The sequence below is a fragment of the Saccopteryx bilineata genome, chromosome 3 (assembly GCF_036850765.1).
Source record: "Saccopteryx bilineata isolate mSacBil1 chromosome 3, mSacBil1_pri_phased_curated, whole genome shotgun sequence".
Taxonomy (NCBI): domain Eukaryota; kingdom Metazoa; phylum Chordata; class Mammalia; order Chiroptera; family Emballonuridae; genus Saccopteryx; species Saccopteryx bilineata.
Window position 1 is genome coordinate 147,917,916 of NC_089492.1, and position 134,335 is coordinate 148,052,250.

Below are 134,335 nucleotides of genomic sequence, written 5' to 3' on the forward strand. Positions count from 1 at the left end.
TCTCGAGAACCTTGAAATGTGCCAAATGGATGTCGCACAGCCCTCGGCAGAGTGATGCTACCCCATAAGAATTTGTTTATGCGCACAGAGTGAAAGATGGCATGCAATGGCTGATTACTGATAACCTAAGATGCTATTATTATTGGTTAGAGGAATGTTGCTATGTCATTGTTGTATACACTCCTGGCCTGATTATAATAGAGAGGATGAGACCTGGCTTCTCAGATCAGAGATTCTGTGGACAGAAGACTGGAGTTCCAGGTGCCCAAGACAGAGCCACAGACCACAGGTATCCCTGGTGCAGGTAAGTGGTCCTTACCCAGCTCACGAGGCCAATAAGCACGATAGGGAAGCAGAGCACCATTGCTTCCCACTCTGCTGTTTTTCCACTACAAGCTTCTCTGTGGAGTCCCCGAATGTCTAAACATCAGCTCTGACACCGCCCAGCCCACCTTGTTCTGAGCCTGGCAGCAGCTGCTGTCTCCTAGGATGGCTCCGCCAACAAGCAGAGCTTTGCGCAGGGCCAGGCATACTGAGCCTATGAAAGCTTAGGAAGACGCTCGCACCCTTTCTGCAGGCTGAGTGGATTGATTTCAAAGTCTGGAAAGTATTGTTCTTTAGAAAGAGCTATTGGAACGCCATAGTTTGAGTGTTCTCAGGTGGGAGAGGTGGATCTCAAATGATCAAATGCATTGCTTCTTTAGGGAGCCCTGGGGATTCCACTTGCATTTATCTTGATATAGGCGCCCCACTTTGTAAGCAGCTCATGGGGACATCGCAAGTCTTCCCACCTGTCTATCTGTGCTCCAGTAGCACCTCCAGGCACGTACATTTCTGCCAGATACCTCTTGTACTGAGTCTTCTTTCTTGGTGTCCCTTGATTTACCCCTTAGTGAGTCTCTGTTCATCCCTTAATGTTCTATCAGGTCTCCCTGTCCAGGGCCACAGGTGCCATCCTCTCCTTTCCTCGCCATCCTGCTGCTGGCCCTGGGCCCTTTCTTATCATTTTTATTTTTTGAAAAACCATTTAGTACCCTCTGTCACACTCCTAAGTCATTGTTGGAGAATTGGTTTTCCACATACATTGCCCACCTGCAATCTTAAAAGTGGTGTGACTCTTGAGAAGTCACTCACTTTTAGGCTTTCACCTGCAGAATGGGAACAAGAACTCTTGCCCCTGCCCTCACTGTATCACTCTGAACTGACGCTGGGGACAATTCCATGTGAAGTGAGTGAGACATGACACACAGTATTGGAGGGGGGCCACGTCAGTACTGCCTAAGCACATCAGGAGTTGAGCCTCTGGGACTGTTTGGAGACTGTTTTCTATGACAAGAGACTGCTAGGAAACTGCCTTTCTTTGCAAAGATTAGATGATAGCAGGGGGGTGGCAACTTTTCCTGTAAAGGTCTGGAAAGTCAGCATTACAGTGCTGCTGGCCAGATGACCTCTTCTTCAATAGTCACCTGTGCTGTGAGCTGGAGAGCAACCATAGGCGGCACGCAAACAAGGCTGTGGCTGTGTTCCAATAAAACTTTATTTAAAGAACAAGACTGGGATGGATTTTACCTGTGGGCTATGGTTTGCCAGCCCTGGGATTAGAGCAATACAGTTTAAACCTTCCATTTAATTTTTATAAAATGTTGTCAAGATCTGTAAAAATGCCATTGTGACCCAACAGGTTGGAAAACGCTTTGGAGGGGCAAAAATAAAAATAGTGCTAGAAGGACGGGCACAGCAAACCTTTCCCGCAGAGGGAGGGTACAGCCTGCTCCACACGTCAAGGTTTCCTGGGGTCAGAAGGTGCCACAACCCGTGTTCTTCCTGTCCACTCAGGTTTTGCCCTTCATCCCAGGCTCCTGTTGGGTCATTTCATCACGCTGGAAATGTCCGTTCTGGAGGAGAGTACAGGTGTGAAGATGAACTCTGGGGACTGGGGAAGAGCTGAAGCCCAGTGCAGCTCAGAAGGTGAGGTTCAGTGAAAATGCACGTGGGGCCCATGAGTGACTCCCAAAGCAGGACCCTGTGAGGAGCTGTGCACAGTGTGCGGGGAGGCCGAGCTCTGAGAATTTCCCTGATAGATGAAGTAGATGAGAGAGGTCCTCGAGGGAAAACGAAGTGTAGTTCCAGAAGCCCAGAGATAACAGATAGTAGATAAATGGAGACTCAGATAACCAGAGACTCAGGGTTTGAAGTCCTGACTCAACAATGGGATGGTGTTGAATCTTCTAAAACTAGTTCTGTTCCCCCAGACTGCCCAGCAGAGGTGGGGCCTGCAGTGGGATCTCTGCACTCCCTGGAGGAAGCCACGTGGGCATTGACTCAAGGGAGATCGTAAAAGCAAAAATTGACCCACAGCACTGCCCAACATACAAGTGTTAAGGGGGAAGCTTGTACCATCCCCTAGGCCACATCCCCAAGTTTTTAACTCACACGTGGTTGTCATAGTTCAAAACTAAAAAGTCAGGACAATGGTCTGACAACTATGGACCCACGAACAGTAACACCAGAGAGGCTCGGAGCCAGCCCCACTCCTGGAACCGGGGCTGTGAGGTGGCTACCATGCTTGCCGGTCCCTGAGGCAGTGGGCGGTAGGCGGGCACAGGCACGCGTGCTGTGGTTTCCCAGTACTGGGGAACTTTGAATGGTGACACTAGAACCCTGTCCTGACGCTGCCTCTGCTGTTGGTGTCCTGCTGCTCCCTGGAAGCCTGGGCTGTTAAAGCTGGGGGACACCCGGGAAAACGAGGCTCCGAGTGGTGCGAGGCGGGCTCTCTGCAGGCCCAGCGGCAGCAGAGCCCGGGCTGGTAGGACCTTCATGTGGAGCACAGGTTGGGGTTTCTTCTTCTACAAAAGTTGTCTGGCTCTTGTATATGTGATCTCATTTCACACTTCTTAGACCTAACACTGTCAGGCAGGAGCCCCAGTCCTCTCACAGCGGCGGGGCGACGTGTGCTCCGCCCGGAGTCACTGATGCCCTTGTAGGGGGTTCTGCACTCAGCACTATTTCGTCTCCGTTCTCCACCATTTCCGACCAGAAAAGCTACTTTTAATGCCCTTATTGTCTTTCTTTTTAGTGTTTCTGAAAAGACACAAAAAAATAAGTGAGGTATTAATTGGTCCCCAAAGCTCCTATGTTCCTGAAAAATCCCAAATGCATACATCAACGTCACTGTCTCTGATTGCAGACCCGGCCGGAGGTGCCCTGGAGCCAGGCCTGAGCCTCACCGCCCTGAGCTCTGCACATGCAGGTATGGTCCTGGGTGGCCTGGTGAGGGTGGGGTCGGCATGTGCTGCTGGACTCACTCCGGGGACTGGGAGCACTAGAGATGGGGAACACCCAAGGGTGCTGGATGAGGCTGAGGCTTTTCCTTTGTAAAGCAAATCTAGGAAGGTCAATAAAAGATGGGCGTTGGTTTCTGCAGAGAGAGAGGTCACACATACCCGCTGAGTGGCTCAAGAGAAGAAAGGTTTTGAGCCTGGGAACCATCCAGGCTCTTCCCTGACCATTGCTGGCAACGCTGACCTCCTCACATGCCCATGAAAACCAGGAACTTGGCAGGAGGGGCAGGAGGGCTCCCACACCACTGAGAGCCATGGACGTGCTGAGCTAGAAGCCTTCTCACAGGCTGCTGCGAACCTCACAGTAACCCCAGGAGAACAGGCTAACATCACCATGTTCCAGGAGCAGAAACTGAGGGAAAAAGGGAAGCTGCCTGCTTCAGTGGCACACATAATAAGTGACAGATGCTGGAATTCAAGATGCCACAATATTTTCTGCTCAAGTAACCGTCCCCCACACAGAGCAGTCAGGAGATCTCAGCCTGAGTCCCAGCCCCACTGCAGGCCACATGTGGACACCGAACCTTGATTTCTTCCTGGGGCAAAGGGCAGGGAACCCCAAATGAGATGAGGTGCACACAGGATGGCACGGCTCCGAGTCAGCACTGGCGCACTGCCTCGGGTGGCTTGTTCAGTGTTGATCTTGTTGTGGGCGGGAGGCATCTGCTCCTGCTCTGTGTTCCCACCTGTGGACCCTCCACAGCAGCCTGTCTGTTGGGCCTATTCTGGCCTCTCGTTAGGGCTCAGCACCCTCAGATCTGGGAGCAGAGGTTCACAGGGTGTGGTGCTTGGACCAGAAGCAGCAACAGCAACTGGAAATTCATTGGGATTGAAATTCTCTGGCTCCACCATAGACTCTGTGTGAGAAGCTCTGGGTCTGAGGCTCAGGGGTCCGTGTTTGCACAGCCATTGGGGTTGTTGTGATGCACAGGACAGTGAAAACCTCTGCTCTACAGAAAAGACCACCAGCCCCGTGGAACCACTGACAGGGCTCGGAGGCCTGGAGGAGGACACCCCAAGAAAGGATTCATGGTCAGGAGTAACACAAGAGAGACATGTGGAACCCTGAGTGGGAGATGAGCGGCCCGGGTCAGGGTGTGACAGGAGGGAAACAGTAAAAGAAGAACAGGTTTAGAAAATATTTAAGGTTCGAAAGCACAATGCTAGTGCTGGAAATGTGATTTACATAGCACATCTGGGTCTTAGCCTGGACCCACTGATCAGAATCTCGGCGATGTGAGGCATGGGCATCAATGGTCTTAAAACAGTATCCACCAGGTGGTCTGATCTGCAGCTGAGAAACACGTCTCAGGCCATGCCACTCAGAAAGTAGCCCTCAGACCAGCAGTGGCACCAGCACTGGGGCTGATAGAAAAGCAAAGTTGCAGGTGTGGTTAATGTTTGAGAAGTTGGAAGGTTTAGATTAATCTGGTTTCATGGTTTGAATCAAACTGCATCAGTTCCATGAACTCAGAATGTCTGGGGTGGGCCCAGAAATGTTCCTGAGGAGAATCTAGTGTAAGCCAGGGCTGTGACCCACGGGTCTCACATGACCCCATGTCACTACAGAGTTACTGAGGATCTCACCTGGGCTACTTATCCCTGCCATAAACAGTGACTGTACATGACCCGAAGGGCAAGAGGCCAGGGCCAAGGAGGATTGTGCCAAGTCAGACAGGGACCTGCACATAGGAGCTTCCAGGCCTGTAGGACACGAGACAGAGACACCAGCATCTGTGCTGCAGGCATGTGTGCAGGACACTGTGGCAGCCCAGAAGGGAAGCCCTCCCACCCAGAGGGGCTGACGAGGGCGTCAGGGAGGAGGCCGCGGGAGAGCCAGTCTTACAGGAAGAGTCCTTCCCGTGCCCAGGGAAGGAGGAGACCAGCTTATTGCGTGGGGTGAGGGTGGGGTGGGGTGGGGGTGAGGCCTTAGATTTCATCTCCACGTTGTAATTACCCATTACAGTAATGACATGATAGTGTCACTCAGTGTGATGGTTACTGTATTATTATATTTGACATTTACAACCATCATCCATGACTGTCACTGGCCCACTTATGAGCTCCTGCCTCCATCAATCCAGTGCCTGAGCCCCCCAAAGAGGGGCGGACCGCCTGCCCATTCAGAGGTCTAGTAGAGAAGGTCCCTGTGCAGGCACCTGTGGGCAGGGCTGGCCTGAATGTTCTCATAGGAACCCTGCCCTGTGGAGGTCTTTGGTCACTGTTGTGACTGTTCTTCTATTCAGAGAGCTTCTTCCAGGGCCAGGCAAGCCCTGTCCTTTCTGGAGGACCTGCAACATAGCTGGTTTTCACAATGCTGGCCTCCCTGATGCTTTCTGCATCCATCCTCATCCCCACCCCACTGTCCCTCCATGGACCTGGCCAGTGCAAGAATTTGTTTCACTCCAAGTGTTGCTAGGAACATGGTGTCCCTGGGAGAGGGTGGAGGGAAGAGAGTTAAGAAGAATGAATAACGTGTGTGGATTGTTTTTTTTTTTCCATACTCAGACATCTGGCTAAATGTCATTCATTTGAGTAAGCATTTTAGTCTTCCCAATGCCCCTGCAAGGTAGGTGCTGTTATCATCAGGATGTCACATGAGGACATTGAGGTTTGGAGAGATTTTGTACATTCTCCTGTGTCCTACACAGTAAGTCACAGAGCTTGGAACCCCGGTACTTACACATGAGCTGAATTACTGGTCTGGAACAAGGGGAGAAGTCTTCAGTGAGCTGATGGCTGAGCCCACAGGCAGGAGGAGGGCTGGGCTGGGACCCTTCCCGTGGGCTAGGAGAGATCGAGTTTTCCATTTTCAATGTAAAGTGTTGACATCTAGTTGTATTGCTCTAGGTCCAAATGTGGTGGCCACAAAACCGGAGAAATTCAGCATTTTTGACCAGAACCACAAAGTATTGGTGCTGGACTCTGGGACTCTCCTTGCAGTTCAACATAAAAATTACATACGCCCAGGTGACTCTCTTTCTGCTGTCCCAGCAGACTGGGGAAGGCCTTCTGCTGGGGCTCAGCTCAGGCTGTGGGATACCTCCAGCTCCAGCAGGGGTGCGCTGGAGCTCTAAGAATGGAATGGCGGGTCTGCGATGATGACCACATCTGAGGGAAGCCTTTCTGCAGTGGTGGTATTCAAATAATTTAACAATCAGTTCTCTGCCCTAATGACTGTTTTAAGTGTAAAAAAATGATATGCTGAAAGGGAATTTATGGTACACAAAATTAGATTGTAATAAGAAAGAGTTTTAAAATATTAATGAAAAATATTACATAATACCTGATAAAAAACAACAACTCACTTATTTAAGATATTTCTATATTGCTTCTTTATTGGCATCCTCACTTGCAATTTTTTTCACCTATGGAGGGAATGAATATTACCATGGGCGCTTAGAATACACTGCTGCGCAGATGAACGTGAAAAAAGAATAAGGAATGTAAATTTGTGATTTCCACGTGGGGCAGCTGCCCAGGTACCCACCTTAGAGGGAACCCTGATCACAAGTACCATTTTAACAACCAGTTTGCCAAACTCAACAAAAAATTAGGTATCGATTTCTGCAGAACCAGTATGAACCAGCTGAGTCTCACCACTGCCTTTCTGGACTGTGGGGGAGGAGGAGGCTTGGACCAGGGTGAAGTAGCCTGAACCCAGGCAGACAGAAAATCTCTTTCCTGCTCTGAGGACCAACCCCTCTTTTGTGTCTGTCTCTTCCCAGAGACCTTCTTTATCTTACCCTCTCGCTTGAGCTCAGACTGTAAGCAGAAAAGTCCAATTTTCTTGGCGGTCTCTAAAGGAGAGTTCTGTCTCCACTGTGAGATGGACAAGGAAAAAAAACAGCCATCCCTCCAGCTGAAGGTGAGCATTCCCATCCCATTACCTATCCCCCAGCCATCCCATAGGGGAAGTCCAAGACCCACAATACATCTCACGGCCCACAGATTTTCACCTTGGCCAGAGCAATGGGAACGCCCTCCAGGAAGCCGGGGGTAGAAGAGCTTTTTGCCCTCCTACCTGGCTCCAACAGGCTGAGATTTGTTCCGTGTAGAGGCTGTGTGATTAACTAATCCCTTTTACCTTATAGAAGAAGAAGCTTTCCCACTTGGCCACCCAGAAGAAAAATATCGAACCCTTCATCTTCTATAGGACAGAGGTGGGCTTCCGGAACTCCTTGGAGTCAGCTGCCCACCCTGGATGGTTTATCAGCACCTGCCATCATGGTGAACCTGTTGAAATGACAAACAAGCGTGGGCAAAAGAGGTGCACTGAGTTTTCATTTGAGCCAATTGACAAAGTTGAAATGAGCCCCACGGAGATCAGCGAGTAGGAAACTTCCAGTGGATGGAAGGTGACCTAATGTCAATTGACTTCTATGCCAATCAACCCTTACATTTTCGGTGTGAATTAAATCTTTTGTTTTATGAAGTCTGTAGTCTTTGTTACTTTACACAGTTAAAGTTTCATAATTTTTAAAATCTGTATTTGAAAGAACATTTCAAAATAAGTTGCATTAAAAATCCAAAAACATTAAGCATGCAGTAAAAATCCATGGACTGATACACATTTCACACATTCACTACTAAATGCTTTCATGTGTTCAATAACTAGAAATCTGAATATGTTACAAAACAAATTTGTCCATCATATAAAAACAAACTATTTAAATATGAATTTGTTGAAAGTACAAAGACTAAAATTCCACATTAATTAATCAATTAAATTTAATTTTTAAAACTATTTTTTGAATTTATTTCACTATAATATACCTTTAGCAATCAGATTTTGGCAGCTTAATATTAAAACTTGATAATAAACACATATGAATGTGCAAACTGGGCTGCAAGGTAAAATATATTTCAAAGAGTGGATTTGGGGGGGGGAAATAGTTTTAAAAGTGCGATTGCTTGGTTATAAAAGAGGTCCTCCTTAGCTCCAGCATCTTGACCCAGGTGTGGGAACCGGAGGACACTTGCTGTTACTTGCTGTCATTCTCAACCTCTCAATGTCATGGCGCCCTCTGCTGCTCATAGTTGGCACAGCTAACAGACCGGGAGCAGTTAGTAAAGGTGATTCAGGGTCTTTGGACTCCTGGCAACTGGGCCTTCTGTGCAGCAGGATCCAAGAGAGACAGGGGCTGAGGATGGCTCTTCAAGGGATTTGTGAGAAGCCAAACATTTGTATTCGTGAACCTAAGGTGAGCGAGGAGTGAGCAAGGAGGTGAGCAAAATCAGCTCATCACCGATCTTGGGGTCTCACTACAGAGCTCACAGGGTAGAGCGTGTTAAGACTGTGAAGCGGTTTAAATTGTTGAAGGATTTCTTGGCCAGAGGAAGGTGAACATCTGGAGCAGGGCAGGCATGAATCCAGGTGATGTGTACCCCTGAGCCTCAGGTAGGATGCCCCATCTCCACCTGCTCTACACCTGTTAGACTGACCCTGTGGCAGCTTCCAAGGTTTCTTGTCCTGTCTCCTGTTTGTGCTCAAGCCATAGATGACCAGGGAAAGGGGAAGGGAATTAAAGTAGCCCCTCCCCAGCTCCAGCTCTCTCCTATAAGACACTGCCTGTCCCCTGTCCCTTCCCCTCTGGAGGAGGTGATGGACCCCAGCTTCTGGCAGCCCTGGTACAGCTCCATCTCCTGTGCTCCTGCGCGACTTGCCTACATTTTTGTGAACACTCCCTCCATTACATCCTCCCCTGTGTGCAGACTGTGAGTGTGCGTGTGTCGCTTGCCAGGACACAGCCAAAGAGCTTGAACTTTATTGGCCCAGCAATAGGAAGTCAGTGAAGGTTTTAAAGGACAGTGGCAAGAATAGATGTGTATTCTGGAAAAATCTGTCTGACTGAAGTTAGCAGGATGGCCTGACTCAGTGCAAGTTGGAGGCAAGCAAGCCATTGGCAGACAGCAGCGGGAATCCAGGTGACACACGGTGACTGCAGCCCTACAGTGCTGAGTCAGGGGTGAGGGAGGGCAGCTGAGTCATTAGATGAGCAAATCAGTTGCACATACAACTTGGTGATTAACTTTAAAAGCTGGAAATTTCATGTTTTGTTTTGAGGGGGTTGCAAAGATGAGTGTGATGAATGTGTTAATGAAACCTATAACTTTATTAACCAATGTCACCTCAATAAAGGTAATTAAAAATATGAATGTGTTAAAAATAGTGCTTTGTACTGTCTCAGCCCCTTCCTCAGAAGTGGGGTGGACAGCAGCCCCTTCAGCACTTGTTGCTCCTGGGTCTCTCTGGCACACCATTCATCTTTGCATTGGTGTCCAGTGTTAATATAATATCAGGTACACATGTGAGTCATTCAGGGAAGTTTACATTTTTAGTAGCCATAATAAGAAAAGTAAAAAGAAATGGGCGAAACTTATTGTAAAATATACAAAGACCTATTAAAACTCAATAAGATGAGAACAAATAACTCAATTAAAAATAGGCAAAAAATTTGAACAAGATACCTTACCAAAAAAGATAGGGATATGAAAAGATGCTCTTTACATCATATATCATCAGGAAAATGCAAATTAAAAAACAAGGAGATACTACTACACACCTATTGGAATGGCCAAAATCTGGAATAATGACAAAACCAAATGCTGTCGAGGATGTGAAGCAACAGAAACTCCTAACTATTTCTGGTGGAAATGCAACATGCTACAGCCACTGTGAAGACAGTCTGACAATTTATTTATTTTTAAACAAAGCTTAACATAGTCTTATCATATGATCCAGCAACGACACTATATACAAAACCTTGTATGTGAATCTTTATAGTAGCTTCACTAATTATTGCCCGAAACTAGAAGCCATCAAGCTGTCCTTCAGTAGGTGAATGACTATATTTCTCTTGGAGTAGGAACACAGATCTCCTACCCCTGCTGGAGGAAGAATATGGATGTGACAGGCAAGGGCTTAGACATTGCTGGATGTCTTCCAATAACCCTTTAAGATCCACAGGAAAGGTATAGGGTGGGGAGAGAGTATGGTTAGGGGTTTTATTCTGGTTCTCTCCCTATGGAGTCACGCCAAGATGATTGTTTCTCCTGGTGAATATCCTATCCCTTATCTAGTGGTCCTCTCCACAAAGCTTTCTTTCTGATCTGGTAACCATTTTCTCCTCCTGAGTCTTCAGGCCTACTGGTGCTAAGGGGTATATCCTATTGTCACTAGCCCTAGGGTTCTGCACTGTGTTTTGGGATATCCCTATACTTTACCCACATCTTTGTAAATAACTCTTGTATTATATTCACCTCTAACTGCCAAGTTTGAATGCTATATGTTTCTTGCTGAGCTTGATTGACACAGCATGCCTCCCACGTTGGCCCCAAAACACTTGAAAGTCTTTGATGTGGAAGAGACATTCCCTTTCTCGTAAGATGTAAATGAACGTGCAGAGCAGCTATCTTACAAACTTGAAGGAGCCTGGTCTCATATCATGAATGTCAGTTTAGAGAATTAGTGCTAATCCATGCTGACATCGTAGCGCTATCAGACCTGCAACCCTGACCCTCTACTACTTTTGTACTTCCAATTATGTGACCAAGTAAATATTTTTATTATTTTATCCACTTTGAATTGGATTTTCCCAGACTTTGATGTGGAAAGTTACTTAACTGACAGATTCTTGTAGATATAATTGATGGGTCCCTGGGTACACATATTTAGGTTTTTCATAGTTCTTGCAAAATTGTTTTCCAAAAGGCCTGGGCAGATTTACCTGCCTATCCACACCTGAGTCTCTTTTCTCACAGTATTGCTTAGTATTATTTTAACTTGTGCCTCCGGTTAGTAAGAAATTGAATCTCATTATTGCTTTGATTTGCATTTTGCTAATTACTAATACAGTTAACTATAATTACTTCTATTTACTTGATACTTATATTTTCTTCTTGGTGGAATGCTTTTTACATATATTTTTTTATTTTCCTATAAATTACCTTTTCCTTTTTTGATTACTAGAAACTACTTAACAAATCTGGCTAGTTGTTATTAGCTTGTTAGATGTATTGCAAATATTTTCTCCCAGGTACCTTATTTTTAAACTTTCTTCCATGATGTGTTTTGTCCAAAGTTCTAAAATTTTGATGATGTTTAGTTTGTCCTTTTCTCTTTCGTGGCATGTGCATTTTGAGTGATGTGGCTCACTGAGTGGAGGCTGAAACTGGTCTGTCATTTGGCTTTTTGGCCAGAAATTTTAAACTTTAGACATTAAACCTACAACCCTTTTACCATGATCTGAGCAATGAAGGCTTTAGCTGTTTGTGTGGGTTTTTTTGTTTGTTTGTTTGTTTTTGGCTGCACATAAGTATACAATTTGGTCAATGCTGTTTTAAATTTAGGGAAATATACCTTTATGTTGGTCCTGTATCTTTGAGTTCTTTTGTCTTAATATTTATTTCTGCCATTTTGGTGAGTGGTTCGCTGGTCAGTTTTATTCATTTGTCCTTTATCTTCACAGGAGGGAGAGGAGGTTAAGTAGCATGTTGGCTCACATCCTACAGTCTGGGGTTTCACGAAGAAACAGGCTTCAGGAAGATGCGATGGTGCAGCCCACAGGGAAGCAAGTCTTACACAAAAGGCTTGGGCCTGACCTGTGGTGGTGCAGTGGATAAAGCGTCGACCTGGAACACTGAGGTCACTGGTTCAAAACCCTGGCCTTACCTGGTCAAGGCACATTTGGGAGTTGATGCTTCTGTTCCTGCCCCCTGTCTCTCTCCTCTCTCAAATGAATAAATAAATATCTTTAAATAAAACAAAACAAAACAAAAAAAAACAAAGGGCTTGGGATGCCTGGGCGGGGCCAAAAGTTTGGTGCAGCTACATCATTCCCACACTGGTGAAGGCTGCACTGTACAAGCTGTCTGGGGTTTCCTTGGCTTCTCCCATATCTTCTAGAGTACAAAGGGCCCCCTGCTTTTCTCCATGGCTCGTGGTACATGTCAGCTTACTCCTTTAGTGGAACTTTGGTGAGTGGTGGTTCTTTTTCAGCAGCCATGCCCAGGCTAGACCTCCAGCCCTGCTTATAGGTCACCTTGGGTAGGATGTGAGCTATAGTGGCACCTGTCTTCTCAGAAGCCCAAGGGAGCTGGCAACCCATAATAGGGAGCCTTGGGTTGGGAGTTGGGAATTGTAGGTTCTAAGCCCAGTTCTACTATAAATTTGATTCCATGTCTTTGTCAACTGCTGGGACCACATAACCTCTCCTACTTTATTAGTTGTGACTGTGAGCTTAATGACATAAGTTATTGTAGAGATTGTGCCTTCATGAACAGACTCTGGAAATTCTAGTGGTAAGTGGTCATGCTCTCTCACTCTACCTGCTTCCCACTGATGGTCCCTCAACTCATTGTGATCATGGGCAGGTGATGTGAGTAAGCTAGCCATGCATGTTACCAAGCAGTCATAAGTGATGCTACCAAGCAAGCATAAGCAATAACATTGGAGAGCTTGAATATTAGAATCTGGACTCAGCGATCTCTCCAAAATTATTTCCATGTCTAGGATCTTTGGTTTTATAAGTACTGTACTTACCTGGATTCAATTTAAGCCACACTTACTGAAGTACATAATTTTCATTGTTTTACATGACAGTAAAACATCAATAGAAAGAATATGGCAAACTGGGTGATGTTTAGTAGAACCACATCCTCTCTTTTTTATAACCAGAATAAATATTGAAAGTTTCTCAAATACAACTAGGGTAACCTTACTACTCTAAGCCCAAAGTTCTGGTCTATTTCTTTAGTAGACAGGCTCTCTGCTCATTGATTATCTAATCTGATATTTCAGTTCTTTCCTCTTATCACCATCACCCCATTTCCTGTTATTTCTCTGGTACTTATTCACAATAATGTTTAAACTGGGGGCTTCAGAATGAATGCTGACTGCTGGGCAAGGTGAAGATTACATAGGACAAGGACTGAGGCAAAAGAGGACACATGGTCATCAAAATTCATGGGTTTCTGCAACGTTCATCTGAGCATGAAAAATTCAATCTATATCCAAAGGTTTTGAATCAACGAAAATACAGCTCTCTTGATTGTGTCCTGTGGGCCCACTGAGCATCTCCTGGGCTGGCCCATCTCCTCCACCACTGGTTCATTCATCTGCCACAGTACACTCTATTTTCAGAGGTCTATACCTCAGCTTGTCCAAGGACCCCTCCTGCGGTCAGGGCATCAGTCCTACAAGGTCCCTGCTTTGAGCTCCTAGGCTCATTTCTTCCCTCTTGCTTCTTTCCCGCAGTTGTTACTATCTGGAATTCATCTACAATACCAATTCCCTCCTCAGGCTTCTCACATATGTGCAACCAAGTCCTTGTGCTCAGTTATCCTTGTTTGTAATTTCTCGTGAGGGTGCTGCTCTCCAGACCGATCCTGATTGAAACAGAGATGGAAAGAATATGGGACCTTTTAGACGTTATTTTGTGGGGAGCATCCCAAGAAAGGGGATATGTTGACTGATGCATAACGGAGAGGCTTATCAACTGGGCAGGGGGTATTCAAGCGAGGGGGCACTGGCTGAGCCTCGTTTTGAACAGAATGTGTTTGGATTTATTATTATATATACTTTCCTCTAGGGGAGTAGATAAGCTGGAAGTCAAAAGTGATGAGATTGGGGACTAAACAGGAAAGGACCAGATCCCACCAAGACTATAAAGGAGGTGGGGTGGGAAGTATGAGGGGTTGTATAAGAATGCTCTTTTCAGAGCTAGGAAGAGGAGTTCGTGAAGGGGCCTATCTAGAAGCTTCTGTCTTACTCTCAGCACTTCTCTCCCCAGCTGGACAGGTGTATTATAAACTCATAGGTACCTCTAGTCTGTCTCCTGAAATTCACTTTAGTCCAGTGAATTTGTGCATCAGCAAATTTCTACACTTGACTTCAGCAGATGGTATGGTGGAAGGTAGAGCAGAGGAGATTGTAACAAACATGATACAAAAATAAACCTTTGCCATTTATTGAGAACCTACAAAGGTCCTGCATTACCAGAGCAGAGGGTGGCGGATAAGTTGGGACTGCGGCTCAGTTTTTAGAGAAACCATTACCTAGCTCTTTTAGAAAAGAGTCAATCCTTGGAGTCCACGATTTTCTGAGGGCACCAGGGACCAGGCCTCCCTCATTTGAGACTGTGAGTCTCAGTGCCTGTGGCTCCCCCAGTAGAGGAGCTGCACCTCTGAGGGGCAGCAGGATGTAGGTGGGGGCTTTCAGCCTAACCCTCATGCAGGGGTGGTCCGAGGCGGAGTGATCGGATGGTCAAGAACGCCATGTGGGTCCCGCTGAAGCACTCAGCGGGTTTTGCAGTCACAGGGCTTCCTCAGTGGCACTGCGGAGGCCAAGCTCCCCGGGCCCAGGAGATGGTCACCCTTCATCACGGGCAGGGCATTCCCAATCCTGACCCCAGGGTGACGTGGCCAGAGAATTGAGCTGGGTGGCGAGAGCCTCTCTGTCTTCCCTTTCTGAGAAACCCAGTGTCTGGCATCAACTCCATTTCCCTGTAGTGCTTGGCTTGGTGCCCACTTCTCAGAGCGCTCAGGTGAGATTTGTTCATCAGTGCCTGATGGATCTTCCCGCAGGTGGAACTGGCTTTCTACCTGTCATACGGTTGGCACACACCAAGCACGGAATCCGGAGCCTCTCTGTGCTCCTGGATGCCTGACTCAGGCTCGGTCAGAGCCTGGCACTGCTCCTGGCAGTAACTGGAGCTGTGATTCCGCACACGGACTTTCCGTAGAGGCACTGACTTCCTTGCCACTGGGTCGCTGGAAAGTCCTCTGCCTCTGCATCCTCCCCTCTCTCCTGTGCCGAGGCTCAGTGGAGGGCAGCCATGGTGGGCTGGCTCTGTGTGTCCCTGCAGGGTGGTTGCTTCTCATTGGGAAGCTGCTGGGACCCTAGCAGAGCTGCCTTGCTACGGGGCCCTCCTCTGCTCCCAGGCAAAGATGCCAGTGGGAAGGGGATGCTGTGAGGAGACATAGGCATCAGGGGGCGGGGTGGGGTGGGGTGGGGTGGTGGTGAGTAAGGTCAAAGTCATGCCTGCACTTGGGACTGCCAGGGAGGTTCTGTTACTGTCCTGCGGCTGCCTGGGCGTTTTTCTCCCAGGAGGTGGCTCAGGCTTTCTAACCACAGGCCCCTGTCAGGCCAAGATTCCCAGTTCCTGATCCAGGATAAGAACCTTAAGAACAAGTGTCCAGAGGAGGTCTTAGACATATCTCCTGAGGCTCATGTCTCTTATCACTGCCTCCTCAGGTAGTTCCACCTCCAGTTGTTTTAATCATGGTGTGAAAATCTCACACGCAAGGTCTGCTCTCTGCTTAACTCCTGTGTTTGCTCCATTTCCTAGGGCAGTGATTGGCAGGTGCTGTGGGAGAAAGAAAAAGAGAAGAAAGAAAGAAAAGAAGGAAAGAAGGAAAGAAGGAAGGAAGGAAGGAAGGAAGGAAGGAAGGAAGGAAGGGAAGGAGGGAGGGATAGAGGGAGGGAGGGAGGGAGGGAGGGAGGAAGGAGAGAGAGAGTGATGGAAAGAAAGGAAGGAAAGAAGAAAGAAAGAAGGAAGGAAGGAAGGAAGGAAGGAAGGAAAGAAAGAAAGAAAGAAAGAAAGAAAGAAAGAAAGAAAGAAAGAAAGAAAGAAAGAAAGAAAGAGAAAATATGGTAGTTGGTCACTTGGTGGGTCTAGGATAGCAAGGATTACATTCCAGTTCCACCTGACTTCTAAAGGACATTGACACCATCTTTCTTCCCATGTTTTCAGCTACTGTCACCATTTTCCCATGCAAGTATCCAGCGTCCCTTGAGTGAAGAAAAGGGACTCCCATTTAATTGGGAATCCAGAATCCAGAAATGTATCTGTCTTCTGAGGACATTGGAAAGCAGCCCACACTACAGCTCAAGGTCAGTGATTAAGAAAAATAATGTAGAAAAAAATCCATTTTTAAAATAAGAAATTTATTTGGTAGAAAATCTAATTATAGAATTAAAAGAACTATTGCCTGTTCTTAAGCACATTTATTCGCTAAGTCTTTTGAGTTATTTGCATGCAGCGAACACTGCTTTGATCAATCCTGCCCAGCACAGGTGAGGATTCTTGTCTTTCTTGAATATTGAGATATCTCAGCCATTCTTCCTTCACGTGTATTCTCGCCTTTATTCTCCCTGATTTCTTGGAATTCCTGGACAGTGGTTGGAAACTTTTTTTCTTTTTAAAAAATTTATTTAGAAATTAAATTTATGGAGTGACATTGATCAATAAGAGAACATAGGTTTCAAGTAAACATTTCTATAGCATTTTAACTTGATTGTGTTATGTGCCCACCACCCAAAGTCAGATAATTTTCTATCACTGTATACTTGTCCCTCTTTACTCTCCTCCCCATCACGTCCTTCCCTGGTAACCACTTCATTTTTATCTATGTCTATGAGTCTTAGTTTTATATCCCACCTATGTGTGAAATTATATAGTTCTTAGCTTTTTCTGATTTGCCTGTTTCACTTCGTATAATGTTCTCAGGGTCCACCAATGTTGTAAATGGCAATATGTCATAATTTCTTATGGCTGAGTAGTATTTCACTGTATATACTATGTTTCCTCCAAAATAAAACAGTGTCTTATATTAATTTTTGCTCCTAAAGATGCGCTAAGTCTTATTTTCAGGGGATGTCTTATTTTACTATGAACAAGAATTCACATTTATTTTTGAACAAAGAAATCAACATTTGCTAACATACTGTAGTAATGTCATCACAAACATCAGCATAACCAGCCAAATTCTGAATTCCATCAAGAATTTCTTGTGACTCTATTTCCATGTACAACAATCTACCTGTTTTCCCGAAAATAAGACAGTGTCTTATATTCATTTTTGCTCCTAAAGATGCACTAGGTATTATTTTCAGGAAAGGCCTTATATTGCTAAGCTTGAAAAAAATTGCACTAGGTCTTATTTTCGGGGGATGTCTTATTTTCAGGGAAACAGGGTATGTACTATGTCTTCTTTATCCAGTCCTCTATCAAGAGACAGTTTGGTTGTTTCCATGCCTTGACCACTGTGAATAATGCTGCTATAAACATGGGGATGCATGTGTCTTTACGTACCAGTGTTTTTGAGTGTTTTTGGGTAGGTATACAGTAGAGGGATTGTTGGGTCATGTGGTAATTCTATTTTTAATTTTTGAGGAATCACTGTACTTTTTTCCATAATGGCTGTACCAGTTTACCTTTCCACCAGCGGTGAATGAGGGTTCTCTTTTCTCCACAGCCTCTCCAACACTTGTTATTACCTGTCTTGTTAATAACAGTCAATCTAACAGGTGTGAGGTGGTATCTCATTGTAGTTTTGATTTGCATTTCTCTAATAGCTAGCGAAGGTGAGCATCTTTTCATATATCTATTTGTTGTTTGTATATCTTCTTGGGAGAAGTGTCTGTTCAGGTCCTCTCCCCATTTTTAATTGGATTGTTTGTTGCTGAGCTTTGTGAGTTCTTTATATATTTTGGATATTAACCCCTTATCAGAGCTATTGTTTGTAAATATCATCTATCACTTGGTTGGCTTCCTTTTCATTTTGTTGTCAGTTTCTTTTGCTGTGCAGAAGCTTTTTAGTTTAATATAGTCCCATTCATTGATTTTTATTTTTGCCTTTACTTTCCTTGCCTTTGGTCAAATTCATAAAATGTTCTTTATGGCCAAGGTCCATAAGTGTAGTATCTATGTTTTCTTTTATGTAATTTATTGCTTCAGAGCTTATATTTAGGTCTTTTATCCATTTTGAATTAATTTTTGTGCATGGGGACAAGGTGTAGTCAAGTTTTATTCTTTTGCATGTGGTTTTCCAATTTTTTCAGCACCATTTATTGAAGAGACATTTTTTTCTCCACTGTGTGTTTTTGTTTCCTTTGTTGTAGATTATTTGTCCATATACATGTGGTTTTATTTCTGGGCTCTCAGTTCTGTTCCATTGGTTTGTATGTCTGTTTTTCTGCCAATACCATACTGTTTTGATTATCGGGGCTCTATAGTATAATTTGAATGATATGGTAATTATACTAAAATTGTACTATATTATGAAGTAATTATAATATACTATGTATATAGTAATTATACTATACTATGAAGGTAGAGTGATACCTCCATTCTTTTTCCTCAGGACTGCTTTGGCTATTCGGGTTTTTTCATGGTTCCATACAAACCCGGTAATTTTTTGTTCTATTTCTTTAGAGAATGGCATTGGGATTTTGATGGGGATTGCATTAAATTTGTATATTGTTTTGGGTAATATGGCCATTTTAACTATGTTAATTGTCCAATATATTAACATGGAATGTTTTTCTATTTTATTGTGTCTTTTTCAATTTCTTTCAATAATGTTTTGTAATTTTCAGTATATAGGTTCTTCACATCTTTAGTTAAGTTTATTCCTAGGTATTTTATATGTTTTTTTGTTGAAGTTGTAAAGGGAATTGCTTTTTTAAAAATTCATTTTCAGTTGTTTCATCATTGGTGCATAGCAGGGGTCCCCAGACTTTTTACACAGGGGGCCAGTTCACTGTCCCTCAGACCGTTAGAGGGCCGGACTTTAAAAACTATGAACAAATCCCTATGCACACTGCACATATCTTATTTTAAAGTAAAAAAAACAAAACAGGAACAAATATACAATATTTAAAATAAAGAACAAGTAAATTTAAATCAACAAACTGACCAGTATTTCAATGGGAACTATGGGTTTACTTTTGGCTAATGAGAAGGTCAATGTCCGGTTCCATATTTGTCACTGCTATAGCTGTAACAAGTGATATGACGCGCTTCCAGAGCTGTGATGCCTGCGTCCTGCATCACCGGAAGTAGTACTGTACGTGAGTGACGCTGTGCTTTGTGGCGCCACCACATACAGTACTCCTCTCACTGACCACCAATGAAAGAGGTGCCCCTTCTGGAAGTGCGGCAGGGGCCGGATAAATGGCCTCAGAGGGCTGTAGTTTGGGGACCCCTGGTGTATAGGAAAGCAGTGGGCTTTTGTATATTGATTTTGTTTCCTGTGACTTTACTGTATTCGTTCACTGTTTCTAATAGATTTTGGTGGAGTATTTGGGGTTTTTTATATACAGGATTATGTCATCTGCAAAAAGTGATACCTTTACTTCTTCTTTCCTTATATGGATGCTTTCCATGTCTTTCTTTTGCCTAATTGCTCTGGCTCAGACTTCTAGTACTATGTTGAATAAGAATGGAGAGAGTGGGAAACCTTGTCTTGTTCCTGATTTTAGAGGAAAAGCCTTCAGTTTTTCACTATTTAGTATGATATTGGCTATTAGCTAATGGTTTGTCATATATGGCCTTTATTATGTTGAGGTACTTTCCTTCTAAACCCATTTTATCAAGTGTCTTAAACATAAATGGATGTTGTATATTATCAAATACCTTTTCTGCATCTGTTGATAGAATTATATGATTTTTGTCCTTTGTTTTGTTGCTGTGGTGTATTACATTGATTGATTTACATATGTTGAACCATTCTTGTGCTCTTGGAATGAATCTCACTTCATCGTAATGCATTGTTTGTTTGTTTTTTGTTTTTTGTTTTAAATAAATTTTTATTAATGGTAATGGGATGACATTAATAAATCAGGGTACATATATTCAAAGAAAACATGTCTAGGTTATTTTGTCATTAAATTATGTTGCGTACCCCTCGCCCAAAGTTAGATTGTCCTCCGCCACCCTCTATCTAGTTCTCTGTGCCCCTCCCCCTCCCCCTAACTCTCTCCCTCCCTCCCTCCCATGTCCTCCCTCCCCCCACCCCTGGTAACCACCACACTCTTGTCCATGTCTCTTAGTCTCATTTTTATGTTCCACCAATGTATGGAATCATGTAGTTCTTGTTTTTTTCTGATTTACTTATTTCACTCCTTATAATGTTATCAAGATCCCACCATTTTGCTGTAAATGATCTGATGTCATCATTTCTTATGGCTGAGTAGTATTCCATAGTGTATATGTGCCACATCTTCTTTATTCAGTCTTCTATTGAAGGGCTTTTTGGTTGTTTCCATGTCTTGGCCACTGTGAACAGTGCATGCATTGTTTTTTAATGTATTGCTGTAATCAATTTGCTAGAATTTTGTTTAAGATTTTTGCATCTGTATTTATTAGAGATATTGATCTGTAGTTTTATTTTTTTGTGTTGTCCTAGCCTCGTTTTGGTATCAGGGCTATGTTGGCCTCATAAAATGTGTTAAGGAGTATTGCTCTTTATTCTATTTTTTGGAAGTCTTTGGAAACGATACAAAATCTGCTTTGAAAGTTTGATATAATTCAGTAGTGTAGCCATCTGGTCCTGGACTTTTATTTTTGGGGAGGTTTTTGATAGTTATTTCTATTTACTCCTGCTATGGGATTATTTAGGTTTTGCATTTCTTTGTGGCTCAGTCTAGGAATATTGTATAGGTCTAAGAAGTTATCCATTTCTTCTAGATTGTTAAATTTGTAGGCATATAATTTTTAATAGTATTCTAGTAGGATCCTTTGTATATTTATAATGTCTGTGGTAATGCCTCCTCTTTCATTTCAGATTTTGTTTGTATGGGTCCTTCCTCTTTTTTCCTTAGTGAGTCTAGCCAGAGGTTTGTCAATTTTATTGCTCTTTTCAAAGAACCAACTCTGTTATATTAATTTTTTTATACTTTTATTGTTCTCTGTTTCATTTAGTTCTGATCTAATTTTTGCCATTTCTTTTCTTCTACTGACTTTGGGTTGCCTCTGTTCTTCTTTTTCTAGTTCTTTCAGATGTGATGCTAGGTTGTTTACTTGGGATTTCTCTTGTTTCTTGATATAAGTCTGTTATGATATAACTTCCGTTTTATTACTACTTTTACTGCATCCTAGAAGTTTTTTAAAAATTTTAATTTATTGTGTTAACATGGTTTCAAGTTTCCCACTCAATATAACACCCCTCACATTGTACCCCTCATGCCTGATGCAAAGTATCTTTCTATTCCCATTTTGCCTCCTTTGCCCCTTCCCTCTACCTCTATCCCCACTTCTCCTCTGGGACTTGCTGCCCTGTTTTCTATGTCTATATATTATGCATCCCAAAAGTTTTGATATGTCATTTTCATTTATCTGTATATATTTGATTTCTGCTTTTATTTCTGTTTTGACCCAGTCATTTTTTAGAAGTATGTTGTTTAATTTCCACATTTTTGTGGGTTTATTTACTTTTTTTTGCAGCTGAATTCTAATTTCAAAGCCCTATCGTCAGAGAATATGCTTGGTGTAATTTCAATCTTCTTGAATTTGTTGAGGTTAGTTTTGTGGCCTAACATATGGTCTGTCCTTGAGAATGTTCCACATAACTGGAAGAAAATGTATAATCTGATGTTCTGGGATGAAATGTTTTATAAATGTTTATTATGCCCATTTGGTCACTAGTGTGTCATTTAAGGCCAATATTTCTTTATTAATTTTCTGTTTGGATGATCTGACTAAACTGTCAGTGGTGTGTTGAGTTCTCCAACTATGATTGTGTTTTTGTCTGTTTCTATTTTTAGATCTGTTAGTAGATGTCATATATTTTGGTGCTCCCTGATTTGGTATATATATATTAAGAAGTGTTATGTCTTACTGATATAGTGTCCTATTTGTCATTATAAAATGTCCATAGTGAGTCTAGCCAGAGGTTTGCTGAGTGATGACAGGCAGCGCATGAACATGGATGTTTTGGGTTTCAATAGGGAAAAAGCAAATATTCTGATGGGACTGATTGAGTAGAGAAATACAAGCTGATGGAGCCTGAACACAGGGAGCATGGTGGAGGAGCAAGTGGCCTTGTCATCCAGTCTTTCTCAGGCAGGGGAGGTGAAGGAGGACGTGTTGGATGTTGAAAGGAGAAGTGATTCTTTAACTTATTAAACAAACAGAGTTTCCAGTGTTGAGAGATTCAGTGGTGAACACTTCTGGCAATAATTACATAATCAATGGGTAAATATGCTAAGTTCAGATACTGATCAGAGTGAATGAAGAAAGTAATTGATAATGAGATGATGATGGGTAGATGGAGGAGTTTTGAGACTGGCTTTGCTTATTATATCCAGTGAGGTTCTCCTCAAGGAGGGGCATCTGAACTGAGATCTGAGTAATGTGAAGGAGTCAGACATGGGAAGACATGGAGGAAAGCATCCAGGTGGAGTAAGAGTAAGTGCCAGGTCTTGGGGTGTGTTAGAAGGAAGAAAGAGGACAGGTGTGGTTGCAGCAGAATGAGAGGTAGGGTAACACATGAGGGTGGTGCAGACCCTGCAGACCTTGTTGCAGAGTTTGGATTTGATTATAATTGCATAATAGATGATCATGCAAAATATTTAAACCAAGAAGTAATACAATCTTAGGTTTTCATTTATTTCAGTTTAAAGTTTACTTACTGCTTTGTGGAGAATGATGGTAGAGAATGGAGCAGGTTTGGAGGGTATGGGAAGTGAGAAGTGGATCAATTCAGAAAATATTTTGGAAATGAAATTCACAGGCTTTGCTGCTAGATTGGATGGTGAAGGAATAAAAAAGAGGGGGCAGTATCAGGGATGATGCCTAGGGTTTTGCTGCCCAAGAATTGGATAAAATAATTGGAAGTCATTAACTGAGTAAAGGGATCCTGGGGGAAACCTTTCCCACTCAGGCGGGATTATGGATTGTTCCTGTGTCTCTCTGGAGATACTGCACATAATCTACTTAGAAGTACTATGTTACCTAAATATACTGTGTACACTTATACAAATATATATGTACACAAAATACACTTCTACTTACAATGTAGAAAACATTTTCTGACATTACCATGTTCTTTTGGATGCAAATCTTTTGATTTGTTAGACCTTCTTGTGTCTTTTGGTGGTACTGACCTTTCTCATATATTGGCTGTTGCTCAGAGCCCTATACCCCCAGCCTGCAGACCTTTGTTAGAGCAAGGGGTTCTTGCAGGTGGGACTGTCACTGTTAGCTTTGGTAAGGGAGTTCTTGGCTTCCTGCTACAAGTCTGCATCTCCATCTGTTTTCTAGAGAGGGATCCCTCTGCCTCTTGTGTGAGGAAAGTTTCAATTCATTGTTCAAATGTGACCTCTTGTTCATCAACCTGTTCTTGTGTCCTTCCTACGCCATCTCTGGATTTGAGTCTGGGGCTAGGAAGTGAGATTTCATGTATATTCACTGTTGTTTCTTTGAAATATGTGTTTCTAGTCTCACTGTAATAGAGGGATGGGACTTCTTGAACTTTGGAACATTTATTGGTTATGTACAAGTACCTGAACTAGTCAGAGAGCTCCTGCCCCTCATTTGGGTGTTCTCTCCTGTTTCAGGAGAAGATACTGGATCTTTACAGCCTAAGGGAGCATGAAGCCCTTCCTCTTCTACCTTGTCAACTCTTACCTGCAAGCCCCTGGCCTTCTTCCCTGGGATTCTTGCCTGCTCTGACAGGTGCCAGCCTATCTTCCTCACTTGGGACCAGGGGAAAAAGTAAAATATCGCCTTCAACTTACACATCAAGGCTTCAACTCAGCCTGGAGGTGACAGTTAGATCAGAAATCTTTGTCTTAAATTTTCTAGTTTCCAGCATGTTTACAGCTATTTTATCTCAGTGTCATTCCACAGCAGTGCTGAGAGGTGAGAAGGTCCCTGCTGTTATCTTATTTTGTGACCAAAGAAGTGACGACTTCATGGCCTCTCAGGAATAAAACAGTGGGCTCAGCAGTAGGAGTAGGGGTGATGGCAGGCTCTTCCCCATATGGAAGCCAGCTGTCCCATGAGCCATCTGGGTAAGGAGGTTGGGACTCAATAACAGTTGGGTTTTCCCCTGGAGAGGGAAGCAAAGAAGCTTCAGAGCTCGTGACTCACTCAAGATCAAGATGGTGCAACGGGCCTGTGGCTAATCCTCATTTTAGTTTGCTTTCCCATTTGCGTTCTTTCTCCATAGTCTTCAGGTTGCCCACACACCTCCAGGTGTGTAATATATCCTGTTTAAGGGTGAGAAACAAAGAAAGTTGTTAACAATTAAATTATTTTTGTCTTGACTCTAATGTGTAAACATAAAGCTAAATATAAACTTCATGTGTTTATATAGTAAAAAAGCTAAAACAGATATAAATTAAAATAGAAAGCAGAGAGACCAAGGCTAGAAGAGTAACAGTGAGGAGTTGCAGTGGGTGTGCTGGGGCATAGCTGGGGGACAAGGGCTCTGTAAGTGGTGACAGGTGCATGGGGGGTAAGCATGTAAGAGGGCACGGCTGTGTGGCCACTTAATGTGCAGGCTCATGGCCTTGCTTTCTCTCCACTGCCTCGCATCTCCATCCATACACCCCCTTTACAAACTGCAGACAAGGGGCCCTCTTTTGGAACACAGAGTCCTGCTTCCCACCAGCCATGCTTCAGATGACATTCTCTGAAAAAATTAAGTAACTGTGGGTATACTTGTAAAAAAATGTAGCTCATATCTGGTTTTGTGTATAATAGATTTTGTGTTTTCACTCTGATACTGCAAATGCAGACAATTCTGTTTGTTTAAATAAAGTCTTCAAAACAACACAGGTAACTTAAATTCTTCTTTCTACTCTGGATAATCAGACTGAACTCTCTACAAAGCACACAAGTAAGCAGTTAGTAAGCACTGATTTAATGCAATGTCCCTCCATTCTTTGAAGTTTTATTCTTCAATTAACTATAATTTTAACATTTTAGCTTTATGCCAATCAACATTAGATGGGTACTAAGCTATTTAGTTCTGGAGTATCAGAAGAATTACTACTGGATATTTACTACTATGTATATTCACTGCTAATAAGCGGTTGGGATTTATAAAACACTTGTGACACCATGAGAGTTCTGAGAGCTAATGTCTCCACCCTGCCATGGGTTGTGAGCTGATTCAATTTCCCACCTCCTTTTTCTACTGTGAAAACTTTGTTCATGCAAGCATTGTGGCACTGTGGATTGTCACTTGGCACAGATATGAGCTCAAACGAAAGCTCAAATGTGAGTCTTGGTGTCATGTGGCTCTGGGGTAAGGTGGTCATCCTGACGGTCCAAAAGAGTTTCTGATAACACATTTAGAGTGTAATCAAGGACACAGCAATCTTATAGCTTGTGGAACCAGAGAGCCAACTTCCATGGACCCTGACTGACCCAACACTCTTGAGAAATACTACAGTGTGGCATAGCATATAGATTCTTGGAAGGCCCCTGAGTGGCAACACCCTTGTTTTCAGGTGATTGCCTGGGGCACACCTAGTGTGCATACATATGTTGTGTCCAGTGTTTTGCATCTGAATTACACGAGGCTCAGGCCAACATTCACTGAAGGATTTGATTCCTTTGGATCTAAGGCAAGTAGGTGCTATAGAAGGCCTGGCACATTGGAGAATGATCTCTTGGATTCCAGGGGGGGATTAAGAACCTTGACACCTAAATCACAACTGCAGAGAAAAATGGATTGAGTGGGAGTTTTTCCAAAGAGCTACTTTGGGGCTTATCTTTTGGTGGCAGGACTTCCTGAAGCTGGGACTAAAGACACTGTTCTTTAGCTCATGAGCAGTTGGATATGGGGGCTGAAGATATTGCCCCCAGGACCCTGAAAACAGTGGTTGTAATCAATGTTTTCATATTGTCAAAGTTTATGACAGATTTGACCCTAGAAAGGAATCTGGAGGGCCTGTGGGATACTTTCTCACACCTCACGTGGTACAAACTGGAGACAGGGAGCAGGACTAGGCAGGCAGAGCCTTCAGGCCATAATGCAAGTCTGAGGAGTGGGTAGGAGGAGCCTCAGGCTGACTGCAGCTCTGACAGCTCTGAGGAAGTCTTGCTCAGACTTATGGGGAGACCCAGGCCAAGCTCACCTGCAGAGGCTCAGGGTGCCACTGCCGGTGCAGGAAGGGCCTGACTGTAGCACTGCTGTGCTCAGTCATGCCTGGGAGCAACCCAAGGCTGGAGCAGTCTTGGCAGAAGCAGGGATTGCAGTGGTGGTGGGGTGTCTGGGTGGTGGCAGCCTGAGGCTGTCTGCCCGCTCTTCTCCTGGTAGCAGGTTTTCTTCAAGGGAGATCAAACTCACTCCCGTTTTCCCCAGCTTTGCTGAGATACAGTTGGAACACACCATTATGTAAGCTTAAGCTAAACAATGTGATGATTGGATACAAAGTTAGTTAACACAGCCATCATCTCCCATAAATACTATTTGTGTGTGTATTGACATTTTTGATCTACTCTCTTAGCAACTCGTTTATAATACAGTATTGTTATCCATAGTCATCTTGCTGTGCATTACATCCTCAGAATTACTCTTGTTAAAACTGGTAATTTGTACCCTTTGACCAACATCTTCCATTTTCTCAACCCAGCTCAGGCAATCACCATTCAACTCTCTGTTTCTACGGGCTTGACACTTTTAGATCCGTACGTTTGTCTTTCTCTGTCTGACTTACTTCATTTAGCACAATGCCCCAAAGTCCATCTATGTTTACTCAAATGGCAGGATTTCCTTTTTTTAATGGTTGAATAATATTTCATTGTATTAGACCATATTTTGTTGTGAGCCAGAGCGACTCATAATTTTGAAGGTCTGGAGTAGGAATGGTGAAGGATTAGAAAATAAACACAGAGAGACCCTGCACCCCCAAAACACTTTATTTATAGTACAGAAAGCAAAGCCATTAGCAAAACAAAGAGAGCTCAGACACTAAACCACTTTTCCAGGCAAACCAATAATTCTCCCAAGTGCAGAAAACCCCCCACCATGCATAACATCTTAACTTCACAAAACAAAGGGTAAAAAGGAAACTGCCTCCAGTCTCTCTGAGGGACATGGGGGATGGGACAAGTAGAAACAATTAGCATCACAGCTGACATGGAGGTGTGGGAAAGGGTATGTAAATTGCCTTTACCAACTTAATCAAACACTCAGAGGTTGTGGGGAAGAGCTTAGCCCTTTGGTGTAAGCCTTAAACTGCAAGGACTTTTGTCAGCTTGCAGTCTCCCACAGCAGTTGTTATCCACTTCTCTCTCAATAGACACTTAGATTGTTTCTAAGTTTTTGCCATTGGGAATAATGCTGCAATAAATACAAGTGTGCAAGTATCTCTTCAAGACACTAATTTCATTCTTTTCAGGAAATACCCAGAAATAGGATTGCTGGCTCAGATAGTAGTTCTATTTTTAATTTTTTGAGGAATCTTCATACTGTTTTCCATTGTGGCTACACCAATTTACATTCCCACGGACAGTGCACAAAAGTTCCTTCCCCTCCACATCCTCTCCAGCACTTGTTATCGCATGACTTTTTTATCAGGAGTCAGTCTGGCAATGGGGAGTGCTGGGAGCCTAGATTTGAGGAGCCCGGGGTAATGAAAACTGGCTAGGTATTGGGGTGGGCCAAGAGCCTGGGGTTGGTGCAGGCCTGGTGCTGGGGTCTACAGTGAGATTGGGTGCTCATGTTACACTTTTTCCCACAGAGAGAAGGTCTCCACACGAACTGCCCTGGCTTGTGGGAGGATGAAGGGGTTTTTGTGAAACTCTTTCCTCACCTCTCCAGTACATTTTTCTTGTTCTGCACTCCACCCAGGTGTTGTAATCCTTCACCTAGAACCCTTAGCTCTTGTAAAGGTATTTTCATATGTGCCTAGTATTCAAATGAACATTCCTGGGAGGTTATAGAAATTTCTATACCTTCATCCTGCTGATGTCACTCTCTAATTCTCTCTTCTACTATGAGTTGTCTGATGCCACATGCAAATACTGGCTATTTTATTTGATTTAGTTCTAGAGGTGCTGTTTGACTCTTTTAGATCTGTTAGGTTTCATAGTTTGCTATTCTAAAAAATATTTTTATATTTGTTCATTTATTTCTGAAACATGGTTAAGACAGTTGTTTTAAGCTCTATGTGTAATCATAGCAGAATCTGAAACTTTTATATGTTTCTGCTGTCTTGCTTTATTTGCTTACTTGTTTTTGAGGAGCCACTGAGCCACTTCACCTGCAGGTGTTGTAAGGTACCAAAAACTACAGAATTAATATTAATATTTTAAAAGGCTTGGAGAACATTTTATTAATTTAGGTTAAGGCATGCAGAAAAATTGTGAGAATAATCTCTGTACTGTGTGATGGGCATAACCAGGATGGCCCTTGGCATTGTATTGTAAATGCAAAGGGGAGGAAAAACATGAATTCCCAGACATTCCACCACGCCTGTGGGGAAAAGGGTGAATGGCTAGCCAGGTACAGGGAGAAAAAAGCCAAAATAAACCTTTTCTTATAGCAATGAGCCATTTGCAGGCATTTGTCCCCACCGAAACTACCTCTCCTATGTAAATGCGTGTGGTTAACACGTGTGACTCTGAACAGAGAGATAGCAGATAAACACTAGATAATATAAGAATGCCTTTAATATGTAAAAAGACATCTTTCTACCATTGTGTTGGCTTGTAAATTTTGTTTTCTCCAAAATGATGTATGGCTTGCAAATTGAACGTGGTCCTATTGTGTTAAAGGACATATGACTATAACCAATAGTGGTAAGGGGCTCCTAATTGCAATTTTTGCTTCTGTACTTCCCACTTACAAAACTATAAAAACTAGGTAGAACAAAGGGCCAGCGCACTCTCCTGTCAGAGTTGCTGCCGGTTGGCCAAGCTAGACAATAAAGCTTTGATGTGTAAACGACGGACCTTGTTCCTGTCTTCAATGTTTCAGGTCCCTCCAAATTTGGCTTAACAGTTTTGTTTCTTGTTTTGGTTCTGTTCTTATGATCTTGTTTATTTGTATCCATAGTAATCTCCAACTGTTGTGACTTACTGTCTTTGTAAAATTGTTTGAGTGGCTATACTCGCTCCTAGAGAGGTTTCCTCTTTCCTTTTGATAGGAAGTGTTTGGCTTACGTTAAACCAAATACAATTTGAGAGTTCCTGGCTAAATGAAGTTGCAATTAGGCAAAGTAAAATTCCTTATGAGGTCCTGTGCATAGCCTTCTAGGGATGACTGCTTTTCTTGACATATTCCCTCACCCACTTTGCTCAGTGCCAAGCCAGCCTGCTTCATGTGTCCCAGGGATTGGGGAAAGGTGAGGCAGGGTCTAGATCCGGTATGCTTGCTCCCCAGCCCTCACAGATTGCTTTCTTTTTGTGCAGGTGTGGCTGGAGTACTGGCAGAGCATGTGCTAAATCATCACAGAACATATAGGGTTTTAATGTTCTTTTATTTCAGATCCTGATTCTACAAGTCTGGGGTAGAAGCTGAGATTCTGCGTTTCTGCCAAGCTGCTGGATAGTGCCAATGCTGCTGGTCCATGGACCACACTTTGAATATCAAGGATGTTCACAATAAGAATAATTCCATCTGATAATTTGCCACTATGTGAACATGGGCCAAGTGGTGAAAATTACACTATAAGAGTTGGGAAGGTGCCTGACCTGTGGTGGCGCAGTGGATAAAGCATCGACCTGGAAATGCTGAGGTTGCCGGTTCGAAACCCTGGGCTTGCCTGGTCAAGCAAGGGTTGACCAGGGAGTTGATGCTTCCTGCTCCTCCCCCTTCTCTCTCTCTCTGTCTCCTCTCTCTCTCTCCTTTCTAAAATGAATAAATAAAAATAAAATAAAAATTAATTTAAAAAAAGTTTAAAAAAAAAAAAAGAGTTGGGAAGGATTTGTAGGGTGGAGGTGACTATGTTAGACAATGACCTGCATAATGAAGAATAAATGTGAATGGATTAAGGCAGCGATTTTCAACCCTTTTCAGCTCATGGCACCTATAAACTATTACTAAAATTCTGAGGCACACCAAAAAAATCTATTTTTTGCCAATCTGACAAAAAAATAGGTATTATTTTGGTTCATTCACACTAGACAGCTAATGTTGTATTGGCTATTGTCATTCTTTTATTTGACAACCTAAGGGAAAAGGAGTCAGTACCCCTAAGTAGTCAAGTATTGCATGTTTCAAAAATTCTTGCAGCATAGCAGTTGCAAATTGCTGGGCAAAGGAATGAAATCCCAAGGAAGATCTACTTTTGGTTACCTGAAGAAAGAGGGGAGACTGTATAAACTTTATCCCTATGGAGTCCTTTCCCTGCAGAAAGAGGTTTTCTTCATCATATTTGACACAATGTCCTTTCTCAAGAGACACTGCCTCTATTCCCTTGCCTATAAAGGATGTTACCTCCATACTAGAGAGAGATAAGTATAGACCTTGACCTATTTAGTATCACCCTCATCACTTCCTTCCAACTCCATCACTCTGGATGAAGTGTCCTGGCCACATAGAGATCTGTGTATTTATAGGATGAAATGAAGAATCTGAAGGATTCACATGTAGTTGTGAGTTAGTTTGCATTAGTACCGATGTGTCCTGGATGTTTGCTTCTTTATATCCTATGGCAGGACACTGAGCCCCTCTCTTCAAGATATCCAAGTGAGTACAGTCCTGTAGGAGCTCAAGAGTGATGTCATAGGCTCTGGACTTCCTTCTTAGAGCATGGAAGTCAGCTCATGCTAACGGACACGTGAGGCAGCTCCTCTGCATAGACTCAGCTTGATTCTGAACTCTAGTTTTGACTCAGGGACACCTGCTGCATGATTACTTGTGGGTGTTTTATGAGTTTACACTCTTGAAGAGGTGGCTGTGGTGCCACAAAAGACAAGAGTATAATGGCCATTTATGTCCCACTGTGCAGCAAGGATCCTAGGGAGGTTACAGGGTGTGAGCATGAAGATGTCTTTGTGTGGCCATGTAGGCTAATGCAGTAGCACAAAGGTGAAGACAAGGGTCATCTATTGGTGGTCATAGCAAAACTGTTGGTAGAGAAAGTGTGGAGTCTGGTGACAGACATGGGGGCCTCACTAGGCCAGCTGCTTCAGGAAGCTGTCATGTAGGAGGCTCTGCCTAGTCTCCTGTAACCTGCACAGTCCTGCAAGGCACAATGCTGTCACAGAAGTCACCTGTGGATCAGAGATGTGGGAGAACTTTGCCACAGACACAAGCCTGGAAGTTGCAAAGCCTAATTATGAACACATGTCATTTGGATGTTTCTTGCTTTAGATACTAAACTAACAGCTTAGTTCAGGTTCTCCCCAAAATAGATCTGGAGAGCTCGTTTATGAGATAATCCCGAGAAAACTAACAAGGGGAATTCTAGTGAGCTGGTCAGAGCTGTGGGCAACGGGGGCTGGAAGCCCTCTGAGAAACCCCAGCCTGGTTCCACCAGAGGAGGGGGTGCTGGGACACGTACCCACCAACCCTTTCTCCCCTTGGTTCAGAAAGCCCTGGAGGTGTGAGGCTGACAGGTGCTGGGCACTGCCACAGGGGCAGTGAACGCAGGTGGGCTGATGGGATGGGACTGACAGTTTCTTCTGCAGACACCTCGTGGGCGTTTGCTAGCTCAGAGCACTGGAACGTCTTCGAGCTGGCCCCGTCACCGCTAATCCAGGGTCCCTGCAAGGAAGATGCCTGGAGCTGGCCATGCCCAGGTGAGGGGCCCTTGAGAGGAGGGGAAGCTGGCACACTGCCTCTGAGAAGCTGGAGGACTGAACCTTGCGGTGATTTTTTCTGGTGTGAGATTGGCACAGAATATGCTGTCTTGGACCAGGAGTGGCAGAAGCCACTCAGGTCTCAGGAGGCCCCTCCCTCTTCAATTTACCTTGTACCCAGAGGGCGTCCGCTCGAATGAAACATGATTGTCCTGCGTCATTGTGCAGCAGCAGAATTCCATCATTGTTCCTGGGGCAGCCCCGGAACGTTTCTTTCCTCAACTCAATGCTGATGACTAATTTCCTGGATTTGCTCATAAGGGCTTGGTGGCCCTCCTTTCTCAGCCTGCACAGACAAGTCACCCCATGCTGCAGCTGACATTTCTCACATAGAGCCTCACTGCAGCCCATGGCGCCAGGAACCAGCAAACCTCCAGCCTGTCAAGCAAGTCCCTGCTCCCAAGGGTGAAACTCCTTCTCCATGTGTGTAAAACATAATTCTTCACATAAACATTTGAATATTTGCTAGCTTCTACTATTAAAAAAAAACACAACACTTTAAGTTATAGGAGGATCACAAAACAGGCCTCTGTGTATAAAAGGAAGTCCCTGACCTTCACCCAGAGAGCATAGGTAGACACTCAATTGGATGACAAGGTATAAAACAGTGATTTTCAGGGGCAATTGTGTCTCCTGGGGATTTGTCAGGTCTGGAGCTATTTTTGGTTGTCACAACACAGAGCCAAGGCTGTGCCCCTGGCATCTCGTGGGTAGAGGCAAGGACACTGTTATACATCCCCCATGTACAGGACAGCTCCTGATGACAAAGGGTTATGTCTCCTAGTCTGAGACTGGACTGATCTTATGGGAAACAACTATGTTTTAATTAAAAATTCATGGCAGCTTTCTGTAAATATTCTTTAGATTTCTCCATTTCCAGGCAACTGGTCATAAATAAACCAGTGCTTTGTATTCTAAAAAACTTTTATGTTGACAATGTCTTCTTTCAAACCTTCACATTAAGAACCATGGAAATTATGGCTAAAGTTTCAGTCCTAATCTTAGCATATAAACATTTGGGGCTTTTTAATTGTAATCATCGTGTGAAAGAGAGTTCTCCAGGACTGCTTTAATGTGTGGGGAAGGCTACCTCAGACAGGAGCTGTCAGTGTGTAAAGAATACGGAATAATTCAGGCAGTCATGTTGTACCTTGGGGTTTCCCCCTTGTCCTTCTGGAGAGAACACATGGGTCTGACCCCCACACAGAGCCCTGCTGCCCTTTCCCTCGAACCCTGGCTGGTTCATCCTCCATCTGTTCCAAAGGAGACTATCTCCTCGGTATTACACAGAACTGCAGAAAACCCACATCATCAATTTTGGGTTGACTCTCCAGTCAGTTCTCTGTATCCATGGGTTTCACATCCGTAAATTAAACCAACTGTGGGTCAAAAATATTTTTAAAAACATCTCAGGAAGTTCAAAAACACAAAGCTTGAGTTTGCCACGTGCTGAGCTCTACACTGAGCTATGGGGATGAAGTGACGTGCAGGTACCCTATTGGTTGACTCTGTGCAAAAGTAGGTGATGTGCAAATTTACATTTACTCCAGTTTACATGAGCGCCTCAAGCATCTGTGGATTTTCATACCTGCAGGGGGAGGGGCATCCTAAAACAAATTTCCTGCAGACAGCAGGGGCAACGGCACAGGTTCAAGGTCGGTGTGGAGGGGAAGGCTGTGCTCCTGGCTGAAACTCATGCCCTGGTTTCCTCTATTCTAGCTTGGAGGGAACTTCTGAGGTGAACATTGTAATACAAACCCATTCAGCAGGGTGGCAGAGTTGCTAAAATTCCATACAGCTTTCAGAAGTGAAACCAGGTTAAACGGGGAGAGAGCAGTGAAGCCTACACCTACAATAGGAAGGCAGAATCTGTGGCCGGGCTTCCCACCCAAGGGCACCTTCCTGCTCCCAGTAAGTCCATGCGGGGATCTAAGTATTGAGTCAGGCTATGTGCCCTCTCCCAGAGGCCACAGGGCTAAAATGTGGCACCTTCAGAAAAATGATAAAGAAAACATGACTTCACGTACTTACTAAAAATGCCTCAAATGAGAAAAGAGGGTGGAGAGTCTTTCATTTCATGTCCAGGTGGTGCATTTTCAGATACGTTGCTCTGTGGAATCTAGCATGGCCCAGGGGGTCTTGAGCTATGCCGCAGGGAAGGTATAGATTCTGCTGGTTTGGATGAATTACAGTGTTGTTTAGGAAACTTTCTCCTAAAGCATCCTCATAAGATCTCATGAAGACTTAAATGGAATTCCTTGAGTGGAATTGCATGGCCATAAAATCGACTGTTGTGCATTTAAAAGGAGTTTCAGAGTTTGTGAGGCAGGTTCTAATAAAGTCTCTCATTTCTAGGAAGAAGCCAGGAGAATTGTAGGGAAGGTGGTACCTTCCTCAACTTAGGTTTCTACTGGAAGGGGAGGTACAAATAGGGCCTTGTGACTAGAAATCACACTCCATATTCAGTGCTAATGTTGGTACACAGCTCACTGAAGAGTTACCATCCCATCCCGGGGAGGGTCTCTGAGCATCTCCTGTGAGTTTTCTGTGAACTCACAAACCATAATCAGATACACCTCCCATCCTGTACAGAATCACCCATCTAACCTTGAACCCTCTATGATTGGGATTGGAGAACTTCAGTTAAAAGCCCAGAGTGAATGTCTCTTGGATGCAAACACCAAGAAGCTTGTGAGTGAGTGACCTTTGTGCAGACACAAAGGAATGCATGTGGAGGGGCTTTACAAAATTAGCCTAGAGCTTCTAGATCGCCCCTTCCTTTGGGTTTGTTAATTAGCAAAAGAAAAAGAATGTAGTGACCCAAATTAGCCCTTTCTCCATGTCAGCAAAATGGCCATTAATCATTCTTTCCTCTTATCACCTAACCTCCCTTCCTTGTAACTTTGTTACCTTTGTTCTGCTTCTGATCAGTAAAAGCTAAGGGAGAAGAAAATTCAGGTCTTCTTTGCCTCCCTTGTCAGGCCTCTCCCTCTTCCTTTTGACATCAGTTTGTGTATTGAGTAGGTTTTTTCCATGTGACACTGGTAGTTCCCAGCGGGCTAGAGTGCTACAAGTGGTGAGCCCCGACGTGATCGTGTGGAATCTGTGCGTGAAGATTAGTTTAGCAGCCGCATCTTACAGGAAATTTTGGTAAGGAACAGTCCTTACTCTCCTTGAAGGAGGGACCGACACACATAGGTCAGAGAGGGGTTTCCACATGGGTCAGGAGCTCACTGAACAGCAAACAGTGCATTTATGTTAGAAATTTACAACACTTGCCTGACAAGGCGGTGGCGCAGTTTAGAGAGCGTCGGACTGGGATGCAGAGGACCCAGGTTCTAGACCCCAAGGTTGCCAGCTTGAGCGCGGGCTCATCTGGTTAGAGCAAAAGCCCACTAGCTTGAACCCAAGGTCGCTGGCTCCAGCAAGGGGTTACTCGATTTGCTGAAGGCCCACGGTCAAGGCCCATATGAGAAAGCAATCAATGAACAACTAAGGTGTCGCAATGCACAACAAAAAACTAATGATTGATGCTTCTCATCTCTTTCCATTCCTGTCTGTCTGTTCCTGTCTATCCCTCTCTCTGACTCACTCTCTGTCTCTGTAAAAAAATAAACAAAATAAAAAAAGAAAAGAAATTTACAACGCTTGCTTCACACTGTTCAGTGTACTGTAGAGCCTATAACAGGGGTCCCCAAACTTTTTACACAGGGCGCCAGTTCACTGTCCCTCAGACCATTGGAGGGCCGGACTATAAAAACAACTATGAACAAATCCCTATGCACACTGCACATATCTTATTTTAAAGTAAAAAAACAAAACAGGAACAAATACAATATTTAAAATAAAGAACAAGTAAATTTAAATCAACAAACTGACCAGTATTTCAATGGGAACTATGGGCCTACTTTTGGCTAATGAGATGGTCAATGTCCAGTTCCATATTTGTCACTGCTAGCCGTAACAAGTGATATGACACGTGCATCCGGCGTCACCGGAAGTAGTACAGTACGTGAGCGATACTACCAGTGAAAGAGGTGCCCCTTCTGGAAGTGTGGCAGGGGCTGATAAACGGCCTCAGGGGGCTGCTTTCAGGGCCGTAGTTTGGGGACTCCTGGCCTAAAACATTATAGCAACTCTTACTTGCTGTATGAGAACATTGCCCGTGGTTCTCTGATGAGGAAATGTTAGAATCCGAATTATGGCAGCAAGTAAATAGGTAAAGTTTTGAAAAGGCGGTTTGAAAAAGGATTAAAGGTTTCTGTTCTTCTTCTCACAACATGGCAGAAAGTAAAAGAGAAATCTCAACATAGTCAACCTGAACTGCCAGTTACAGCAACAATGAAATCTGAGAAAGCCAATAAGGAGGACAAACACCTCTTCCTCCTCCCTTGCCTTCTGAGGAGCTTTCGGCACTTCCATATCCTCCTTCCACCTCTTCCCCTCAGGACCTGGGAAGAGTCATACTCCTTCCTTAATGGAAAATTGTCTCTGAGAAGGATTAATGCTAGGAGACCCAGATACTATTAAAGCGACAGCTTTCCCTGTTATTGTACAATACTGAATTTTTCTGATTTTGTTTAATGTTTTAGCTACAATCCTCTGAACTATCATTTTGTTTCTTCCCTATTCTTTGCTTTGAAATTAGTCCCAGACTAGGGGACCCTGGAGGATCTGACTACAGTACTTCCCAAGCAGCTGCTGAGTGTGTATTTACTCAGGGAGGTTCTGCTAGTTCCATCCTCCAGTGCACCTGTCACAAAACACCCTGACGGAGGCTGGGCAGGCATCTTTCTGGTCTGGTTGCAGGCTGAAATCCTGGGTTCCTCTCTAGTTTGTCTGATTCTGGTTTTTTGTTTAGTTTTTGTCTGATATTGTAACAGAATGGATAACACCCTGTTCATTCCTAAGGATAGTCCCCCCAGAGTGAATTCTGACTAAATGGTCGACCTATGCTTAAAAATCTATAAAATATTATCAACTGAAAATAGCCAAAATGTGGCTTTTGAGGCCTAAGTTAAGTTCTTGCAGGCAAAAATTGGAAATGCCAACTCTAATATTGAACTGAATAAAATAGTTTCATTCCTGCATTGTTTCTTTAAAATTGAAATATATAAGAAATGCTCATTTAAATTTAAGTAGAATAAAATTTTGGATCCTAAACTCATTTCTTTGGGTAGTACCCTGTGAGGTCTTGCCGTACTAATTGCTGTACTCTGTGTTCTTTGTCTTTAGAGTTGGAGGCCAAGTAGCAACTTTGCTATTAGGATTAATCAGAGTTATTTATGTCATGTTTGTGTCTCTGTACTGTAATTGTCTTGTTTGTGTGTAAAACTGTACTCATGTCTGTGAAACAGAGGGATAAATAATGGATGGCTGGTTTTTAATTTTGGCCTCTTTCAGTTGGAACTACTTAACTGGAAGTCTGAACAAAAAACTGGGAGTCTGAACAAGAAAACCCTTGCTGGATAAATGAGAGCCTGAACTTACTCAGCTCCAAAGATAAGGGGCACTTCCTCCCTCCAGCCCCAATCTCAGGTATTCTTGGTTGACTAAGAATCTCTGTGGAGGTGTTAAGAGGGTGCAGCGGACCAGCATGGCTAGTAATTGTCCAGGTCTTGAATGAGAATGGTGAGGAATGAAGAAATAAAGTCAGAGAATAGAAGTATGGGATTGGGAGTTCTCTGCAAGCTGATGGCAAGCCAGAGCTGAGCAAAGCCCCAAGTTTGCTTTATTATACAGTGCAGAGCCATATTCAAAACAAGGAAGTCTCTGATACAAAGTCATACATCTGAGGCATAAACAGGAATCCCCCACCATTGCCGCGGACCAGCGCAGCTCCAAATAATGGTGCGGAATTAAGGAAACACACTTTGTCAGAACAAAACCGATGGGACCGGGAGGACTCCTCAAACTGCCTGGCAGCATCTGAGTGAGTCACAGCCCCAGTTTGCTTTATTATATGGACCTATGCAAATCAAGGACCCTGATACAAAGTTGCACATCAAAGGCTAAGACAGGAACTCTCCCAAGGCAAAAACAGGATACATTAGTGAAATTTACAAACATCTGAAACAAACAGAGTCAGAGGAAGGGTATGTATATTGCTTCCTGCAACCCAAGGAAAGAAGTGGAGTGGGTGCAAACACTCAGCATCAAAGCCAAATATGGAGATGGAGGGGGGAGAACTTAGCCTTTTGCTAAGCCTTGAATCTATAATGGCTTCCTGCCATTAACGGTCCACAACACACCATGCATAACTTAAATCAGCAGTTGAACAAACAAAGGGTAAGAAGAAGGGCATGTAAATTGCATCTAGCAACTTAAGCAAGTGAGGTGGGGGGATGGGACTAGTAGAAACACTCAGCTTCATAGCCAACATGGAAGTGTGGGGAAGAGCTTAGCCTTTAGCTTAAGCCTTAAACTGTGAAGACTTTGTCATCTTGTAGTCTCCCACAAGAGGGCATTCCTCATGACATGTAGGTTGCCCCATAGGGACTTCTAAATTCAACTGTAATTTAAAAATTGGACATCTGGGGATGCACATATATATAAATACTGGTTACCTAATGTTCCAAGTCCTGACAGCTGTATTAGGCAGCTGAGGAGAGAAACTGAGACATGTAAGAGGGTTTGAGATGACTTGGGAGGTAAAATTCCTCTGGAGCTCAACCCACAGGTAGCACACTTGAACCCACTACACAATATCCTTAGACATTTGCTCAGATTCTGCAGATGTACAAAGAAAACTAAAACTAACATGGGGAATGGTACCTTTAAGGCTAACAAGTCCCAAGGACATCAGCCCCCTATTAATAATCCTGTAGGTTAACTTGAAAGTATCTATTGAGATGGAAAAATTTCATTGTAAAGTGGCCAAAAGTGAGGACCTTGTAATCCCTCCTAAGTAATTAATTTCTGTGCACTTAATTAGAGAATGCCAGCTCTAAAGTTAATATTAAATGAACATAAAGAAAACATTGATTAGAAATAGAAACTTCTGGGAGAAGCACAGAAATTCTTTGGGAAAAAAATTTTTTAGAGACTGTCTCTGAAGTAATAAAGGTCTTTGAATTTAATGCTAACGTCCCATTTCTCTTCTACAGCTTCTCCACTATTTGTTTTCTGAGCTTCTTTGTCTGGACTCTGCCTCCTCCTCTCTTCTTCCTTTCTCTTCTATCTCTGCCTCCCTTACTACCACTCACTACTGACCTAGGAAAAAATAAAACAAGAATTCAGACAAGAATTATCCAGGAATTCTAGCAGCTCCTTTTGAAGAAAAACTGGTTTCAGGTAGAGAGGAACCAGCAATTGTGTATGTTCCTTAGACTAGAAGAGAATTAACTTACATGAAAGATTTCCCTGATTTTATCTGGGACCCTGATGGGTTCACAAAGAAATTTAAAATTTAGCTGTGGGAACATTGATCCTGGCTATTCTGACCTATTCCAAATAATATGTTTACTGGTTTCTAGGAGCCAAACAACAGAATTTACTTAGCTCAAACTTTTGCAGCAATGATGACCGGGTCATCCTGTTTTAACTGTGGGAAGCTTGGACATATGGCTAAGGATTGTAAAGCACCCAAGTAGGAAGCTTTTTTTTTTTTTGTCTGTTTTTTAATTGCAAAAGCCAGGTCACCTTAAAATTATAGGGAACTGAAATGAGATTTAAAAAATATATATGAATTAAACTTGTACTTGTACCAAGGAATATGGAAGGGCATTTCCCTTTCTCCTTACTAACAGTTTAGGAGAAATTAAAATTACAAAAGGGAAATTGCTAAGGCCTTTGCAAATAATGGGGGCTACTTAATCTGTTCTTAATTCTACCCAACCAAGTTGTATACTACTTCAGAGTATAGCTTATGTACAAATAGTAGGAATATGTAATCAACCAATTATTGTTAAATAAAAACCTATCCCTTTCCAATGAGGGAATATTAAGGGGTGATATATATTTTGTTAATCAAATTTGCCCTAGTTGACCTAATGGTAAAAATTTTTTTAAACCAATGATTGCCCACATATCTTCCAGAAGGGTAAAATGTATTTAAAAGTAAACCAAATACTGCACCAATTGAGAAAATAATAATTTAAAAGAAATTCCCATGAAAAGAAAATAATTTTGGACTAAAGGTTTGTTGCAGGACATTCCAATACAACTTTGGGCTTTTCTCAGTATAGATATTGGCAAGATTTGCCAATATTCTTTAAGATCTGATGCACTAATAGCTGGAATTAAGATTATTATACTAGATTACTTAAAAAGACATTTATAAATCTATGTACAAGCCTTTGTAATTCTAGTTTTCCAGTAAAATAGATTTATACAAAATCTTAAAACTATCGTTAAAGTAGTTATTCCTAGCCATCCTGTGGTTCCAAATCCACATAATTTATTACCAGCTATTCCTGTGAATTGCCAATTGTAAAGCCTGTGGCCAAGGCCACCATCACAGCCACCTGGCCCATGCCGGTTTGCATTGGATTCGGACAGATGGTAATGAAACAACGGAGCCAAGAACTGGTGGGCCATTAGCTTTAATCCTAGCTTGCAAGTAAAAACACACACTGGGCTCCAAAACCCACTCATTCAGTGCTCACAAAGCCACTGACTTATACAAATTTCCTAGAATCAAAGTTTTCTAACCTCACCAGTCTCATTCACCTCTGTTCCCCATCTCCTCTCTGCACAAACTGGCTTCTCCTTCAACACTCTGCCATCTTGGGTGCTTCTCCTGACCTCCTCCATGTGGCCTTACTCTGATCTCCTCTCTAGTACTAATTTCAGGAACCAAGAGAGAGCAAGCTCCCGATCTGCCCCCTTTTATAGTTTAGAAATCAAAACTTTTAATCCAATATACAAACAAGGAAGTCTCTGATACAAAGTCACTTATCTGAGGCATAATGGGATTCCTCATGAGAGTGCACCACCCTACATCAAAAAAAGTGGAAAAGGCTTAGTCTTAAAACTAAGCCTTAAGGTATAACAACCCTGCCTGCTTACAGCCTGTCCCCCACACCCAATGCAAACTATAAGCGAGTAAACCTATATATAACATTTATAAACTTATTTGACCAACACTGGGCAATGGGCTTCTATGTGGGCAGCACAATCTTTAACAAAGTGAACATAATATATTTTATCTGCCCAACACCAATATTTTTCAATAATAATAAAGTCATGTAATGCCTCTTTGAGCATGTCTATAAAAGGATAGGGTTACCTCTTTGCTTTCACCTGGGAAGGTCACAAGTTTAGTTAGTAACACTCCAGAGATATATGAAGAGTCCTATCTATTGTCTTGGATACTAAAAGCTGATTTGAATAGTGCTGAATTTTCCAGAGATTTCACTCTAATCCAATTCATAGATAAGATACTTGATGCTCTAGGGCAGTGGTAGTCAACCTGGTCCCTACCGCCCACTAGTGGGCGTTCCAGCTTTCATGGTGGGCGGTAGTGGAGCAACCAAAGTATAAATAAAAAGATAGATTTAACTATAATAAGTTGTTTTATAAAGATTTATTCTGCCAAACTTAGCAAAAATCCAACATAAAGTACTCGGTAAGTAATTATTATTATATGCTTTAACTTGCTGTAACTCTGCTTTATAGATTTTATAAAGTAAAGTTACTTCCCTACTTTATAAATCACCATTACTGTGGAACCAGTGGGTGGTTAGAAAATTTTATTACTAGCAGAGATACAAAAGGGGTGGTAGGTATAAAAAGGTTGACTCCCCCTGCTCTAGGGCAAGCTCTGATTCTCTACCTTTACTGAAATACTTGGGATATCTCACATTTAAGAATTGGCTACTAATTAACCCTGAAAACTCAGAGGAATGCCATCTTTAAAAAACTAAGCGCTTAGCCTGACCAGGTGGTGGCGCAGTGGATAGAGCATCAGACTGGGATGTGGAAGGACCCAGGTTCGAGACCCCGAGGTCACCAGCTTGAGCGCGGGCTCATCTGGCTTGAGCAAAGAGCTCACCAGCTTGGACCCAAGGTCACTGGCTCCAGCAGGGGGTTACTCAGTTTGCTGAAGGCCCGCGGTCAAGGCACATGTGAGAAAGCAATCAATGAACAACTAAGAAGGCTCAACGCGCAACGAGAAACTGATGATTAATGCTTCTCATCTCTCTCCGTTCCTATCTGTCTGTCCCTGTCTATCTCTGCCTCTGTTAAAAAACAAACAAACAAAAACAACAACAAAAAAAACTAAGCACTTAAAGGATTTCTGAGTTTGATTGATATTGTCTCAATTAGGCTCCAAGTTTTTATTACTAAAATCAAGTTTACATAAAATTTTAATTCAAGAACATGGAGATCATCATAGACCTATAAAATGTTATAGTCAGCAACTAGATTTCAGTAGGAAAAAGGCTCCCTCCCTGGATAAGGGCTATCTCTACTACAGCCATGTGTTATAAACAAGCAGAAGAAATAGTTATGGACTCTTCTTTATTGTATAGATTCCCATTCAGGCATGATCCGTGCTACACACCTGCTACTGGGGAAGCAGCATGTCATGCCATTTCTCACTTCTTGGAGTCCATTTCCATTTCTGGCTGCCCTGAAGTAATTAAAACAGACAATGGCTCTTACTATATTTCTAACACATTCCAAATAGTTTTACAAAACTGTAATATTAAAAATGTTATAGGTATCTTTTATAATCCAACAGGACAGGCCTGTATTGAACGTGCTCACTGCATTAAAAACCTGTTGTAACATGTGTGGTGGATAAAAATCAGAAGGGATATCTCAGATGCACAGGAATACCCTGAGAAGCATGAGTCTTACCACAACACCTGACCCCCCCCCCCCAGTCCAGGATTCCAATGCTGAGAAGAGAAGTTCCCATAACTTTGGGCTAAAAAACCTTGTGGGCATTTAGTCTGAGGAGGACAGAGGCTAGAGTCCCAAGCAATTCTTAAAAGATCATTGCACAGACTTATTTAAACTCACTCCCCCTGAGCTCTGGCACTGGTGCAGCAGTTTGAAGGGCATCAGAAACATATGAGGAGGGATAAAATTGTCCAGTATCAAACAAAAGCTAGAGAGTGTGGGGTAGGTTTCTCTCAAACAGAAGGGCTAGCAGAGGCCATTGTTCTTTTTCTGAGCCTTCCCTGCATACAGCCGGCAGGCAGGGGCCTTATATGAGATTCCATCAACCTGGCTTACACTGTTTGCCCTGTCTTGGTGATTCCCTGAAGCTTCACCCACCTAATTTTCAGGTATACTTAAACTGTTCCCAGTGGTTTGTCTTCTAATAAAGTTATCTGAGTGTCTATCCTCTGTCGGGTTGCTTCCTGCTCCACCTACAGGACACCTTTGTCATCAGGTCACACTACCAAGCCCAGAAGATACAGCAGCTCTACCTAATACATAGAAACAAACACATAGAGGCTTACAAACTGAAGAGACAAAGAAACATGTCCCAAATGAAAGAGCAGAACAGAACTCCAGAGAAATAATTTTAAAAAATGGAGATAAGCAGTCTACTAGATGCAGAACACAAAACACAGGTTATAAGGGTGCTCAGGGAACTTAGTGAGAACTTTAACAGCATAAAAAAGGACATGAAAACCATAAAAATGAACCAGTTAGAAATGAAGCTACACTAACTGAACCAAAAAATAATTTACAGGGTATCAACAGTAGACTCAAATCAGCCATTTGGAATATTAGAAAAAAACAACAACACCCAATCAGAACAACAAACAGAAACAAAAATCCAAAAAAATTGAAAATACTGTAAGGAGGCAACTTCAAGCATACCGACATTCGAATTCAGGATGTGGCTAAAAGAGAAGAGAGAGAAAGTAATTGAAAACCTGTATGAAAAGATCATGACAGAAAACTTCCCTGACCTGGTGAAGGAAATAGACATACAAATCCAGGAAGATCACAGAGAGTTTCAAACAAGGTGAACTCAAAGAGGCCCACACGGAGACACATCATAACTAAAATGCAAAAGGTTAAAGACAAAGAGAGACTCTTAAAAGCAGCAAGAGAAGAGCAATTAGTTACCTACAAGGGAGCTCCCATAAGACTATCAGTTGATTTTTCAACATAAACTTTACAAGCCAGAAGGAATTGGCAAGAAATATTCAAAATAATGAAAAGCAAGGACCTACAACCAAGATTACTCTACCCAGCAAAGCTATCATTTAAAATTGAAGAACAGATAAAGAGCTTCCCAGAAAAGAAAAAGCTAAAGGAGTTCATTACCACCTAACTACTATTACACAGAATGTTAAGTGTCATGAAGAAGAAGAAGAAGGTGAAGGAAAAGGAGAAGGAGCAGGAGAAGGAGAAAAAGAAGGAAAAGGAGAAGGAGATGATGATGATGAAGAAGAAAAAAGGAGAGGGAGAAGAGGAGGAGGAGGAAGAGGAAGAGGAGGAGGATGGGAGAGGAATAAAAGATAAAATATTTAAATATTAAAATGACAAAAATACATATTTATCTACAATTAAATATAAAGAACAAAATAAATGAACAAGCAGAACAGAAAAATCTCACAGATCATTTTGATGGTTCTCTGGCAGAGGGGTTGGAGGGATGGGTGAAAAAAGTGAAAGGATTAAGAAGTACAAATTTGTTGTTACAGCATAGACATGGTACACAAACTATAGCATAGGGAGTACAGTGGTACCTTGAGATATGAACAGACCAACATACAAATTTTTAAGATACAAGCTGCGACTCAGTCCATATTTTTGTTCAAGATCCAAGAGAAATTCCGAGATATGAGTCGTGATTCAGGAAGCTGCCGCTAGTTGGCACATTGGCACATGGGTCCAGTATCGGCAGTTTGATAAACGAGTTGACTGACTTATGAGCTCAGTTACAGAACGAATTAAATTTGTATCTCAAGATACCACTGTATAGTCAATAATATTCTAATAAGTATGGATGGTGTCAGATGGGTGCGAAAATTATTGAGATGATCACTAAGTAAGTTATGTAATGTATAATCACTGGGGTGTATGCCTCAAACTAATGTAATAATGTACGTCAACTGTAATTGAAAAATAAAAATGATAATAATAAAATAATATTAGTTATGTAACACCCCTTAGAGAGTGATGGTGAATTGTTTCAAGCCAGATGTGGATGAGGTGTGGCTCATGCAGTCATTGAATCAAGCGTCACACCTCAGTTTCCAAGGCAGTCCAGAAGGAAGTTCTCATCTGAAAGAAAGCATCTGGCCCTGTCTGTATTTCTTCACTGTTGTTTCCTGGCACATGACTTGCTTTGGTTTCTCCAGGACCCCAGAACAACCACACCTGTATTTGATTGCCAGTCACCCATTGACACCCCTTGTGACCTCTATGCTAGACAAGCTTTCATGACAAAGAGGGCACACCCAGACCAGGAAATGACCCTCTTCCTATGCTCATTTAAAAACTCAGGAGTCCTAGACAGCCTTCTAGAACCCTTGCTTGCATGCTTGGGGAGCCTAACGCCGGCCCAAGGACTAGAAGATCTCTTTGAACAAAGGTAACTTCTGCTGCTCCACAACCATGTGGTAGGCAGCTTCTTTCACTGCTCAGTGTCTAACTTAGAGGAACCTCTGGGGCTATGGGGGCCAGGTCTCAGACACAGGACATCAGAGGAGCTGCTCCCACGAGTATAGGTGGCTGCTTACTCCCTCGAGGGATAAATGTAGGATCAGTCACCAAGGGCTGAAGCAGGGAGGGTGGTGAACTAACAGTTCTCACTATGGGGACTCTGTGGAATTCTCAGGGAAATGTTCAGCTGTCCTAAGCACAAGCCTAGAGACAGATGTCCTCTGACTGTCAAACATCTAATGGAGCCTGTGGATGTCCATGGAAGGATCCTTAGAGATGCCTGTTTGGATGGGGAATGGGGGGTGGGATAGGGGTCAGAGAGACAGGATTGCTGCCAGTTATTTAGGATGTTCAAGCTTGAAGTTGGGATAGTTGGTGACTTACCGGCTGTAGAAAGCTAGAGATGAACATACAGTCTTTCTTCCTTCCTCTAAACCCAGAAACTCATTGTCCTAGAGAAGGTGCCTTGGGGGTGTTCTGGAATCTCTAAGGCCCTCACAGCCTAGAGAGCCAGGACCATCTAGTCACAACAGAGATGGGGGTTTCCGTTTGGGTTTTCTGGCTTTGGAACATGCTTTTCCCATCCTCAGTTGGAAATGTGCATCTGGGCCAGGATCTCGGGGCAGCCTCCTCCCGGGGAAGGGAGAGCAGTGAATACCTTGTTTCCTTTCTCTTTTCTTCACAGGACCAGCTGCTGACAACCTCCTCACCACCATCTGATCTACTGCATCCTTTATACAGAAAGCCTTGACATAACATGTACACTCCACAGTGTAAGTGGAAAATTATGAACCAACTTGGTAGTCTCCTATCTGCCTCACCAAGGACAATAGAGTACAAGGGTCTCTTTCACTTGCTTAGCTATAGATATATTTGAAAAAATAGCGAGATCTTGAAAATCTCAGAGCACTTAGTTCTTCTCTTATTATGTTTATTTAGAATTATTTATGTGTTCGGATAAAGAAGGCAAAGAAAAGGACAAAACAAAACATACTGATGACCAATTTAACTGTTTTTGGTTTGTTAGTACCCAGAGACTGCCAGTCAGAAAAGGACAAGTCACTGATACCTGTTAGAAACCTACATGAATGCATGTAGATCCTTCTGAGATGCTTTGATGCACAAACCAGCCCCGGCCTTGGTTCCCTTTCCTTTCTCCTCATAGCTGTTCTTTCTCAGAACAAAAGCCAGTACGGTCACCCAGTATTCTGAGGGAGACATGTTTCAAGACCCCCAGCGATGCCTGAAACTGCAGACAGTACCAAACCCTATATGTACCTTTCCCTTAATGGAAGCACTTTACAGCTGCTCTCTGGCATATCCAGATCCCCAGCATCACTATTCTTGTGCTTTGGGGCCATTGTTAAGTAAAATAAGGGTGCTGGAACACAAGCACTGGGATAGCACAACAGTACATCTGATAACTCAGACTCTGAAGCATCTTATGGGTGGGAATGTTTACATTGTGGACATGCTGGGCAAAGGGATGAGTCACAGCCCGGGTACAATTCTCAGAACGGTGTGTGATTTAAAACACGAGTTGTTTATGTCTGCAATTTTCCATTTAATGTTTTTGGACCACACTTGACAGTAGGTAATTGAAATCACAGGAAATGAAACAGTGGATAAGGGAGTAGGGGGACCATTGTATTACAGGATACAGCCAGGGCCTGAAAGTTTATAATAACCTCATGTGTTTTGTGTTTTATTTTTTTGTTTGTCTGCTTTTTTTTGTCATCTGACAGGGCAGGGAAGTCCAGGATCCTATATTATTCGTGATACTCAACAGATGGTGTGGGTCCTGAAGGAAAACTCTTTATTTGCAGTTCCTTCTAGCGGCAATGTCCAATCTGGTGAGTGACAATTAAAGCTACTGTTGCCTCTTAAAGGTGGAAGCTAGGTAGGAGGTTGGGGGAGCTCAGGCTCAACAGTCTTCCTTAAAGCCTTGAATGTACAAGTCCTTTTTCACACAAGGCTTTGCCATTCCTTTTTCTCCCTTCCACCCCCTTCACCACCTTATCCCATTTTCTCATTTACTAGCCTCCCTTAGCTCTAAGGTCCTGGATTGACTTTACCTTTGTGGAGTGGTCTTTGTTGATTTTTTTATCTAAATTCGGTCTCTTTCCTACTGTCCCAGACTTTGGTCACTTCCCCTAAAGCAGGTATTGCAATGTATTGTGGTTCCGGCCACTCCTCTGCTTACATATTTTCATCTCCTTTTCCATGCAAGCAATGAGTAAGTCTGCCTTGTCCTAAGTGGACATTGGAGAAAGCGATGGGTGGGTGAATTCCCCACCCCCTGCCCAGAAAGTTTCTTTTTGGGGGGCTCCTAGGCCCAGTTATTTAGGATTTAAATTCAGGTGATAATGACAGAAAACCCATGTGACTGGGACTTACATGAGATAAAGTACATTTCTTTCTCATGTGAAAGAAGGCAGGCTGAGGCAAGTGTGCTGAGTCCAGGGTGCTTTATCAAGCTCAAGATCACCTCAACCCTCTCCTGAGTGTAGGAAGACACAGAGTATAAAGAAGGAGCTCTTCCCAGCTGAGGCAGCTCCCCTAAAGAACATTCTTGGAAATGTCACACAAGTCTTCTAACTTACAGCTCATGGGCTACAACTTAGGCATATGGTCCAAGTTTGCTGCAAGTGTGGTGGGGAATTTAATTTGTATTTTGGGAGAGCAATGTGCTTTGGCTATAGCTGGGTTCTAACATTAAGGCAGAAAACAGATATTCATTTCAAATTATGATGGAGGATTTCTACTGCATGGCTCTTTGGAGGAGCATGATGGGACAGACTTGGCTGGTCAATAACCCTGCTGGGAGGGGTCACTGAGTGTTAGGCAGAACTGGCCTTTCTGCTGCTTAAAGCATGATGCCTGTTTCCGTCTCCCTGTTCTAGTCACTGTTCACACAATGCCATGTACAGACACAGAATTAAATGATGGAAAAGAAGGCAATCTGATCTACATGGGAGTCAAGGGCATGGACCTCTGTCTGTCCTGTTTAAAAGTTCAGGGCCACCCAACTTTGCAGTTAAAGGTGAGTGGTTGTGCAGATAATAAGAGAAGTTCTGTGAGACAGACTTTTTATTTCATTCAATAATGTTACTGAATAAAAATAACATCTCTTCAATCCTGGATTAGTCGGTGTAAGGAACCTTACTTGGCTGATCCCCAAATCAATATATACTGCTTTTGGAATGGGTGTAACACTTATTTTAATGTCAGAGCATCCTCTGAATGCCAGAGAGGACTCCCACAGGGACAGTTCAGAAAGGTCAGGGCTGTTGGCTTCCCATTCTCCATCTTCCTCAACTGCCTCCCAGGAATCCTCTGAGACATTGGGGTAACTCCCATATAAGCACAGGCCACACATGCAGAGGAGACAAGGGAAGGCCATTAGCCTGGGTTCTGTGGATTTCATGTCTGTGGTCCCTGCACTGAAGGAGGCATTTGTAGTCCTGAAGCTCATCCTTCTGTTATGATGGACACTATAATGTATAAACCCACTAAAGACAGAATCTTGTGAGTCTGGCCTGAATCTGCTGGTGAGTCCATCACTATAACACCTAAAAACACCTACAAGACAGTTAACCCTCCTCCTCTGGTGGAATAGGCTACTGTCTCAACAAGGCAGGAACAGCTGGTGTTGTGAGGTTCCTGGGGGAGTCAAGCTGCTGGGAACCAGAGCATTCCTTATTCTCAGACCTGGCATCCTCTCATCTGCCCGTGTCCCTCCCTTTGGCAAAAGCAGTCACTACCAGGGCTGAGTTAGTTTAGCTCCTTCTCTAATAGGCCTCTTTCCTCTCCTAGGAGAAAAACATAATGGATCTGTACAAGGAGAAGACAGCGCAGAAGCCCTTTCTCTTTCTTCACTGCACAGAGGGCTCCACCTCCTCCTTCCAGTCGGTTGCCTACCCTGGCTGGTTCATAGCCACATCCTCTCATGGTAAAGAGCCCATCTTCCTCACCCAGGAGAGGGGCAAAACTTACATCACCAACTTCTATTTTGATCCTGAAGAAAAAATCTTGTCCTGGCCTTGGTGACTAATTAACTGATGCCCATCCATAGCCCACCTCATGCTCAGCACCAAAGTCACCTCCTCTAGACACGCAATGGCACACCATGTTCTCCCCTTGAACGCCATCCCTGTGTGGAACCTGGGAGCCACTTTTTATTCTTTCCTATCTTGTCCCACCATCCACTTAGCTGTTACTGCAGTTAAGTCAATATCCCAAATGCTCCTTGTACACAACCCTCTCTCTATTCCTCCTGCCAACTCATGGTCTAGATGTTGATTCCAAACATTGTTGTTATTACCCTTTTAATAAAATATATTATTTATTAACTCCATGCATGTTCATGAAAGGGTAGATTCGCATGAAATAAAAATTTAACATGTTAATAATCATGATGAATTCTTAATATCATTAGTTAGTAATTTGACACATAGTTTATACTTTGCTAAAGATTTGTTGTTTAACAAAATGAATGTAAATCAATTCATGTTCAAATAATCACTTGTATAATTTTGAATTATTTTCAAGAAACTTCTTGGAACTCATTGTACTGTTCTTGAGTTTTACTTTGTAAAGTGACTGGAAGGAGAAGAGCCAGCTATGAGATTTTCTTGTTATTGTTCATATTTTTTGGAATTTTAGTTGAACCTTCCATCAATAGTTTCTTTACTGGGATGCTTTTAAGCCCATTGTCCATTTTGAGAAGGTTACTTCAGTTGAAGCCTATAATAAAATCTACAAATTCACTTCACCAATCACAGATAAGCTGCAATTTGCTATAATATCTGGACTGAATGTGATCCTGACGGGTTCACCTGCCCCGTCTCTAACATCCTGAATCTGCTTGAAGTGTTGGGAGGCCTCTCCTTTTCTCCCTAACTGAAAGCAGTATCTTAACTCCTTTGCAATCCTCAGCATTTTACCTTCTCATGTGATGTTTCTTTTGCTAGACTTTGTGCTTTGCTCTCTTCTCCTCTACCAAATTCTAGGTACACAGAGAACAGAAGTGTTTCTTTTATGTCTATTTACTCCCTTAAGTGCCAACTATTGCCTCTTAAGTAACAGATTCTCAAATAATATGATAAGTACATTTTTTAGTTTCAACAGATCCTGACAATCTGCCCTTTAATTTGGCTTTTCCAATTTATATCCCAGTGAAATGTTTATACTTCCCTGCCCCAAACTTACTCTTAAATTAAAAACTATTGTTCACCCAATGCTCAAAGGATGCTATTGTTATTTTAATTCATACACCCTCAGTTATTAGTAATCCATTCACTACTCAGCACATTGCAGACTTGACTTCTAACTTTTACCCAGAAAACTTTCTTTTGACGATCAGCAGTGACATCTGTAATGTCAAATCCAATGGACATTCTGCCGTCCTCACCTGAATTGGCATTGGACACAGCCTGCCACTCTGTGTCCTTCTTACACTCACAGCCACAGGCTCTGTGGCTGGTCACGCCTAGTTTTACCCCAGCCCCAGTGGCTTTTCCCTCTCATTCCTCTTCTCTATTTCCTCCTCATGTGACTTCAGAGGTTGAAGTGTTTCAGAAAAGGACATCTCTGAGTCCTTTTCTCCTGTATGCTGTCTCCCTGGATGACATTAGTTGTTTTCATGAATGGAAGTGTCCAGATGCATGGTGACACTTTGATCTGCACCAAGACCCTTGTTGGAACACCAATTTTCATTGTATCAGAGCGTGCAGGTTGAGTATGTTCTAAGTTGAACCCTTGATTGTTGCCCAAGATTCCCTGTCTTACACTCAGTGACTCAAGGCAGAAAACCTAAGCTCATCTTTGAGTCCTCCTTTTCCTGAAACCCTACATCTAACCCATCAAGTCTATTTCCAAAGGTTTTACCTCAAAACACAGCTCAATTCCACAGGTCTCTCCCCAGTGTCCCTGCCACCCATACTGCATGCAGGGCAAACACCGTCGTTAAGTCAGTATCATGGCTGGTGCTTCCATCAAATTCTCCATTTATGTATCTGTTAAATCCATTCTCTGTGAGTTAGCCAAGATTATTACCACCAGTTGGAATTCAACTGTGTCATTCCAATGTTTAGACTCCTCCAATGCTTCCATTTTCACTGAGAAGGAAATGCAGATTCCCTATCTTTTCTCCAACCTCTTTTCCAGCTTACTCTTTCCCTCCATTCTGTGTTTAGTCATGCTAATCCATCAGTTTCTTAAACATTCCAAGTTCTTTATAACCCCAGGACCTTTGCATGTGTTATGCTAATGTAGATCCCTGTTACCTATATTGGTTTCTTTTTACTATTTATCTTTCTAGCTTCTTCAAATGACACCTCCCCAAGAAGCCTTCCCTAACTACTATGTCTAAAGCAAGCTACATCCTCTACTTCCTGAAATTTCTATCTCAAATTTTTATTGTTTCCTTTGCATAATTTGAAATGACTTTATTTGTCATTCTTTACTTCTATCTTTATATAATAAAGTCCCTGATTGCCAGGAAGTAGTGTTTATATATTTCACCATTATATTGCCAGTTGCTAGCAGTGTCTGTGCTTAATAAATACATCTTGAATAAATAAATTGTTCATTAATAAATTGATAAGTGAATGAATTAATGTGGATCTTACCTCCTCCCCAGGAAGTCAACCTTCCTTAGCAAGACTAGCTTTATTTGGATAAAACTTACCTTCCTGCTTCTAAGCCTCAATGTCATAGAGAAGGGAGCTCCAATGTCTGCAAAGTCCTTCAGTTTTGTGACAGCAGCTCTTGCAGCCCTCTTTAATCTTTCTTCTCTCACAGAAACCACCAAAGGGGGAGAAGAATTCTTCCCCACTCCTGCTGTGTCTTTTGTGACATATCTGGCCTTCTTCCCCACCCTCACCCATCTACCCAAGGCAGGGAAGACCACACATTCTGGTCCACACCGTCTGTCCTGGTGTAATGTTGATGCCACCTCCTTACACTCTCAAGAGTTCCACAAATTTTGTGGTCACCCTACTTATTAGAACCTGGGGTTTTGTAGACTTGCTTTGGAAGTAGACTAAATTTAAGAAAGTATCCATTCTGCTCTGCTCTTCCAAGACCTACATTCCTACAAGACTCATCCTCACATGAGAAGAATGTGGCCATCCCAAGTGACTGTCCCTGGGGGGGGGGGGGCTATAAGTCTCATGGTCTTACTCTGTGCTTCATTGATTTGCAGAATAGAATCTACATTCTCTAATATTGGCTTTATCAGGAATAAACTTATCAGTAAGCAGTAAAATTAGACTTTATCTTAATTCTTGATTGGTTCATAACTCAAATAGAAAGACGGTGACCTTTATTACTCTTTCTTTCAAACTATTAACATGGAAAACAGCCAGTTCTCACCTTACTGCCAGAATCATTGGTTTCAAAGCATGTTCCACTCCAGAGGGAACCTGCATCTGGGGCACCCTGAAATGACAACTAATGACAGCTGCACTGAAGCGCTGGTGAAGGAGGAGGCTGGAACATCAACTGGGACAGGGACAACCACATGAATGTTGGCCACTCATCTAGAATATCATGACGTGTGCTTGGATCTGCTATCAAGGTCAACTGTCAAGGACCTATGACTGAGTCTCACCTGTCCTTGCCCATTGGCCTAAACTACCATGATCACCTCCACAGGCTGACAGCCTCAGGTTGACTTATTGCTATGAGGAAGATGTCCCTCAGGAGCCGTGGGGGTCTCAACCGACGAGAAAGAGAGAGTTAGCGTCAGAATTGGGGAAGGGAGAATGTTTAGGCGCAATTTAAGTGAAGCAGTGTCTCAATGGGCTCAAGGGCGAGGGTGTGTGTGGAAAGTGACTGTGTCAGGTCAGAGTGTGAAAGGACCCAGGTAGTATTCTGGGAAGGTACAAAGCAAGGTTGATGTAGAAGGTTGTGTCTAAAACGTTCCCTGGAGCTCTGTGCTGGGGTTGGAATTGATGTTGCCCTTCAGATCCTTCAGGCTAAAATAATTCAAATACCTCATTTCTGAATGTCCACAGTTTTAACAAACAAAGCCTCTTAGAAATTATGAAAGTAGCAGTCACTCAAAGAAGAGAGATGTTATGACATTTAACAGCTGTGGACCGTCCTTGGAAGAATCCTTGTTTCCTGTTAATTTGCCGCTGGCTGGACCTGTGTCCTGTTAATCCAGCCCGGTGAAAGGCCGGGCGGGTTTCCTCCCTCACTACCCACAGGTAAGCTTAGCACACCCTCTGAGGCCCCAGGGAGAACAAGATAGGAGCAGCAGACCCACCCGCAAGCAGTCATGGCTTCTCTCTCAGCTGGTAAGACCAGAAAAGACCCTGAGGCCTTTTCAACTCACCAGCTCCTCTGAATCTCCACCACAGAGCCCGAAGCGATGATTCTGCGATGGGCCAAGAGGTGAGCATCACGAAATGTGAGTGGATCCACCTGCTTAGAATGTGCCATGTTCCAAATCTGAATCACCATGCCTGTACTGTCCCACTCAGGACAGCAAGGACAAGAAAGGAAATGGCACTATCCTTTCTCAGAGATCAATGTTTCCAGCCTGTCTGCTCCCAGAGGGTCCAAGATCATCCAAGATCAGTTCTGAGCTAAATTCCTTCAATGCCTGCCTTCTTTGTCTCCAGCCCTGCTATAAGAAGCACAGTCCCCAGCTACTCGCTGCCCAAGGAGAAGCATCTATCCCTTTGATGTCAGCTCCGGGCGAAGGTACAGTGGTGAGCTTGGGCTCAGGGCCCCAGACCCTTTTGTGGATCAGGGTCCCCTGGCTCCCATGGACATGGCCCCCTGTACTCTGACCAGCTCATGCTTTTGAGCCTTTAATCACAAAAGCACATGGAGGCTCCTCTTTGTCTGGAGAGTTGCTTCTTGGTGAGGCTTGAGTGGGGAAATGACATGCAGCACAGGTCAGACCACCTAGAGCTACTCAAGAAAGAAATCCCCAGAACAGTAAAAATAAAGATATGAAATGACAGGAACATTTTGAGGGATCGTCCTGATTCAGGTCCTGGACCCTTGCTATCTGAACATGGCAACTGCCTGGGGTTGGGGAGGGCTTCCAAAGTCTGGATGAGGGCGTTCTGCTGAAGGGCACCTCCACCTTTTGGTCTCAGCTCCCCGGAGCCCAAGACAAGCCACTGCTGTGGGCATCTTGGTCCTAAAAGGTGGACTCAGAGCCCTCAGCTCAGAATCCAGAAGAGAAAGGCATCTTCTGGGCACAAGCCTGGCATAAACAGGAGTCTGCCTCATTCTATCTCCTCCTCTCACCTAATAAAGTTTATTACACAAAAATGGACACTTTTAAAAAGCACATGTAAAGATATATTCTTAATACTTATGCTGAAATAAGAGTAAAACTAAATTGTTGCCAGCAAACTAGGGCACATTAAAAAGCCCTAGTTGGTAGGGATTAAGAGTTGGGGTGGAGGCCAGATGTGGCCATAAAAGGTGCCATATGTTGACAAAATAATTCTGTGTCTAGACTGCATGGTGATTGCACAAAGCTACAGGGTGTACACAAAGCACAAAGCAAATGTGTGTGTGTGTGTGTGTGTGTGTGTGTGTGTGTAATGAAGAGGGCAGTTCTTCAAAAGAACAGCAATCTTAAATGTGCATGCTCTTAATAATGCTTCTAATAACAGACTTCAGAATGCAGCAAAACTGATGGAATTAAAAGGAAAATGAGACTTCCAATGATGATTGGAGAATTCAATACTCCTTCCTCCATAAATACTAGAACAAGTAGACAGAAAATCACATATAAAAGACCTGAAAAACACTGTCAACCAACTAGACCTAATGGCATTTGTAGTATAGTCCACCCCAAACAGCTAAATACACTTTCTTTTTCAGTGCACACAGAATATTCTACAAGGTAAGTCATATTCTGGGCTGTGCAATTCATCTCAATAAGTTTTAAGGTATAAAGATGATACAATGTATAATCTGAGACCATCACTCAATTAACTAGAAATCAATAACATTTCACTTTTTTAGATTTTATTTATTCATTTTTATTAGAGAGAAAGAAGAGAGAGAGAGAGAGAGAGAGAGAGAGAGAACAGGGGGAGGAGCAGGAAGCATCAACTCCCATATGTGCCTTGACCGGGCAAGCCCAGGGTTTTAAACCGGCGACCTCAGCATTCCAGGTCGACGCTTTATCCACTGCGCCACCACAGGTCAGGCAAAATCAATAACATTTCAGAGCATACTACAAGGGTGCAATAATCAGAATGGTGTGATACTGTCATAAATCTAGACAGATAAGCCAATGGAATAGAACACAGAGCCCAGAAATAAACCCACACATGTGGTCAAATGAGTTTCACAAAAATGCCAATACCGATCAATGGGAAAAGGACAATCTTTTCAGAATTGCTTAAAGGAAGAGAGTCTCCAGAACCTTCCTTCCAGGGAGACATAGGGTGGTGTGAAGTCACCTTGGGAAACCCAGCTCCTCCTCTCTGCGCCATTTCAGGTCCCCTCCCTACTATGTTATTAAAGGGCCCAGGTGTCCTGTGACTGTCTTTGCAGGAGTAGGCAGACACGGTCGGCTCTGCCAGGAGGAAGGAGTGTCCTTGGGCAGCTAGCAGGACTGGTCTTCCCTCCTGAGCACACCTAGGATCCGCCGCTCTGTGCTGGAGGGTCGAGAGGCTGCTACCCAGGCCCCTGCCAGCTCAGCCTCTGTCTCCTCCTAACACCTTCAATTTCACAACAGGATGGTCCATACGCTGAAGGCCAGGATGGTTCTGAGCGGAGCCCTGTGCTTCCGGTGAGTATCCGAGTCTCGAGTTGGCACGTCCTCGGGGGGAGTGAAAGCCAGGTAGATCTGTAGTCTAGCCTTTTCCAAAGGGGAAGGATCTCGAACACCTGAACTACAGGTCTCCAGGTGGGGTGGGCAGCTGGGCAATTGGGAACAGCCACTCTGTGCCCCAAGAGAAGTTTTTCTCGCCTCTTCAGTCTGCTAGTCACCTCATGGGAGTTCCTCCATGAACAGAGGGACAGATGAGTCACTTGTGTGGAGCTGCAGGATCATGTGTTCATATTGAGAGAGGAATTCAAGAGACCAGTCTGAGCCCTGTTGCTACACCTACTACAGTGACCTGACATGACCAGCCCCTCTGTCCTACTGGCCCCTGCTTCCCTTTGGGACAAAACAACAGTAAGGAAACCGTCATTCAGTCTGTCTGTGTTCGAGCATGCGTAGACCGGGCAAATGGCCATGTCCTGGACGCCGTAGCCATGAAGGACACTCCTCCTTGCTCTCGCTGGACTCAGAGCCTAGACAGCTTTTCCCAAAGTGTGTTCTGTGGAACCTCAGTCCTATGAGCTGCTTTACACCTGGGCTCCCTGATACGTAAATGTAGAAAATATGCTTTTTATGTCTCCTTATAAGTGAAAGCAAATTAGGAACTTCGAAGTAGGTATTTGTTTGTTTTTAACCAACACTGAACCAATTTGTACACAGCGTACTGTTCCCCACATAACATCAGGGTAACCCAACGTAGGACGTGCCTTCACCTCAAGGGATGCCAAAACTGAGCTCGTAGATGAGAAATGCACTTGAAAAGTATGATGAAAACAATTTAAATTTAAAGAAATGCTTAATTTAGTAGGGTATATGTGGCTGAGCCTATGGAAAAGCCCCTAGATATCTTCAGTGATACCTGAAGACTTATATTTTAAGCTGGAAGAGACCGGGGCAACTTGTCATCGCAGCCTAGCCGTGGAGGACCGGGGGCAGAGAGGTGAGCGGAGTGTCTGCATCTGCAGTGACTGAGCAGAAGACGTGCAGAGCAGGACAAGAACCCAGGATCTGACTCTCCATTGTGAGGCATGGGAGGACTGCTTGGTGTACAAAGGCTTGAATAGGATAAAGGAAAGAATCCCAGACTCAGTGGAGGCTGTGGGCCTGTCCACTGGTCAATTGTGAACCCCGTGGGGCTGGGAGAAGGTTGTGCAATTGGTTTGGGCACAAGGGAGACAGTGCCTGGGATTGGGGGAACCTGGAGCTGGGCAAGCTGGACACCCACTCGCCCCTGACTGTTGTCCTGATGTTCCAGAATGAAGGATGCAGCACTGAAGTTACTTTATCTGCACAATAACCAGCTTCTGGCTGGTGGCATGCATGCAGGGAAGGTCATGAAAGGTGGGTGGCAAGCAGAGCCCTTCCTCCCTAGAGCCTTGTATATTCTGAGGGTGGGGCTGGAAGGTTAGGACAGTCGTGCCAGACCCAGGTCTAACAGAGTAACCAGGGCACCCTTAAACCAGGCTTTGAGGAAGAAAAAGCTACACCTTCCAGCAAAGTGAGACGTGTCCCAGTGCCACCTGGTGCATCTAGGCAAAGGTGGGAATGTTTTCCAAAATGAATGTCTTGTCCTTCCTTCACAGGTGGACATAGGTCATGCTTTGCTTTTCCTGGAAGCCAATGCTATAGAGAACTAGGCAGGCTCTCTGTGCCTTATTCCCAAGTGGGGGTGTGTTTCTGTCCCTTTACCCTGGGTGCCCTCTGCTCTAGGAGATCCTCGGCCACCCTGAGTGATGGGACCCTGGGAGTTGGTGGCACCTTCTAGTCTAATGCTTATTCATTCTGCACTGCACACCGTGAGCGACAGGCCCCCTCTCTAAAACAGCACTCACCTGTCCACAGAGACCTGCTCCCTGAAGTCCAGGATGGAGGAGGGGAGGGAAGGCAAGCAAGTCGCCTGCATCTGGCTTCCTTCATCTAGGCGAGGAGATCAGTGTTGTCCCCAATTGGTTTCTGGATGTTGTCATCCTGGGCATCCAGGGAGGGAGCCGGTGCCTGTCGTGTGGGACAAACAGGGCAGGAACCGACCCTAAAACTAGAGGTGAGTCCTGTGGGGTGACATCTGGCTTCCTGAGCAGCAGAGGCTGGGCCCTGAGGCCGGGCTCTGGAGGTCTGAGCGCCTCTCCCATCTCCCATTATTGCCGCTCTGTGTCCCATGCCCTCTGCCCAGCCCTCCTGGCCACTCACACTCACATTCTCAGCTGCCATGCTCTCTGCTTGCAGCCCGTGGGCATTATGGAGCTCTACCGCAGCCCTGAGGATTCCAGGGGCTTCACCTTCTACAGGTGAGACACAGGGCTCACCTCCAGCTTTGAGTTGGCTGCCTTCCCGGGCTGGTTCCTCTGCACTGCGCCTGAAGCGGACCAACCTCTCAGACTCACTCAGCTCCCAGAGGATGCCAATGGGGACCACCCCATCACGGACTTCTACTTCCAGCAATGTGACTAGGGCAGTGCCCCTCCAGGACCCTCTGGGCAGAGCCAGTGGGGACAGGAGAGAAGGAGGAAGCCCAGGTGACCAAACTGGATTGGTTGGGCACATAGCTGCTCTTCCTTCTCCTGGCTCCAGATTTCGGAAGATCCTTCTGAGATTTGGGACTTAGTTCAGTTTCTTTTTCTGGTGGATGGTGATACTGATGAGAAAACTTCCAAGAATGACACGAGATTAAAAGGGGCAGTGGTGGAAATCCTTCATGCTTCATGGTAATGTGCCCGGTGCCCCTGAACCCCACAGGTCAGCCCTGTCCCAAGTTGAGACTATTAGGGCCACCAGCTGCCCACATTAGTTCATCACCATCTCTGTACAGGAGACGGGGTGGGAGGGTCAAAGAGTTAGGGACCCAAGGCTCAGTCCCTTCCCCCTTCCTTTTAATTCAGCTGCCATCCTAGGCGCCTTTTCCATCCCCACCCTCACGCTGTCACCATGGGCAGGGCGGGGTAGCGATGCCCAAGGAAGTGGCTCCACCTCAGAAGACCAAGGATGGGCAGGTGTGTCACTCCTTTTGAGACCCAAGGAACAATTAAAATCCAAAATGCTGGTATTTAGTCACATGGTAAGATGCTCATGACATATTAAGTGAGAAGAGCAAGTTACAAAATGGCATATTTTGTAATTCCATTTTAATTAAAAATACTTATTAAAAATATTAAAAATGGGATGACGTCAGAGTAATGGCGGGGTAGGAAGCGATACCGATAAATCTCCCCCAAAACTCAACAAGATCTTCAACCAGAAACAGAAAAACCTATACTTGGAGCTTCCAGATGCTTCGCAATACACCCAAAGGTATGATTGAGTGAAAAATTGGCTAAATATATAACCAAACCCTGAAGGAAATAGGGAGTAAGAAATGTTCCGCCTTCCTCACTAACCTAAACAGGGCGGCTTTCTCTGGTAACTGTGAATATAGAAACTGAGGTGGGCAAAGGGGGTGAATAGATCCAGGCCGCCGCGGGACAAACGGCCGAACCAGGCTGTGGCACACAGATCCAAGTCGAGGAAAATCTGATCCTGTAGAAACCCGGGCAATACCAGCTAACACTCGCGCCAAACCCAAACAAAGAAAGACAAGCGGAGCGGCCATTTTACCCGGTCTCCTGGTCGGCGCGCAGTTGGTAGGCGCGGATTTCTTCCTAGGCCCCGAAAGTGGGTGCCCGTGTTGCCCCAGGGAGAGGCGGGGTCAGAGGCCTTTCTGTGGGCCGAGGGCAGAGTCTCTGGGCAGCCCCAGCGCCCTGGGAAAGCCATGCATGGGAGGGAGTGAGAACTAATTCCAACGGTGGAGATTTTCCGTGCTGGAGGGTGTTTCACTCAGAGGGAAGCGCGGCCGGCCTCATATCCTGGTTTGCGCACGCAGATAAGGAGTGAGCAATTCCTCCGAGTGCCTCGGCAGTGCGCGCCCGTGTTATCGCACAGAGGGGCAGAGTCAGGGGCCTTTGTGTGAGCCAAGGTGGAATCTCGAGCCGCCCCAGCGCCTTACAAAAGCCGCACACGGGGACAGAGCGAGACTCAATTCCAACGCTGCAACTTTTCCCTGCGGTTGGGGGTTTCACTCAGAGCGTGAGACTGCTGGCCGGATATCCTGGTCGCAGACAGTGAGTGAGAGTTTCCTCCAAGTGCCCCGGAAGTGGGCGCCTGCTTGTGTTACCGGACAGAGTGGCAGAGCCAGAGGTCTTTGAGTGGGCGGAAAGCCCGCCTGATTATGCTAGCAGCTCTGACTGACTGAGCCTTACCCAGAGCCCTGTGCTGAGTGGAAATAGAGTGGGGAGTTGCCAGCTCTTTGAGCCTCTTACTATCCAGGCAGAGGCAGCAGCAACCCCATAGCTGGATTATCAGGCTACTAATTGAGGAAGGAAAGACTAGGAGAAAGGCTCCAGGAACACGGACTCTCTCACTGTCAGAGCCTATAAATGCAAATGAGCTTCGACTGCCAACGAGACTAAAGCACAATACATGACATTGCCATAGAGACTTATCAACTGCAAACCTCTACCTGAGCGCGCCAAAGGGGCAGAACCCGGGGTACAGAGTCACCGACCAGGAAGAGGGAGAGAAAAGAAAAAGCAAGAAGATAACCTCTCAAAATCAAGAATAATCTGCAGACTTTATAACCTATCACATTTTATTATATTTGTTCGTTTGTTTCTCTTATCTTCATTCTTGATACTTTTTTTTCCTCCTCCAATTTGGCCGATTAACTCTCTACCGGTCTTACTCTCTCCTCTCCTTGAACTACACTACCCATAAGTGTTACATCTCCCATTATCTTTTCTCTTCTCTTCCTTTCTCTCTATGAGGGTTGCACTCCAAAACCCTTAACTCTCTCTCTCTCTCTCTCCTTTCTTTTTTCTTCTTTTTGTGGTTCCCTCTTTTTTTCTCTCTCTCTCTTTCTTTTCTCCCTCTATATTAGTTTCTTCCTTTCTCCTTTACATCTCCTCTCATTCAAACCTCAATAACAAACAAATTATCTTATCTGGGACTCAAACCTATGTTTGTGGCATTTTGGGGGGTTTTTACTTCACCTTTTTAACTCACTAGCAGTGCTCCCATCCCTGGCTCTCCATATTATCTAGTTCTTGTTCCACTAAATACAATAGTAATTTTTTAATTTGTCCCCCCATTTTTCCGTTTTCCTCTTATTCCTCTCATCATAACTCTTAGACAACCAACACCTAAAAGCAAATCATTTTATTCTTGATCCAAATTTTTTCCTTATTTGCTTTTTGTGGGTCCATACACTCTTTTTTTTTCTTTTTTCTTTTTTTTTTTCCTTTTTTTTTTTCTTTTTTTTTTTTGCCCCTTTATTACTTTTCCCCAATTCAGGCCCTCCATCACAGGCATTGTTTGTTATAACTCACAGTCCACCACAAGATTTTCTCAAGAAAGAGGGGAGAGGAGAGGAGAGGAAAAAAGGAGGAGGGGAATAATTTCCTTTTTTTTTAAATTTTTATTTTATTTTATTTTTCTTTATTTCATTATTAATTTTTTTTTAAAAAAACAACTCTTTTTGATTTTTTATTTTTTTTATTTTTTTTAACTTTTTATTCTTTACTAAATCTCATTAATACTATCAACAAAACCACCCTCAGATGCCATTAACGAAGAGAAAATCGAATATCATGGATACAAAAGAAAGAGAGGTAACACAGCTAGATGAGGAAAAATCTATGGAGAAAAAATTTAATATATTGGAAACCTTGGAGCTAAATGACAGAGAATTCAAGATAGAAATCCTAAAAATCCTCTGAGATATACAAGAAAACACAGAAAGGCAATTTAGGGAGCTCAGAAAACAACTCAATGAACACAAAGAATATATGTCCAAGGAAATTGAAACTATAAAAACAAATCAAACAGAGATGAAAAACTCAATTCACGAGCTGAAAAACGAAGTAACAAGCTTAGCTAATAGAACAGGTCAGATAGAAGAGAGGATTAGTGAAATAGAAGACAAGCAACTTGAGGCACAACAGAGAGAAGAAGAAAGAGACTCAAAAATTAAAAAAAATGAGATAGCCCTACAAGAATTATCTGACTCCATCAAAAAGAATAACATAAGAATAATAGGTATATCAGAGGGAGAAGAGAGAGAAAATGGAATGGAGAACATACTCAAACAAATAATAGATGAGAACTTCCCAAGCCTGTGGAAAGAACTAAAGCCTCAAGTTCAAGAAGCAAACAGAACTCCAAGTTTTCTTAACCCCAACAAACCTACTCCAAGGCATATCATAATGAAATTGACACAAACCAACAGCAAAGAAAAAATTCTCAAGGCAGCCAGGGAAAAGAAGAATACAACATATAAAGGAAGGCCCATTAGATTATCATCAGATTTCTCAGCAGAAACTCTACAAGCTAGAAGAGAGTGGACCCCAATATTTAAAGTCCTGAAAGAGAGGAACTTTCAGCCACGAATACTATACCCATCAAAGCTATCCTTCAAATACGAAGGAGAAATAAAAACATTCACAGATACAGAAAAGATGAGGGAATTTATCATCAGAAAACCCCCACTCCAGGAATTACTAAAGGGGGTTCTCCAATCAGATACAAAGAACAAAAAAAAAAAACAGAGCCACAAGTAAAAGCTCCAAGAAGAACACAATAAAACCAAATTTAAACTGTGACAACAACAAAAAGAAAGAGGGGGAGAAGATGGAGATTAACAGTAGCAAAGGATGATGGAGTGCAAAAGTACTCACAAAATACTTCGCTACAATGAACAGGGTAAGGACCGTTTTCATTACTCAAAGGTAACCACCATTGAAAAAACCACCACAGAAGCACATGAGATAAAAAAGATAGCAACAGAGAAAAGATGTATGGAATACAACCAAATAAAAACAAAAGATAGAAAAACGAAAGAGAAGGATCAAACAAGACACGAAACTAACAGAAAGCAAGATATAAAATGGCAATAGGGAACTCACAAGTATCAATAATTACACTAAATGTAAACGGATTAAACTCACCAATAAAAAGGCACAGAGTAGCAGAATGGATTAAAAAACAAAATCCAACTGTATGCTGCCTACAGGAAACTCATCTAAGTAACAAGGATAAAAACAAATTCAAAATGAAAGGCTGGAAAACAATACTCCAAGCAAATAACATCCAAAAAAAAGCAGGTGTAGCAATACTCATATCGGATAATGCTGACTACAAGACAGGAAAAGTACTCAGAGACAAAAATGGCCATTTCATAATGGCTAAGGGGACACTGAATCAAGAAGACATAACAATTCTTAATATATATGCACCAAACCAAGGAGCACCAAAATATATAAGACAGCTACTTATTGATCTTAAAACAAAAACTGACAAAAATACAATCATACTTGGAGACCTCAATACACCGCTGACGGCTCTAGATCGGTCATCCAAACAGAGAATCAACAAAGACATAGTGGCCTTAAACAAAACACTAGAGCACCTGGATATGATAGACATCTACAGGACATTTCATCCCAAAGTGACTGAGTATACATTTTTCTCCAGTGTACATGGATCATTCTCAAGAATTGACCATATGTTGGGCCACAAAAACAACATCAGCAAATTCAGAAAAATTGAAGTTGTACCAAGCATATTTTCTGATCATAAAGCCTTGAAACTAGAATTCAACTGCAAAAAAGAGGAAAAAAATCCCACAAAAATGTGGAAACTAAACAACATACTTTTAAAAAAGAATGGGTCAAAGAAGAAATGAGTGCAGAGATCAAAAGATATATACAGACTAATGAAAATGACAATACGACATATCAGAATCTATGGGATGCAGCAAAAGCAGTGATAAGAGAGAAGTTCATATCGCTTCAGGCATATATGAACAAACAAGAGAGAGCCCAAGTGAACCACTTAACTTCCCACCTTAAGGGACTAGAAAAAGAAGAACAAAGACAACCCAAAACCAGCCGAAGAAAGGAGATAATAAAAATCAGAGCAGAAATAAATGAATTAGAGAACAGAAAAACTATAGAAAAAATTAATAGAACAAGGAGCTGGTTCTTTGAAAAGATCAACAAAATTGACAAACCCTTGGCAAGACTTACCAAGGAAAAAAGAGAAAGAACTCATATAAACAAAATCCAAAATGAAAGAGGAGAAATCACCACGGACACCGTAGATATACAAAGAATTATTGTAGAATACTATGAAAAACTTTATGCCACTAAATTCAACAACCTAGAAGAAATGGATAAATTCCTAGAAAAATACAACCTTCCTAGACTGAGTCAAGAAGAAGCAGAAAGCCTAAACAGACCTATCAGTAGAGAAGAAATAGAAAAAACCATTAAAAACCTCCCCAAAAATAAAAGTCCAGGCCCTGACGGCTATACCAGCGAATTTTATCAAACATTCAAAGAAGACTTGGTTCCTATTCTACTGAAAGTCTTCCAAAAAATTGAAGAAGAAGCAATACTTCCAAACACATTTTATGAAGCCAACATAACCCTCATCCCAAAACCAGGCAAGGATGGCACAAAAAAAGAAAACTACAGACCAATATCTCTAATGAATACAGATGCTAAAATACTAAACAAAATACTAGCAAATCGAATACAACAACATATTAAAAAAATAATACATCATGGTCAAGTGGGATTCATCCCAGAATCTCAAGGATGGTTCAACATACATAAAACGGTTAATGTAATATACCATATCAACAAAACAAAGAACAAAAACCACATGATCTTATCAATAGACGCAGAAAAGGCTTTTGATAAAATACAACACAATTTTATGTTTAAGACTCTCAACAAAATGGGTATAGAAGGAAAATATCTCAGCATGATAAAGGCCATATATGATAAACCATCAGCTAACATCGTATTAAATGGCACTAAACTGAAGGCTTTCCCCCTTAAAACAGGAACAAGACAGGGTTGTCCACTCTCTCCACTCTTATTTAATGTGGTTCTAGAGGTTCTAGCCAGAGCAATCAGACAAGACAAAGAAATAAAAGGCATCCATATCGGAAAAGAAGAAGTAAAAGTATCACTTTTTGCAGATGATATGATCCTATACATCGAAAACCCCAAAGAATCCACAAAAAGACTACTAGAAACAATAAGCCAATACAGTAAGGTCGCAGGATACAAAATTAACATACAGAAGTCAATAGCCTTTCTATATGCCAACAATGAAACAACTGAGAACGAACTCAAAAGAATAATCCCCTTCACGATTGCAACAAAAAAAATAAAATACTTAGGAATAAACATAACAAAGAATGTAAAGGACTTATATAATGAAAACTATAAACCATTGTTAAGGGAAATCGAAAAAGATATAATGAGATGGAAGAATATACCTTGTTCTTGGCTAGGAAGAATAAATATAATCAAGATGGCTATATTACCCAAAGCAATATACAAATTTAATGCAATTCCCATCAAACTTCCAATGACGTTTTTTAAAGAAATAGAGCAAAAAATCATCAGATTTATATGGAACTATAAAAAACCCCGAATAGCCAAAGCAATCCTAAAGAAAAAGAATGAAGCTGGGGGCATAACAATACCTGACTTCAAACTCTATTATAGGGCCACGACAATCAAAACAGCATGGTATTGGCAGAAAAATAGACACTCAGACCAATGGAACAGAATAGAAAGTCCAGAAATAAAACCACATATATATAGTCAAATAATTTTTGATAAAGGGGCCAACAACACACAATGGAGAAAAGAAAGCCTCTTCAATAAATGGTGCTGGGAAAACTGGAAAGCCACATGCAAAAGAATGAAACTGGACTACAGTCTCTCTCCCTGTACAAAAATTAACTCAAAATGGATCAAAGATCTAAACATAAGACCTGAAACAATTAAGTACATAGAAGAAGACATAGGTACTCAACTCATGGACCTGGGTTTTAAAGAGCATTTTATGAATTTGACTCCAATGGCAAGAGAAGTGAAGGCAAAAATTAATGAATGGGACTACATCAGACTAAGAAGTTTTTGCTCAGCAAGAGAAACTGATAACAAAATAAACAGAAAGCCAACTAAATGGGAAATGCTATTTTCAAACAACAGCTCAGATAAGGGCCTAATATCCAAAATATACAAAGAACTCATAAAACTCAACAACAAACAAACAAACAATCCAATAAAAAAATGGGAAGAGGATATGAATAGACACTTCTCCCAGGAAGAAATACAAATGGCCAACAGATATATGAAAAGATGCTCATCTTCTTTAGCTATTAGAGAAATGCAAATCAAAACGGCAATGAGATACCACCTCACACCTGTTCGATTAGCTGTTATTAGCAAGTCAGGTAATAGCAAATGTTGGAGAGGCTGTGGAGAAAAAGGAACCCTCATACACTGTTGGTGGGAATGTAAAGTAGTACAACCATTATGGAAGAAAGTATGGTGGTTCCTCAAAAAACTGAAAATAGAACTACCTTATGACCCAGCAATCCCTCTACTGGGTATATATCCCCAAAACTCAGAAACATTGATACGTAAAGACACATGCAGCCCCATGTTTATTGCAGCATTGTTCACAGTGGCCAGGACATGGAAACAACCAAAAAGCCCATCAATAGATGACTGGATAAAGAAGATGTGGCACATATACACTATGGAATACTACTCAGCCATAAGAAATGATGGCATCAGATCATTTACAGAAAAATGGTGGGATCTTGATAGCATGATACGAAGCGAAATAAGTAAATCAGAAAAAAACAGGAACTGTATTATTCCATACGTAGGTGGGACATAATAGTGAAACTAAGAGACATTGACAAGAGTGTGGTGGTTACGGGGGGAGGGGGGAATGGGAGAGGGATAGGGGGTGGGGAGGGGCACAAAGAAAACAAGATAGAAGGTGACAGAGGACAATCTGACTTTGGGTGGTGGATATGCAACATAATTGAACGACAAGATAACCTGGACTTGTTATCTTTGAATATATGTATCCTGATTTATTGATGTCACCCCATTAAAAAAATAAAATTATAAAAAAAAATATTAAAAATGAAAGATTTTACTCTAACTTTAGCAATGTCAGGGTGCTGTTATTATAGGTGACCTTTTTTTGTTCTTTTTTATTTGCTTGTGTATTCTAGTTATTATACAATAAAGGTGGGTTACTTGTGTCATTGGGATAATTAATCTCTAGGTGATCAGGGTAGACATCATTTCTGGTGGCCCTCAGTTGAACACAGACAACACACTCCCTTGTTCTCATCCCACTCTTCCCTATTATTCACAGGAACACTGAATTCATTCGTTTGTGTTTGTCTCTTCAACGAATATTGATGAATTCTATTAATGGACCACACACCATTTCTGACACAAAGAACATGGTTAATAAGACAGACAAGTGTCCTGTCCCAATGGAGCTGGTATTTAGGTGATAAGATAATATGTGCATAGATATATACATACATATATGTCCATGGTCGTGGAGACATTATTTCTGAAGAAAACATGGAGAAGAATTAGGGATGAGAGCATGACTGAGGGGCTCTAATATTGTCTAATACAGAAGGTGTCAGGGGAGATCTCATTCAGAGGGTGCTTTTTGCAAATGCATGGAAGTGAATTGAACCCTGTTAGGTCTGGGGAAGCCCTCTGCTGCAGAGTCAACAGGAAAGGCTCCCGTGAGGCTGAGCTCTGGGAAAGAATCAGCAGGCCCAGAGCAGCCAGAGCAGGGCAGCGAAGGGTGGGACAGAGGCATGGGGAAAGACAAGCAGGGCCAGATCATGTGGGCTGGTGTGGGCAGTCGTTCAGGTATGATTCTGGGTGACGTGGTGAAGCCATTAGAGAATGCTGACGGGAGTGATGTCACCACACTGAGTCTGTGACTCTGCTGATGACTGAGTGGACGTTTAACTGTAGGGGTGAGAACATGACTGGGAGCCATCCAGGGGCTGCTGCAGTACTCTAGGGGAGAGAGGGAATGGTGCATTTCAGAGAATAGAACTGAAGCCAGTGGTGGTGAATTTACACAGAGGCAAATTTTGGCATAGAACGAGTCAGATGTTTAACAGGTAGGGCTGACTGACATTATTGGGCTTCAAGGGGAATGATTCCCATCCATGCCGTTGGGGGGCTGAGTCTGATCCCCAGTGCAGAGCTACGAAGCCGCAGCCCCTCAGGTCCACCTACCATGCGAGTCCTCTCTGTTGGACATAGTACAGGTTTCGCTAGCCATCATGGGACGCAGACCTGTGTCACAGCTGCTGGAAACACCACACGATGGTTAAGAACAGAGACCTGGGTTCTAACTTGGCTAAATTTCTCAGTAGCTAAGTAATTTTGAGTAAATTTTGTTATCTCTCAGGACCTCTGTTTTTGTTTATTTCATAAAAAATTAAGATTAATGTCCCCTAAAAGGTTGTGGTGAAAATTAAAAGATTAATCAGGTAGATCTCTATGACTTTGTCAGACACAGAATAACTCTCTGTATTGGTTATGTACCAGTCAATGTGGTGGCCCAGGTAAACATGGTATTCACCCCCTCCCACAACCACACCCAAATTGCAACAGAACTACAGAACAACCATCATTTAGAGCTGCCTGACATCAAGCTGAATGCCACTAGGCAATTAAAGAATCCATACTGAGATGGTAGGAGGGGTGGAGACACTGACCAGGCTGGTCTTACACTCACATGTGGGGGATATAATCAGGAGGGATACTTTGGATGCAGAGTTTGCCCCTGAAGAACGAGGGGTCCTGGACCCATATCACGCTGCCAGCCCAAGATTTTGGTGCTGGAAAGAGAAGTCCACATAAGTTCTGACTGTGAAAACCACTGGGGATATAGGCTCAGAGAGACTAAGGCTGCTGGAATCTCTGGCATTCTTCTTAAAGGAACTGTGCATAGACTTACTTGAACTTGCTCCATCTGAGCTCCAGTACCAGACAGCAGTTTTCAAGTCACCAAGAGCATGTGGAAATTGCTGGTCAAATCAGTTTGTAAATATGATGTATATGTTTGCTCGCTTTGTGTGTGGGAGACAGGTTGTAAGCTGGCAAAGTCATTATAGTGTAAGGCTTAGTTTTAAGACTAAGCCTTTCCCTCCTTTCTAATACTAAGGTCTTCTCAAAACTAAACTTTTTCCCACACCCTTGACTGTTGCATGATGGGGGCGGCGTACAGTCTTATAAGGAATACCATTTATGCCTAAGATAAGTGGCTTTGTAACAGAGACTTCTTTATTTGCATATTGGCTTAAAGGCTTTAACTTTCTACACTATAAAATGAAGCAGACCAGGGGCTCTCGCTCTCTCTCAGTTCCTGCTATCAGAATTGCAGAGGCCTCCCTGATCCATTGCCCTCTATGGGAAAAACAGGTTTTCTGCTTTTCCCTTGGCTTTCTTGTGGCTTGCTTGTATTGGTGAGACACTATTAACAGAATGGCAAACCATCTTCTTACTCCGCTATTACTTTATCATCTGCCCGAATTCAGTGATAACCTGCATGTGAATGGCCACGATGGCGGCCCCTGGCCATTCAGGGAGGATCCAAAGTGTCTGGCATCAGGACTGTGCTGGGTGGTTGAGGGGGCACCTTTCTCTCAGGCAGAAATGCAAGCAGGGGTCATCATTTTTTCCCTGAGCTCTTCCCCTACAGAGCCAGCAGGCAGGCACCATATCTGATATTCCATCAACCTGGCTCATTGTTCACCCTGCCCTGGTGATTACCTAAATGCCCCACCCAGTTTTCCACCCCGAACAAGCTGTTGCCAGGGGCTTTTCTATACAAATCTTGACTCATGCTTCAGATTTTTCTAAAATCTCTCAAACAAGCAACATCTGGACTGAATGTGCCACGTACCTCTTTCTAAGTGGCCCCAGACCTAGCACAAGCAGCAGTTAAACTTGGTTCACAGCTTGGCCTTACCTGGGCTGCTCTAAGCCCAGCATAAATAGCACCATCTGCAGATTGCTTTGTAGGTCATGCCTGGTGGCCCCAGGCAGAACACAGGAGGGAGTTGACCTTGGCCTACACCTCTTGGGAGGCTCCAGAGATATAGCACCCAGTGGACAGCTTCAGATCACTACAAAGCACCACCCAGCCACCTCCACAACTGACAATCAGGGACAGACTAGCAGGCATCAAGCTCTGCTAAAGAATGTCCTGCTCTGTGGGATAGACCTCTGCACAGCTGATCCTCCACAGGAGGTCAGTGGTCATTGGTTACAGCCAGTTTTTATAGCTGATAGGCCTAGGGGTAAATCCCATCAACTGACGAGCCAACACCAATCAAGCCTGAACTAAAAGAGGAGGATGTACACAGCATACACAGGGAGGCTGAAATTACACTTTAAGTGTCCAGCTTGGGTAATCGGGGAAGCTATGCCACTGGACCCTACAGAATACCTGCATTAGGCCACTCTACTAAGCCTGGGGAGACATACCAGCTCTACTTAATACATAGAAACAAACACAGGGAGGCTGCCAAAAGTGAAGAGATAAAACAAAATGTCCCAGATTAAAGGACATAACAAAACTCCAGAAAAAGAAATAAACACAAGCATCTACTAGATACAGAGTTCAAAACACTGATTAGAAGGATGCTCAATGAACTTATTGAGAAATTCAGGACAATAAATGTTGGGAAAATAGCTGTGTTAGGCTTGCTCGCTTGTACTTTGCCTGATTACTGCGTGAGCACATATGCGTAGGCTATGTGAGGAAGGCTGTGGGTGCTTGCCCTCAGAATTGTGGATGACGGATTGTGGACTGCCTCCTGCCACTGTGAGGGATCGTTTTGCTCTTCATTCACTTGCTGCCATGAGAAGAGGTTTTCCCCCTCCTGTTTGCGTATCTGCTGTTGTGAGAATCTATTAAACGGTAATGGCCCAATGCTTTCTGGCTCTGCAGTTTCTCTACTGTCTCCCCGAATCCAGTGGGGACCTGCCTGGCCTCAACCACTGGCATTACATCTGGTGAAGTTGTTAGAATTATAGTCACATTGGTATGAAGCCACCAAAACCCTTGAAAGGTTGGGTAGAGGAGGGGTCATTGTTCTCCAGCACATGGTTCCCCATAATTGTCCTTTTGGGGGCCGTGGGCTAGGTGTTCTTTACATCCCTGCAAGAAGAGATGCAGCACTAGCGATGGTATGAACTGGAACGAGCACTGGAGGAGGAGGCTGACTGGGTTTGAGAGCTGTAGTGTGAGATGCAGGCTGAACATCAATGGCACCTGGAACTGGAAGGGTCTCTGGAGAAAGAATTACAGTTTTGTGAGCTGCAAATTGCCCTGGAAGCTGAATGTTGGCACTGACAGTTGTTAGAAAAACAACTGTGGGTATAAGAGCTCGAGTCTAAGCATCAAGCCGAGAGCCAGCAGCTATAGGATCCATGTAGAAAGAGCTGCATCCGTGCAGGTGTAGTGACTCTGAATCAGTGGGAGCAGGTGTTTCCAACTCTCCTTTTCTGAGGAGGAAGTTTCAGTTGAAACTGCTATCCGCAGACTCAGAGCCCAGTTGGTGGTCACCCAGAAGCTAGAGATCCAGCAACCAAGAGTCCTGCAGGAGCAGGCACAACCCCCTCTGCAAGTAGTGGAGCACTCTGGGGTCCAGCCCTACGCCCAGGCAGAGGTAATAGAGTTGGGGGTACAATTCAAGCAGAAACCCACTAAGCCCCAGGCAGCCCAGTTGCTGCAGTTGTGGAAAATAGGGGTGGATGGCATCATGTTCTCTAGAACAGAGATGTAGAAATTGGCTTTCATTTCCACACACTTCCCATTGAGGCATCACCTTTAGTACTTCCATGACAACCCAGGAAACCATGCCCTATTAGAATGGATGATGGCTGCCATTTATACAGTCTGGCAAAATGCTGGAGACTTTCTGGGGTCAGTGAGTCAGTGGCAGACATATATGGAGCTGCCCCAGGTCCTTTGGGAATTAAGTATGAAGAATGCTGCTTTTAATATGAGGTCCTATGGGCCAGATGAGGAAATGTATATGGCAGGGATGAGGAACCCTATTCTCTGTAGTCCGCATCAGCCCTTTTTGGGTCACTAGTGGCTATCATTTGGTGGAGCTGGAGGCAGCATGGAACCACGAGGCTGTGAGGGCTGCTGCCCGTGCTGCCCCCACCCACGCCCCACACAGACTAACAAGAGAAGTGGGTTTGTAAAGAGTACATTAACACAGGTGTCGGTAGATTTGATTGCAGCTGGGGAAGATGGGGAGAAATGAGATGGCAAATCTAAAAAAATTCTGTTAGAGCTTTGGTGGCAGCTTGAACTGGAACAGAGGTTCTAGCCGCTAAAAAAGCAGGGGAAGCAGGCAGCCCCAGCAGCTGCCAAGAATATGCCTGGTGTTCAGGTTGCACAGATGCAAGATTATTTTTCGGACACATCTGTAGAAGAGGCGGATCCTCCATGACCCATTGTCTCAGTTTGAATAAGGGGAAGGCTGAGGGACCTGTCCAATGGGATTGGTGGGGGCTGGAGGCCCCATGTAAAATTAACAACCCACTGGTCCCCTTCTAATGTGCAGCAGCTGTTGCATTAGAAGGTAATAGGTGCCTTTTTGCAGCAGCAGCAGCTAAGAGAACTGTCTAGGTGGCACAGACCTTGAATATATTTGACCCCGTTAAGCCCAGTTACCTTGCTGAGAGGTTTGGATGGGGCTCTGACAATGGACTGAAAGCTTATGAAAAAGTGCTGAGACCCATTAATAAAGAGCTGTGTGGCTAGTTGCATGAAATAGACCTTTACCTTCGTGATTTGCACAGACAGCTGGGCTGTCTATTGTGAACTGATCAATGAGTAGGGTAATGGACTCTTGGACTATGACCAGAGTGAGGCACCAGCTCCCTTGCTGGATTGACATGCCTCTTGTGGACAGGACTATGAGAGACTTCGATGGGGGTAGTGGCACCTGTGGAGACTCTCTTTCACCAGGAAGCTGCTCCCACTCAGTTGCAAAGATGCACCAAGGACATTTTCTTCAATAGACATGGCCCTGGACTGTATAGACCTTCCCACCTATCATGGGGTAGAGGGCTAGAGATTGACCTCCAGTTAATGCACTGGGCAAAGACTCAGGGAGACACTCTGGACCAGTCAGAAATGAAAGATACACTAACTGAAATAAAGGCTAATTTACAGAGAATCAACAGTAGAATAGATGAAGCTGAGAATCAAATCAGCCATTTAGTATATATGAAAGCAAAAATAACCCAACAAAAATAGCAAAAAGGAAAAAGGATACAAAAAATAGAGGACAGTTTAAGGAGCCTCTGGGACAGCATCAAGCGTACCAACATTCACTTCATGAGGGTGCCAGAAGGAGAAGAGAGAGTACAAGGGATTGAGATTTTATTTGAAAAAACAATCACTGAAAATTTCCCTAAACTGGTGAAAGAAAAAGACATCTAAGTCCAGAAAGACCAAAAAGTCCTAAATAAAATGAACCCAGAGAGACTCACACCAAGACACATCATAATTCCAATGGAAAAAGTTAAAAAACAAAACACAACAGAGAATCTTAAAAGCAGCAAAAGAAAGGCAGTTGGTTACTTGCAAGGGAGTTTTGATACGGCTGTCAGCTGATCTCTCAACAGAAATTTTGCAGGCCAGAAAGAATAGACCAGAAACATTCAAAGTCATGAAAAATAAGGACCTACAACCAAGATTACTCTACCCAGCAAAGCTATCATTTAAAATTGAAGGACAGATAAAGAGCTTCCCAGACAAGAAAAAGCTAAAAGAGTTTATCACCAACAAACCAGTATTACATAGGATGTTAAGGGTCTTCTTTAAGAAGAAGAAAAAAATAAATAAAATAAAAAATTTGAACAATAAAATGGCAATAAATACATCTCTATCAACAACTGAATATAAAAAACAAAATGAACAGGTAGAACATAAACAGACTCATAAACACAGAGAACATTTTGACAATTGCCAGATAAGAGGAAGGTTGAGGGATAGGTGAATAAGGTGACAGGGTTAAGAGTGCAAATTGGTTGTTACAAAATAGTCATGAAATGTAAACTATAGCATAGGGAATAGGATGAATAATCTGGTAACTTAGTGATGGTGTCAGACAGGTATGAGAATTATTGGAATGATCACTTAGTAAGTTATGTAATGTCTAATCACTGGGGTGTATGCTTCAAACTAATGTAATAATGTATGTCAACTGTAATTGAAAAATAAAAATGATAAAATAAAAAAGAAACAGTGGTTATATAACACCCTCTAGTGAGTGATGGTGAATTGTTCCAAGGTAGATGTAGACGAGGTGTGGCTCATGAGGTCATTGAATCAAGAGAGTCAGACCTCTGTCCCCAAGGTGGTCCAAAGGAAGTTCCCCTTTGTAACAAAGCCTCTGGCCTAATTTGTATTTATATACTGATGTTTCCTGGCACATGACCTGCTTCGGTCTCTCCTGGACCCTAGAACAGCTACGCCAATGTTGCCTGCCAGTCACCCATTGACATCTTACAGGACCTGTGTGCAAGACCGGACTTCTGACAAAGAGGGCACACCCAGACCAGGAAATGACCTTCTTCTTATCTCATCTGTAACCTGATAGTCCTGGACAGCCTTCTAGAACCCTTGCTTGCATGCTGGTGGAGCCTGACTCCGGTCCAGGGACTAGAGGATCTCTTTGAACAAAGGTAACTTCTGCTGCTCCACAACCATGTGGTAGGCAGCTTCTTTCACTGCTCAGTGTCTAACTTAGAGGAACCTCTGGGGCTATGGAGGCCAGGTCTCAGACACAGGACATCAGAGGAGCTGCTCCCACAAGTATGGGTGGCTGCTTACTCCCTCGAGGGATAAATGTGGGATCAGTCACCAAGAGCTGAGGCAGGGAGGGTGGTGAGCTACCAGTTCTCACTATGGGGAGTCTGTGGAATTCTCAGTGAAATGTTCAGCTGTCTTATGCTCAAGCCTAGAGACAGATGTCCTCTGACTGTCAAACATCTAAAGGATCCTGTGAATGTCCATGGAAGGATCCTTAGAGATGCCTGTTTGGATGGGAAATGGGGGGTGGAATAGGGGTCAGAGAGACAGGATTGCTGCCAGTTATTTAGAATGTTCAAGCTTGAAGTCGGGATAGTTGGTGACTTACCGTTTGTAAAAGGCTGAAGAGAGTTGAACATACAGTCTTTCTTCCTTCTTTAAACCCAGAAACTCATTGTCCTAGGACGTGTTTGGGGGTGTTCTGGAATCTCCAAGGCCCTCACAGTCTGGAGAGCCAGGACCATCTAGTCATGACAGAGATGGGGGTTTCCGTTTGGGTTTTCTGGCTTTGGAACATGCTTTTCCCATCCTCAGTTGGAAATGTGCACCTGGGCCAGGATCTCAGGGCAGCCTCCTCCAGGGGAGGAGAGAGCAGTGAATACCTTGTTTCTTTCCTCTTTTCTTCACAGGACCAGCTGCTGACAACCTCCTCACCACCATCTGATCTACTGCATCCTTTATACAGAAAGCCTTGATAGAACATGGTCAATCCACAGAGTAAGTGGGAAATTACAAACCAGCTTAGTAGTCTCTCTGTCTCACTGAAAAAATAGGGGACAAGGGTCCCTTTCATTAGCTCAGAGACAGGTGTTTTTGCTAAAATAATCAGATCGTGAAACCTGCACTTGAAAATCTCAGAGCTTTAAGTTCTTGTTTTATTATGTGCATTTAAATTATTTATGTATTTTGATAAAGTGAAGAAAGAAAAACCCAAACAATATACTGATGACCAATTTAACTGTTTTTGGTTTGTTAGTACCCAGAGACTGCCAGTCAGAAAAGGACAAGTCACTGATACCTGTTGAAAACCTACATGAATGCATGTAGATCCTTCTGAGATGCTTTGATGCACAAACCAGCCCCAGCCTTGGTTCCCTTTCCTTTCTCCTCATAGCTGTTCTTTCTCAGAACAAAAGCCAGTACGGTCACCCAGTATTCTGAGGGAGACATGTTTCAAGACCCCCAGCGATGCCTGAAACTGCAGACAGTACCAAACCCTGTATGTACCTTTCCCTTAATGGAAGCACTTTACAGCTGCTCTCTGGCATATCCAGATCCCCAGCATCACTACTCTTGTGCTTTGGGGCCATTGTTAAGTAAAATAAGGGTGCTGAAACACAAGCACTGGGATAGCACAACAGTACATCTGATAGCCGACTCTGAAGCATCTTATGGGTGGGAATGTTTACATTGTGGACATGCTGGGCAAAGGGATGAGTCAAAGCCCAGGTACAATTCTCAGAATGGTATGCGATTTAAAACACAAGTTGTTTATGTCTGCAATTTTCCATTTAATGTTTTTGGTGTTTGTTTTTTACAGAGACAGAGCGAGAGTCAGAGAGAGGGATAGATAGGGACAGACAGACAGGAACAGAGAGAGATGAGAAGCATCAATCATCAGTTTCTCGTTGTGGCACTTTAGTTGTTCATTGATTGCGTTCTCATATGTGCCTTGACTGTGGGGCTATAGCAGACCAAGTAACCCATTGCTCAAGCCAGTGACCTTGGGTACAAGCTGGTGAGCTTTGCTCAAACCAGATGAGCCCGTGCTCAAGCTGGCGACCTCAGGGTCTTGAACCTGGGTCCTCCACATCGCAGTCCTATGCTCTATCCACTGCGCCACCACCAGGTCAGGCCATTTAATGTTTTTGGACCACAGTTGAAGGTAGGTAACTGAAAACAGTGGGTAAGAGTGTGGGGGCCACTATATTAATGGATACAACCAGGGCCTGAAAATTTATAATGTCTTGTGTGTTTAGTGTTTTTTGTTTTGTTTTGTTTGTGTTTTTTTTTTTGTCATCTGGCAGCACAGGGAAGTCCAGGATCCTATATTATTCGTGATATTCAACAGATGGTGTGGGTCCTGAACGAATACAACTCTTTAATTGCAGTTCCTTGTACCAGGGATGACAAACCTGGTGAGTGATAATTAAAGCCACTGTTGCCTCTTAAAGGGACACCAGCACCAAGGAGGATGGGCTGAGCTTGTTACAAAAAGGCTGTGGCCTAATTCTGGGCACCAGCTTAGTGTCCCTAGGAAGGTTATGAAAGAGCAAGATAACTCCTTCCCACAAAGGAAACACTGGACCTAGGATGAGGTGTGATGATGGGCAGCTCTCCGTACCCTAAGGTGCTGTCTCCCAGTGAGAAGGGGTTGTGCATTCGGTCAGCAGCCGCCCTTCTCCTTAGAACTTCTCTTATTTAAATTTCAACCATGTCCACAGATTAAACTACTTCACCTTCCACTTCAATCCTGCACACTGTACTAACTTGGCATCCTCTCTTCTAGTAACAGCAGAATATTTCTTCTCATCAAAAGTTAACCCTTCTTCTGTCAATTATGCATCAATAAATCTGGGGGAAAGCCAGTCTAACTCAGTCAGCTCTTTGCCTTTCCCTGAACTTCTGTGTTTGATCTCATTTCCCTGTTCCCTGCATTTCCCACCTTTGTCTGTCTGTAGCGTCGTTTCCATCACTGGCATAAATGCTCTGATATAGTATTTCCAAACTTAATTTTAAAAAGCTTCTCTTGATGCCCACATTTCATTCCTATGATCATTCTGTTTTTCTCTGCACAAGGTACCATTCTATACCAACCACAGCAAACTCTGGATGAGCCGAATATACATCCCGTTTCTGTTTCACCTCCTGCTCATGCTTGCATCAAACAATTTGACTTCTAAACTTGTCATTGACTTTCCTTTAAACTCGTCTTTTCAAGGTCACCTATATACTTTCCACGCTCACATTTAGTTCTTCAGCCACAGTCAGCATAGATAATTCTTCCTTTCTGAAATACTCTCCATCTTCTCTTTTATAAGAATTTGTCTTGTAGTTCACTGGCTCCTCTTCCACATTTTCCTTTTTGACTCCACTTTCCTGTCAATTCTCTCAGTGCTATGAATCCCCAGGCTCAGTGTTATCACTTCATCACCCCTGAAGATCCTGCATGCTGGTCTCTTAGATTGATGTATCACCTCTATTATTGGCATTTATGCTTCCACCTGATGAACATGTCACCCATGTCCCTTCAGTGCTCCCTCAGACACTATTAACCTTGTCTATCCCAAGTGGAACTATGGATCTGAATTCTCAGAACTGTTGACAATCTCGCCCTACCCTGTCTCCATTAGCAACACTCCCATGACCCTGTCTGCTGGAGCCCAAAATGCAGGAAGATCCTTGATTCCTCCCTTTGTTTAATCTCTATCAAATCCATCAGCAAGGACTGATGAGTCTATAGGAAGAAAAACTATATTTCTAAGATGATTTTCATGTCTCTCCTGAACCACTGCCCTCCCTCATACTTCATTAGTGCAACCTCCCATCCATCCTCCACAAAGCATCCTGAGCAACCAGTCTTCTTGGAAGCCTTGACCGTACCGATTTCTTTTCCACTTGTGGCCTTGACCATTCCTTTTGTTAACAGTCCTCCTCACAACAACCTCCACCACCTTATCAAATTACCTCACTAGCCTCCTTTTAGCTCTAAGGTCCTGGGTTGACTTCACCTTTGTGGAGAGGTCTTGGTTGATTTTTCTATCTGATTTTGGTTTTTTTTCTTACTATCACAGCGTTTGGTGAATTTCCCCAATCAGGCATTGGCATTTGTGTGGGTCTGGCCATTTTCTGCTTACATCTTTTCATCTCATTTTTTGTGGAGGCAATGAGTATGTCTGCCTGTCCTGAGTGGGCATTGGAGAAGGTGGAAAGTGGGTTAATTCCCCACCCCCTGCCCAGAAGAAGTCTCCTGTCTAGGCTCTGGGCTTAATTATCTAGAAATTAAATTTAGCTGGTAGTGACATAAAACCCATGTGACTGGGATTTATATGAGATGAAGTATATTTCTTTCTCAAGTGAAAGAAGGCAGACTGGGGAAAGTGTGCTGAGTCCAGGGTGCCTTATGAACTAGAAAGTCACCTCAACCCTCATCTGAGTGTAGGAAGACACAGAGTATAAAGAAGGAGCTCTTCCCAGCTGAGGGAGCTCCCCTAAAGAATATCCTTGGAAATGTCATACAATTCTTCCACTTATAGCTTATGGGCTACAACTTAAGCATATGGTCCAAGTTCGCTGCAAGTGTGGTGGGGAATTTTATTTGTATTTTCAGGAAGCAATATGCCTTGGTAACACTTGGTTCTGATATCAAGAAAGAAAACATGAAATGTGTTTCAAATTATGATGGCGGGTTTCCATTCCATGGCTCATTGGTGGAGCCTCCTAGTGCCGACCCTGCTGGTTAGAAACCCTGGCTGAGAGTGGTCACCAAATGTTAGAAAGAACTGTCCTCTCTGCTGCCTGGAGCATGACACCTGTTTCCGTCTCCCTGTTCCAGTCTCTATTCTCACAATGCCATGTACAGACACAGAATTAAATGATGGAGGAGAAGGCAGTTTGATCTACATGGGAGTCAAGGGCATGGATCTCTGTCTTTACTGTGGAGAAGTTGAGAACTACCCAACTTTGCAGCTTGAGGTGAGTGGTTGTGTAGATAATAAGAGTATTTTGTGAGACAGACTTTTTATTACATTTAATATGTTACTGAATAAAAGTAACATCTCTTCAATCCTGGATTAGTTGGTGTAAGAAACCGGATTTGGCTCATCCCCAAATCAATACACACTGCTTTTGGAATGGGTGTAACACTCATTTTAATGTCAGAGCTTCCTCTGAATGCCAGAGAGGACTCCCACAGGGACATTGCAGAAAGGCCAGGGCTGTTGACTTCCCCATTCTCCATCCTCCTCAACTGCCTCCCAGGAATCCTCTGAGACATTGGGGTAACTCCCATATAAGCACAGGCCACACACGCAGAGGAGACAAGGGAAGGCAATTAGCCTGGGTTCTGTGGGTTTCATGTCTGTGGTCCCTACACTGAAGGAGGCATTTGTGGTCAAGAAGCTTATCTTTCCGTTATGATGGATGCTGCAATGTGCAAACCCTCTCCAGACTAGGAATCTCATGAAACTGGCCTGAATCTGCTGGTGGGTGCATTGCAAGAGCATCTATGAGACAGCACTGCTCAGGTAAGAGGATGTTGTCTCAAAGAATCAGAAGCACCTGGTGTTGTAGGGTCTCCGGCAAGCCAAACTGCTGGGAATCCGTGCATTCTGACACCTGGCATCTTCTCATCAGCCTGTGTCCCTCCCTTTAGCATAAGCAGTCACTACCAGGGCTGAGTTAGTTTAACTCCCTCTCTAATAGGCCTCTTTCCTCTCCTAGGAGGAAAACATAATGGATCTGTACAAGGAGAAGACAGCGCAGAAGCCCTTTCTCTTTCTTCACTGCACAGAGGGCTCCACCTCAACCTTCCAGTCGGTTGCCTACCCCGGTTGGTTCATAGCCGATTCCTCTGAGGGTCATCAGCCCGTCACCCTCACCCAGGAGAGGGGCAAAACTTACACCACCAACTTCTATTTTGATCCTGAGAAGTAAATCGTGCCCAAGGAAAGAAGAGGGGTGGGGTTAGGGTGTTGGAGAAGCATCAACTCATTTTTCCATTTATTCAATAGTTCTGCAAATGTCTGCTTCTCATACATGACCTGACTGGGGCTTAAATCGGTGAGTTTAGGGTTGAGTCGACAACGTCAGGATGGAGCCAATGACTTTGGAATTAGTGATCCCGGGCTCAAAGCAGCTACACCAAAGCTGGGTGATTATCGGCATCACTGTCCTTTCCTGGCAGATGCTCAGTGCTTTCAAATCATTGTTTCATAGGTTTTGTCTTTTTTCTTTATTTAGTAGATTTAGATGGGAAGTTAAATTTAGTCCCTTTTCCTTATATTTCTGGAAGCAGATAGTGAAGCCAATTTACCAATAGAAGATGTCTCAGATTAGGTACTATGTGATGCAGTGCAAGGCAGGCTAGCAATGTGCCTGGTGAAATACTCCTCTCATGATTTTACTGTGTAGTTGCAGAAGTAATTCACATGAAGATGAAGCTGTTATCTAAATTCCAGATCAAAGTTAGGCTCTGATAAATCATTTCAGGAATTTGTCTCAAGCTGCTTTAGGCAATTAGAAGAATAGTATAAAAATGCTAATTCTGCCTGTCTGGCCACATCCTGCAAAGGGGGCCCCAAGGAAATCGGGAATTTGGCTCCTCTAATTCTCTGAAATAAAATTAACAATTAAAGGGGATAAACTCTAAACACTCTTAAATACAAAAGCTGATGTATATGTTATTGCTAAGTAACATTGGCTTTCTTTGCAGCCCACTCATGAAGCAGTCACAGAGCTGCGAGGCTTAGGGCAAAGAAAATTTCCCTAACAAAGCTCTAAGTTTTTTTTCAATGGAAAGATAAAGAAGGTCATTCTAAATTTTTTCATCCTTCTGTGCTCTCCAAATTGTCTATTAATTTGTGGGTTAAAGATGTTTTGAAAAATATGATAGTGTTACTTGTCAGTCCTAATAAGTTAGTCAATGACAATGTTCCTGCATATATAGAAAAAGTATTTACTACATTTTGTCAGACTTTTGGAATTGACCTGAGGGGCAGGTATTCCTTACAGTCCTCAAAGCTAAGGCATTGTAAAGTATGTCCCATCAAAAGCTTAAAGGTCAATTAGAAAAAATAAAAAAGAGAGAGTCATACTCTAGAATAGTGGTTGGCAAACTCATTAGTCAACAGAGACAAATATCAACAGTACAATGATTAAATTTTCTTTTGAAAGCCAAAGTTTATAAATTTAAACTATATAGGTAGGTACATTCATTATCAAGGTAGTGTCCATACGTGGTATTTTGTAGAAAAGCCACACTCAAGGAGCCTAAGAGCCACATGTGGCTCGTGAGCCGTGGTTTGTTGATCACTGTCCTAGAACTCCTGCAAATCTTCTTTATCATACTCTTTTTAGTTAAAAAAAATTTTTTTGAATACTGAAAAAAAAATTTGTGGGTTAAAGATGTTTTGTAAAACATGATAGTGTTATTTGTCAGTCCTAATAAGTCAGTCCATTCAGTGGCCAAGAGACTCTGGAATTCAACAAGGAAAGATGGAGAGAGCCGCTCACAGGAATGAGGCAAAGGCCAGATCCTGTTCTCTTGTGGGGCTGAGGATATGTGTGATTTTCCTAGGTCTGTTAAGGCTTCTCAATGGTTTCCTAAAATTCTGGTAAGATACCATAAGTCAGGAGGAGAGACTCACTACACAAAGCAATTATATGAGACTTATTTTACTGAAAAAAAAATTTTAAACATTTCCTCCTCAAGACTTACTTTAGCTAAAATGCATTTTACACCAGCCAAGTAATGGCCTAAGCCTGTCATGTTGTACTGGAATATATTAATTGGCCCTAAGTGGCAAAATTCAATAAAATTACAAACTGGGGGAAAGGCTATGTTCCAATTTTGTCATCAATAGGTCATCATTAAATGCCAGTGAGAAATAAGGAAAGTGAAGCCTTATGGATTAACATCAGCCCCTAAAAAGCAACTTGATTCCAGGAATCCAACATGCCCATTAAGCTTAAGGAAAGGGTTTAAGGCGCTGGAAGTAGTGGTCATGAGATTTGAAAACCAGCTACAAAAAGTGAAAATGTGACAAAAATTCCAGTATCATGCAAACTTTTCCTAAGTGTGACTCCTACTCCTTGTGACAGTTCTCAATGGAACTGAAGTGTGGTTAGGTTGCATGTATAAGGCATTTGGAAGGGTGATAGTGTCAGCATAGACTTAATAAAATTACATTAACATATTAAAAACATTCAAAACAGCAAAGACTCTTATAAATTCTGCTGTATAGGCTAAAAATTTACTTAATATTCTAAAAGGCTTTAATCCCTTCAATATACTAAGACATTTCTTTGAATATCTGTTAGCATTGGCTATATTAACTTTATGTTTATTCTGTATTTTTCTAAACTGCCTCCGAATTGAAATCTAAAAAATCAGACAAATTCAAGTCTCAGCTCACAAACTAAAATAAAAAAATTAAAAAGGGGGATATGTGGAAGACTGCAAGAATGCAATGCCTTGCTGTTTAAGGCTTAGCCAAAGGTTAGGCTTTTTCTCCACACTTCCATATTGACTATGAAGCTGAGTATTTGTACTCATCCCATCCTCCCATCTCACTTTCTTAATTAAGTTGCCTAGAGATAATGTACATGCCCTTCCTCTCACCCTTTGTTTGTTCTGAAGTTTAATTTCAGTTATGCAGGGTGGAAGGTTTTCTGCACTTGGGAGGATTCTTGGATTGCCTTGGAGATGTGTGACTTTGTGTCAGAGACTTCTTTATTTGTATATGGCTCTGCACTATATAATAAAGCAGACTAGGGGCTCTTCTCTGCTCTTGCAAGCTACTTGCGTTGCATAAAGACCTCCAATCACATCCTTTTTTCACTCTGAGTTTATTTCTTCATTCCACACCATTTTCCCTCAAGACCTGGACGATTCCTAGCCGCGCTGGTCCACAACACCATTCCATGTGTTAGAGTCTTGCAATGGCGGATGAGCAAGCAGGCAGGAAAGAAACACTTCTCTCTCTCTTTATGGACTGATTTGCAAAACAGACTGGTGGTGGGAACTCCTTCTCTGCAAACAATAGCAACAAATGGCCCCTCCTAATGGCATCAGGCATGCTGAATCCTGTATTCTGCCACCCTGAGGGTAAGCACCAATCAGGCAAAGTACAAGGTGAGCAAGCCTAACATACTTGTTTGCCCAACAATAACAAACATAATTGTTGATAAAAATTTGAATATGTATATAAAAATTTATGTTAATCTAAGAAGAATAAAAAAAGAATTGTATGCCATTGATACATCAGCAGAAAATTTAGTGAAGCCAAAAAAAAAAAATAATAAGTCAACCAAACAAAAAACATGAATGGAACAAAACCAAAATTATGTGGGCAAAAACCTAAAATAAAATGATATGATAAGCCCAAATAAGTTAGTAATTTCAATAAGAGTAAATAAATTTAATTTATTATTCAAAAATGCATACTTTAAAAAAAGCACATGTAAAGACATATTCTTAATATTTATGCTGACATAACAGGAGTAAAACTAAATCATTCCTGTAATACTGAGGCATATTACAAAGCAATAGTTGTTGGTAGGGACTAGGGGTTGAGATGGAGGCCCGATGTGCCTATGAAAGTTTTCTTGTACTGATAAATTAATTCTGCATCTACCTTGCATGGTGACTGTACAAAGCTACAGGGTGATAACATTGCAAAGATATGTGTGTGTGCGTGTGCATGTGTGTGTGATAAAGAGACTAGTTCTCCAAAAAGATACAACAATCTCAAATGTGTATGCTCTTAATAAGAAGCCTTCAGAACGCAGCAAAAACTAATGGAATTGAAAGAAAAATAGAGATTTACCTCCAAGGACAGTTGGAGAATTCAATACTCCTATCTCCATAAATACTAAAACTAGTAGACAGAAAATCACATATAAAAGACCTGAAAAACACTGTCAACCAACTAGACCAGATTGACATTTGTAGAAAAGTCCACCCAAAAGAGCTAAATACACTTTCTTTTTCAGTGCACACAGAATATTCTACAAGATAGGTTATATTTTGGGCTGTAAAACTCATCTCAATGAATTTAAAAGTATAGAAATTATACAAAGTGTAGTCCAAGACCATCACTCAATTAACTAGAAATCAATAACATTTCAGAGCATACTACAAGGGTGCAATAATCAGAATGGTGTGATACTGTCATAAATCTAGACATATAGGCCAGTGGAATAGAACACAGAGCCCAGAAATAAACCCACACATGTGGTCAAATGAGTTTCACAAGAATGCCAATACTGTTCAGTGGGAAAACGACAATCTTTTTAACAAATGAAAACTGGCTATCAAAATGCAAAAGAATAAAGTTGGCCCTTATCTAACTAACACCATATACAAAAATTAACTCAACATGGATCAAAGATCGGAATGTAACAGCTACCCAATAAAACTCTTAGAAGAAAACATAGAGAAGAGCTTTATGTCATGGGGTTTGGCAATGATTTTTTGTCTGTGACACCAAAGGACAATAAAAAAGCAAATAGATAAATGGGACTGCATAAAAATAAAAAGTTCTGTGCATCAAAAGACACTATTACCTGTCCTTTAAATGAAAAAAAAAATAGGCTTCATTGATTAAGAATCATATATCTGATAAGAGGTTAATATCCACAATATATAACAACTCCTACTACTGAACAACAAAACAAACTGTGTGGGAACACACTGTGTGTGTATAGATTATGTGTTGTGAAATTGTGCACCTGAAACCTGTATAAATTTGATAACGAGTGTCATCTTAATAAATATAGTAAAAAGGAAAAGATAAAATACATGCAACCTAAACTTTTAAAATAAACAAACAAACCAAAAATATAGTACTAAAATTTCTGGCTAGAACATTAAACCAAGGAAAGGAAATATAAGAAATACAGATTTCAAAAAAAGAAATAAAAGTGGGCTTATTTTTAAATAGCATGATCCTTTTGTTTATAAAAAACAGCAACACGTGTTTCCTTAAGAATAGAAATGAGACAGAAATATCACCTTTCACCACTCTTAAAACAAAAAACAAAAAAGAAAAAGGCCCTGGCCGGTTGGCTCAGCGGTAGAGCGTCGGCCTGGTGCGCGGGGGACCCGGGTTCGATTCCCGGCCAGGGCACATAGGAGAAGTGCTCATTTGCTTCTCCACCCCCCCCCCTCCTTCCTCTCTGTCTCTCTCTTCCCCTCCCGCAGCCGAGGCTCCATTGGAGCAAAGATGGCCCGGGCGCTGGGGATGGCTCCTTGGCCTCTGCCCCAGGCGCTAGAGTGGCTCTGGTCTCGGCAGAGCAACACCCCGGAGGGGCAGAGCATCGCCCCCTGGTGGGCAGAGCGTCGCCCCTAGTGGGCGTGCCGGGTGGATCCCGGTCGGGCGCATGCGGGAGTCTGTCTGACTGTCTCTCCCCGTTTCCAGCTTCAGAAAAATACAAAAAAAAAAAAAAAAAAAAAAAAAAGAAGAAAAGGAAAGAAAAAAAAAAGAAAAACCTATTCATAAACAAGCAAAGGACTTGAATAGTCTTTTGAATTTCTCCAAAGAAGATATACAAATGGACAATAAGAACGTGAAAAGGTGCTCCACATACTAGTCATTAAAGGAACACAAATCAAAGTCATAATGAGACACCCCCTCTCAATAGTCAGGAAGGGTAATAAAGACAACAAAGCAGAAACAGTACTGGTGAGAATGTGGTGAAGACCCTTGTGCATGGTTGTGGGGACTGTAAAATACAGCCACTGTGGAAAGCAGTATGATGGTTCTTCAAAATGTTAAAATAGAATTGCTATATGACCCAGCAATCCCAATTCTGGGTATATACCCAAAAAGATTGAAAACAGGGACTCAAAAAAGGTGTGTGTTCCCTAGAGAACCGAGTAGCTGCTGGTGGGACTGTGGGCCATGCTCTAGCGCCACACTGAAGGCATATCCATCATCGTTTGTCCAGAGGCAGATTAAGGTCAGTTGAGGCCTCCGAAGCAGAAGAATATATTGGGCCCTTTAAAAAAAAAGAGAAACAGGGAAAATAAAAATACATCTTGACCATATTTCTAAATAAATAAAAAATATTATGTACTATTTATGTCCAAATTGCACATATGAAACCAAACTTGGTGCCGTTAGAAAAAAGTGTAAAGTTGGGGTTTTCTGGGGCCCTTCAGAAGTCGGGACCCAGGGTGTGCACCAATGCACCCGCTGTTAAATCTGCCTCTGATTTTTGCCTTGTTTTCAAGTTTGGAGAACTTTCTCAACAATGCTGTTTCGTCTTTCTCATTTCTGCCTTCCTAGCTCATCAGGCCATTTGTACACACCTCCACTGAGGCACATTGCAGCATGGATAGCACCAATAGCACCGGCAGAGACCTGCCCCACCCTCAGCGAGCTCATGCAGTCTGGGCTGGGGAGGCTGCACTGGCCTCACTCTTCAAGAGGCAAAAGGAAGGAAGAGCCTTGAGAAGCCACTGCGATGTCCTCAGGCACTCGGTGCAGTTCACTGGAGTCAGGGGCTCCGAGAAGGCAGTGTGGGCAGATGGCATTTTTCCTTTTTAGGTGAAGTACTATTCACTTCTCAATACCTGCAGTCACTATGATCATAGAAGCCTGTTTGCTTAAAGCCAGTTTGCCTGTGGAGAAACTCCTTCTGGAATGTCTTTCTGGTTTGGTTCTTTTTGCAACTATTTCAGTGTCATTTGTATTTGGTCGATTTAAGAATTTTGTAATAAGGTAACATACACCTTTTATTTTTCTGAAAGGTGTTTATCACATTAGTGGCATAATGTGAATGATAGAAGATTATTTTTTATCTTTTAAACAATGTGATGTTGTATTTATTCTTGAACACTCTAAGGATCATTTAGCCAAGAAGCCTGAACACAATTTTAAGAAAAGTTATGCCTTCACAGTACATGGTTATCAGTGGGGTTGTTTGTTATTATGTTTGACCTTTACCTTTCATTCACACTGATCATAGAGAGTGTGTGGATGGATTAATACTGCCTCAATTATTACACAATCACACATTATTTTACCAGTTGGGAACTGAAGACAGATCAATACACACAGCATGAGATAGATTTTATTTCCTAAGGAAATCATCAGCCATGTGAACAAAGATGCTGATACAAAGATATCTGTCACAGTGTGATTTTCAATAATAAATAACAATAATATAGAGGACTAAAAATAATTGATTACTATATAGAAATGATATTGCATCTACACAATAAAATACTAAACAACTATTGAATGTGATGACATTATTATTTATATTTGCTGTGGAAAGATATTCTGCTGTTTTTCTACATGAACAGCAGGCTGAAAAGAGTGTAGATCTTACAATAACAGTCTCCGGTCCTGAGAAAACCGTGGGTAGTTACCTGTGTCCACAAGCAGAGGAAAAGCTGTGCTTGCGGGTTTTCCGATGGTGCCATAGTCTCACTGTTTAGTGTCAAATATATAGTAGTAAACCCAATCAATCTGGATTCACAGGTGTTTCTACAATGAATAGCACAGAAAACCTCCTTAAACAGGAGAGCCCCACCTCTAGCAACATCCACAGGCTTGAGGGATTGAGGGAAGGAGGGAAGGAAGGCAGGAAGGAAGGACGAATAGAGAGAGGGAAAGAAGGGGTTGTTTTAAAGCTACCTCCCCTGAGCTACTGTCTGCACAGACTTCTATGAGTCTGGAAGGGCCCGAGGCCCAGGAACTGAGTGCTCAGGAAAAGCTGGGAGACCCCAGGAAATTTTCAGAATTGCTTGAAGGAAGAGAGTCTCCAGAACCTTCCTTCCAGGGAGACATAGGGTGGTGTGAAGTCACCTTGGGAAACCCAGCTCCTCCTTTCTTAATTATGTTATTAAAGGGCCCAGGTGTCCTTGTGACTGTCCTGGCAGGAGCAGGCAGACACGGTCGGCTCTGCCAGGAGGAAGGAGTGTCCTTGGGCAGCTAGCAGGACTGGTCTTCCCTCCTGAGCACACCTAGGATCCGCCGCTCTGTGCTAGAGGGTCGAGAGGCTGCTGCCCAGGCCCCCACCAGCTCAGCCTCTGTCTCCTCCTAACACCTTCAATTTCACAACAGGACGGTCCATACGGTGAAGGTCAAGATGGTTCTGAGCGGGGCCCTGTGCTTCCGGTGAGTATCTGAGTCTCAAGTTGGCATGTCCTTGGGGGAAGTGAAAGCCAGGTGGATCTGTAGTCTAGCCTTTTCCAAGGGGGAAGGATCTCGAACATCTGAACTGCAGGTCTCCAGGTGAGGTGGGCAGCTGAGCAATTGGGAACAACCACTCTGTGCCCCAAGAGAAGTTCTTCTCGCCTCTTCAGTCTGCTGGTCACCTCATGGGAGCTTCTCCATGAACAGAGGGACAGGTGAGTCACCTGCGCTCATATTGAGAGAGGAATTCAGGAGACCAGTCTGAGCCCTGTTGCTACACCTACTACAGTGACCTGACATGACCAGCCCCTCTGTCCTACTGGCCCCTGCTTCCCTTTGGGACAAAACAACAGTAAGGAAACCGTCATTCAGTCTGTCTGTGTTCGAGCATGCGTAGACCGGGCAAATGGCCATGTCCTGGACGCCGTAGCCATGAAGGACACTCCTCCTTGCTCTCGCTGGACTCAGAGCCTAGACAGCTTTTCCCAAAGTGTGTTCTGTGGAACCTCAGTCCTATGAGCTGCTTTACACCTGGGCTCCCTGATACGTAAATGTAGAAAATATGCTTTTTATGTCTCCTTATAAGTGAAAGCAAATTAGGAACTTCGAAGTAGATATTTGTTTGTTTTAACCAACACTGAACCAATTTGTACACAGCGTACTGTTCCCCACATAACATCAGGGTAACCCAACGTAGGACGTGCCTTCACCTCAAGGGATGCCAAAACTGAGCTCGTAGATGAGAAATGCACTTGAAAAGTATGATGAAAACAATTTAAATTTAAAGAAATGCTTAATTTAGTAGGGTATATGTGGCTGAGCCTATGGAAAAGCCCCTAGATATCTTCAGTGATACCTGAAGACTTATATTTTAAGCTGGAAGAGACCGGGGCAACTTGTCATCGCAGCCTAGCCGTGGAGGACCGGGGGCAGAGAGGTGAGCGGAGTGTCTGCATCTGCAGTGACTGAGCAGAAGACGTGCAGAGCAGGACAAGAACCCAGGATCTGACTCTCCATTGTGAGGCATGGGAGGACTGCTTGGTGTACAAAGGCTTGAATAGGATAAAGGAAAGAATCCCAGACTCAGTGGAGGCTGTGGGCCTGTCCACTGGTCAATTGTGAACCCCGTGGGGCTGGGAGAAGGTTGTGCAATTGGTTTGGGCACAAGGGAGACAGTGCCTGGGATTGGGGGAACCTGGAGCTGGGCAAGCTGGACACCCACTCTCCCCTGACTGTCGTCCTGATGTTCCAGAATGAAGGATGCAGCACTGAAGTTACTTTATCTGCACAATAACCAGCTTCTGGCTGGTGGCATGCATGCAGGGAAGGTCATGAAAGGTGGGTGGCAAGCAGAGCCCTTCCTCCCTAGAGCCTTGTATATTCTGAGGGTGGGGCTGGAAGGTTAGGACAGTCGTGCCAGACCCAGGTCTAACAGAGTAACCAGGGCACCCTTAAACCAGGCTTTGAGGAAGAAAAAGCTACACCTTCCAGCAAAGTGAGATGTGTCCCAGTGCCACCTGGTGCATCTATGCAAAGGTGGGAATGTTTTCCAAAATGAATGTCTTGTCCTTCCTTCACAGGTGAACATAGGTCATGCTTTGCTTTTCCTGGAAGCCAATGCTATAGAGAACTAGGCAGGCTCTCTATGCCTTATTCCCAAGTGGGGGTGTGTTTCTGTCCCTTTACCCTGGGTGCCCTCTGCTCTAGGAGATCCTCGGCCACCCTGAGTGATGGGACCCTGGGAGTTGGTGGCACCTTCTAGTCTAATGCTTATTCATTCTGCACTGCACACCGTGAGCGACAGGCCCCCTCTCTAAAACAGCACTCACCTGTCCACAGAGACCTGCTCCCTGAAGTCCAGGATGGAGGAGGGGAGGGAAGGCAAGCAAGTCGCCTGCATCTGGCTTCCTTCATCTAGGCGAGGAGATCAGTGTTGTCCCCAATCGGTTTCTGGATGTTGTCATCCTGGGCATCCAGGGAGGGAGCTGGTGCCTGTCGTGTGGAACAAACAGGGCAGGAACCGACCCTAAAACTAGAGGTGAGTCCTGTGGGGTGACATCTGGCTTCCTGAGCAGCAGAGGCTGGGCCCTGAGGCCGGGCTCTGGAGGTCTGAGCGCCTCTCCCATCTCCCATTATTGTCGCTCTGTGTCCCATGCCCTCTGCCCAGCCCTCCTGGCTACTCACACTCACACTCTCAGCTGCCATGCCCTCTGCTTGCAGCCCGTGGGCATTATGGAGCTCTACCGCAGCCCTGAGGATTCCAGGGGCTTCACCTTCTACAGGTGAGACACAGGGCTCACCTCCAGCTTTGAGTTGGCTGCCTTCCCGGGCTGGTTCCTCTGCACTGCGCCTGAAGCGGACCAACCTCTCAGACTCACTCAGCTCCCAGAGGATGCCAATGGGGACCACCCCATCACGGACTTCTACTTCCAGCAATGTGACTAGGGCAGTGCCCCTCCAGGACCCTCTGGGCAGAGCCAGTGGGGACAGGAGAGAAGGAGGAAGCCCAGGTGACCACACTTGATTGGTTGGGCACATAGCTGCTCTTCCCTCTCTTGGCTCCAGGTTTGGGAAGATCCTTCTGAGATTTGGGACTTAGTTCAGTTTCTTTTTCTGGTGGATGGTGATACTGATGAGAAAACTTCCAAGAATGACACGAGATTAAAAGGGGCAGTGGTGGAAATCCTTCATGCTTCATGGTAATGTGCCCGGTGCCCCTGAACCCCACAGGTCAGCCCTGTCCCAAGTTGAGACTATTAGGGCCACCAGCTGCCCACATCAGTTCGTCACCATCTCTGTACAGGAGACGGGGTGGGAGGGTCAAAGAGTTAGAGACCCAAGGCTCAGTCCCTTCCCCCTTCCTTTTAATTCAGCTGCCATCCTAGGCGCCTTTTCCATCCCCACCTTCACGCTGTCACCATGGGCAGGGCGGGGTAGCGATGCCCAAGGAAGTGGCTCCACCTCAGAAGACCGAGGATGGGCAGATGTGTCACTCCTTTTGAGACCCAAGGAACAATTAAAATCCAAGATGCTGGTATTTAGTCACATGGCAAGATGCTCATGACATATTAAGTGAGAAGAGCAAGTTACAAAATGGCATATTTTGTAATTTCATTTTAATTAAAAAACTTAATAAAAAATACAAAAAAAATGAGAGATTTTACTTTAACTTTAGCAGTGTCGGGGTGCTGCTATTATAGGTGACTTTTCTTTTTGTTCTTTTTATTTGTTTGTGTATTCTAGTTATTCTACACTGAAGGTGGGTTACTTGTGTCATTAGGATAATTAATCTTGAGGTGATCGGGGCAGACGTCATTTCTGGTGGCCCTCAGTTCCTACTGCCCCGGAATGAGATTTGAGTTGAGTGCATGCTGCTGCCTTAGGTGGCTGCGGCAGGCTGGAGTCGGATCTCGGCAGAGCTGTGAAGGAGAAGGGTTTGGTGGGTTCTGGCGGTGGGAGTCCCTTGTGGGAGGAATTTACAGAAAAGAACCCTGAACTTTGACCTGGAGAGGTCACAGTCCCTGAGATTTCAAGGTGTGGCATTCAGTCTCCAAGGGTCTCCTGTGCTGGTTGAGTAGTATCTCCCTAAATCTGTGTCCTCTGGGAACCTCAGATTGTGACCTTATTTGAAGACCAGGCCTTTGCAGGTGCAAGTAGTTGAAGTCATGCTGTATTGGGTTGGGCCCTACACCCAATATATCTGGTGTCCTGGTAAGAACAGGTGACCCAGGGAAGAAGGCCACGTGGAGGTGGAGGCAGAGACTAGAGTTGTGCTACAATAAGATAGGAGTGTCAATGGCTGAGGCGCCTAGAGGAAGCATTGTCCCCAGCCCTTCAGGGGAGCATGGCCTGCCAATCTCCCCAGTGGAGAGAGAGAGAGCACATTCCTGGTGTTTTAAACCACTAAGTTTCCGATAGTGGGTTGTGACAACCCTAAAAAATTAATACCCGGTCTGTTGTCCTCACACTCTGTCCCCTCCCACTTCGCACCAGTCATCTCAGTGAGCAGTAGACTACAGCAGAAGTCACGCGGTGCCACTTCTGAGATTCCCGCAGCTTCCACGTCAGTCTCTCTGTTCCTCTGTCCCCTTGAAGCTGCATGTTGTTAGCAGCAACAGAGACCCGAGTGTTGAGTGTTGAAAAATGAAGGTTGACCAAGGGCCGTGTGAGTGAGCATGGAGGCAGTCCCTCCAGCCGTGGCCAGGCTGCCGACCCTCCGACTACGACCTGGGGAGACTGACACAGAACTTTCTAATTGTCTTTTCAAGTGTGCACGTCCTAGCTGCCCAGTGGGCTGTAGAGCTATGTAACAGGGACGTGGGCTGTATGTCTCTGTCACACTGCAGTGTGAGTGCTCAGGGAACACCACGGATTGCCTGGATGCACACCCCATGCTTTGGCTGCTTACACAGAGGGACAAGAGATGGAGGGAGGGGGTCCAGAGTGACCCCCGGCCTCAGAAGACACCTGCTCCTATTCCTGCCACCTTCTCTGACCTCACTCTGCAAGTGTCTGGCTGTTGGGCTGACCTCTCCCACTTCCTCCCCAAGCCCTTCAGGGAACTTTGCAAATGATGTGAGAGGAAGAATTACAATAAGCAGTTGGTCCTCAGAGAACACTATGCTTAAGGGTTCTGTGCCGTGGGAGTGAGCAGATGAATGAATGGATGGACAGATGTGTAGATGGATGGACTGAGGTCAGTTCTGTCAGTTCGGGGCCTGGGTGTCCATCCCACTCATCTCACACTGGGTCATGTGTGCTACTCGTCCAGGGCACATGGGGCCTGCTTAGTCCATGAGGGATCTAAGGTCAGTGTCCTCCGGAGGTGAGATTTCTTACATGTTCTGTCCCTTTAAATTGATACCAACTATTGCACGCCCCTCCCTTCTTTTTAAACAGGGTCGTACTCACATGCTGTCAGCCCCCACTCTCACTCTGCAGGGCTCAGCCTGGCTTCAGACACCAGAGGTGGTTCTGTCCTTGGGCCCCTTGCACACACCCCTCTTCCCTCTGCCACCTTCAAGTCTAGAATGGAGCCCATGGGCCACCACACGGAAGGCAGCATGAACACATATGACCCCAGCACTGTTGATCTGGTGGCCCAAGCCGCCAATAACAGTGTCAATGACAGTAGCTACAAGCAGGGGCCCAGCGCCTGGCTTCTGTGAACAAACGCTCATTAACACCCCCGCCTCCTCATTAGCTATTAGTGCTGCAGACACTGTGAACTTCCCAGGCTGTCCTTCACATCCTGGAGCCAGTTTTACAGATGCTGTAGGCCTGACCCACCTGATCGGGCAATATAAACCCAGGACAGGGGCCCTGGAGAAACCAGGTGGCTGTCCCAGGCACACAGGATCTGCAGGTCAGTGGTGGGCAGGCAGGATTCTTTCTTTATCTTTTTTCTCTTATTTACCAACATCTCCAATATGCCTCTTTCCTCCAATCCTCTAGATGACAAGATGTCTTATTCACAGAACACTGTGGGATGCTAGATAAGTCCAAGGTCACATAGAAGCAATTTAAAGAGAAGCTATGGGTTAAGTCAAGTCAAGGTATTTTTAATATTTAGAACCATAGATTTTAGAAGGTAATGTCAGAGGAAATATCTATTCAGGGCTGTTCATTAGTGTGGCGTGAGGTTTGGGTCTCTTTAGAAACACCCCGCTGCCGGCTTTATTAGTCAAGGAAAATGCTCACAGGTTCTGGTGTCTCTGTTGTTCCCTGACTCAGCAAGGCAGGTTTCTTTTATTCATTTTACTTTCATTAAGTTCCTATGTACAAATTCAGTGTAAAGCTCAGTTTTTGAAAGTACTGACCTGCCCAGCCTCATATTCCAATGATGATAAGTTGGAGGACCAGGATAAAGGGACTTTCTAAGGTGACAAGGCAAATTCAAATCAATAGCAGCAAATTCAAATCAATCAAGGTCTTGAACCCAACCTTGCGTTTAAATCTGCTGCGTGGTTCTATGCCCTGCCTGTAAACAACACTCGTGTCTGTGGGGAGGTTGAAGGGAGCTATACACTGTGTTTTTTTGGCTTCAAGATCATGTTAATTTTTATAAGGGGAACAAATGTCTAGATATAGAACAATACAGTGAATAATAATAGGAGTTCAATAATAAACAATACAGTGAAATTTAATAGGAGTTCAGTGTAAGATGCGATAGTAAAGATTCATTAAACTCTGAACCATGGCATCAGAGAGTGTTTGATCTGATTCTTAACAACCACATAATCTAATTTCATGATTTTATAGATGCTGAACTGAGGGTTGGAGGTTAAGTGATATAACCTTGTATGTCTGAATTGTTACTCTGAGTTGTTAATTAATTTGGCAGAACTAGACACTCAATCTACTGTACATGGTTCCATGTTCAGTGACCCTAATGCCACAGGTCACAATGAATAGAAGTGAGGAGGAATGATTTTTGAGGCAGGGAAGTCAAAGACAGCCCTGAGTGTGCCCATTGAAAGGTAAGAGGAAGCCGCATGCCTGGAGGGGTGACTCAGTGTCCACGGAGAAGTGAGATGCATGTATACATGTACATCAGGGCTGGATGGTGGTGAGACAGGCAGCCATGTGAATTCCAGAGCTAGGCAGGGAGTACTTAGAAGATGGGTCTGGATTGAAGGTAGAAAAACCAGGAATACAGGCACAGGTCTAATGGCTGTTAAGAAAACAAAGCTACATCTTAAAAAATAATCTATCAGAACTTGTTGCTAAATCAGCATAGAGTAAAGAGATGGGGAGGAATGGTCAACGACTCTCAGGGTTTTGAATCTCACTGGCTGGAGGAAGATAATGTCAGTGAGAGAAATGAAACTGGGAGGGCCAACGGCCCGGGGGGGCAGAGAGACAGTTTATTGAACCTTTGAGATATTTGGTTGTGTGTGACAGCAGCATGCCCAGAGCGGGAAGTGCTGCCGGCTGCTGTAGATAAACTGAAGTGTGCATGGGGCTGGGGAGCGTCGACCAACACGATCACTGCTGTTAAAGAAATGGGTGAAATGAAACTCTCTGGGAAAGAAAGAGAAGTGCTTAGGACTTTGACTTGTGGCTTCCAGCCTTAGGCATGCCCCCAAAAGGAAGGGAAAATCTACAAAATCTGAGAAGAGAACATGGAAAAGTGTGGAAGGAGGGCATCAATGTCAAGGGTTGCAAGGGGAAGCAGTCAAATATCAGAGGGATTGAGGAAGACTCTTGATTTGGTGCCACAGAAGCTAATGTCGGTCTTGAAGAACATACATGCATAACATGTAGGAGACCGAGCAGAGGGTAGGACAGAGGTGGTATGCATGGAGGATGTCCAGGGTTATTTGGTGCTGGTATTTTATACAGGACAGGTGAATTGATGAGCTCTGAAACAGCCAGAGATGGCGTTTAGGGAGGGTTATAGGACAAAGTCCAGTGAAAGGCCACTTAGGGACAATAGAGAAGGAAAAGCTTTGGGGATAGGGTGTGTGGCATACAGGGAGAAACTGAGGCAGATGTTCAACACTAGGACCCTAGGCTCCCTGGTGGACTCAACATGGACTTCTCACTCTCCCTCACTCCATCACAGTCTATTCGGAACCCACGCAGGGGGCTAATGTGGGGGCCTGTAGGGGAGACTGGGATTCGGGGCTGCAACCACAGCATCAGTTGGGCGTCATCGAGGCTCTGCTGCTGTGGACCTCTCTGGGCTGAGCGATCATTTAGTGCTTTGCTACTCAAAGTGTGATCAAGGGACCAGCAGCATCGATGTCACTTGGTGGGTGGTATGTTTGATATACAGTCTTAGGTCCTACCCAAACCGAAGATATCAGAAGCTGCATTTTAACAAGAGCTGCAAATGATTTGTATGTCCATCAGAGAGAGAACTGAGCTAGTCTATTGGTCCAAACCTGGCTGATCACTGGAATCACTTCTAGCCCAGAAAATAGTCTTGTCCTCATCAAGACAAAGGTCAGGCACTTTGGGGAGCCAGTGGCTTTAACTGAACACTTCTCTTAAAAAAATTAAAACTTATTTTATACTAAAAAGGAAATTCATATTCATATAGGAAGGATGTTGAGATGTGAAAATAAATAACAACCACTCACGATCCTGGCTGGTGCTGCAGCCATGTGCACAGTCTTTGCTTCTCTGTGTGGCTAAGCCCAGATCTGCACTCTTGCCGGTGCCCTGTTATCCTCTACCCTTGCCAACACTTAAACTCTCACTGCAAAGCCCAGGGATAGGGAACAGCTTGTCCAAAGGGACCCAGAAGCAGATCCAGCACTAACGCTGTCTCAGCAACACCGTCCTTCTAATGTCCAGGTCGTGGAGCATGGAGCTTGGTGTACTGTGGTGGGAGGAAGCCCACCATCAACATCAACCTGACCTCTCACCTGCTTCCTCTCTGAGCCCTGCTCCTTCCTCCTGCTTTCTCTTTTCCCATTCCCTCTTATTTTCTGAGCTCTTATCTTTTTTCTTCTCTTTTCCCTTCTTGGTGCAAATCTTTACTCAGTAATCCTCATCCTTAATCATTCTTGCCTTTTAACTTTTCTGGGCTATTTCCCAGCTCTTACCACCCTCATGCCCCAGTTTTCTCTGTTTCTCTCCAAGCTAGATGCCAGACTAGCTTTATGAAGGTTGTTTTGGGGGAAAGCTCTAGGGCAGATAATCCAGCCAGAGGGAGAGAAACTGCATGGGGCTTTGTGGTCTGGGGTTGGTACGGGGACACCAGCTTCAGTTTAGATTACTCATCCTCTAAAACACATGTGTCTATATAGCAAGACTGTCCTGTGTTCATGTGGTGTAGCTGGGGGAGCTTTTCAGGGTTTGTTCTTTTGCATGGTGTTAGCCAGGTGATCCAGTTCCTAAGAACAGTACTGTCTAACTCTGCAGGGGGCCTGCTGTTCCCGGGTGCTGGGTCCTCACTCCCTGCTAAGTGGGGCGAGGAGACTGTGGTGACTCAGTGCCACTGGGAAGTGGGACAAGGTTTGAGCTAAATAACTTGGGGTAACTTGTTCAGTTTCCCAGGGCTGGCACCAGGGCAGAGTGAGAAGATCACACCCCAACCAACTCAACCTGTTTCCAGATGTCCCCAAATTAAGGCGACGCGCGCTGCCCAAAGCATTCAGGGCTAGGGACACCTCCACCTCGGTGGACTCTAGGGGCTAGTTATGGGACAGTGGCCTGGTGGGACCTTCCACCCATTGACTGGAGGGTTTGGAACCCACGGGACCTCTAGCCCTGCTCCACTGCCCTCCTCTGACAGCCCTTCTGTCCTTTCCCTCAACAAGGACCAGTCTCTTCTGATTTCAGGAATGTGTTCCCTCCCCATGGCGAGATACTACATGTAAGTACTCCTTTTCCTGCTCAGGAGCCTGGGGATGACACGGGGGAGGGCAAGAGGCCTAGTCAGGAAGGCAAGGCTCCTTGCTTTCCCAAACTGCCAGTGCCCCGTAATTAGGTTTAATTATCATCTCAATCACAGCAGCTCTCTTTCCTAAGAGTCTGCAAGATGCTAGTTATTCTACTTTCTTGTCTCCATCCTAAGAAATCTATGAGGGGGTGTTCTTAAGCCCATTTTACAGATCTGGAAATGAGGCTTCGGGTTTAAAGAAATTCCCTGATGTCACCCAGAGCCAGGACCTAGACTGCACGTTCTCTGTGCTGCTCCATCCTCTTTCTAAAAGCCCAGCGACCACTCTGCGTCTCAGTGACTGTGCCTTGACTCTGGCCTCTGTGGCCTTTACTCCAAGTCTGAGTTTCGGGGTCTTACTTGCATTGTATCTCCTTTGCCGTTTGGGCGTTTACGTACAGCTTATTCTTTCCTGTCTGTGCTTTGTTGTAAGTTACCCCAGTAGGGAAGGAGATGGGACATAATAGAAATGAAGCACACTGGCCTCTGGAGTGCCCTTCTCAGTCCTGTGTGGGCACCCTGTCCTGACCTGGGTGCTAGTCATGGCCCCAAGACGTTACAGCTTGGCTGGAAAGCAATGCACAAGACATGCAGATGACAGGACAGATGCCACACCTTTGGGCTTGAGTTCAGGTCTCCCAATAGACTATTGTTGACAGATGCTCTTGGTTCAGCAGCTGGTAATCCTGAGCTCCTCAGGTCTCTACTTTTTATTGTAAGCGAACTTGCTTTAAACACATACAGTCATTAGCTAAGGGAATCATAAATGGCTGTTATTGAGAGAGGACAATCTCCTGGAGGCAATGGTGGCATTGGCCTGGAGCTTGTGCCCTGAAAGGAGGGAAGGCTCCTCAGACCCGAGACTGGCTGTCAAACATCCTTGAAACCAGCCAGGTGACTAAGCTGATCCCCACATGACTTTGACATTGCACACGTTCACTCGTTCACCGTGGTTTCTCCCTAGCCCAGGCACATCGTCACCCTCCCAGGCCCATCATTATAACCACAACCAAGCCCAGTGACTGTCATTAGGTCCATTTCCGCTTTCTGCTGATCTCCTTGCATGGACACCCATGGCGTGGGCACCCCAGAACTCATCTGTCCAGTGCAGGGGACCACATGGTATATCCACCATTATGTAGGCCAATGTATTTTCTATTAAAAAATCTTTAAATATTTGAAAAGCAAATCACACTTCAATATACTCTCAATCAATTCCTTTAATAAGAGAATAAACATCAGTGAAAAATTAGGGCTGGCCCAGAAAACCTGGGATAAGGCTCACTGTATCCCAGGGACATCTCAGCCTCATGAGGAATCTTCTCCAGAAGGTGGTAGAAAAGGCTGCTACATCAACAGGAAAACTCTCTACCCCAGTGAGACGGCATCAGCTTCCCTCAATGCCTGAAGGCCCTGACAGAGCCCAGGCCTTGTAAAGGGAGGAAGCACAGCCTCTGACAAGCCCCAGGAGGCTTTCCCTGCCTTCAGATGACCTGGTCTTTCCCTGCTCCTTTCTCCCCTGCAGAAAGAGAAGAACCCCCAGATATTTAGTATGGTAATCAGATGGTGAGGTTTGGCACTCAGTGGTGTCGGAAGGGCATGGGCCATCAGCATTGCCACCCTGTTTCAGAATTAAGGATGCGGATCAAAGGGCTCTGTACACAAGAGACGGCCAGCTCCTGGTGGGAGACCCTGATGCGGACAACGGCTGTGCAGGTGAGCCGTGGGGCCTCCACCTGGGGCACTTGCCCAGGCCGACCTTCCACAGGCTCTCCCCTTCCCTCCTGCCTCTGGTGACAGTGAGAAGAGACAGGGAACAGCTGAGGACCTTTCCTAGTGAGAGGGTCATGGCCCCTGGGTGAGCCCCAGGTCATCCTGCAGCTTGCGTACAGGCTCAGGCCAGCTGTGCCCTGGCCCAGTTCCTGCCCAACAGCTCGTACAGAGCTTGCAGTATGGGTGCCCTCATGTCCTGGTTCTCTCCTCTCTTCCTTCCCAGAGAAGATCTGCATACTTCTCAACAGAGGCCTGGATCGCACCAAAGTTCCCATCTTCCTGAGCATCCATGGAGGCAGTCGCTGCCTGGCATGTGTGGAGACAGAGAAGGGGCCTTCCCTGAAGCTGGAGGTGAGACTCATCCCATCCTGGGGGACCCTGCAGACCCTCTCGTCTTCCAGGACGCTCTGGCACCACTGCTTTCATCTGTGGGTTCCCTGTCAGGTCCACACGTCCCCTCCTGCAGGCTTCCACCATCTCCCTCCACACTCAGTGCCAAGACCTTTGACCTCCAGAGCCCTTAGGAGGCAGTTCCCTGGGTAAAGACCCTCCCTGTGCAACCCCTCACTGGCTAAGCCCTGAGGCCTCCAAGGCTGGCGCTTACTCAGCAGCCACATCCTGCTGCCAGCTGCTTGCCCCCACAGGATGTGAGCATCGAGGACCTGTACAAGGGTGGCGAGCAGGCCACGCGCTTCACCTTCTTCCAGAGAAGTGTGGACTCTGCCTTCAGGCTGGAGACTGCTGCCTGGCCTGGCTGGTTTCTCTGTGGCCCGGATGCGCCCCAGCAGCCGATAAGACTTGCCAAGGAAACTGAAGCCTCCGCCCGCACTGAGTTCTACTTCCAACAGAGTCCATAGGGAGGCAGGGGGTAGAGCTACAGCCTAGTGCTCCCAAATCAAGCTCATCCAGCTCAGGGCCTATGGCAGGTAGAGCAATGGCCCCCAAAGATATCCATATCTCAAATGCCAGAATCTAGGAGTTTGTTGCCTTACAAGGCAAAGGGGACTTTGCAGGTGTGATTAAGTTAAGGGGCTTGAGTTTGGGTAACCATCCTGGATTATGGGGGGAGCAGTGAGCAACGTCATCACAAGGATCCTCACAAGAGGGAGGCAGGGGGCAGGAGTCAGGAGAGACATGCTGCTAATTATAAAGATGGAAAGGGGGGCGGTGAGCCAGTGAGTGCACATGGTCATGAGGAGCTGAAAAGGCAAGGGAATGGATTCCCCCCAGAACCCCCAGGAGGACCCTTGCTGACACCTTGACTTTAATCCCGTGGAGCCCATTCCAGGCACCTGTCATCCAGAACCATAAACTAATAAATCTGTGTTGTTTAAGCACTAAGGTTGTGGTGGTTTGTTGCAGCAGCCGCAGAAAGGGATACAAGGCCCCAGGCCCTGGGTTCTGTGTCTAATGCAGGGGTAGGGGACCTTGTAGAGTTCTTAGAAGGTTAGCCACAGCCTCTCCTCCAGTCCATCTGCTCCAGAGCTTCTAGAAACAGCCAAGAAGCTCCCAGCAGAATTCAGCTCATCTCCTCTGTCCATGGTCAACGCTTTGAGCAGTTTAAAGTTTCAGTTTTGGCCTGACCTGTGGTGGCGCAGTGGATAAAGCATCTACCTGGAAATGCTGAGGTTGCCGGTTCGAAACCCTGGGCTTGCCTGGTCAAGGCACATATAGGAGTTGATGCTTCCAGCTCCTCCCCCTTTCTCTCTGTCTCTCCCTCTCCTCTCTAAAATGAATAAATTAAAAAATAATAATAAAATAAAAATAAAAGAATCATTTAAAAATAAATAAATAAAAATAAAACTGTTTTAAAGTTTCAGTTTTAGTTTAAGCATTATGATTTTTCTATCAGACACTTCACAATGTATCAGTCATTCTATAATTGGCACCTTTATTTGCTATTTCTGATATGTGAAGAACAAGGAGGGGCAGTGGGTCTCTAAGGGACAGGCTGACTTTAAGTTTCCAGTCTGTCGGTTGCAGAGGCCAGGCAGGTTCACACTGGATTTGGGCAAATGATAAAGGAACTGCAGAGCCAGAAAGTATTGGGCCATTCCCATTTAATAGATTCTCACAACAGCAGATGAGCAAAGAGACAGGGGAAAACTTCTTCTCATGGCAGCAGGCAAACCAACATCAAAACAGCCCCTCGCAGTGGTGGGGAAGCTATCCACGATCTGCCCCGGGGGAAAGCACCCGTAGCCTTAAATAGACTATACACATGTGGCTCTTCCACGTGCTCACACACTAATCATGCAAAGTGCAAGCAAGCAAGCCTAACACAGCTGTTTTCCCTCCACCCCTCTAGGGTTGCTTGCCTCACAATCTACACGACAGATATCTTCTGCAATGGTTCCTGTGTGAGGAGTGAGGTACATTACATAAAGACTACAGACTACAGCAACAGAATTACAAAGGCACAAGCTACGCCAAAAATGACAATAATTACAAAGGTGTCCTTCACAATGTCTCACTGAGAACTCTGCCCAGAGAGTTAACTGGAGCCCACCTCCAGCCCCCTACCCCACAGTGCTAACAAAGCCATCCATTGTAGATGGGGGGAGGCCTGTACAGCCCAGGGCCATATCCATTGAAGAAAGTGTCCTTGATGAGTATCTGCAAGTAGATGGGAGTGGCTTCCCGGTGCAGGAGGGCCTCCACAGGTGCCACGGTCACCCCATCAGGGTCTCTGACACTGTCCACAAGTGGCATGTCCATCCAGCAAGGGAGCCAGAGTCCCCCTCTTGTCACAGTCCCTGCATCAAGAGTCCATTACACCACTCAATGATCAGTCCATGATAGTGCAGCTGTCTCTACAAATCGCCCAATGTGAAAGTCCATTACAGGCACCTGGCCATATAGCTCTTCAATGACAAACCTCAGCATCTTTCTGTAAGTGCTCTGTCCATTGCCACAAGCCCCAGCCAAATCCCTCAGCAAGCTCATAGGGCCTGAGGGCGTCAAACACATTCAAGGCCTGTGCTGCCCTGATATATCTCCTAGTTGTTGCAAAAGCACCACCTGCTGCACTTTAGAAGGGGACCAATGGATTTCCAGTTTCACATGGGGCCTCCAACTCCCCAGTTAGACAGGTTCCTCTGCCTTCCCCCTATTCAAATTGCACCAATGGGTCTTGGGGATCCTCCTCTCCCTCAGCTGTCTCCAGCAAGTAATCCTGCAACCATGCCACCTTCTCACCAACTATTTTCTTGGCAGCTGCTGGGGCCACCCATTTCCCCCTCTTTTTTAGTGGCTGGAACCCTCTGTTGCAGCTTAAGTTGCCACCAAAGCTCTAACAGGACTTTATTAGACTTGCCATCTAATTTCTCCCTATCTGCCACAATCAAATCTACCCACATCTTTGTTCAGGTAACCTTTACAGTCCCATTTCCCTTGTTAATTGGGGGACAGCATGGGCAGCAATACTCACACTTTTATGATTCCATGCTGCCTCCACTTCCTCCAAATATGCCACAATCTGTGTAACAGTGTTGATGGGCTGCCTTACATAGAGGATCAGGGTAGCCACTAGTGGCCCAGAAAGGGCTGATGGAGCTCTACAGAGAATAAGGCCCCTCATTCTTGCCATAAATACGTTCTCATCTGGTGCATGGGTCCTCGGGTTGAAAGCAGCATTCCTCATACCTGCTTCCCAGAGGACCTGCTCCAGCTCAGTATATGACCGCCATTGACTTCCTGCCCCTGGCAAGTCTCCAGCATTCTGCCAGACCATATGAATGGCAGCCACCTCTCATTCTAATAGGGTATGGTTTCCTGAGTTGTCATGGCAGTTCTGAAGATGTTGCCTCAAGGAGTGCATGGTAATGGCAGCTAATTTCTCCATCTCTGTTCTGGAGAGTATGATGCCATCCACTCTGTCTTTCCCACAACTGTAGCAACCAAGCTGCCAGAGAGTAGTTGGGTTTCTGCCTGAATTTTGCCCCTAACTCCATCAACTCTGTCTGGGTGTAGGGCCAAACCACAGAGTGCTCAACTACTTGCAGAGGGAGTTGCGCCTGTGCCTGAGGCACTTTTGACTGCTGGGTTTTTACCTTCTGGGTAACCACCGGCCAGGCTCTAGGTGACCACAGTTGGGTTCTGAGTCTGCCTATGGCAGTTTCAGCCCAAACGTCCTCCTCCTCAGAAGAAGAGGAGTTGGAAATGCCTGCTACCACCAACCCAGAGCCACTCCACAGGCATGAATGCAGCTCCTTCTTCAGCCCCTGCTTCAGCTCTTGTGGCTGCCGACTCTTGGTCTGAAGCTGAAACTCAAGCTTTTGAATCTGCGGTTGTTTCTCTAACAACTGTTGCTGCCAGTGTTCTGTTTCTAAGGCAAACTGCAGCTCCCAAACCCATAATTTCTTCTCAAGCAACCATTCCAATTCCAGGAGCCACTGGTGTTCAGCCTGTATCTCACACTGAAGCTCTCAAAAGCAGTCAGCCTTCTTCTCTAGCAACTGTTGCAGTTCAAGCTGCTGTTGGTGCTCAGTCTGAAGCTCATGCTGGAGCTTTTGATCTTGTACAGCTTTTTTCAAAAAGCTTTTGGTTCCTTCTCACAAGGCTGTAAACACACCCAGCCCATGGCCCCCAACAAGGTAGCCACAGGGAACCATATGCTGGAGAAGAATGGCCAATCCTCTATCCCGCCTTTCAGTGGTGTTGGTGGCTCCATACTGATCTGATCCAAATCCTGTTCACAGCACCAGATGCAGTGCAGGTGGCTGAGGCCAGACAGGTTCACATTGGATTTGGGAAGACGGGACAGAAACTGCAAAACCAGAAAGCATTGAGCCATTTCCATTTAATAAATTCTTGCACGGCAGATGAGCAAATAGGAAAGGGAAAACCACTTTTCATGGCAACAGGTGAATGGACAGCAAAATAGCCCCTCTCAGTGGCAGGCAAGTGATCTATTGTGACAGCAAGCACCCATAGCCTCACAGAGGTTATACACATGTGGCTCTGCGACGTGCTTACTCACTAATCATGTAAACTGCAAGTGAGCAAGCCTAACACAGCTGTTTTCCCTACACAGTGGAACTGATATGTTGAGGTGACTTGTTACAGCTGGGAATACAAAAGGCCAGGGAGCATGTGTGGATGGCTGGAGCAATGCAGAGAGTTAGGAGGTAAGCAAAACCATGGGGCTGGATCAGGGGCCTCAAAGGCAAAGTAAGAGTTTTGGTTCATTTTCAAATGTAAAGGGAAACCAAGGGAAGGTTTTAAGTAGAAGATAGACATGCTGGGCTCCCTGACTCTAAGGAGTCTAGATTCTTCCCCTGTATCCCCATGGCCTGGCATTTGTGTGTGGGGACTACCCTATACTTTTTGAGGGCATATTCTGTTTAGTTTTGGTTCACCAGTGCCCAGAGCAGCTGATGGTACACCAGGCAGTGCTGAGCAAATACAAAATCTCGAATTAGTGGATGATCACTTGGTTCTTGTCAGATACCTGAGGAGAGCTCTAGCAGCCAGGGGATGGGTGTCACTGCAGCACAAAGGTGGAGCTGGCAGGGGGCCAGACAGGGCTTCACAAAAGACAGGGCATTAATCTGGGCCTCAGAGAAAAAGCACTTTTCCTGGAAGAGAGTGTGGTAAGGGCTACTCTCGGCAGAGAGAACAACTCAGAGAGGCATCTTGAGTGATGGAGCTCACCTGTGCTTTGTGAGTCATTGATGTGGCTGGGATCCAGGTCTTGTGGTTGAGGAGTTGCTGAAAACTAAGATGAGAAGATCGGTGTGGCCTGACTGTGAATGCTGTAGAAGGAGGATAGACTATTCAGGAGGACTGGAGGAATCATCCAAGTATTTCAAGTCGAAGCTAGATTTAAGCCCAGGTCCTAGAGGTCAACATTAAACCTACTGGCTGTTACTAGGGCTTCAGCTCAGCTCAGTTTCCTCTTCTCTCCTTCTCAACCACATGTCTTCTGCTTGGCACTGTCCTGGGGTCAGTGCTGGCACTCTGGGTCCAAGGCTGGCCTGATCCATCTCATCTCCTTCCCTCATATAACTTATTGTGACCCAACTGAGCAGAGCCATGAGTGGCATGAGACATGAGTACACCTGGTGACCGTGGTACACCTCACAAGAAAAGGTGAATTGGATCCAAGTTCTCTATTTATGTAAAAAACATCTTGAGCATCTAATGTATGCCAGTTCAGCTTTAGTGCTTGGGAGATGAATAGGATGGACAAGATTTAAAAGACACGGTCCCAACAGGGCATCTGCCAGGCTCTGGTGGAAAGAATGATGGTTGTTCTGGCTCTAGGAATTTCAGAGTAAGAAATGGAAGTAACTTCTAACAGGTGCAGTTCATAGATGCCACCTCCCAAGGCTGTCCCTTAAAGTCCTCCGCCTCCCTGGTGACCTCACCTGAGGCTTCACTCCACAATTAGCCCACCAGAACTATTATGATGTAAATTCCTGAGAGAGGCACTCTTTATAAGTTTTATCCACTGTTTGCACCTCAGAGTGAAGTAGGTCAGAGCCAGAGACAGTAAACTGGTGATTAAAATGCATTGTAGTAACCTCTCAAGAGCTTGCATCGAGTCAGTCAGGTGAGGTACTGAGAGATGTGGGCAGGTGAGGATGATCCAGGCAGAGTAGATGGCCAAAAATAGGCCTAAAGGAAGTATTGCATGTGGCTGGTGTGTGTTAGTGCATGAATATATGTGTACACAGGTATATGTGTGTGTGTGTATCCTTGAACCTGTGTCTGTGTGTGTGCACATGTATGCTGTGTGTGAACATGGATGTCTGTGTGTGTGCATTGTGTGTGTGCATGGGTGTCTGGGTGTGGGTATTTGCTGTGTGTACATGTCTGAGTATGCATGTGTACTGTGTGTGTTCACAAGAAGCTTCACACATGGGTAGTTGATGCATACAAGGCTGTGTCTTTATTCTAGAAAGCCCTAGAACAATATCATACAAGAGGGTGATGTATTCAGGGTCTCCTGTAACCCATGGATCATCCCAGCCAGGATTCAAATCATAGTCACATTTCCTTTTAACTACATTTTCATCTCATGATCTCACCACATATCACTGTAGGCCCTACAAACGTTGGACACAAAACCACACCATCTGCACAACGCAGGGTAGTTCTAGGCAGGTCTAAACCCAGATTTAGGGAGGAAAAGAGAAAGTGAGAAAGAAAACTCTAATGAAAACCAACCTTTCCTGGATACCATTCTGTGAAAATATACAACCGTTTCAGAAATGAGCATGACAGAAATGAACAAAATGAGCATGCACCGAGAAGTTTATATCTTGGTCAGAAGCAATGGCATGTGAGTTATTTGACTACATTTGCAGTTGGATTTACATTTGTGTAACTAAAAAACTTCCCTAGTGTTTTACCAAAACAGAGTCTTTCTACTCCCAAACAAATTCCGATCTCTGCCCCTATAATGCTCTAACTCCAAACCATGCAGGTACATCCCTGGAGCCCATTCTGAGGCCAGGAACTAGTAGCTCACCTTTCGGTCTCCAGATGGCGACAAAGATCAACTTCCACCATATGGTGGGGGCTTGGCTTTGTGAGCAATTACACTGAAGTTCCCTGTATTTAATGTCACTGGTGTCAGCCCTGTGCCTCAAGTCTCCACCTCACTTACAGTAGATGCATCTATCTCAGTGTGTAGATCCGAATCATGTGACAACTCCTTCCTTCCTATAGCAGCAGCTCCCTAGCAACTCCTAACAAAAGTAACAGGGTTCAGGTCCCTAAATCCTCAGAACCTAGGAGGGAAGAGAGAAGTAAACACACTCTCTTATGTGTTTTGTGTGTATATGTGAAGAAGTAAACGTTCCTGATGTCCTCCTCCCTGTGAACTTGTAAGGCCAGTAGGCACGGCCACCATCACAGCTGTCTGGCCCATGCAGGTTTGCATTAGATTCGGACAGACAGTAATGAAACAATGGAGCCAAGAACTAGTGAGCCATTAGCTTTAATCCTAGCCTGCACCCGGCAGGCAAGCAATACACACAGTGGGAAAACACTTCCCTTTTCATTTAGGGCTCCCAAAGCCACTGACTTATCTGAGTTTCCTAGAATCAAAGGTTTTTAGCTCACTAGACTTATTCACCTCTGTTTCCCATCTCCTTCCTTCTCCCTGCACAAACTCTACACAAACTGTCTTCTCACTCAGCACTCCACCATCTTAGCTGCTTCTCCTGGCCTCCTCCACGTGGCCTTTCTCTGCTTTTAATGCTAATATCAGGAACAGAGAGAGAGCAAGCTCCTGGTCTGCCCCACTTTATAATGTAGATTCAAAACCTTTAATCCAATATACAAACAAGGAAGTCTCTGATACAAAGTCACTTATCTGAGGCATGATGGGATTGCACCACCCCACATCAAAAAGGGTGGGAAAGGCTTAGTCCTAAAACCAAGCCCCAGGCTACAAGGATTCTGCCTGCCCAAAGCCTGCCCCCAACACACATTAATATAATCACACCCATCCCAAGCAAGAAGGGCAACCACTATCATCACCTGGGTGACGGGCTTCCACATGGGCAGTGCCATCTTTAACAAAGTGAACATAATATATTTTATCTGCCCAACAGAACTAATGTGGTAGTGTGTCCTCTGCTGCCACCCTGTCCCCTCAAACCCACTTGGGGCACCCGGCCCAGGATCTGGTCATAGAAAGTAAAGACAAAGGAGGCTTGAGCCTAAAATTCCAAGGAGACTTGTTTGGCAAATAAGTTTGTAAAATGTGTTTTTTAGGTTTGCTCGCTTATATTTTGCATTGGCCTGGGTAGCGCCATGTGTATGTGATCTGTAAAAGGCTGCAGTGCTTGCTCTCAGGGCAGCAGATCACAAATTTGCAGATTCCCTTCCTGCTTGGGAGGGGCCGTTGTATTGCTAATGTTTGCTGGAGAAGGAAGTTTTTTGCCAGCCAGGGTTTTGTAGGAAGAGAAGAAAGAGTGCAGATGTAGAACCAAAGCTGAGGGGCTTTGGGAGTTCCTCTGAGACTGGTGGGGCCTTTGATTCCAGGAGGAACCAGAGAAGATTTTTCAGGTTGTGGAACCAGAGAATGCATCAGGGCTTTGGGAGCCCTGAATGAGAGGGAAGTGGTCGTCCCTGACTGTTTGCTTGTCCACGGGTAAGAGACTTTAATAAATGAAATGGCCACTATTTTTTGGCTCTACTGTTTCTTTACCATCTGTCCGAATCCAATGAGAACCTGCATGTCCATGATAGCAGCAGCCACTGGCCACACAAGGTTCTTCACTGGAACTTTACCATAATGTTTTCCAGAGAGACAAAGAATAGCACTGATCATGTGTCCTGGGTCCTTGGAGGACTGAAGATTCAGTCTCTCCGAGTCAAGTACTTTCCGTGCTGGTTCCAGAGAACACTGTTCTAGGCAATGTTCATGAGTTTATGGGGAAAATGGATCATTGTGATGATTAATTTTATGTGTCAACTTTACTGGGCTAAGTGATGTGTCTGTGAGGGCGTCCTTAGAAGAGATTACATTTGCATCAGTGACTGAGTAAAGCAGACCTTTCCCCAGTGTGAATGGGTGTTGGGCAAATGAGTTTGTAAAATTTGTATTTTTTGCATTTGCTCACTTTTAGTGTTAAAAAATGGCCCTGGGCAGCACCAGGTATGTGATCTGTGAAATTGCAAATTACTTTCCTGCTTGGGTAGTGCTATTGTCTTGCTAATGTTTGCTAGAGGGGAGGCAGAGAGATAGAAACCAGTATCTGCAGAAAGTTTGAAGAAGGAGATGGGGAACAGAAGTGAGAGGCTTTTGCAACTCTGCTTAGACTGGCGGGGGCCTTTGATTCTAGGAGAAACCAGAGAAGATTCTCCTGGTTGTGGAACTGGAGAACGTGTCAGTGGCTTTGGAAGCCTTGTGTGTTTGCTCATCGGCAGGTGCAAGTCTTGAATAAAAGAACAGCCCACCATTTTTTGGCTCCACTGTTTCTTTACCATCTGTCTAAATCTAATGGGAATCTGTATGTGAATGGCTGTGACGATGATGATGGTGACTACTGGCTGTACAGTGGGCACCATCCAATCCTCTGAGGGCCCCAATAGAACAAAAAGTCAGAGGAAGGGTGAGTTTGATCTCTCTTTGTGAGCTGGAATGTCCATCTTCTCCCGTCCCCAGCCAGCAAAGCCCCTAGTTCTAGAGCGTTCAGACTCAGACTGAATGTTACTACCAGCTTCTCTGGTCCTTCAGCTTTCAGACAGCAGACTGTGGGACTTCTGGCTTCCATAATTTCATAATTGTGAGCAAGTTGTTATCATCTGTCTGTCTATACTATCTGTACGTACACACACACTCACACAACTGGGTCTGTTTCTTGGGAGGTCCCTCATTGTTGTAAAGTAACCGTACCCCAGATGCTGAAAAGTACCATACCTCACTTTGTTATAAAGTACTGCACCCCAGATTCTGAAAGGCACTGTACTTCATTTCATCAAGTTCACGTAGAGACACCCAGTCCAGATAAATTTTGAAGAGTTTTATTAGAGGAGGAGATTTATTAATATGCTGGCCGTATATGGCTGACACGGGGCATCTGCAATCCCAAATCGTGCAATTTCTGATGGCTTTAGGCGACCCCTGTGTTTTGGTCGTTGGACCCCTGCCAGGGTCGTGACCCACAGGTTGAGAACCGCTGGCCTAGAGGTATGTTACTCACAGGATTCCAGGAAGAGGGGGAGGAACTACAATCAATGTAGGGTGGTATGTAAATTCTGTTTCCCATTAAAAAAGAATTTTCTCAGTTAACCTTTATTTTAGTTTTAAAACTAAATGACCCATTGTCCTTGCAAGCCAGAAGCTTCTACATTCTTCTCCCTACCCGCCCCAAAGGAAGGACGAGACAGGAATGCCTGACCTTTCCTCCTTGAATATCAATATTAATTTTGCAGCTTTTTGCTACCTTACTACATCATGTCTATTGACTGTGTGGCAGCCACACCAGGCTCCTTGCTATTCTCCAGAGACTGCAGGTGTGCTGCTGTCAATACAAGAAACTTCCAAACCTGTAAGAATTTTTTGTGAGTTTATTTGAGCCAAACTGTTGACAATTGCCCAGAAGCAAAGTCTCAACAGATTGAGAAAATGATCTGGAAAATGGCAGCTTTACCACTTATTTTATACATTAGAATCAAAGGGAAAGACTTAAGGGGATTACATAAAATTGATTGGTGATAGATCAGGGAGTCAGGAGAAAGCAAGGAGGGATCTCTGGGATTGGATAAAAAGTAAAAATGCATATATTGGAACTTCTTTTACATAGGCAGGAAAAAGATAGTTAACAGTTCATTAACATGATAATAACAATGAGGGCGTTTGTAGGTTCCCACTTTGGTAGGATGCCTGCCCTGAAGGCTACAGGAAAAAAGATTACCCTTACATTTCAAAGGCATGTCATCAGGTACATTACTGTAGATGCAAAAGACAACAGCAGACAAGCTCGATTAAAGTAAGCATTAAAATAAGCATTGACCTTTGTTAGAGAAAAATACTTGCTAGGACATGAGTACCCACCACGAACTGCTTTTAGATAGAAAGTTTTAATTTCAGACCATCCTGTGTGGTTACTGTAGGTCTCTGAGTCTGCGAGGACCCCTGCAGGCTTTCTCTGAGCTTGTCAGGTTCAGTGTGTGGCCCCCTTTTTCATCTACAGTGCTACCCCAGGGCTTCACATCAGCCTTCTGTTTGGAAGTCTGTAAAGCCAGTGGCCAAGGCCACCAGGGCCACTATCACAGCAGCCTGGCCCATACAGGTTCTCATTGGATTCGGACAGTCGGTAAAGAAACAGCGGAGCCAAAAACTGATGGGCCATAGTCTTTAATTCTAGCTTGCACCCGGCGGGCAAGTAAAAATACACACTGGGCTCCAAAACCCAATTGCATTCAGTGCTCACAAAGCCACTGACTTATCGGAGTTTCCTAGAATCAAAGGTTTCTAGCTCACCAGACTTATTCACCTCTGTTCCCCATCTCCTTCCTTATCCCAAATACAAACTCTACACAAACTGGCATCTCACTCAGCACTCCACCATCTTGGTTGCTTCTCCTGGCCTCCTCCACGTGACCTTTCTCTGCTCTCCTCTGCTCTCTCTTCTGATGATAATCTCAGGAACCAAGAGCACAAACTCTGTTCTGCCCCCATTTTATATTGTAGCTTCACAACCTCTAATCCAATATACAAAATAGGGATGTCTCTAGTAGAGTCACTTCTCTGAGGCATGATTGGATTGTACCACCCCACATCAAAAAGGGTGGGAAAGGCTTAATCCCAAAACCAAGCCCCAGGCTACAACGATCCCCAACACACATTAATATCACCTGGGCGACGGCCTCACGTGGGCAACGTCATCTTTAACAAAGTGAGCATAATATATTTTATCTGCCCAACAAAGTCTCACTTTCTCAATGAGGGCCACTCTGATCACTTCCCTTAAAATTGCCACATCTCCCATCCCTGAATCTCTGTAGTCCTGAGTCCCCTTTGGCACTCACATTCTAGTGTTATAAAGTACCCAATCCACAATTCTGCGGGTTTTCAAAGAGACACCAAGTCCAAATGAGTTTTTGAAGAGTTTTATTAAAGGAGGAAATATATTAAATCAGCCAGCCGCATATAGTTTACATGGGGCAGTCGCAAATCGTGTGCCTCTATAATAGTCTAGGGGCTGGTTATATACTCTTAATTATACACGAGTGGGGAAAAGAGCCCAACATCACGGCATAAGCTTACAACCTTTGTTTTCACCTACACAGGTTTGGGAAAAGGATGAACGGGGGATGGGACACAATTCATTAGCACGTTTATAACATCTGCCTATAGGGTTCATAAAAAGCCATTTCTTCACATTAAAACTTACAAGGTAACACAATGATAAAAATGTCACTTTACATATTAAAAGACATTCCTATATTTTCTAGTGTTCATTTGCTATTCCTTTGTCCAGAGATACATACATTAACTACATGCTTTCAGGAGGGGAGAGGTAGTTTCCATGGGGACAAATGCTTGTAAATGGCCCACTAATATAAGAAAAGGTTTAATTTAATCTTTCTCCACCTGCACCTGGCTAGCTATTCACCCATTTCCCCACAGGTATGGTGGAAGTTCAGAGAATCCAACTCTCCTTCCCCTTTGCATTTACAACACAATGCCATTGGCTATCTTGGTTTTATGCTAATCACACAAGTACAAAGATCATTTACAACAGTGGTCCCCAACCCCCGGGCTGTGGACCAGTACTGGTCCATGGGCCATTTGGTACCGGTCCACAGAGAAAGAATGAATAACTTACATTATTTCTGTTTTATTTATATTTAAGTCTGAATGATGTTTTATTTTTAAAAATGACCAGAGTCCCTCTGTTACATCCATCTAAGACTCACTTTTGACACTTGTCTCAGTCACGTGATACATTTATCTGTCCCACCCTAAAGGCCGGCCCATGAAAATATTTTCTGACATTAAACTGGTCTGTGGCCCAAAAAAGGTTGGGGACCACTGATTTACAAGATCTCTGCATGCCTAGCCCAAATTAATAAAATGTTCTTCTGGCTTCCTAAAATATTAATATTAATTTTGTAGCTTTTGGTCTCTTATGACACTAGCACACTCTGTGATTTAGTTTTCTTCTTTCTCCTTTAGAATACAAGTTCCACAGGGCAGAGGTTTTATCTGTTTTGTTTATTTCTGTATCATGAGCACACACACACATGTTTTTATGACATATGCCAGGCAGTCAGCCACATTTACTGAATGAATATAAGACTAGATAAACATGTAAGTTGGAGGATATTGGATAGTCAGGTCACCATAGAGCTCAGTCCCAAGAAACTGAAGTAGGATTTCCGAAATCGTCTAGTTTAGAGGTCATGCCTTATGGAAAATGCACAGTGGTGGGATTCAAATCATTTAATAACCAGTTCTCTGCCCTAATGAGCATCTTAAGCATAAAAAGAAGATATACCAAAAGGTAGTTTATCATTTCATGCATGTAATACTTAAATAAAAATAATAAAAGAGATACACAAAACTAGATTATAAGAGTTTTAAAATATTAATGAAAAAGTATTAAATAATACCTGACAAAACATAATAAAACTGTTATTTAAGATGTTTTCATATTGCTTCTTTCTTTGTAATGTGTGTGAGAGAGAGAAAGAGACAGATAGGGACAGACAGGAAGGGGGAGAGATGAGAAGTATCAATTCTTGGTTGCAGCTCCTAGTTGTTCACTGATTGCTTTCTCATATGTGCTTTGATGAGGTGAAGGGTGGGATGGGGGTAGGGCTACAGGGCTCAAGCCAGGGACCATGGGGTTGTGTCTATGAGCCCATACTCAAGCTGTTGACCTCGGGGTTTCAAACCTGGGTCCTCCACATCCCATTCGGATGCTCTGTCCACTGCACCACCACCAGGTCAAACCCATATTGCTTCTTGATTGGTGTCCTCACTTGCAGTTTTTTTCACCTATGGATGGAATGAACACTACTATGAGTGCTTAGAATACGCTATTGTGCAGATGAACATTAAAGAAGAATAAAGAATGTAAATTTGTGATTTCCACATTGGGCAGCTGCCCAGGCACCCACCTTAGAGAGAACCCTGATTACAAGTGCCATTTTAACAACTGGTTCGCCGAACTCAACAAAAAATTAGGTATCAGTTTTGCCTAACCGGTACGAACAGGCTAAATCCCACTACTGAGAATGCACCAGGACACCTGTTTTCAGGAAGGATAGTGGTGGGAGCAGTAGAGAAAGTGTCTCAGGGCTCCCAGCCAATGCCTGAAGTACTTTGCATGTGCCTCACTCATCTATTGTTATGTAATAACAAATCTGAAATTTAATGATTTAAAACAACAATAATGTATTATTTTTCATGATTGTTTGTGTTGACCAGGGATTTCTTTGCTGGTATTTCCTGGGTTTGCACACAATCAGTTAAGGGTGAGCTGGGGTAGAAGATCCAGGATGGTCTCACCTACACATCCAGGGTCAGTGTTGACTGTTGGTTGGGGCCTTGGCTCTTCTTTATGTGTCTTCTCATCCTCCAGGAGGCTCAAGTGATTTCCTTCTGAATCTTAGGGCAGCTGTTCCAGGGGGAAAGGTTGAAGCTGCAAGTCCTCATGAGTCTGGGCTCCAGGGCTCCCATAATTACTTCCTCCATAACCTATTGGTCAAAGAAAGTCACAGGGACAGCAGGATTCAAAGGGACATATGTGGGCAAATAAACTGTACCCCTGGACAGGGAGTGCCTGTAGGAATCTGTGCTCATAGTCACTGTGAGGATGTGGAAGGGGTTTAGACCAGGCAGAGTGATTCCTGAATGCATCCTCCTGACTTCATGTTACCCTGCCTTCACAAAAAGCTCTGACATGGGCTGTGTAGATCAATAACTTCTCCATTCATTCATTCATTCATTCATTCATTCATTCTGTGATCAAATGTTGCTGAGCACCATAGCAACTCATACAAAATAAGTAGGACTCACTTGGTGCTCCTCAGGAAGATAGGAAGGTCAACCTTGTTCAGGTCATCTTGGATGTTCTTCATCTTGCTAACTGGAAACCCAAGGAAGAGGCCAAGCCTTGGAGACCAGAGGCAAGTGAAGTCCACTAGGGCCCTTGTCTAGGGGAGGACAGCTGGTAGAAATGAGGGCAAGATCTATGGCTTGAGAAGCACAAACCCAAGCAATTTGGAAGCATAACATCAGAGAACAAAAGGTCTATGGCCCAAAGAATGGGATCTGAAGTAGAGAATTACCTTCTGCCTTTGAGCAGCTGACCTCTGGTGTCCCTGCAACTTTATTATACTAAAGGAACCTGTGCTGTTCTTCCAATGCTTTCTTCCCTCCCTTCCATGAGTATCTGGTGAACCCTACTTTAGATTGTTTGCTGGGAGATATGTGTGATTTTTGACTTGCTAGGCTTCTTGAGCTCAAGAATTGTCCTCATATTTCTTTCTTTGGGTCTTTCTTTCAAAGACCCAAATTTGGTGTTGGCACAAGCTAATTCAATGGCTTTGAGTGGCTCTACAGAGCAGATGCAAACTGAGAGGAAGACCAGAGAACATTTTCACATATTCTCAAAGTAGCCTGACCTTCACTCAGGACTGTCTCCCCTTTATATTGTACAACTCCGAGAATGCCGTTCACCCTATGGACACTGTAGACTTTTATGTTTATTACACTAACTGACAGTTCACCCTCAGAGCACCAGAGCATCTCAGATTTTCTTGACCACTTATATGAGGATCATCTGGTTAAAAGTAAAGATTTTTGTCCCCTCCCCAACTGGCTGATTCAAAATTGTGGGTCTGATCCCAGGAACCTGAATTTCTAGAAAGCTCCCAGGTGATTCTTGGGAGGACTCTGAGGATCCCCACTGTGTACTGACCTGCACCTCTTCCAGGGTCAGCTGACAGAAATTAGACCCCAGTCAGTGATGCTGGGATGCATGTTTCCATGACAAAAAGAGAATCACTAAAACAGGAAGCTGACAATCAAAACATAACTCTCTTACAAAAAACACGTGCCCCAAATGTGACCAACATGTTACTCTCTGTTGGGCTTGTTAGTCACAGAAGATCACGGAAAATCACCCTCATTCAGAGCCTGCTCATCAGTGAGTACCTCCCCACACCCCTGAGGGAAGGGCACAGGGTCACCCACTGCATGGAAGTTCAGAGAAGCTGACTGAGAATTCCCTAGAGCAGACTGCAGTGGGCGGGAGGTGCTTTGCCCAGAGCTGGCTGGTGGGGGCAGAGGCATGGCTTTTGGATGATGTTATCTCTGTCCTGTTCTGGAGGTTGGGGTCTCCCAGGCTGGTCAATCACTTAACTGTAGGGATGGGAGCTGCTGCTCTGACAAAAGAACACAGGTGTGGCAAAGCCCGTTCTTGCTCACTCAGACACTCTGTCAGCAGAAAGCAGACCCTGGCCTTTCATCAATGTCTTATTTCTGGCCATGAGCTATGGGGGCAGAGATAGCATTTTATTTCTGCGTGCTCGCAGATGAACACAGAGCCTCCGGGATTACCACGTATGAACGTGCAGGTCTTACTGCACGATTCTGGGGGTGCCATCCACATTTTGATTCATAGAATTGAGTATTTGTTATGACAGTGTTATGACAGTTGGCAATAAAGTGTCCTGTACTAAAACAAACAAACACCAGTATTTCTAATGACTTTCTAACCAATAAGAATCAAGACAGGAAATGCAGCCTTTTGTAGTTCACTCCAAGGGGCCACAGGTCGTTGGAGCAGAGTGAACAGGAAGTGGGGTGAGGGAGAGGTGTGGCTCTAAGGAGGATTTCAGCGTGCTAGAAGCCTGGTCCTTAACAGGAGGGCGACGTGGGGTCCCCACGGGTGTTTCAAGCAGGGGAGTGGCAGGTCCCACATACCCCTGCTCCCATTTGCCTGCCTCCAGCCTGTTAGGCTGAGTGTCCCGTGGCTGTTATAGGGGATCTGGGAGGAGTGAGTGATGTAAGGCGGTAGGAAGGCAGAGCTGGCAGACTTTGGTGATTATATGCAGATGAAGTTGATAACCAGAGTTCTAGTTTCAGTGTCTATTGATGGGTGTTTCTACTCCTGGTGTTGAGTGTAGTCACTGACAGAGGAAGAAAGAAGGAGTAGGTAGCAGTTTGGGGGAAGAGATAAGCTCTGTTCTGACTGTGCTGAATGTTGAGGTGAGCAGTGGGTCATTATTGATGTAGAACTGGAGTTCAAGAGGAGCGTCTGGAGTAGAGATTTAAATTTTGGAGTTTTCAGCATAAAGAGGATAATTGAACTTGTGGCATGAATGCAATGGGGTGAGAGATTCTTTTAAAAAAGAAGATGGCCCAGGCCAGTGAGGTATTTGAGAATCAGGCAGAGGATGCTGAGCCTTCAAGTGGAAGCTTAAAGGCAAAGGATGGAAGGATGACCAGGAGAAGTGGAGTGTGGACGTCTGGAGAGGAGAGAGTTCAAAGTGAGTCAGCCGTGTGAACACCGACAGGGCATTAAATCTGGCAAAGTCGAAAGGGTGTCCATTGATCTAGTAGTGAGAGACCCTCAAGTGCTCAGGAGAGCTGCTGAGCAATAGTTAAAGGAAAGGTCTTCAGGAGTGATTGGAAGGTGAGGACATGGCGACAGTAAGCCTAGATACCTTAAAAAAAAAATGACTGTGAGGGGAGAAAGAGACATGGGTGTAGCTACAGAGAGATGTGAGGCTAGGTGTAAAGCCAGTAGCCAGGGCTGCCACTATCACAGCAGCCCAGCCCATGCAGGTTCGCATTGGATTCGGACAGTCGGTAAAGAAACAACGGAGCCAAAAACTGATGGGCTGTCATCTTTAATTCTAGCTTGCACCGGCGGGCAAGTAAAAACACACACTGGGCTCCAAAACCCACTTACATTCAGTGCTCACAAAGCTACTGACTTATCCGAGTTTTCTAGAATCAAAGGTTTCTAGCTCACCAGACTTATTCACCTCTGTTCCCCATCTTCTTTCTTCTCTCTGCACAAACTCTGCACTAACTGGCTTCTCACTCAACACTCCGCCATCTTGGCTGCTTCTCCTGGCCACATGGCCTCTTTCTGCTCTCCTCTCTGCTCTCTCCTCTAAAGTTAATCTCAGAAACCAAGGGGGCAAGCTCCTGTTCTGCCCCTATTTTATAGTGTAGAAATCCAAACCTTTAATGCAATATACAAAATAGGGAAGTCTCTAATACAAAGTCACTTATCAGAGACATGATGGGATTGTACCACCCCACATCAAAAAGGGTGGGAAAGGCTTAATCCCAAAACCAAGCCCCAGGCTACAAGGATTCTGCCTGCCCACAGCCCACAGAGACACACATTAATATCACCTGGGCAACAGCCTCTGTGTGGGCAGCACCATCTTTAACAAAGTGAGCATAATATATTTTATCTGCCCAACACTAGGGAAGAATTTTTCAACATGTGACAGGTTTAAACACGTGCAAATTTGATGGGAAGGAGCAAGTTGGGGAAAATGGAGGTGCACTGGGGTTCGAGGTAAGTGCATGGGCTGTGGAGATAATTTATCTGAGCTTAAATTTCTACTCTGCCTTTTCTTATCTGAGTAACAGAATGAAATAGGCTCATTCTAATTACCTTTAGAATTATAGAGGTAGCAGAGTCATAAACTCGTCTCTTTCTGAGTCACCTGGCCAAACCAGTGCCAATGACCTCCCTCAGACTTAACAAGTGCCAAGACCATTTAATGATCTAAAAGTGCTTTTTCAACATTATTTCCAAGGCAACTATTTCATTTATCTATTACTGTGAAATAAACCACCCTGAAACTTAGCGACTTTATAAAAAAGAAGAGGACATATTTTGTTTATAATTTTGCCATTAACCAAGGCTCAGTGGGTTCACCTTGTCTCCCATCCACCCAGTATCAGCTAGAGGGCTCTAGGGTGGGAGCTGGAGTCATCTGATGGCTCATTGACTCACAGGTCTGGAGATGACTGGCTCTCCCTGGGACCTCATTTGTGCTGTGGGTCACAACACCGTCACTTGTCCTCTACAGCAGTGGTCCCAACCTTTTTTGGGCCACGGACCGGTTTAATGTCAGAAAATATTTTCACAGATCGGCCTTTAGGGTGGGACAGATAAATGCACAAAATAAAATTATGCGACTGGCGTAAAAACTGTGTTATTTTTAAGTATAATTGTTGAACTTACAAGACAAGCATCAAGAGTGAGTCTTAGATGGATGTAACAGAGAGAATCTGGTCATTTTTTAAAAATAAAGCATCATTCAGACTTAAATATAAATAAAATGGAAATAATGTAAGTTACTTATTCTTTCTCTGCAGACCAGTACCAAATGGCCCATGGACTGGTACTGGCCTGTGGCCTGGGGTTTGGGGACCACTGCTCTACAGGAAACTTGGCTTCCCCAGAGCTTGGTGACTGGGTTCCAAGACTGTGTGTCTTTAGGTAGAAGCTGTATAAATTTTGATGACCTTACTTTAGAAGTAATTCAGCATTGCCTTCTCCTTACCCCATTTATTAGAATTGTGTTACTAATGTCACCCATATTCAAAAGGTTAGAGAAATCAGACTCCACCTCTTAATGAAAGAGACTCAAAGAATGCGTGAGCTTGTTTTAAAACCACAATAGCAATATATTGCTAATGAAGACAAAAAAAATTAAATTACAGGGTTTTTTTCAGGGTTATTTTATAAGACATAGCAACTCCTGAAGCCTTCAATACTGTCTAAGACTTTCTGTTCAAGTCATACTTGCAAAGATATATTTATTTTAACTAACAATAGAAAAGCTGGTAATAGTAATGAAAACAAGTTTTCACAATGCACAGGAAAAAAAAACAATAGTCTTGTGGTCATTCTTAATTTATTGCTTCTCAAAACGGATCTTTGAACTAGTTTATGAGCAGAACCATCTCTCTCCTGCTGGAGCCGAGAGGAAGGGGGAACGTCTCCTACCTTGCTAAGACTTTCTTGTCTGTCGCTATGGAGACTAGCACTATAGGCAATATTATGTGTACGATAATCAAACAGCTGGCTTTTGCACTTAATTTTACCTGTAAAAATGGGAGAAGGCTGAAATAACATTTTATTTTGCAATCGTGGACTAAGGAGTAGAAAGCGTGTCCTCCCACCGTGTGTAAACAGGGGCAGGTAGAGTGTGGGTGCCGACAACATTCATCACATTGCAGCACTCTGGGGAGCCCTGTGTGAGTGATGCTAGTGGAGCTCTGAGTGAGGCAGGCATGCAGGCTGCTCACTAAGAACTAGGAACAACCAATGATGTGAGAGCCTCGAGTTCTCACATCTGGCTGAGCAAGGTGGCACCTTGGATTAGAACTTCTGTTGTATGAGAGGTAAGGTAGAAAATGTCCACTAGATTTCAGTGTGAGCTGATGGGGAGTTGAGAAAGTTTCCTTCCACTAGTTCTGTGATTTTGCTGTAATTGAGGGAAGAGGAGGGAGGGCAGGGGACTGAACAAAGTGGGGAACATTTGAAATATTATCTGTGGGGATGGGACAACTGTGTGGACCAAAAATGGAAAAAAGCTATTTTAGATTCGAGGCTTAGCAAAAGGCTAAGTTCTCCCCCCTCCACCTCCATATTGGCTATGATGCTGAGTATTTGCACCCACTCCACTTGCTTCCTTGGGTTGCTGGAAGCAATATACATGCCCTTCCTCTGACTGTTTGTTTTCAGATGTTGGTAGATTTCACTAATGCATCCTGTTTTATGCCTTGGGAGAGTTCCTGTCTTAGCCTTGGATGTGCAACTTTGTATCAGGGTCTTTGATTTGCATATGGCTATATAATAAAGCAAACTGGGGATATGGGGCACTCAGATACTGCCAGGCATTTTGAAGAGTCCTCCCGGTCCCATCGTTTTTGTTTTGATAAGTGTGTTTCCTTAATTCCGCACCATTATTAGGAGCCACGCTGGTTCATGGCAAACAACCAGCAAATCAAAGATGCATGAAAGGGTTACTAAGTCACCATGAAGGCCAGTTGCTTTGAGGTATTATCGGAATCCAGTGTGCTAAATGACTTTGGTGTGGGTTCCAGACACTAGACGATCCAGAGCTTTGCCTGGTAGAGTGAAGAACCAGGCAGTGGGAATATTGATAAAAGAATGGCCCAAGTTAGGGGATGGAGGGAAGTGAAGACAAGAAGAGATGATAGAGCAGAGTTGAGTAGGTCAAGGGATTAGGTCCGTGGTGGTGAAGGAGATAGACAAAATGGGGAAAGTGCAGAAAGAGTGAGGAACAGAGGGAGAGAGAGAGTATGGAGGGAGAAACAAGCCATACAGATGGTCTGTTGCCATCAGAAAGTAGGGTTTTGAACTTCTTAGAGCAAAAGAAGTTTGATAGATGTTGCATCCACTGGGTACGAGAACAAATGTCGGAGACTTTAAGGAGTTTTGATGTTACTTTATTGGCCAGTTTAACCTGCGCAGGGGCGAACTCCCAAGATGTCCGGAGACACCGTGCTCACAAGGAGCTGCAAACGGGAGTTGTGCCTGGTGCTTACAGCTAGGTCCTTATATATCCTAAGTGAGCAAGCATTATACAGAAGCAGATGTGGCAGTTAGCTATTCGCTAGGGAGGTCGCATGCAGCATAGCAACAGGGGCTGGCATAGCAACAGGGGCCGGGTTTAGCTTAGTGGCAAATTTCAAACATAAACTTCTTTGTTCTCAGCCTCACAAGGGGCCCTATCAGCACTCCCTGTTCCTGCCAGCACTCCCTGTTCCTGCTCCTTCAACAGTTACACTCTGGCAGCCAGCCACAGCACGTCTCCCTGAATCTAACAATAGAAAGTAAGAGTGGAAGTCACTGGAGGTGAGAAGACAAGGGACTAAGACATTCTTCGGTGTCTAGGACAGAGGAGAATGTGGTTCCAGTTACCAAATATTAATACATGGAGGGAGATGACAGGCGGTCAAGAGCTAAAAGCTTCAGAGAGAGGTATAAATTTCAAAGGACTGGGACTTCTGCTTGTTTGTTTTGATGGGTTGTTCATTTTTATGAAAGTCACAGTCTGATGTCAGTGGAGAAGTGACCCAATATTGGCCCCGACTTCCTGGCCTGAAATGTCTGGGCATGAGTTCTTTCTCCCTGAGAAAGCTGCAGGGATACGCTGGTCCCAGAGGAGATTAGGAGCCAGCCAGGGCAAGAATCATGGGATATTTGGAAAAGGGAATGGAGAGCTAGATGTGATACTGTTTTGAGTTTTGAGTGTATCTGTAACTAAGACAGATTAAAGGAATTGGCGTTCTAGTAGAAGAGACAGAGAATAAACACCCAGGTAAATACATGTGCAATATAATTTTGGATGGTGAGACAGACTGTGAAGAAAAAATACATGGGGCTATCAGACAGAGAGCAAAGGGTGTGTGGAGGAAGTGAAGTTTTGTTTGTGATGGATGGTGTCCCCCAGAGGGAATGGAGGATGCAGTGGGACCTGTGTTGACAGTAAGCCTAGATAGACTTTGTTGGATGAAAGTTTTCTAGAATAGACAGTCCTGCTTGAAGCAGATGGAGGAAAGCACAGTGGGGGTTGCAAGCCATCATTGTGGGTAGGATGGGTGATTTTGTGAAATAACTGCCAGGATTTTCAGTGCAGTTCTTTCCCAGTGTGGCCTCCAGGGAAGCTGTAGTCAGTATGTGATGTGCACTACTTCCTTGACCTAAAGACATTTGCAACCTGCCCATAGGCCCTGAATCACTTGAGAGCCAAGGAGAGTTGGCTGTCTTGAGGGTGGACAGTTTGCATGTAGCTCAGGAAGTAGTGGTGTTCTTGAAGTTGAGCAAAGGGAAGTGGTTAGCACTTCAGACATGACACTTCTTGAGGCTTAAAGGAGACTGTCTTAAGGCTCAGAAAAGGAAGTTTTACTTTACCAGTGGTTAGTATAAGAAATTTATGCTCTTAGTAGATCTCTAGATAAGGTTAGTGGGAAACCAGGGATAATACTATAGGTAGAACTGCAATTGACTGGTATTAAAAACTGGAGACTTTGGGAAGGTTCTCCCTCTGGGTGGCCTGAGAGCAGCAGTTTGGGCTCCTGTGATGCTGTCTGGTGCCCTCATGATCAAGGTATCAGAGACGCCATTCAGGCCCAGATCAGCGATCCCAACCTGATTCTCCTATATCTGGAATCTTGCAGTCCTATTTCCTATTCTCTCCTCACCTGGGCTATTTCTTGAGATCATGAGAAAGATATAGTTTGTATCTTTCCCTTTAAAATGAAAGCCCTTTCCTTTTATTTTATTTTATTTTTTTTTACAGAGGCAGAGATAGACAGGGACAGACAGACAGGAACGGAGAGAGATGAGAAGCATCAATCGTTAGTTTTTCATTGCGCGTTGCGACTTCTTAGTTGTTCATTGATTGCTTTCTCATATGTGCCTTGACCGCGGGCCTTCAGCAGACCGAGTAACCCCTTGCTGGAGCCAGCAACCTTGGGTCCAAGCTGGTGAGCTTTTCGCTCAAGCCAGATGAGCCCGCGCTCAAGCTGGCGACCTCGGGGTCTCGAACCTGGGTCCTTCCGCATCCCAGTCCGATGCTCTATCCACTGCGCCACCACCTGGTCAGGCGAAAGCCCTTTCCTTTTAAATGAAAGTGAAACCCTTTTCTTTTAAAAGGACTAAACTAATTCACTATTTATTATTTATTCTAATTTTCTAAGCTTTTACTTTATGTGATAGTTCATAATCCAGCGGGGTGAACAGGTGGTTTTATAAATGACATTACAAAATAATGTCACCTGTCCTTCACTCTACTCTCTCTCTCTCAGGCCTCAACCATCACTTACAGATCTTTTATCTTCAGTGCCGTGTTCTCTTCTAAATTCCAGGTGTGTAAGTTTGGTGGCCACCTGGACTGGGTGTCCCATCCACATCTCAAACATCACATGACTTAAACTGAATTTACTGTCTCCCTCCACTGTCCTCAGAACAAGCTCGTCTTTCTCCTTGCATCTGCTTTCTCAATAAGCAATGCTGATGTCCTTCACTTACCTAAGACATGATCAAGAGTATCCATGATCACCATCTGTTATAAAGTAGTGTAATCCGCGGGTTACATAGAGACACCAAGGTAGGTTACAGAAGAAATTTTAGAAGGAGTTTTATTATTGTTAAGCTGGCGACATACACGGGGTATAGTTAACCCAAATCATGCAACCCAGATCATAATCCTGATGCTGCTTTTATAGAGACAAAATCACATACTGGATAAAGAAAAGGAGGGCGAGCATGGTACAAAAGTCATTTACTGATAAGCTTACAACATTTATCTATAGCAGGGGTCCCCAAACTATGGCCTGTGGGCTGCATGTGGCCCCCTGAGACCATTTATCCGGCCCCTGCCACACTTCTGGAAGGGGCACCTCTTTCATTGGTGGTCAGTGAGAGGAGCATAGTTCCCATTGAAATACTGGTCAGTTTGTTGATTTAAATTTACTTGTTCTTTATTTTAAATATTGTATTTGTTCCTGGTTTTTTTTGTTTGTTTGTTTTTTACTTTAAAATAAGATATGTGCAGTGTGCATGGGGATTTGTTCATAGTTTTTTTTTTGTTGGTTTTTTTTGCATTTTTCTGAAGCTGGAAACAGGGAGAGACAGTCAGACAGACTCCCACATGCGCCCGACCGGGATCCACCCGGCACGCCCACCAGGGGGCGACGCTCTGCCCACCAGGGGGCGATGCTCTGCCCATCCTGGGCGTCGCCATGTTGTGACCCTCCTGGGTGTCGCCATGTTGCGACCAGAGCCACTCTAGCGCCTGGGGCAGAGGCCACAGAGCCATCCCCAGCGCCCGGGCCATCTTTGCTCCAATGGAGCCTTGGCTGCGGGAGGGGAAGAGAGAGACAGAGAGGAAAGCGTGGCGGAGGGGTGGAGAAGCAAATGGGCGCTTCTCCTATGTGCCCTGGCCGGGAATCGAACCCGGGTCCTCCGCACGCTAGGCCGACGCTCTACAGCTGAGCCAACCGGCCAGGGCCATAGTTTTTTTTATAGTCCGGCCCTCCAACGGTCAGAGGGACAGTGAACTGGCCCCCTGTGTAAAAATTTGGGGACTCCTGATCTATAGGATCTATTAAAAGGAAAAACATTCCTACACATCAAGACCACAAGATAACACAGTAGTGATAGATATTTTACATATCAACACAGTAGGGATAAATGTTGTTTTACATATCAAAGACATTCCCAAATCTTCTAGGGTTTACAATCTATCCTTGTCTCCACAGTAGTGGGAAATGAAACATTTTGTCTAGGATAAGGAAAGAAGCTAAATAAAATTACTTCTGTTAAGAGTGTTGGGGCTAATCCCCACTTGCTTAGTTGACAAGTTTTATACATATGAAGGATGATTCTTAGAAAGCACATAAAATGTTACAGAATACAAGTTTTTCAAGCAAGGTACGTGGGCTCATGATCCCTTTGTCTAGAACAGGGGTCCCCAAACTACGGCCCGCGGGCCGCATGCGGCCCCCGGAGGCCATTTATCCGGCCCCCGCCGCACTTCCAGAAGGGGCACCTCTTTCATTGGTGGTCAGTGAGAGGAGCACATTGACCATCTCATTAGCCAAAAGCAGGCCCATAGTTCCCATTGAAATACTGGTCAGTTTGTTGATTTAAATGTACTTGTTCTTTATTTTAAATATTGTATTTGTTCCCGTTTTGTTTTTTTACTTTAAAATAAGATATGTGCAGTGTGCATAGGGATTTGTTCATAGTTTTTTTTATAGTCCGGTCCTCCAATGGTCTGAGGGACAGTGAACTGGCCCCCTGTGTTAAAAGTTTGGGGACCCCTGGTCTAGAAGTATACGTCACTCTCAGGACTCCAGGAGCAGAGGAAGAGTTAGATAGAATCAGTGTAGGAATTTTTAATTAAGATATGTAAACATTGTCTCCTAAAGGCTCTTAAGGAAGGGTAATAGGAAGTTTTCTGATAAGCTCTACCTTCTTTGTTCTGTCTAGCAAGTGGCCTCAGTCCTTCCAGAGAACTATAGTTAAACTATGATTAACTACTAACTAACTTTTGCCCCTGTAATCTCTTTCTCTTGGGTTTTTTTCCTCCTCAAAAAGGAGGGATAAGGGGGGCCTGGCTCTTCTTTCTGAAATACCAGTATCAACAGTTCTGCAGTTCCTTGACACCTTATCAACATCTTCAGTTGTCACTAAATCCTGTTGAATTTACCTCTTAAATATTTCTAGAGCCTTCTGCCATCCTGATGGTCATCTCTATAGTTCAGACCTTGTCTTCTCATCCGTTGGTTACCTTGGCAACCTCCCAAACAATCTCCTTACCGCATTTGCCTTATTTTAAACCGTGGTCCACTGTTACATCGGGGTAATCCTCTGCCTTTTCTTCGTCTTCCATGGTTCTCATATGCTTTTGGCAGACCATATGCCTCATATTCTGGGCCCTGCCAACCCCCAACATGTTTCTCAGTTGCCCTCATGACTTCCTGCAGACACAGCCACAGTGAATCTCTTGCAGGTTCCCCAGGACTCGGTGCTTTCTCACAAGCTCGGTGTTGGTCCTGCTGCTCCTGGTTAGAAGTCATACTTTGGGGCTCAGCTCAGAATTCAGCTCGTCAGTGAAACAACCTGATTTTCACAGGCAAGTGGCCCAGATAAGTGGCCAGGGATCAGGAGACGTGCTTAAGATTACTCAGCTGATAACAGACAGAGATCAGGCTCAGATCTTGGTCCAATCTAATTTTAGACTATGATTTACTTTTGTCATTTAAAGGTATTATGGTTCTACTGTAGTTCTGAGGAAGGAAGTCTAGGCAGGTTCTGACAGATGTCCTGATTCTTCTCAGTAACACAGATGAGGTCTGCAATAGTTAATGTCATGGGTAAGGGGTCACTTCAGGAAGTCAGAGGTTAGTAAGGTCAGCAGTGGCAGTAGGAGAGAAGACAAGTCCTTGGTAACCTGGAGGAGATGCTTCTCAGAAGAAAAGTTTCTTCACATTATGAGATCACAGGTTCCTAGACCAGTGGGTGTCATGGTGATGTCAGCAGTGACTCACCGTCTGTTGTGCCAGAAGGGGGAAGGGGCAGGAGGTTGAGTAGTGGCCAGTGGACCTCAATGCTCCTGTCCTCGCAGGGATCTATTCCTAGGCCTCTGCTGCGTGGGTGCAGAAGGAAGTGTTTGAAGAGATTTCAACCTTGTCTGAGGGCTCCAAGAGGACAGAAGAAGCGACTGCTAATTGGCAGACTCAGAGTTGGACACTTGTCGCCTCAAGGAGCTGGGGTGTGCTGTCCTTCACATGCCTCCCCAACTCACATGGTGTGACATTGAGCTGGGGCAAAGGCTCTGGTCTTGGTCCACTCCACTGCTTCAGAAACCTGAGTGCACAGCTGACACACACTGGGCACTGAGCATATACTAATAGGTTTGCTTTGACCCCTCTGCTACTAATAAAGAAACAGAAGCTCAAGGAAGCTCAATTACTTGTCTAAGGTCACATAGATAGTCAATGGTGTGCCAAAGTTTAAATCCAGGTTTATCTAACTTGAGATCTCATATTTGACACATTTCTCTATGGATTAAGCACGGTTCTGATTTCAAGAAATTCCAAGTAATAGAGAGGAAGTCTCCACGTACCCTAGCACACCACAACTATTTGGAAATAAGGAGAAGGGCACAGAAGCCCTGGGGAAGCTCTCACACTGAGGAGGAATGAGAGGGTATGACTCTTTGAGTGGGTGGCCTTAGAGTCCAGGGTGAAGGAGCTTCTGGCTGGAAGAGGGGTTTTCTGAGTAAAGGGAGGAATGTGCAAAGGCACGAAGATAGTGTAGGTGTTTGGGAAGAGTGAGTAGATTGGCGATCACCACAATGAGTCAAAAGCTCATGACAACAGGGGCCACTGTCAACATGACAATGACTGAAGATCTTGTGAAAGGAAACCTTAATTCTTCCCAATGAGCCTTCATCAGAACCAAGAAGGTGAACATTTGGGCAACTTGGCATTCTGTTCTGTGACTATGATGTTGCTCATTAAGTATGTGTCAGGGGAGTATTTTTGGTGGGATTTGTTTTGTTCAGAATTGTGAAGTCTATCCGTGCAGTCACAGGCTTCTTGGTTTGTTACTCATACAGTATGGTTGTTGATCATGAGGCACAAGCATCTGCTCAGAACTTTTTCTAAATGGAGGAAAATTTGTAGCCTCAGTCCTTCTCTTCTGAGAACTGAGCACCTAGGGATGAAAAGACACAGGGTGTTATAGGCAATTTTCATGTTTGCTACCCAGTCTCAAAATTAAACATTTCAAAGAGCTACATAATTGTCTAACACTGTGACATTATTAATTATTTTTTATTTTTTGAATGTTGAAGTTTCTCTTAATATTTTGCTGTTTTTATCTTTGCTGAAACAATTGTGTGTTTTTTATCCTTTGTGTCATCTTCTGTTGAAAGCTTCCCTGAAATGGAATCAGTGGATTTTTTAAAGATTCATCATATTTTTATGGGTTTGGACACATGTCACACACTCACCTTTGGAAAAGCTGGAACTGAGACCTGTTACTGGCACCAAGTTTCACTACAACCTCACCAGTATTCAAAAATGTTCTTTAGTTTTTGAAATAAAAGCTCAGTGAATGGGTTTCAACAGTAGAAGGAATGAATTATTTAAAAAGAATTATTGCACCTGACCAGGCGGTGGTGCAGTGGATAGAGCATTGGACTGGGATGTGGAGGACCCAGGTTCGAGACCCCAAGGTCGCCAGCTTGAGCGCAGGCTCATCTGGTTTGAGCAAAGCTCACCAGCTTGGACCCAAGGTCGCTGGCTTGAGCAAGGGGTTATTTGGTCTGCTGTAGTCCCATGGTCAAGGCACATATGAGAAAGCAATCAATGAACAACTAAGGTGTCGCAACGAAAAACTGATGATTGATGCTTCTCATCTCTCTCTGTTCCTGTCTATCTGTCCCTATTTATCCCTCTCTCTGACTCTGTAAAAAAAGAAAAAAGAAAAAAAGAAAAAGAAAAAGAATTGTTGCCCTGAAAGAGTCCTGAAAAATTACACAGAACGCAGAACAAAGAAACAGGAAAATTCAATGTGTGAAAGACATATTAAGACACTGTGAAGACAGAGTTAGAAGGCCTAACACAGAGCTAACCACAGTCTCTTAACTAAGATGGAAATAGAGAGCAAAGAGAAAACAATGTGCAAAGAGTTAATATCTTAGAATATTCTAGAACAAATAAAGGAATTCACAGATCTAGGAAGCACAGCTCATCCAAAGAAAGATAAAGAGAAATTTGTACATAGATACATTGTAATGAATCTGTAAACAAAGGTAAAGAGATTATTCTACAAGTAGACTAACAGCTGACTTCACAATAGAAATGGAAGCAAGAGATAGTTGAATGCCATCTTCAAAGTTCTGAGAAAATTAACTGTTAATACAGAATTGTGAGCCTGACCAGTGGTGGTATAGTGGGTAAAGCACCAACTCAGAATGCTGAGGTTGCCAGTTTGAAACCCCAAGGTTGCTGGCTCTGAGCACAAGCTTGTCAGCATGGGGTCATGGTTTGAGCAAGTGAATCATCTATGTGATCCTAAAGCTCACCAACTTGAGCTCAGAGATTGCTGGCATAAGAAGCCCAAGGTTGCTGGCATGAAAAGCCCATGGTCACCGGCATGAAAAGTTCAAGCTTGTTGGCTTAAGCAAGGGAGCACTGGCACAGCCCAGATCAAAGCACGCATGAGAAGTTCAATGTACAACTACAAGTTGATGCTTCTCACCTTCTCTCTCCTTTCCTATCTCTCTCTGTCTCTCTCAAAATATAAAATAAAATAATAAAATAAAATAAATGCAGAATTGTGTACCTATCAAAACTATCTGTCAAGAGGAAGGACATAATATATTTCCAGATAAATAATAAATGAGTGTAACACTAACAAACTTTCATTAAAAGACTTTTTAAAGGGTTTCCTTAAAAGAAGAAAAATGATTCTAGAATGAAAGTATATATATATTATATATTATAAATTCTTCCATATGTATATATATATATTAGCAGCTATCACAAATTGGCACAAACTTAGTGGCACAGAACAACACAAAATTATCATCTTCCTTCTTCTCCATGGGTCACAATCCTGACAGTTTCCCAGGCTGGAATCAGGGTGTCAGCAGGTCTGCTGGGGCTTTGGGGAGAATCTGCCTCCCGGCATTTATTAGCACGTGGTGCCTTTCCGCATTATTGCTGAGGCCCTTCCTCTGTCTTCAAAGTAGGCAGCTGTGCCTGGGTCCTCTCCCCTCACATCACCCGACTCCTCTTCTCTCCTCCTTCTCCACTTTGAAGAACCCTATGATTCCACTGGGCCCATCCAGATGACCCAGCATGATCTCCCTGTTGAAGAGTCAGCTGATTGCAAACTTCACTCCATCTATAACCTTAATTCCCCCTTTTCCATGTAACTGAACACATTCACACGTCTAGGGATTAGGATGAAGATGGCTTTGGAGGCCATTTACTGCTCATCTCACGTAATCTGGGTTGTAAGTAAGAATGATGAGCCAAGAAACCAGTAAACATATAGGAAAATCTAAACAAATTTCATTATCTGTAAAAAAGAAATCTAAATGTAAAGTTAGAAAAAAGACAGACCTAAATTGCCATCAGTGATGCCATATAGAGGGAGAAGGAGAGACAACTGAAATTAAAAATGCTCATAGATCCATGTATATTTGGGGAAGGAAGTTTATTTATTGCCTTTAGTAATATGAAAGCAAAATATGGTAAAAAAAAATTTTCAAAATATGGTAAAATTTTAATGGTAACCACTAAAAGAGCAGAAACAGATTATGTAACTTCTAAACCAGTAAGAGAGGGGGAACTAAAAAAACCAAACAAACCCAAAGACAAGAAAGGAGAAATAAAAAGCATTAAAAGGGTTAAAATAAAAAATAAAAATGTCAGTAGTAAATTAAGTTCAAATATATTAAAGATTTTTATAAAAAGTGAACATGAACTAAGATTCCTAGTTGATAGAGTATCAGATTGGATTTTAAAATCTGCTGAATGCTGTTTACAAGAGACATGCTCAAAATATTACACAGAAAAATTCCAAGTGTAAAAAGTAAAAGAACATTGTCAAGCACTAATTTAGCAGAGAGCTGCGCCAGTCTGTTCATTCAAAGCAAAATTACTTAGAGAACAGGAAGGGGATGGCTACCACATTGTGACCAAGTATTAAATTCACCAAAAATAGATGGCACTCTGAACTTGTACAACTGTAAATAAAATAAAACTCCCCAAAACATCAATATATATATAGACTTTTGGAGGAGTGATGGCCATCAGCTGACGGGTGCTTACTATGTTCGTGTCACTCTCCTAAAAACTTTGTGGGTTCATCAAAGTGCTATTATGATTCCCACGTTAGAGATGGGAAGCCTACCCCACGACAGAAGGGGTGAGACTGGGGTTAGACCTAGGTTTCTTCTGGGCTCTACTCCATCCTCACTGAGCCCACACCTCACCTGGAAGACTCTGCGTCATCCATCACTATGAGGGGTGCTGTGCCTTTACTAAAGGGCCACAGTCACCCTCAAACATGTTTACATACTGGAGGCTTCTCTGGTTGCAAATGAATAAAGAGGCCCGTGGGACACCTGGCCCCAGGTCAGTCAGCACATGCACACAAGTACACGTGCACGTGCACACAGACAGCCCTCTCTGGGCCTGAGAGTGGTGCCAACACTCAGATCCAAGGCCCTCTTTGAAGCTCTTTAAGGAAACCACTGCCATGCTAGGGCCATAGGCAAGCTTCTTCTCTGTGCCCCTGTCCTCCCCCAGAGGCTTCTTCCTGAGCTGGAGGCTGGAGTCCTGACTTCTGCAGCCTGCAACTTTCTCTGATCAGCGACATCAGGCCCCCTGCACATTACCCCAGAAAGGGCCTCAGACCAATTCCAAACTTAAAGAACAGGCCTTGCTGCAAAAGGGGAAGCTTGGACTTCTGGATAGAAACAGGTTCACATGCTGGCCACCCTTTAAGGCTCCCAACATCCCCTCAATACAGCATCGAAACAATGGCTTGCTGGGCTTGTGCACATAGGAGGACCATCCTCTGCCTGGCAGGTGGCAGTCAGGTGTGCTGAAGATGGTCAGGCGCTGCCCCTTCCTGGCTCCATGCTCTCACTTCCTCACCTTCCACTTTCGAACCTCTGATTTGCTGGTTGACAGGTGCCTTTGGCCATTGAAGAGATGCAAATATAACATATAAAAGACTTGGCAGGGTACCAAGCACAGGTAGGCATTTAATAAATGTTACTTCCTGCCTAACCTTGCGTGGGAGGTCCGTTTGCTCTCAGATGGCTGTTCATATTTCCATTGTGACTAAAATTCAAGCCATTCCTAAGGCCATGTTGGACATGGGTTTTGGGAACTGATTTTTAACTTAAGTTCTGTCTACAGACTTCTTTGTCACTTGCCACCATCTCTACATTTGCCAAATGGAGCCATTTGCATTTAGCCTCTGTCAGTTGGAGCATCCGAAAGGTTTAGGAGCCGGGCCATCCCCAGAGGTTTGGGGTGGTCCTATGCTGCCGCCCCTTATATCATGTGCTGTCCTTCATGTGTAATAAGAATTCCAAACAATCCCACATTCATGATCCTCTTGTATTTGGTCTTGACAATGATCCTATAAGAGAAATAAAAGACAGGTCAAGTGTTATGATCCCCATTTTTGAGCTTGGGAAATTGAATGCCAGAATAAGGACTTGTCTGGGACATAGTCTGTGGGTAACTGGGAAGATTAGGTTTCCTGACTACCAGGGCTTTGATCTGGAGGAGGCGCCATGGTGGTGACCTGGGCTCTGAGTCAAAAAGCTCTGTGCCTCAGTTTCCCTATCTGCAAAATAGAGATAGTAGAAATGTGTCTGAAGATTTCAATAACGCAATTCAGTGACAGTGTCTGTGTGCTAACATGACAGCGGTTGTGGTCATTGTTACCGTAGACGCTAAGTGTGCTGCCCAGACTTCCTCCCTGCCCATGAGAATGGCCCACTGCGGAGGAGGTCACAGCTCTTCTCCAAGGGAAGCCTGTATCCAGTGACCAGTCGGTGTGAGGATAGAAAGGCCTGACTGACTACCTTGCCAGGGCCACCCTCCAGATAGGTGGAGGCCTGTGTTGTGACTATATTACAGTTCACCTTCGCTCTCTGCTTTGTCCTTACTTCTTCACATCCTGAAATTATTTTTCAGTAAAGGCCCTGCGTGCTAATCCCCATTGCATGTGAGGCTTGTGCACGCATGAGAACCATCCTCTGCTAGTTGGTCATGAACCACAAAGGGCGGTGAGTTTTCACAGAAGCGTAGTGCAGAGCCTCCTCCCAGGGAAAGCAGAGAGCCTGGCCTGGGTTGGATGTGCATCTGTGCTCTTGCACAGACCAAGATGGTAAACCCTCCTGTGATCTAAGTCCATGACTTGGCCCCAGAGCTGGGACCCAGTGGCTGAGGCTGCCTCCAGGCCTGGACAAGCCTCACTCCTGGGCTGTTCTGTTCCTGGGCACAGCCTCCTTTCCCCAGTGATGCAACCCTGTGCAGCACACCACATCGTGTGTTCCTGTTACCCAACACAGAGAGGCTTGTAGCTGTCTCTCCAAGAATTCTGATGCGTCGCAAGACCCCGTGGTGGGACTGTTTCTACTTTTGCCATGAAAGTCCCTGACCTCGTAAAAGAAGTGTTCTCAGGTGATGTTCATCTGAGGCAGCTCTTCCCATGGCTCATCCACCCTGTGACATG

General features: G+C 44.1%; 4 protein-coding genes and 2 pseudogenes across 6 annotated transcripts; all 6 read left to right on the forward strand.

Annotated features, from left to right (window-relative positions):
* Positions 1 to 1,886: 1,886 nt before the first annotated feature.
* IL37 (interleukin 37) lies at positions 1,887 to 7,678 on the forward strand. Its single transcript, XM_066264823.1, has 4 exons — positions 1,887 to 1,968; positions 6,192 to 6,311; positions 7,070 to 7,209; positions 7,436 to 7,678. Exons 1-4 carry the CDS (start codon positions 1,887 to 1,889, stop codon positions 7,676 to 7,678), a joined length of 585 nt encoding a protein of 194 aa, XP_066120920.1.
* Positions 7,679 to 45,303: 37,625 nt separating this feature from the next.
* On the forward strand, positions 45,304 to 52,648 carry LOC136328834 (interleukin-36 beta-like). Of its 2 annotated transcripts, XM_066264824.1 has the most exons (6): positions 45,304 to 45,401; positions 46,158 to 46,245; positions 47,218 to 47,325; positions 48,376 to 48,515; positions 49,289 to 49,424; positions 52,277 to 52,648. In XM_066264824.1, exons 2-6 carry the CDS (start codon positions 46,230 to 46,232, stop codon positions 52,480 to 52,482), a joined length of 606 nt encoding a protein of 201 aa, XP_066120921.1. In that variant the 5' UTR covers positions 45,304 to 45,401; positions 46,158 to 46,229; the 3' UTR covers positions 52,483 to 52,648. The 2 variants fall into 2 exon arrangements, with proteins under 2 accessions (XP_066120921.1, XP_066120922.1); XM_066264825.1 differs by lacking the exon at positions 52,277 to 52,648 and having other exon boundaries at positions 49,289 to 49,824.
* A 3,501-nt stretch (positions 52,649 to 56,149) lies between these two features.
* LOC136328835 (interleukin-36 receptor antagonist protein-like) lies at positions 56,150 to 58,733 on the forward strand (annotated as a pseudogene).
* A 16,098-nt stretch (positions 58,734 to 74,831) lies between these two features.
* On the forward strand, positions 74,832 to 83,445 carry LOC136328836 (interleukin-36 beta-like). Its single transcript, XM_066264826.1, has 5 exons — positions 74,832 to 74,899; positions 75,656 to 75,743; positions 77,054 to 77,164; positions 79,582 to 79,721; positions 80,469 to 83,445. Exons 2-5 carry the CDS (start codon positions 75,728 to 75,730, stop codon positions 80,679 to 80,681), a joined length of 480 nt encoding a protein of 159 aa, XP_066120923.1. The 5' UTR covers positions 74,832 to 74,899; positions 75,656 to 75,727; the 3' UTR covers positions 80,682 to 83,445.
* A 5,214-nt stretch (positions 83,446 to 88,659) lies between these two features.
* On the forward strand, positions 88,660 to 91,399 carry LOC136328837 (interleukin-36 receptor antagonist protein-like; annotated as a pseudogene).
* Positions 91,400 to 98,011: 6,612 nt separating this feature from the next.
* On the forward strand, positions 98,012 to 101,323 carry IL1F10 (interleukin 1 family member 10). Of its 2 annotated transcripts, none has more exons than XM_066264827.1 (4): positions 98,012 to 98,222; positions 99,919 to 100,004; positions 100,285 to 100,412; positions 100,706 to 101,323. In XM_066264827.1, exons 1-4 carry the CDS (start codon positions 98,047 to 98,049, stop codon positions 100,916 to 100,918), a joined length of 603 nt encoding a protein of 200 aa, XP_066120924.1. In that variant the 5' UTR covers positions 98,012 to 98,046; the 3' UTR covers positions 100,919 to 101,323. The 2 variants fall into 2 exon arrangements, with proteins under 2 accessions (XP_066120924.1, XP_066120925.1); XM_066264828.1 differs by having other exon boundaries at positions 100,769 to 101,323.
* The last annotated feature ends 33,012 nt before the right edge of the window (positions 101,324 to 134,335 follow it).

Coding starts and splice junctions, on each gene's coding strand:
- IL37 (XM_066264823.1), top strand. CDS start 1,887: ATGTCCGTTCTGGAGGAGAGTACAGGTGTGAAGATGAACTCTGGGGAC. Junction 1,969..6,191: donor AGCCCAGTGCAGCTCAGAAG/GTGAGGTTCAGT, acceptor GTATTGCTCTAG/GTCCAAATGTGGTGGCCACA. Junction 7,210..7,435: donor AGCCATCCCTCCAGCTGAAG/GTGAGCATTCCC, acceptor TTTACCTTATAG/AAGAAGAAGCTTTCCCACTT.
- LOC136328834 (XM_066264824.1), top strand. Junction 48,516..49,288: donor ACCCAACTTTGCAGTTAAAG/GTGAGTGGTTGT, acceptor TTCCTCTCCTAG/GAGAAAAACATAATGGATCT. Junction 49,425..52,276: donor CATAGCCACATCCTCTCATG/GTAAAGAGCCCA, acceptor CTTCTCTCACAG/AAACCACCAAAGGGGGAGAA.
- LOC136328836 (XM_066264826.1), top strand. Junction 77,165..79,581: donor TACCAGGGATGACAAACCTG/GTGAGTGATAAT, acceptor TCCCTGTTCCAG/TCTCTATTCTCACAATGCCA. Junction 79,722..80,468: donor ACCCAACTTTGCAGCTTGAG/GTGAGTGGTTGT, acceptor TTCCTCTCCTAG/GAGGAAAACATAATGGATCT.
- IL1F10 (XM_066264827.1), top strand. CDS start 98,047: ATGGGACAGTGGCCTGGTGGGACCTTCCACCCATTGACTGGAGGGTTT. Junction 98,223..99,918: donor CCCATGGCGAGATACTACAT/GTAAGTACTCCT, acceptor ACCCTGTTTCAG/AATTAAGGATGCGGATCAAA. Junction 100,005..100,284: donor TGCGGACAACGGCTGTGCAG/GTGAGCCGTGGG, acceptor CTTCCTTCCCAG/AGAAGATCTGCATACTTCTC.